General features: G+C 44.5%; 1 long non-coding RNA gene, 8 other non-coding genes and 3 gene segments (V, D, J or C); 5 read left to right on the top strand and 7 right to left on the bottom strand.

The window, feature by feature from the left end:
- LOC119960859 overlaps nucleotides 1-5193 on the bottom strand; it is an 81504-nt gene extending 76311 nt beyond the window's left edge. Inside the window, 1 exon segment of the C gene segment in view lies at nucleotides 5124-5193. Coding sequence covers nucleotides 5124-5142 — 19 coding nt within the window.
- Nucleotides 5194-52766: 47573 nt separating this feature from the next.
- LOC119960831 lies at nucleotides 52767-63999 on the top strand. The segment is given in 3 exon segments: nucleotides 52767-52812; nucleotides 52919-53275; nucleotides 63773-63999. Coding segments are annotated over 3 exon segments (630 nt in total).
- Nucleotides 64000-66522: 2523 nt separating this feature from the next.
- Nucleotides 66523-69438, top strand: LOC119960878. The gene is made up of 2 exons (XR_005459545.1): nucleotides 66523-66562; nucleotides 69044-69438. It is a non-coding gene; the product is annotated as an uncharacterized LOC119960878 (long non-coding RNA).
- An 18312-nt stretch (nucleotides 69439-87750) lies between these two features.
- trnap-ugg lies at nucleotides 87751-87840 on the bottom strand. The gene is given in 2 exon segments: nucleotides 87751-87786; nucleotides 87805-87840. It is a non-coding gene; the product is annotated as a tRNA-Pro (tRNA).
- Nucleotides 87841-88929: 1089 nt separating this feature from the next.
- Nucleotides 88930-89003, top strand: trnan-guu. Its single transcript has one exon. It is a non-coding gene; the product is annotated as a tRNA-Asn (tRNA).
- Nucleotides 89004-95547: 6544 nt separating this feature from the next.
- trnav-cac lies at nucleotides 95548-95620 on the top strand. Its single transcript has one exon. It is a non-coding gene; the product is annotated as a tRNA-Val (tRNA).
- Nucleotides 95621-97831: 2211 nt separating this feature from the next.
- trnan-guu lies at nucleotides 97832-97905 on the top strand. The gene has a single exon. It is a non-coding gene; the product is annotated as a tRNA-Asn (tRNA).
- Nucleotides 97906-100229: 2324 nt separating this feature from the next.
- Nucleotides 100230-100302, bottom strand: trnah-aug. Its single transcript has one exon. It is a non-coding gene; the product is annotated as a tRNA-His (tRNA).
- Nucleotides 100303-100396: 94 nt separating this feature from the next.
- Nucleotides 100397-100469, bottom strand: trnav-uac. The gene has a single exon. It is a non-coding gene; the product is annotated as a tRNA-Val (tRNA).
- A 1684-nt stretch (nucleotides 100470-102153) lies between these two features.
- On the bottom strand, nucleotides 102154-102226 carry trnav-aac. Its single transcript has one exon. It is a non-coding gene; the product is annotated as a tRNA-Val (tRNA).
- Nucleotides 102227-102722: 496 nt separating this feature from the next.
- trnav-uac lies at nucleotides 102723-102795 on the bottom strand. The gene has a single exon. It is a non-coding gene; the product is annotated as a tRNA-Val (tRNA).
- A 41317-nt stretch (nucleotides 102796-144112) lies between these two features.
- Nucleotides 144113-144179, bottom strand: part of LOC119960828 — an 832-nt gene continuing 765 nt past the window's right edge. Inside the window, 1 exon segment of the V gene segment in view lies at nucleotides 144113-144179. This exon segment is cut by the window's right edge and continues 290 nt beyond it. Within this exon segment, the coding sequence occupies nucleotides 144129-144179 (51 nt within the window).

Here is a 144179-nt window from a genome sequence, read left to right on the forward strand (position 1 = left end):
TGCTGGTTATGACTCCAACCAGCAGAGATTGTTCTCCTGGTTCCCATCGATTCCATTTTTGTTTGGGTTGCTTGACGCCACACTCGTTCAAATGCTGCCTTGATGTCAAATTCAGTCATTTTCACCTGTGTGTCGAAGAGTGGTGTGCGTGAGAGAGTGTGCGTATGTGGCTGCATATGTATGTGCATACATGCGTGTAAATGTGTGTGTGTTTCTGAGAGAGATAGATCAAGACTGTGTGTATGAGAGAGTGCATGTGTGAGTGTGCAAGAGAGCATGTGTGCAAGAGAGCATGTGTTTGAGAGAGCATGTGTGTGAGAAACTGTGTGTGTGAGAGATCGTGTGTGAGAGAGCATGTGTGTGAGAGAGCATGTGTGTGAAGAGAATGTGTGTGAGAGAGCATGTGTGTGAGAGACTGTGTGTGAGAGAGCATGTGTGTGAGAGAGCATGTGTGTGAGAGAGCATGTGTGGCAGAACACGTACGTGTGAGAGAGTTTGTGTGAGAAGCGTATGTGTGAGAAAGCCTGTGTTCACCAGCATGCAAGGATGTGTGTGAGAGAGTGTGTATGTGAGCGAGAATGTGTAGTGGAGCACGTGTGTGTGTGCGATAGAGTATGTGTGAGCGAGCATGTGTGGCAAAGCATGTATGTGTGAGAGAGTGTGTGTGTGTGACAGAGCATGAGTGTGAGAGGGTACGTGTGGTGGAGCACGTGAGTGTGAGAGAGTGTGTGTAAGAGAGCATGCATGTGAGAGAGCGTGTGTGCACGAGAGCATGTGTGTGAAAGAATGTGTGAGAAAGCCTGTATACGAGAGAGTGTGAGTGTGAGCTACCGTGTATGTGAGAGACCGAATGTGTGAGATAGAATATGTGTGAGAGAGCATGTGTGCAAAAAGATACGTGTGTGTGAGAAACCATATGTATGAGAGAGAGCGTGTGCCTCAGAGAGCATGTATGTGAGAGAGCATGTATGTGAGAGCATGTGTGTGAGAGAGTGTGTGTGGAAGAGAGCCTGTGTGTGTGAGAGAATGTGTGCAAGAGTGTGTGTGTGAACACATGTGTGTCAGAGAGTGTGTGCAAGAGAGAGGTTCTGTGAGAGGGGTATGTGTGAAAGAGCATGTGTGCAAGAGACCAGGTGTGCAAGTGAGCCTGTGTGTGAGAGAGTGTGAGAACGAGAGAGTGTGTGTGCGAGAACATGAGTGCAAGAGAGCGCATGTGTGAGAGAGTGTGTGGGTGAGAAAGCATGTGTGAGAGGGAGCATGTGTGTGAGTCTGGGAGAGAGCATGTGTGCGAGCTTGTGTGCGAAAAAGCATGTGTGCAAAAGAGCGCGTATGTGAGAGAGCATGGTATGCAAGAGACTGTGTATGAGAGCACGGGTGTGTGGGAGAGCGTGTGTATGAGAGAGCATGTGTATGAGAGAGAGTGCGTGTGAGGGTGCGTGTGTGCAAGAGATAATTTATGCGAGAGAGAGTGTGTGTGAGAGAGAGCCTGTGAGAGAGGGAGATTGAGTGTATGAAAGAGAGTAATAACGTGCCTCTGTGTGTGTTTGTGAGAGAGTGTGAGACATATATGCTATTTTTGGGAGTGAGACTGTGATAGTGCATGTGAAACAGTGTGCAGGTGTGTTTGGGAGATTGCATGTGAGAAAGAATGAGAGTGTCTGAGAGCGAATGCATTTGAGAGAGAATGAGTGTGTGGAAGAGAAATAGAGAGGGAGATGAAATGAAAAAATGAAAATCGCTTATTGTCACGAGTAGGCTTCAATGAAGTTACTGTGAAAAGCCCCTAGTCGCCACATTCCGCGGCTGGTACAGGAATTGAACCGTGCTGCTGGCCTGCTTGGTCTGCTTGAAAAGCCAGCTATTGAGCTCAGTGAGCTAAACCAGCCCCTGTGGTGTCGATTGTGAGAGCCCCTGTGATAATGTGCCTGTTGTGAGAGAGTGGGTGACAGAGTGTTTGTGTGTCAGAGATAGTTGGAGAGAGAGAACGATAGCGAGGGCATGGAAGAGAATGGGCGTGTGAGGCTGTGTGTGTGTATGTGTGAGAGACAGAGGGCGGGATTTTCCATAAACTGACATCGAAATTGGGAAATGTGATTTGGCGGAGAATAGCTTCCGATACCAAAGTCAGGACAGGCCCAGATTTGATGCCAATCACGATTCTCCATTACCTCAAAAACGGCGTCAATGCGTTTGACTCCACACATACAGTGGGCACCATTTGCATAATCATTAACGGGCCCAAGCTGGTATCGCCAGGGTCATTGCGATTCTCCACCTCCGATTAGCTGCGTTCCCAATGGCGTGGTTCACTTGTGCTTTAAAAATCGTGAATCTGGCGTGGTGGCTGCTGAGGAAGGGAGAGGGGGTATGGAAGGTGTCCAACATCGCCTTAGTTTGCAGACAGTTGTGCCGCTGGCTAGGGGGCTTCTGCCAGGGCCGTGGGTAATAGCGGGACTGACCAGGAGGTGGGCTGTGTGGGGGAGGGGGGTGGACAAACATAGTATACCATTGACGCCGCCGGCAAAGCAGCCATGCAACTGCGCACACCACTAACAGCCCACTTTGAACCTGGTGCCCTCTGGCCCCAGCCGACTGGTTGTATGGGTGCACTCCAGCATAACCAGTACCATCTTGTTGGCTGGGATAGTGTGTGTGGGGACTGTAATGTGTATGTGTGGCTGCAGCTTGTCAGCCTGCAGAGTGTCGATCACGGACCCGGCGTGTCCTGCACCATTTTTCAGTGGAATCGAGTGTGTTCCACGCGGTACGGGTGCTAGCCCCTCAACGGTAGCAGAATCGGTCCAGGTGTGGCGCCGGTTTTACTGTCGTAAAAGTCCACAGATTCTCCACGGATTCTCCATCAGCACTTTATGTAGTTTAATGTTCATCACAGAGATCAGTGTTTGAAATAAAGATAGAAACCAGGAAACATTCACATCAAAACTGATTACCTGAATCGACGCGACACACTGCATCGACCCGAGTAAGGAAATGCATTGTAACTAAATTCATTTTCGGTACAATTAAACATTCTCCAAAAGCTTTGATATTGCGCGCCAGTGTGTCAATTGCAGGAGGTCGCTTATGTTGAATTAGTTAGTACTAATATTGCATTGCTAGTTATTGGTAATGTCTATTCGTTGCCTTGTTAACTGATCTGTACCATAATATAAATAATACAAAAATGTTTTTCTATAATTCGAAACCTGCTCCAGCTTGAAACTTTGTTAAATAATTTAGGTTTAATTAAATCTTTGGCAAAGTTAAACAATAAACTTAAAATAGCCGGATGGAAACATTCAGACACGTAGAATATATCTGTGTGTCAAAGCGGTTCTCCCGAGTTGATAAACTGTCATGATTTGAAACTATATATTTACACATGTAAAGACCCTGGCAGTTTGTGATGAATAAAAGTGCTTCCTAGATTTAAGAACTCAGGCAATCCCTGTAATTTAATTATTAAAAATATTGTTAAAAAAAGGAGATCCAATTTAATCAGTGTGAAACATTGTGAAAACACTTCATTCAGATCCAATACAGCACGGCAACATAATGAACAAACTAAGGAGAAAAGTTCTTGCTTAATTTAATAATTGTTGGGTTACGGGTATAGGGTGGATACGTGGGTTGAGTAGGGTGATCATGGCTCGGCACAACATGAAGGGCCTGTTCTGTTCTATGTTCTATGTAACCATCAGTTAACATTTAAAAATACCCTAATATATCTGTAATTCGTTTCTTTATTTCCGAAACCTGTCGATTTGTTCACTCCAATCGTGTTCCAAAGAGATTCAAACACGTAGACTGTTTGCATTGAACCAGAAAACCTGTAACCGCTCAGTGTCACCGAGTTTAAACAATACAGAAACAATACAGAAACGCCAAACCGCTTCACAAATTGTACTTATTCAAAGTCACCCAGACACACAAGCCTCTCAGCAAGACAACAAAACACATCACTGAGGGACTGAAACCCATTTCCGAGAATTCTACACTTAACAGAATCAAACTTAACATTTCAAAAACATCTCAATATCAAATGCAGCAAACCAGCTCGACCCACGAGAGCAAACATTGCAGAAAAGCCAGGCTGTTATTGCAGAAATAACTTACATTCGAAAGGGTGCCTTGAACCATGGCTACGTTTAATCTACAATCATGCCTGTTTTCTGCCTCTAATCATGTGTCAAGTAGGTCCAAACGCGTATATTGTTTTCATTCAATTACAAAACATGTAACCAGTCGGTGTCACCGAGTTTAAACAATGCGGAAACGCCAAACCGTTTCACGCATTTTCCTTATTCAATGTCACCCAGATACAAGAAAAATACGACATCACATCACCGAGGGACTGAAACTCGCTTCATGGAGAAGCAGCTCAATTCAAAAAATAGTTTCAAAAGAACCAAACATAACATTTAAAGAAAATATCAATCTAGAAGCCACCAAATCCGCTTGTCATCAAATGAATGAATAATTAAACAGAAATATGGAAGAATATCCTCAGCATTGTGAATAAGCTGAACATGATCAATAAATTGACGCAGAAACTTTAGAGTTTTTTGTTAATATTGGGTTCGAGTTCTAACACTTGGTGGTAAAACTTGCAACCACCAAATGTCACCGAGACTTTTTTTTAAATTTAGTGCCCAATAATTTTTTTCCAATTAAGGGGCAATTTAGCATGGCCAATTCACCTAACCTGCACAGTCGAACCCAATATTAACAATGCAGAAACAATACAGAAACGCCAAACCGCTTCACAAATTGTACTTATTCAAAGTCACCCAGACACACAGTCGCCGACATTAAACATTGCAGAAACGCCAAACTGTTTAACAGACGTTTGATATTTAAAGTAACCCAGCCACACAGTATCCTCAGGAAATAAACACCAAATCACAATAACCAGGGACTAAATCCCTCAGCAGCACCTTTGTGTCAAGAGGCAGAGTAATTCTCGAACCCTTTTCAGCAGAATCACGTGAAACATTACAACAAAATGTCAATACAGAATCCAGCAAACACGCAATTCAGTGAACGAATGAATTGTTAAAATAGATCAAAATAGAAAACAACGACTGAAATAAAACAGCATGAAATAATTGTACGGTTCTTACCTGCAGTCACCGTCACCATGGTGCCTTGTCCCCAGTAGTCTAAGTAGTCACAGTGTCACATTCCCTGGGCAGCTCCATACATTAACCGCACCTGCACAAAATAGACAGAAATCCACCACTGTTTTAAATATTCACAAACCAACGGCAAAGTAAAGTCACAATGAATTTTCATTAATTTATAATTGTATTTGTGGATTTCGCTTGCTGCTCAGAAATGACCCTAATGTTTATATTTCAGAGTAACACATGGGCATGTTACTGAAAACGCGAACGGATTTCGTGAATAATTATCAGTGTTCCCAAATTATTTCTCGTTATTTGGGCAGTGATGAACATTAATACTTCACTGTGAATAAAGTTGGATTGTAAAAGCGAGCACTGAGCCAGCCTCAGTTAATTAGTGCTGAGGGGCTTTTTGTATTGACAGTAACTGCTGTGCCCCAGTTATCACAGTGAGACACAGCGTGTCAAATACTGCGGCAGACTGTTAACTGTAAAATACAGAGGTTTAATTTCACTGCTCTCCCAAAAAACTAACTCTGTCTCTTCCAAGAGCGAAGCTATTTCAGCGTGTCCTGGTCATTACATTTATAAAGAGGATCGGAACACGTTTAAACCCTCTGTGCACATTTAGCGTGTCGGTCAACAGAGATAAAGTGGAAGATTTTTATACCTTTTTATAAACTAATATTGTGTTTTATTTAAGCCTCATTTAAGTTGGCAATCCTGCTGTGACGCTGATCACCAATTTGAACAAACTCTTCACTGAGGTTTTTGTATGAGGATGTCGCTGTGCACAGCACTGTGACCCACTGTAGTCACAGTGACAGACACCCGCACAAAAACTGCACTCACTCTCTGTTCAGTCCTGCCGCTCAATATTCACTTCAAATACAGTTTACTTCTGACTAATTTACAATTTAGACAGCAGTTTTCAAACCCAATGTACAGAGACTTTCTCCAAGTATCAGAAATAATAAAACGCCGGTTATATCCAGGTCTGTCATTGCTGAAACTGAACAGTAATATAAACAGACACAAGCTCATCCTATTAGATCGATTGGTTTGTTAGGTTTTATGTTTTTAATTTCTCTGTGTTAGTTATGTAAGAAGCAGCTGTGTTTTGACTCTGATCACTGACATTAATATTACATTTGAATCAAGTGCTGACCTTCAGGTTAAGGTGCAAGTTGCTGAATTCCCTCTCGAGCTGTTCTTGTGCGGGTCCAGCCTGGTTCCTCTCGCTGTGGTCTCTTGCACAGTAATAGATGGCGGTGTCTTCGGTCTTCAGGTCCTCATGGCCAAAGCGAAGATGTTGTTCGAAGTGTCTTTGGACGCAGTAAATCGATCTTAATTGCTGGGGCGTAGTGTTGCTGGATGAAGAATGTAGCTCACCAGCCACTCCAGCCCCTGTCCGGAACCTGGCGGATCCAACCCATCCATAGCTGCCAAGATTGAAGCCGCTGGTTTTACAGGTCAGTGTCAGGGAGCCTCCGGGACGCCCGGTCTCTGCCTCTGGCTGAGTCAACACACATCCGACTGGACACCTGTAAAAATATCAAAAAGCCCGAGGATTAATGCTGGTGAAATGATTGGTGACTCTGGAACATTCCAGAGAGAGACTAACACTGAGACAGTAACAGTGAGAGACTTGGACAATAAAAACTACTCAGGATAAGAAAGTCAGCAACAAACTGAGAGAAATGGCCCACCTCATCCTTCTGGTCATTTGGGGGAAATGGTTGTGTCAGGAACTCAGTGAACAAACCAGCTCCCGGACTGTTGGATTCGGGTCCCAGTGAGCGGCATTTAAATACCGGCAGAAGGGGGCGGCTTTCCAGGCGCCGCCTGTTGATTCCCTGGTGGAGGCGGCGACTGGATCCACGTCCCGCCTTCCACACCCCCAACAGAATGGACACAGATATTTAGGTTATTATTTAAAAAACGATATTAGATCGGTATCGGTATATTTGTTTGGCTGAATGGATTCATTGTAATGTCTATCCTCATCTGAATGGGAAATGATATTTAAACATCTCTAAGTAAAATCGAATTCCATTATATATTAAGTCTCTTTATTTCTGCACTCCAATATAAAGGGATGAACATAAACAGATTAAATTACACTATCAGGGAATAAATCGTTTGTCACTCAGATTTGCAACACTCCGGGACTCTATCCCATTGCAACAATAAAGTATAATTTATCAGACATAATGTAACTAAATGAGGGAATGAATGACGTGATTACATTTGCAGTGCGGATAGCCATCACTGTACAATGTGGGTCTGTAGACAAGAAAACTCTCAAATTACAAAAGTCTCTCTTTACATTTCTCGAACTGTCCCTCAGCCTCAGACAGTCCTGTGAACATTAGCGGTAAAAGAAGCCGCTTGCCTGATAATTCAACAGTGAGTTGACAGAGAAACATAAAATGCACACCAACTTTTGACAGAGAAGTTAATGAATCAGAACGGACACGGTGATCAGCAAAGTTATCCTTCAGCATCCAAACCATTGCCGTTATTTTACTGACCACCGGCTGTCTAACATTCACTGGTGTTGGGAACACAGGATATCAGGACTTTGTGGCATATTACACAATATCACAGGAATAAATGTTTTATCTTCCACTGAAGCTGGTCATGAACTGGTCATTTCTCCACTCATTAGCAGCAATGAGAGGGACTGTTAAATAATGGAAATCCAGACAAATTAAACTGTACAGAACACGGTGCTAATCGGGTATAAGAGACGCCTCCGTTTAACGGAGATCGACAACTCGGAGAATATTCCAGGATTCCCCGCGAATTCAATGCAGTATTTTAAAACTTTTAATTAATTTTATTTTATTTTTGTAATTGGAGTCATCTTATTGAACTTGTGGATTGGGTCCACCAACACCACTCACTCTCACTTCATTAGGTTTTTAACAAACGGACTTTAATAACTAGAGTGACCTTTACTCAGAACTAATATAAATTAAATAGCATCTGGTCAGGTTACTATTTTCAGATTGTGTTTAATCTCATAGTGAACAAAACAGTCAGTGGATATATTTCTTTGCATGGATCACCATTTAAAACGTTTAGTTCATGTGCGAGTAAACATTTATTGTTTGAATGGATAAATCCCATTTAATCCATTCATATTCAGGCTAATCTGCCCCACACAGTATTTGGCAGCAATCCCGCCGCCTGCAGTCAGGGAGGTTCGAATGTCCAAAGTTGTTTACAGGAAGCATCTGGATTGTTTTTCAAAGATCTGTTTGCTCAGTACTGACCGCTTGGATGCAAGCCAACTTCAAACTCTTAACATTGTCAATGAGGACTATTTATAAACAAATCTACCCAGCAACAGTACTGGAGATCATTTTACGTTTTAAATTGTGAACCTATTTGAATTGTTCCCATCTCTAAGGAGAGTTATCCAGCTTCTCTTGCCCTCTTCGCAGCATACCGCTGAGGATCTATCCCACATCTATAACATTGTGATGATGGGTAGACATGCAACCAGACTATCAGACAGAGTATCAGACAGAGGGTACATTTTGTAATAGATAACATGTAGATTTATGTGTTTTTCCTTTTATCTTCCGTGGAATTTGGGACTCACTGTCAAGACCACCGGGTATCCCCTATCCCTAATTGCTCTTGAGCTGGGCCAGCTCAGAAGTCAGACATGTTGCTATCCGATTGGAGCCAAATGTAGGTGAGACCAGGGAAGGATGTCAGATTTATTTCATTGGCGAAGCAGAGGGGAGTTCATGGTGGCCAGTAGTATGTTTTTTCGATTTATTAATTGAACTCAAATCCCCCCACAGACTACGGGAGGATGTGTACCCAAATCCCCACAGAATTAGCCCAGGCCTTTGGATTATTGGTTCAATGACATTAATACGCCCCCAACATTCACCCAAAAGATAATGGGTTACTGCTTTGATGTAGTGATGGATGTTGGTTTGATGCGTGAATATTTTGATTGTGAAATTAGTGAATGGGATTGATGGATGGATGGCTAGATGGTCCTGAAAGGTACTGTTCTACATTCTCAATTCTGCACTTGATGGTTTCACAAATTAAAGCAGGTCCGTTATAATTTGTGTCAGTCTAATACATTCGGTGGCTGAAGCTGTTCTGGGTGAATTCCATCCCCAGATTATCGGGAACTGACGAAATGGACGTCACTGAGAGGAAACTGGATATTCCTACGGTTCTGGTGATTCTTCTCTGCTGATGGTGAATCTTCATCTCAAACACAGAAAGCGGGAACATGATTACATTGAGAAGGGACAGCTGTAATTTTTGGAACATGTCATTTCATGTACAATAAGTCATTCAAGATATCCTCGCCCAAATCAATGGAGACACCGGACCTGGAACAGAAATCCTGTGAAACTCTGTGGACAGCTGCAGACGTTGAATTACTTTCCAAAACAGTGTAATAACAAATTGGGAAGTAAAGATTCATTAACGTTACATTAGGTACAGGTATTTTCATTTCTACCGACACTTTAAAAAGCATCTCATACCCCAGTCTGCAGATTCTATGTGACGATGAGGTGATTACTGACCAATACAGCGCAGAGGCTGCTGGGTAGCTGCACATAATCCTCGGTCTGATTTAATTCCATTTCACATTGAATTCCGGTGCAGATGTGACTTCTTGGTGGCAGAATGGTCAATGCTAACTCAACTAAAGTTAATCTCAATAAATTATGTTAAACATACGAATATAGAAATTAGGAGGGGAAATAGGCAATTCAGACCTTCGAGCCTACTCCGTCATTCAATCATCATGGCTGATCTCTTCCTGGTCTCAAATCCACCTCCCTTAAATTAATTGCATTTGCATTTTGTGAAGGAAAGTACGGATCATAATTGGTGAATGTAACTTTTTATGTTGTGAGTTGATGTTAATTGATTGATATCATTATTTAACTTTGTGAATTGTGAAAATTGGTAATATTCGCCACGGAATTGCTAAACAATGATCATCTCCAGCAAAGTAGAATCTAACCATCGCCACTTGATATTGACTGATATTGCCATCGCTGAATCCCCCATTATCAATACACTGGGGTTACCATTGACCAGAAACTGTCCTGGACTGACCATATAAATGCTGAGGCTACAAGATCCGGTCAGCGTCTCGGAGCCTGCGGCGAGCAACTCACCTCCTGACTCCCAAAGCCTGTTCACCATCTGCAAGGCACAAGTCAGGACTGTAATTGAATACTCTCCCAGTGACCTGGCTGGGTGCAGCTCCAACAAAATTCAAAAAGCTCGACACCATGCAGGCCGAAGCAGCCCCGCTTGATTGTCACCCTATGCGCAAACACTCATTCCATCCACATCGACGAACAATGGCAATAATATACCACCCACAAGATGAGCTGCAGGAACGCAGCAAGTCTCCTTTGAAACATCTTCTAAACCCAGGACCATTACCTCCCAGAAGGAAAAGGCAGCTGACACATGGGAAGATGACCACCTGGAAATTCCCCTCCAAATATTATAGTCCCTGCTCTGCTGACGATAGAACATAGATCATAGAACAGTACAGCACAGAACAGGCCCCTTCGGCCCTCGATGTTGTGCCGAGCAATGATCACCCTACTCAAGCCTAACGTATCACCCTATACCAAGGCAATTAGCGATGGACATAAATCATGGCCTAGCCCTCGACAACGGCACTGGCTAACTTAATTTAAAACTGTACTTTGTGGAACGGTGGCAATTTGTGAATCTGATTATTTATATTCCTAAATGAATGAAAATTGGTGAATATAATTGCTATGTTTCTGATCATTTATGACCTATGCCTTCTCTGCTGGAAGACATAACCCATCCCGGAGGAGATTCGTGATGCAAAATCATAACCAATATCTGAAAATAAAGTGGAAAGAGGAGACTGCAGCACTATTGACATAACTCACTCATAGCAGCACTGGGAAGGCCTTTCCATGGTCACACTTTAAATACTTCACCTGCTTGCAGGTCGAATGTTGCTGGAATAAAGGGGCTGTGTTTGCGTCGCAAGATTTACTCTGGACAAGATCTGCTCCCTCTGCCACATGCCTACCTCTTCGCCTCACGTTCGTCAATCTCAATAAAAATTCCACACTGTCAGCGGAGTAGTGACTATATGATTTGGGGAAAATTGGCTGACTGCTGAAGCTCCCCTGTCGCATTCACTCCTTCCATCGCAAAAAAGCACTGCACTGTGCAGATTGATGATTCCACTTCCGAATGATTCTAAGTGAATAATTGAGCGAAAGAGGACCGTGTCATTGACCCAACTCTATTCAGCAGCTTCCTCTCCATGCTGCTGATCTTCGCCTTCCCTGAAGATATGGATGACTCCACTTGCACAGTCGGTAAGGCTGCAAACTCGGCAACCTTTCAGTCATGAAAACGGAGACATAATCACAATACATCCTCATCAGAGAATTCCTCTATGCTTAAAGTTGGATAATCCACACAAAACATCACCGACAGAGACTCATGGACTCAGTCCTCGGTGCCTTGTATCTTGTTCTTCCTTACCATACGCATGAGGAAAACCATGGCAGTGGGAGAAGGTGTTGCACTCTCGCCATGGTCGCACTAAATAAGAGCCGGTGCGCAGATTCTGCTGTCGAGTTTCCACTGTGAGAGACTGCCTGGATGTAGAATGTGATGCTGTCATTGCGAAAGCAGATACCGAACCTTTGCTTTACTCATTGAATGTTCATGGAATAACATCAAGCTGACCCTTTGGAACAAGCAGGTGGTTTATAAGGCCTGAACGCCCAGAAACTTCTTGTATGTCTGTGAAACAAGGAACACCTGCACCTGTGAAGAAAAATAACTCAGCCAATGTCATCTTTGTCATCCGCAATGCATTATGGATATTTACTGGCCGGACAAAATCAGAAATGCGGCAGTGTTCTCAAAGACAGAGCTTGCAATTCTCTTCAAGACAATTAAAAGTAGGTGGTTTGCACATTTCCAGTCTGGTCCCTAAATGGGACATAGTCACACGACCAAGGAATTTCCACTTTGGCGAAGTAGCTGGAGCCACGCACCCAGGGGAAGGCCGATATTCCACTTCAAGCATTTTTCCAAGTGCGATATAATGTCCCGAAACCTAAACATTGATCATCACAATCGGGTGTCACCAGCTGCAAACTGAAAAAATGGGACACGTCCGGTGGGCTGGTGTGGGCCACCAGAACCAGTGGATTTAGCAGGTTTGAAATGGACACAAACCGAGAAAATGACAACCCAGAACGACAATTGGGAGCTTCATGTGCTACATTTGTGGAAATATTTGCTGTGTATCTATTGGAAATAGAAGGATGCCGTGGCCTTTGTGAAATGTAATTGTATGCAACATGTGCTTCACATAAACACAGACACACACACACAGTCTCTCACACACGCATTCTCTCTGTCTTACACGCACATCCATATTTCCCCTTTAAAACTAAAATCCCATGTGACCTTCCTGAAGCTTCGGACACAATGGCCCCAACCATTTTGCAGGTGGCATAATGAATCAATAAACTCTCCCCAACACTATGTTTGTTAGATGAATGTTACATTTCCCATGGACTCCACACAACCTCCAGGTAAACATTCCTCTATTTAACAAAGATGAACAAAAACGCGTGACCAGGAATTGAGCCACTTTGCTGTGGTGCTGATCTCAATGTGGGAGAATCAGCCAGCGACACCTGCAATTAGTTACACCTTAAAATTTAGCACCCTCCCGTAGAAGGCGATGTGATATTACATTTGTGCAAATTGATTATGGATACCTCAACATCATGGGATTATACCTGACAGCGACATTTTCACAGTAACTGCAATTGCAAAGTTTGGCCAGCAGATGGGATTTAAATCGAGATGTCTTGCATTACATGAAGCAGACATTGCCTCAATAATTACTGCTGCCTCTGCTAATTTTAAATTGGACTCCATCTGTATTTTGTTAGGCTAGACACTGTCCTTAGTTTTTATACACGACACTCTGTTTTAATTAATACTGCACAAGTACTTGTCAATGTTTATATCACACATCAATGTGTTCCTATTTTCAATATGCAGGATCTGTCTCTGCAGTTTTGCCACATCCAGTCCTGAATAGTAATGAATAAATAAACAAAAGGCCGGAATAGGAGCCTCAATAAAATTCCCCTCTTCAATGATGCGGGAGCCCAGCACGCCAGTGCAAAAAACAGGACTGAAAGTTTCTGCCAGAGGGTGCCGAGAGGATGGTCCATCTCGGCCTCCTCCGGTGGTCTGCATCATCATGGATGTCAGTCTTCAGCAAATTTGATTCACTCCACACGATATCAAGAAACGGCTGACGGCGCTGCTAATGCATTATCCCTGGCAACATTCTAGCAGCAATACTGAAGATGTGTGGCCTGGAACTGGCTGCGCCCCTGACAAGTTGCTCCAGTGCAGGTATAGCACTGACATGTACCCAACAATGTTGTACATTGCCAAACATGACCCGTCCACAAAAGGCAGGAAAAATCCAACCCGGCCAATTATTGGCCCATCAGTCCGCATTTGATCATCAGCAACTTCATGAAAGTGTCAAGGAGCATCCTGTCACATATAGTATCCGAGCATAGTGTCCCCGGCCCTAGCTTCACCCTTCATCATAAGGTCAGAAGTGGGGATGTTCGTTGATGATTACCCAATGTTGTGCACCATATTCGATTCCTCAAATACTGAAGCAGTCTGTCTTCATTTACAGTAAGACTTGGACAACATTCAGGCTTGGGCTGCCAAGTGTCAGGCAATGACCCCCCAAAATAGAGATGCTAACCCTCTCCCCTTGATTTTAAATGACACTACCTTGATTGAATCCCCACCATCATTAGCATTGATGAAAAACTGAACTGGAAGAACCATTTCAATAATGTGGCTACAAGAGCAGGTCAGTGGCTGGAGATTTTGTGGTGAGTTTCTCATCTCCTGACTTCCCAACCCCGACTCATCATCAAAAGGCAGAAGTCAGGAGTTGAACTGAATATTCTCCATTTGTCTGATGTGCGCCCCTCAAGCACACTCGAGAATCTCAACACCATCCAGGACAAAGCGGCCGACTCGAGGAACACCCCATCCACCGGCTGAAAGATTCACTCCCTGCATCACGTGTGTACAATTCTAGCAGCGTGAGCGATATACAAGGATGTACTGCAGCAACCTGCCTCCTTCTATACCACCTTCCAAACCCACGAACGCAGGCATTCAAAAGGACCTGGCCCAACAGACGCATTGTAACAGCAGGACCTGCAAGTTCCCCGACAAGCCTCACACTATCTTCATATATATCATAGAATTTACAGTGCAGAAGATGGGAACTATATCTCTTTACTGTCACTGGTCAAAATCCTGGAACTCCCTTCCTATCAGCTCTTTGGGTGGACTTACTCAGTATGGAATTGTAATGGTTCAATAAGCGGGCTCAACACCACATTCCCAAGGGCAATTAGGCATTGGCATCAAATGCTGACGTTACTGGTGACACCAAGATGCCATTAAATCATTTTAAACATATCTCTCAGCTTACATTCACCTAACCCCCGCCTCTGTTTACATTACACTCGCCATGTCTCTATCACATTGCAACAGGTCCTGTCTCAGTTTTCCCTGCACTCGGCTGAATATCAGTTGTTAATATACAGGCCCACGCCCTGTTTATATTACAAATCATTAATAATAACTGCACTGAATCATGTCTCGGTTAGTCTGGCACGAAACACTCACAATGGTTACTTCATCAGAACGTTTATCTGTGCATCGTAACTGGAACAGCATTCTGTTTGCATCACTTGGTTCGGTCTCTGCTATTACTCGACAAGATAGTTAGATTCTAATAAACTCAATCCTGCTTTAGTTAATTCTAACACCTGTCCATATCCATGTTTATATAACACTAGTCCCTGCCCCTGTTATTCTTGTGTTGTAAGATATCCCTCTTATTGCTGCATTGATCATATCTCAATTTGTTTCAATCGACACTCCGCTAGACCAGAACTCAGCTTATATTGCACTAGACCCAGTCTCTGATTATGTTATCGGCGGCACGGTGGCACAGTGGTTAGCACTTCTGCCTCATAGCTCCAGGGTTCAATTCTTGACGATCCGTGTGGAGTTTGCACTTTCTCCCTGTGTCTGAGTAGCTTTCCTCCGGATGCTCCTGTTTCCTCCCATAATCCAAAAATATGTAGGTTAGGTTTATTGGCCATTCTAAATTGCCCCTTAGTGTCCAGGGATGCGCAGGTCATGGTGCAAGGGCAGGGGATTGGGGAAGGTGTTCTTTCAGAGGTCGGGGCAGATGCTATGGGCCGAGTGGCCTTCTGCCCTGTAGGGATTCTATGTTTGATCCTGAATCTGCCTATTTTTTTCCGAGACCTGCTCCCTTTTATTAATGCACCAGATGATGCCTCTGTTTTGAATTGTGGGCGCATTATTCCACATGTCTTTGAGATGGAAAGATAATATAATAAATAGATATTTTGAACAAGAAATCATTTTATTGCAACAGCCTGAAACGGATGTACAGACAATACAGTGTGTGCTATGCAACATTTGATGTTCATTTTCAGTGCAGTCAGCGGAATTAGATTTCAGTTGGCATTTCTTCGTTGCCAGTGCCCCAAGACCAATTCCTACCCAGAGATCTGTATGTGTGGGCGGATGCAGAGTATTGTGTTCCCATGTGCTTGCTGCCCTTGTGATTCTCGGAGGTCTCGGATATGGAAGGTGCTGTTGAAGAAATCTTGGCGAGTTGCCTGCAGTGCATCCCGTCGATGTTACACAATGCAGCTACTGTGTGTCTGTTGTGAAGAGAATGAATGTTGCTGCAACATTAGCTTCTGTCTCAGTTATTTATCTAATGGTCCTTTGTTTATTGTTACACAATTACAACTATTCCATTCCCTTAGTTTATTGCACTAGGCCCAGGCAATAGAAGTTCAGTTGTACAAGTTGAAGTGGCTGCAAGACGATCAGGGAGATCTGCGCTTGTATGTAGGTGCATCTAGGGTGCTGGCAAGACAGACTATGACGTTTATCTGGACATAGATTAGCATTGCTTGCTGAAGAATTTTAGACTATCACTTTCCCATCAGTTTTTTTTTAAATCTTCACAATTTCCACCTCAGCTACTTTCCAATTATTGTGCTTGGTCGATCGCAGCAATTACTGAGGCCGGGTCCAATGTAATATGAACAGTGATATGGCCCAAGGCAGAACTGAGGCTGTATCTAATGTAATACAAACATAGACAGGTTTAAATGAATAAAAACAGAGTCAGGTTCTAGGTTAATGTAAATAGAGACAAACTGGGTGCATAACTCCATAAGATATAGGAGCAGAATTAGGCCATTCGACCCATCGAGACTGCTCCGCCATTAAGTCATGGCCAATATGTTCCTAATCTCCATTCTCCTGCCTTCTCCCAATAACTCTTGAACGCCTTATTGATCAAGACATGTCCTCTAATTGGTGGCCGAGTTTAATATGAACAAAGAAAAATACGTCCTTATTTAATGTAAACTGACACAGCTACAAGGTAGTATAATATAAACAGGACGGGCTCATGGCTTGGTTCAATACAGAGGCAGCGACGACTGTCCCTTCAAACACCCGCAGGAAAGGTACATCACAGATTGGTGACAAAGAGAAACTCCCTTACACTGTCCCCATCAAACATTCTCAGAGCAACTGCAGATTGTTTAGATATATAATTAAATCCCCTCTACTGGGCTGGTTTAGCTCACAAGGCTAAATCGCTGGCTTATAAAGCGGACCCAGCAGCACGGTTCCCGTACCAGCTTCGCCGGGATGTGGCGACTAGGGGCTTTTCACAGTAACTTCATTGAAGCCTGCTCGTGACAATAAGCGATTTTCATTTTCATAACTCGCTCAAACATATTAACTGCCTGGAAACCAAGAGTTCGATCCCACGCAAAACCTCTTCTGCACTCTTCCTTCAGAGATCCCCAAGACAGGTTGACAGTGGGGTTAGTTACTGGGTAAAGAAACCTCTGCATTTCCCTATCAAACTCACCCAGGTCAGGTACGGCACAGTTCAGACACGGAGTAAATCTCTATATGGACAGTCATATGAAACTCACCCAGGTCAGGTACAGCACAGTTCAGGTACGGAGTAAATCTCCCTATGCACAGTCATATCAAACACTCACAGGGCAGGTTCAGTGAAGGTTACATGCAAGTAAAGCTTGCTCGACACTGTTCAGTCAAATGCTCCAAGGTCTCGGCAGCTGGATTAAGTGCAAGGAAAGATTCTTCGGCCCTGCCACATCAAATCCTCAACCACCATGTGCAGCCCAGATCAGATATAGAGGAAAATTGTCTCTCCAGTTCTCATTAAATACTCCAAAGTAATTTCGATCCATTTAGTTGGAAGCCAACGGGCTGAGTTCGGGCTGAGAGGGCTGGTTTAGCTCAGTGGCCAAGACAGCTGGTTTGCAGAACAAGACCAGCGGCGCGGGTTCGCTTACCGGAATGGGCGCCGGAATGTGGCGACTCGGGGCATTTCACTGTAAAATTGTTATTAGTGTTGGCCACATGTCGATTAAAGACAATGACCCTTCGTGGAGAGGCATGAGATCAAACCAGTTATGAGAGACACAGAGAGAGATAGGATACAGGAAAATTCTACTAACACACTTGGCATGCCCTTATATTTAGAGATTAGAGGGAATATTTCCTAATTATGAACATGGATATCATCATGACATTTTTCTCATATAACTGATGAATAAAAAAATGTCGAAAAACAAACACTACTGGAATTCGTTGATCTATTTCCATCTTTGGCTCTATTTCTGTGCTGTGTTGGTGGGGAAACATTTGTTTTGCTTTTCTCAGTCCGCAATCTAATCTGGAACTTCTATTTCTGTGTTTATTTACATAAACACCTCACTGGTCACAATGTCAGCAAAAGGAGACAAACACAATCACTCATTGATTAGTTCAACTCATAATAGCGGGTTATTTTAAGAATATTGACAGTTGGTTAAATGAATAGAAACTTCCATTAGAACAGATGTTACTTAATTGAAATAAAAAATACTTTAAATAAAGTATTCATTCTGAAAGTTCTGATGCCTCAATTAATAAATCATCTTTAACCAGCTACTTTTCCACTGAATGTTAATTTGATTGAAATATTAACCGATTAAAGTAGATAACTTGAAACATCAGGCAGATGATTGATCTGTCGTCACATCAATCTCAGATCTTTCGACATATTACAACTTGCATTTAAAAATGTTAACATTTGGAAAGAGCTCGATTTTGTAAAACACTTTACCCGACCTCAGGTCATCCCAACGCCCTTAAAACGCACTGATATATTTTTGCTGAATTTAGTCACTGCCCCAATGTTGGAAACAGAGCAGGGAATTTGTGCACAGCAAGCTCCCACAAATGGAGATGTGATAAGTGACCAGCTAATCGATTTTAGATGCAGAACAGGCATTGGTCCAAGATACTGGGAAAAGCAGCTCTGCTCTTCAGAATTATATCAATGAGGTATTCCACCTGAAATGTGAATCTGTTCCTCTCTCTGCTGATGCTCATTGACCTGCTGAGCAGCCTTTTTTGTTGTTTATGTTGTAGATTTCCAGGATCTGCAGCACTTTGCACAGTTTTGGATTGATTCTCGCCATACAGCCATCATTGACAAAGTCAGCATTAACTGTCCATCCTGAGAAGCCGAATGTGAACCACCTTTTTGATGAGATGCACTTCGAGTGATTTTATTATCATTTGACTTTCTGTAGCAGCTTCCCTTCAACTGCCTTGCTTGCTTGGCAATATCAAAGATAGTTAATAGGCAATCACATCATCGTTGAACTAGAGTCACATATAGGCAAGACAGAGTAAGGAAGGGAGCTTTCTTCTCCTGAAGGACGCTGGTGAACCTGCTGGGCTTTCTGAAATTTCGATAGCTTCATAAGTATTATAAATGACGCGCCAATTTTTGGCTGATTGATTAAGTCATTCAATTGAAAGTCTACAGCTGCCATAAAACCATAAGATTTGGAGCAGAACTTGGCCATTCGGCCCATGGAATATGATCTGCCATTCAATGAAATCGTGGCAAATCTGGTAAAATCCTAGACTCCACATTTCCACTTTATTCCCATAACCCTTGATTCCCTTACTGATGAAAAATCTGTTTGTCTCAGCCTTGAACATATCCATTGACCAGGCGAACTCTCTACGGCAAATAATTCTATAGAAGCACTACGCTCTGAGAGAAGAAATTCCTCTTCATCCTCGTCTGAAATGAGTGGCACATTACTCTGAGATTGTGCCCTATGGTGCTAGACTCTCCCAAAAGCGGAAACAACCTCTGGCATCAACATTGTCAAGCCCCTGAGAATACTATGTATTTCAGTAACCTCGCCTCTCATACTTCTAAACTCCAATTCGTGTAGGCCTAACCGACTTAAGCTCTCCCCATTTCAGTTTCTGTGGTCTTACAACACCAGGCTAAACTCCCTCCTCAGGTGGGAGCGAAAGCTAGTGATTTGAAACAAACCTGTTGGACTTTAACTTGGTGTTGTCAGACTTCTTACTGTGCTCACCCCAGTCAAACGCCAGCATCTCCACATCATGGCCACAGTCTCCATGGTGAAATTGGTCAGCGTGTTTGGCTGTTTACCGCAAGGTCTGTGATTCAAGGCCGGATTCTTCTTTATTTGCTGACAGGTAGAGTAACGATGGGTCGAAAGATCTCTTCCTGTGCTGTGAAATGCTACCTACCTTTGAAAATCCCTCCATACACGAGATTAACAAAAACAAACCTGTTCTGGACTGCCTCCAAAATATCTATCCTTATATAAGGAGATCAAAACTGTTCACAACATTACAATATGCCCTGGTGGAATTTGTACTCCTGTGTCTGGAGTATTAGTTCAGGCCTCCAGATTACCCATTTTGTAATAATATTGCGAGACTGTCCAGAAGACTGTAATATCATCACATCTAAAAGATGGAACAATTGAACATTAAACACTCCTTCTGCATTGGATCACAGGTCTGGATCATATGCTTAGGTATCTGTTGTGGGAGGTGATAGTGATTCCACCGAGACAAGAGTGTTAACCTATCATGGTTTGTATTTTGATATTCTGAAATATTGCTCAGTGATTCTAAAGTTCAAACTATGGGTCCAGTCTTAAATAGGTCAATTTAATTTTCAGAGGCTGGTCTTTTACTAGCCTTGGGTCTTATTCTGGCATGATGGCAATCGTTATAGGGAATTCCACTGGCTCCATATAAATATCAGTTACTCCAAATATACACACCAGTCTCTGTTTATATTACACCGGACCATATTCCTGTTGCCTGTCACGATATTCTAAATGATTGTATATATTTGCTTATTTATACGAGTACAATCATTGTTGATTTAGAGATTATATTAATTCTTGTTCATACCTATAAGTAGTTCTATGAAATGTGTATTTGCTCTGCTATCATGTGGGTAATATTGAGTTTAATATTTTACCACCGTCCCAGTAATGAACTGAGCTTGAGGGACAGGTCTACATGTGAACATCGCTGCACTGCAATTTCCAAAAGTTAATGGAAATCTATGTTTTGTTCAAAATGATGAATTTACTCCTGTATTACACTCTATCCATTAGAAAGTTGTTTTCATGGTGAGGATTCTTTTCCTGCCTCGTTTTATATTCACCAAACGCCTAATATACTGGCGGTGTTAGACAGATCAGTGCTCCAACAGAATCACCAGAATGGCACCCACGGATAAATGTCCACCCAATCATAGAACTCCCATCTGGTTAAGAGGATCAAGTGAATTCACTTCAAAAAGGGATTGGTCGTTCGCGTAGGTGTACATATAAAATATTGTTCGTGGGTTTTGCAACTGTAATTTATCAAGACCTTAAGTTATATTCAGAATTAATTGTTTCATAGAATTTACAGTGCAGAAGGAGGCCATTCGGCCCATCGAGTCTGCACCGGCTCTTGGAAAGAGCACCCCACCCAAGGTCAACACCTCCCCCCTATCCCATAACCCAACCCAACACTAAGGGCAATTTTGGACACTAAGGGCAATTTATCATGGCCAATCCACCTAACCTGCACATCTTTGGACTGTGGGATGAAACCTGAGCACCCGGATGAAACCCATGCACACACGGGAGGATGTGCAGACTCCGCACAAACAGTGATCCAAACCAGAATCGAACCTGGGACCCTGGAGTTGTGAAGCTATTGTGCTATCCACAACGCTACCATCACTTTGCAATGTCTTCATGCGTCTCGGCCGTAAGCTCTAGTATTCCCTACTCCTATTTACCTCAATTCGCTTAATAAAATCATCCCAAATAACCTGCCTCGTCGACCAAGTGTTTAATCATCTGACCTCTTAAGTCTTCACACATATATTAATCCAGACCCTGCAGCAGAAATGACTGTAATAGACCATGCCTCAGTTTATAATATTCCAGACCCTGAATCATAATCACTGCCCTATATCCTATATCATTTAAGGGCAATCAACCTTTGTATCAGTAATTCTGCACTAGAACCTGTCTCGGTTTATGCTAGTTGAGACCTTGCATCAGTAATCACTGCACTAGATCCAATCTCAGTAGCACTGTTGCTTCACAGCGCCAGAGTCCCAGTCAGTGCGGAGTCGGCACGTTCTCACCGTGCCTGCGTAGGTTTCCATTGGGTGCTCCGGTTTCCTCCCACAAGCCCCGAAAGATGTGCAGTTCTGTAATTTGGACATTCTAAATTCTCCGTCTCTGAACCCAAACAGGCGGCGGAATGTGGCGACTGGGATCTTTCACAGTGACTTCATTGCAGTGCTAATGTCAGCTTACTTATGACAAAAATATGATTAGATTAGTTTAGGTTAATCTCCACCCCATATGAGTAATAATCGTTTTGGACCTTGGCATGGCGTCATGGAGAGTTAGAGGTTTATAATACAGAAATATGCCCTTCACCCACCATATCTGCGATGGCAATCAAGGACCTGTCTATTGTAAGGTAGGCCATAGATGGTGTTCCTACCATAAAACTATAAGACACAGAAGCAGAATTCGACGATTAGGCCAATCGAGTGTGTCCACATTCAATCACGACTGTTATGTTTCTAAAAGCCTATCATATCCTGCCTTCTCGCCGTAACCCCTGATCCCCTTATTAATCAAGAAACTATCTAACTCTGTTAGCCTGGTTAGAAAGAGGGAAAGATCCTTCGGCACTGCCGCATCAAATCCTCACCACCCTGTTCAGCTCAGGTTAGACACCGGGTAAATGTTTCTCCACAGTTCTCATTAAACACTACAAGGTAATTGAATGCCCCAACCACATTTTAGAGTTAAACTCCCTCTATGTATTCCAATTCATTGGATTCGATCCATTTAGTTGGAAGCCAATGGGGTGAGATTGGGCTGAGAGATTATATTCGGCACATGTTGACTTCATGTTGCCGATTGAAGGCAAGGACCCATTGTGGAGAGACATGAGACAGAACCAGTTAGGAAAAAGGGACAGATATCAGATACAGGAGAACTAGAAAACTCTATGAACACATTTCGCATGTCATTATATTTCGAGATCAGAGGGACACTTTCCTAATTCTGAACATGGATATCATGATGACATTTGTCTCATATAACTGATGAAGAAACAAATGTCAAAAACAATCATTACTGGAATCCGTTGATCTATTTGCGTCTTTGCCTCTATTTCTGTGCTGTGTCGGTGGGGAAATAGTTGTTGTGTTTTTGTCAGTGTATAATTTAATCTGGGACTTCTATTTCTGTGTTTATTTACATAAACACCTCACTGTTACAATGAAGTGTTCGTATCAACAAAACAGTCATTTATTGATTAGGTTCAACTCAAAATAGCGGTTTATTTTAAGAATGTTGACAGTTGGTTGAAACGTACAGAAACATCCATTAGAACAGATGTTATGTAATTAAAATAAAAAATAAATTTAAATTAAATATTAATTCTGGAAGTTCTGATGCCTCAATTAATAAATAATCTTTAACCAGGCTATTATTCCTCTGAATATTAATTTAATTGAAACATTAACCGATTTAAAGGAGATATATTAAAACATCAGGCAGAGGAGTGACCCATAGTCACATTAATCTCAGATCTTTCAACATATTACAACCTGCATTTTAAAATGTAAACGTTTGGAAAGAGCTTACTTTTGTAAAACGCTTTACCCGACCTCAGGTCACCCCAACGCTCTGAAAACTCACTGATATATTTTTACTGAATTTAGTCACTGCTGTAATGTTGGAAACGGAGCAGGGAATTTGTGCACAGCAAGCTCCCACAAACTGAGATGTAATAAGTGACCAGCTAATCTGTGATTTATGTTCAAGAACGGACATTGGTCGAGGATACTGGGAAAAGCATCTCTGCTCTTTAGCATTATGTCATTGAGGTAATCCACCTGAAATGTGAATCTCTTTCTCTCTCTCTGCTGATGTTCATTGACCTGCTGAGCAGCCTCTTTTTGTTTTTGTTTTAGATTTCCGGAATCTACAGCACTTTGCACAGTTTTTAACATTTATTCTTGGAATATGACCCTCACTGACAAAGTCAGCATTAACTGTCCATCCTGAGAAGCCGGATGTGAACCACCATTTGATAAGGTGCAGTTCGGACGGTTGAATTCACATCTGACTTTCTGTGGCAGCAGACCTTGAACTGATTGGCCTGCTCGGCAATATCAGAGATAGTTAAGCGTCAACGTCATCACTGCTGAACTAGTCACATATGGACTAGGCAGGGGAAGGAGGGACGATTTATTCTCCTGAAGGACATTGGTGAACCTGCTCGGCTTTGAGAAATTTCGCTCGCTTCATGAGTATTATGAATGACGCGACAATTTAATTAATTCAATTGAAAGTCCCCCAGCTGCCGTAAACCCAGGGGCTGGTTTAGCTCACTGGGTTAAATCGCTGGCTTTTAAAGCAGAGCAAGCAGGCTAGCACCACGTTTCGATGCCCGTACCAGCCTCCCCGGCCAGGTGTCGGAGTGTGGCGACTAGGGGCTTTTCACAGTAACTTCATTGACGCCAAATTATGACAATAAGCGATTTTCATTTTCAAACCATAAGATGTAGGAGCAGAAGGTGGTCATTCGGCCCATGGAATGTGATCTGCCATTCAATGAGATCGTGGTTGATCTGATAAAATCCTCAACTCCACAAGAGTTGAGAACAAGAGTCGGCAGGTCATGTTACAGTTGTATAGGACTTTGGTTGGGCCACATTTGGAATACTGCGTGCAGTTCTGGTCGCCACATTACCAGAAGGATGTGGATGCTTTAGAGAGGGTGCAGAGGAGGTTCACCAGGATGTTGCCTGGTATGGAGGGTGCTAGCTATGAAGAAAGGTTGAGTAGATTAGGAGTGTTTTCATTGGAAAGACGGAGGTTGAAGGGGGACCTGATTGAGGTCTACAATATTATGAGAGGTATGGAGAGGGTGGATAGCAACAAGCTTTTTCCAAGATTGGGGGTGTCAATTACAAGGGGTCACGATTTCAAGGTGAGAGGGGGAAAGTTTAAGGGAGATGTGCATGGAAAGTTTTTTACGCAGAGGGTGGTAGGTGCCTGGAAAGCTTTGCCAGTGGAGGTGGTAGAGGCGGGCACGATAGCATCATTTAAGATGCATCTAGACAGATATATGAAGGGGCGGGGAACAGAGGGAAGTAGACCTTGGAAAATAGGAGATAGGTTTAGATAAAGGATCTGAATCGGCACAGGCTGGGAGGGCCGAAGGGCCTGTTCCTGTGCTGTAATTTTCTTTGTTCTTTGTTCTTTTGTTCCACCTTTCTGCCTTATCCCCATAGCCCTGGATTCCCTTACTAATGAAAAATCTGTCTGTCCCAGTCTTGGACATATTTATTAACCCGGCCTCTCCAATTCTCTGCACCAGAGAATCACTCCCCAGTGAGAGACGAAATCCCGCTCCATCCTCATCTGAAATGAGCGACACCTTACTCTGAGATGGTGCCCTACGGCCCCAGACTCTCCCACAAGCAGAAACATCCTCGAGCATCCACACTGTCAAGCTCCTTGAAAATACTACATATCTCAATAAGTTCGCCTCTCATTCTTCTAAATTCCAAAGCGTGTAGGTCTTCCCTACGTAAACTCTCCTCATATCAGTCTCTGTGGTGCAATTGGTCAACGTTTTTCGCTGCAAACAGATAGGTCTGTGTTTCAAGACTATCCAGGGCCGGATTCTTCTCTATTTGATGACAGGCACAGTAAAGATGGGCCGGAGGAAATCTTTATGTGCTGTGAAATTCCAGCTACCGATGAAAATCCATCCACACCCGAGATTAACCTAATGAACCTTCTCTGGACTGCCTCCAAAATATCTATCCTGAGGTAAGGAGACCAAAACTGCTCACATCATTGCAATATGCCCTGGTTGAATTTGTACTCGAGTCTCTGAAGTAATAGTTCAGGCCTCCAGATTACCAGTAATAATATTTCGAAACACTCCTCAGATTGTAATATCATCACATCCAAAAGATAGAGTAAGTGAACATAAAATACTCCAGTAAGAAGTCTTACAACACCAGGTTAAAGTCCACTTTAACCTGGTGTTGTAAGACTTCTTACTGTGCTCACCCCAGTCCAACGCCGGCATCTCCACATCATAAAATACTCCTGCATTGGATCACAGGTCTGGATCTGTTGTGAGAGGTGATATTGATTCCACTGAGACAACACTGTTAATCTATCATGGTTTTCATTTTGACATTATATTCTCAAATATTGCTCAGTGTATCTAAATTTCTAATTCTGGGTCCCGCCTTACATGGGTCAATTTAAAATTCAGAGGCTAGTCTTTTATTAGTCTTGTGTTTTATTCTAGTTATAAATTTAGAGTACACAATTATTTTTTTCCAAATCAAGGGGCAATTGTGCGCAGCCAATCCACCTAATCTGCACATCTTTGGGGTTTGGGGGTGAAGCCCACGCAGAGACGGGGAGAATGTGCAAACTCCAGGCGGACAGGGACCGAGAGCCGGGATCGAACCTGGCAGCAGTGCTAACCACTGTGCCACCGTGCTGCCTAATTCGGACACGATGGTATTGGTGAATGGGAATTCCACTGGCTCCATAGAAAATGTCAGTAATTCCAAAAATAGCATCTGAACACAAGCAAGACGTAAACATATATAGAACTGGGTCTTCCCACTGCATGAGCTGCACGGTCAGAGCGATTGGGAGCTGGGATTCTTTTCCTTAGAACCGAGCAGTTTTTGGGAGGCGTGGTAAAAATGTTCAAAATTATTAAGGGTTTTGTTTGGTTAATTAGGAAGAAAAGTCATTCACTGGCAGGAGGGTCAGAAATCAGAAGACACTAATTTATGAAATATTAATTTCCCCCTCTGATTCTAAACCTATCAAATTGTAACAGGACGAGACAGGGCGGATGCAGAAAGGATGTGTCCGATGGCGGGGAAGGTAGAACCAGGGGTCACAGTCTCAGGATACGGGGCAAACCATTTAAAACTGAGATGAGGAGTAATATCTTCACCCTGAGATTTGTGAATCTGTGGAATTCTATACCACATAACGAACTTGACTCCAAAGTATTGTACGTTTCCAAGGAGGAGTTAGATAAAGTTCTTGGGGATCAAAACTCTGAAGGGACCAAATACATGGGGGAAAAGTGGGAACAGGTTACTGAAGTGCATGATCAGCCATGATCAGAATGAATAGCAGAGCAGGCGAAGGGCAGAATGGTCTGCTCCTGCTCTATTTTCTATGTCACTGCATTACATCAAATCTGTTTCTTCTCATGTTAAATGAGACCCTGTCTTTATTTCTTTAAAGTAACCCCTGTCACTGTCTATACTACACTGTACTGTTTGTGCTACACTCAATTAATAATACTCGAGAGCATGCATGGGATTATATTACATTAAGTTCCGCCTCTATTATATACCACAGGAATTTGTATCTTTACATCACACTCGGGCCTGTGTCTGTTGATATTACACCAGACCAACATCCTCTCGATATTATAAATTATTGCACATGTTTGCTTGTTTCTCTGAGTACAATTATAGTTGATTTTGAGATTACGTTAATATCTATAAGTAGTTGTATTAAATGCGTATTTGCTCTGCTATCATGTGGGCAATATTGAGTTGAATATTTTACTAACATCCCAGTGATGAACTGGTCTTGAGAGACAAGTCTACATGTGAACACCGGTATACTGCAATTTCCAACATTTAGTGGAAATCTCTGTTTTGTTCGTAATGATTAATTGACTCTTCTGTTATACTCTATCGATTGGAAAGTTTTTTTTCCCGAAGTTGATTATTTTCCTGCCTCGATTTATATTAACCAATCACCTGATGCACTGGCAGGGTTAGACAGAACCGTGTTCTCACAGTATCGCCACGATGGTAATGGTCGGCACCCAAAGGAGAAATGTCCACCCAATCATATAACACTTAGCTGGTTAAGAAGAGCAACTAAACTCGCTGCAAAAGCGTATTGGCCGTTCGTGCAGGTGTGCATGTGAAACATTTTTCTTAATTTTTGCAACTCCAATCGATCAAGACGTATTGCTATCTTCAGAATTATTTGGTTGATTTTGTGATATCTTCATATGTCTCGGTCCTCAGCTCTGGTATTCATTCCCTACTCCTCGTTACCTCAATTCCCTTATTAAAATCATCCCATAACCGGCCTCATCAACCACGTTTTTAATCATCTGGCCTAATAACTCTTTACACGTATATTAATCCAGACCCTGACCTGGAATGACTGCAATAGACCCTGCCTCAGTTTATAATATTCTAGATACTGTATGAATAATCACTGCTTTAGATCCTATCTCATTTAAGTTAATGAAACTTTGTATCAGTAATTGCTGCACTTGAACCTGTCTCGGTTTATGTTAATCTAGACTCTGTATCAGTAATCACTGCACGGATCCAATCTCAATTTAGGTTAATCTACACCCTGTTTTAGTGATCATTGCTTTAAACTCTGTCATAGAGTCATTGAGTCTGAGAGTTTTATAGTTCTATAGAAAGGTACCCTTCCACGCATGATCTCTCACCGACGGTCATCAAGCACCTATCTATTCTAATATCGTCCATAGATGGTCTTCCTACCATAAAATCATAAAACATAGAAGCAGAACCCGGCCTTTCAGTCCATCGAGTCTGCTCCGCATTCAATCATGGTTGTTATTTTTCTACTCCCCATTCTCCTACCATCTCCGCATAATACCTGGTCATTTTGTTAATTAATAACCTGTCTATCTCTATCTTAAAGACACTCAGTGATTTGGCCTCCACAGCCTGCTGCGGGAATGAGTTCCACAGATTCAAGACCCTCGAGCTGAACAAATTTATCCTCTTCTCAGTTTTGAAGGTGCACCCCTTAAATCTGAGGCTGTACCCTTGGGTTCTAGTTTCACCTACTAGGACTCTCGCTGCTCTATAAGTTTCAATGAGACCCCATCCCCATCCCCGCCACGTGCCTCCCTCCCCTCACAGCAGCTCATCTTTCTAAACTCTATCCAGCACAGACCCAGAGTCCTCAACCGCTCCTCATATGACAAGTCCATTATTCCGAGGATCAGTCTTGTGAATCTCCTCTGGGGCTTCTCGAAGGCCAACACATCCTTTCTTAGAAAAGGCGACAAAAAATGCTCACAATATTCCAAATGGGGTCTGACCAGACCCTGACACAGCCTCAACAGTTACATCCCTGCTCTTGTAATCTAGCCCTCGCAACATGAGTGCTAAACTTGCAATTGCCTTCCCAGCTGCCAACTGAACCTGCATGTTAACCTTAAGAGAATCCTCGACTAGAATTCCTAAGTCCATTTAAGCTTCCGATTTCCTCAGCCCTACCCCAATTAGAAAATACTCTATGTTTCCTCCAAAATGCAGAACCTCACACCTTTCTACATTGTATTCCATCTGCCACTTCTTTGCACACTCCCTTAGTCTGAAGAGGTCTTTCTACAGCCTCTCTACTTCCTCAGCACCAATCTGTCCCTCTATGTATCTGAGCATCATCTGAAAACGTAGCATCAGTGCCCTCAGTTCAAAAGTAATAATAAAAATCTTTATTAGCTTTTACATTACATCAGCCTTTAAATGCTTCCGTATCCTCTGGCATCCCATTAATCTTCGCCACATTGTCTGCTTATTCCTTTGCTTTTATGCTGTCCATCACTCCCCCTGTCAACCATGGATGCCCTGTCCTCCCCTCAGCATGGTTCCTCCTCATTGGGATTAATGTTTGTAGTGCCTCGCGAATAATTCCCCAAAACGTCCTGCCACTGCTGTTCCACTGTCCCCCTGCTGGGCTCCCTTTCCAATCAACTCCGGTCAGCTCTTCCATTTATCTTTGTAGTTACCTTTATTCAATTGTAATACGGTTACATTTGATTACAGCTTCTACCTCCCAAACTGCAGGGTAAATTATATCATATTGTGGTTACTGCCCCGTGAAGGTTCATTCACCTTAAGTTCCCTACTCAAGTCTCATTATACATCAACAAATGCAGAATTGCCTGTTCCCGACAGGGCCCAATCACAAGCTGCTCCAAAATCTTCTCGTCGATATTCCACAAATTCCATTTCTTGGGATCTGCTACCAACCTGACTTTCCCTGTCCTGCATATTGAAGTCCCCCATGACTATTGTAATATTGCCTCTATCTCCAGATTTATTTTCTGCCCCACATTCTGATTCCGACTAGGGCTCTGTACGTAAATCTCCTCAGGTTCTTTTTTTCCTTTGCGATTCGTCAACTCTGCCAAAGGGATTCTATGCCGTCTGACCCGAAATTGCTTCTTGCTATCGAATTAATTTAAATCATTACTCACAATGCGACACCATTCCCTTTTCCCATCTCCTGTATTTCGATAGGACAGATATCCTTGGATATTTAGATCCCAGCCCTGGTCCCCTCGCAGCCACATCTCTGTGATGTCCACAACATCATACCAACAAATTTCAATGTGTGCAATGAGTTAATTTACCTTGTTCGTATACTGCGCACATTTAGGTACAACACCCTCAGTTCTGCGTTGACCACCCCTTCGCAACGTTATCCCTCTTTCTGCTGTGCCTGAAGTTGCATACCTGCCACTTTCCATACTCCCTATTCTAGGACGTGTTCTGGAAACTTTACTAACCTCCCCTAAGCCCTCGGCCCGTTTTACTCGGTTAATGTCCTGATCATTAACCTGCATTCTCACCTTCTCTTTTAACTTTGGTTTTCTAATTTTTCATACAACCGGACCCCCCCCCCCCCCAATATTTGGTTTTAATGCATCACTTCTCAACATTGAATTTTATCTGCCACCTATCTGCCTGTGTACATGAAAAAGCCAGTGACCTGCTGCAGCCTAGGCTGGACGCATCCTTGTTACAACACCAGGGACGGCGGGACTGTCATATGAGGAGAGATTGACTATGTTAGAATTGTTCTCGCTGGGGTTCAGAAGAATGAGGGGGGATCTCATCGAGACTTATAAAATTCTAACAGGACTAGGCAGGGCAGATGCAGGGAAGATGTTCCCAAATGATGGGTGTGTCCAGAACCAGGGGCCATAGTCTGGGGATTCAGGATTCATTTCGGACAAATATGAGGAGACATTTCTTCACCCCAAGAGTGGTGTGGAATTCATTAGCACGGGAAATAGTTGATCCTAAAACATTGAATATATTCAAGAGGCGGCTAGATATAGCACTTGGGGAGAATGGGATCAAAGGCTATGGGGAGAAAGCAGGATTAGGCCATTGAGTTGGATGATCAGCCATGATCGTGATAAATGGCAGAACAGGCCCGAAGGGCCAAAAGGTTCCCCCTGCTCCTAACTTGTATGTATCGATGTACGTAATTCTCTTCCCTGTTTGCTACATTGTCAATTTGGGAGACATCTGCAACTTTTCAATTGATATCCTGTGAACCTGAGTCCTGTCTATTAATATATAACAGAAAAATCAGGACTGCTAATATTACCCACTGGAGAATAGCACTCTGTACCCCACCCAATCTGAAACAATTGTTAACAACTATCCCTTAGTCACTGTTGTATACATTCTGCTCCTGCCACTTTAATCACATGAGCATAGTTTTGCTCACTTTTCAAATACGACACAGACATAAAGATATTTGTCCCAGACATTTCCATTCCCTGCGTCCCATCAGAATTCCAAGGACAGGTTTAGTAACGCTCTGCTTGTCTAAACTATTCTGTCAAATTCAAGCAGGTCAGATGCAGGACGGGGTTGCAGACAGAGCAAAGCTTCCTGCACTCTGAACCAGCAAACACTCTCAGGCCAAATGCATCACAGGATCAGATAAAGAATAAAGCTTCCTGAAGCCTGTCCTATTATATACTCCCCTCCCAGGGCACCAACAATAAAGATTTAGTTCCTGAGTAAACTTCTCTTCACAATCTCTCGTTAAATACTCGAAGGACATGTACAGTGCAGAGCAAAGCCCCCTCCACAACATCCGCCATCTAACATGTGAAGGACAGGTAAAGCACATGTGAGGAACAGAGTAAAGCTTCCTCTTTGCCGGACCATCAGATACTTGCAGAGCAGGAAAAATGCAGGGTATGTGGAGAGTAAAGTTCCCCAGACTCCGTCCCATTAATTGGTGTATAAAACAAAGGAATTATTTGTGCAGGATTTTGGTGTGAAAATGTCCACACATGCGCACAAAAACTCAGAAAAAAACGGACATATGTCTTAACGTATATAATCTCAACCGTGTAACGGTGAACACCACAGTCGGCCCTACATTTGTTAACATTAATCTTGGGCCGACCCTGCAATCGATCCCGTCTCGCTTTGTACGAATGTATACCCTGAATCAGTAATCACTCCATTAGACCTTATCTCCGTTTTCGTTAATCTAAACCCTGCATCAATAATTACGGCACTAGAATCTGTCTCACTTTACATTAATCTCGACGGTCTATCAGCAATTAGTGCTCGAGAACCCTGTCTAAATTTACATTACTGAAGACCCCCCCCCCCCCATTAGAAATCACTGCACTCGACCTTGTCTCGGTTTATATTAATCTAGACCTTGTATCAGGAATTATTGTACTAGACCCGGTTTCAGTTTATATCTAATATAGGCTTTGTTGCATGACATAGAAACATAGAAGTGTAGAAGTATAGACAATAGGTGAAGAAGTAGGCCGTTCGGCCCCTTGAACTTGCTCTTCCTATTCACTCTGAACGTGGCTGATCATCCAACTCAGTAAACTGTTCTCGCTTTCCTTCCATATCCTATGATCCCTATAGCCACAAGAACTATATATAATTCCTTCCAGTAAACATACAATGTTTTGGCCTCAACTTATTTCTGTGGTAGAGAATTCCACAGGCTCACCATTCTAGGTCAATAAATTTCTCCTCATTTATCTCCTTAGACTGTGTTCCTGATTCTGGACTCCCCTCCATTGATCATTGCTGCACACCTTGTCTCCGTTATAATGAATATTTACCCTGTAACAGTAACCACTGCATTAGAACCCTGCCCCAGTTATTGTGAATCCCGGTCTTTTCAAAGAATCATAGACAGTGCAGAAGGAGGACAGTCGGCCCATCGAGTCTGCACCCGCCCTCCAAAATGGCACCCCATTGAGGACCCCCCCTCCATCCTATCCCCATGACCCCACCTAACCTTTGCACACTCACGGGAAATCTTTCAGAATGGCCAATCCACCTAACCTGCGCATCTTTGGGCTGTGGGAGGAAATTCTCGGTTTCCGCTGCACTGCACTGTCTCCACTTGTATTAATCAAGGCCCTGTTTTAGTAATTCCGGGACACCGCCGGCTCTGTTTATTTAATATCAGTTTCTGTACCTGTAAGTGATGCGCTTCTCCCTGTTTTAGTTATTACTGTGCGAGACAATACCAATTTTAATGGTGATGTGGAGATTCCGGCGTTGGACTGGGGTGAGCACATTAAGAAGTCTTACAACACCAGGTTAAAGTCCAACAGGTTTGATTCAAACACTAGCTTACGGAGCACTGCTCCTTCCTCAGGTGAATGAAGAGGGATGTTCCAGAAACACATATATAGACAAATTCAAAGATACCAGACAATGCTAAGAATGCGAGCATTTGCAGGTAATTAAGTCTTTACAGATCCAGAGATAGGGGTAACCCCAGGTTAAAGAGGTGTGAATTATCTCAAGCCAGGACAGTTATTAGGATTTTGCAAAGACAGGCCAGATGGTGGGGGTGAATGTAATGCAACATGAATCCCAGGCCCCGGTTGAAGCCACACTCATGTGTGTGGAACTTGGCTATAAGTTTCTGCTCAGTGATTCTGCCTTGTTGCGGGTCACCTCACAATGCTCCACTTCTCCAGCTTCCACCCTAAACACATTAAAGAAGCCATCCGCTATGGACAAGCCCTCCATATACACAGGATCTGCTCAGACGAGAAGGAGCGTAACAGACATCTACATACGCTGAAAAATGCCCTCGTACGAACGGGATATAGCGCTCGACTGATCAATCGACAGTTCCAATGCGCCACAGCAAAAAAACGCACCGACCTCCTCAGGAGACAAACACGGGACACAACCGACAGAGTACCCTTCGTCGTCCAGTATTTTCCGGAGCAGAGAAACTACGACATCTTCTTTGCAGCCTTCAGCACGTCATCTATGAAGATGAACATCTTGCCAAGGTCATCCCCACACCCCCACTACTTGCCTTTAAGCAACTGCGCAACCTCAAACAAACCATTGTTTGCAGCAAATACCCAGTCTTCAGAACAGCGACCACGACGCCACACAACCCTGCCATGGCAATCTCTGCAAGACGTGCCAGATCATCGATATGGATACCACCATTACACGTGAGAACACCACCCACCAGGTACACGGTTACACCATCCAGGACAAATCAGTCGTTTGATTGTTGCCATCCACAAGCTTTACTGTTGGAACTAATGAAGGTTTCATATTCAGCACCCACCCGACCCACGGCTACAACCATCAACAAGGACAAGAACAGCAGATACTTTGGAACACCATCACCTGGAGGTTCCTCTCCAAGTCACTCAACACTTTGACTTGGAAATATATCGCCGTTCCTTCACTGTGGCTGGGTGAAAATACTGGATTTCTCTCGCTAAAAGCAGTATGGGTGTAACTGCATATCAGGGACTGCAGCGATTCAAAGTGGCAGCTCACCACCACCTTCTGGCAACTTGGAAAGGGCCATAATTGCTGACCCAATCAGTGATGCCATATGAATGAAAAAAAAATAAAGGTTGTTTAAAAGATAGACACATAGATAGATAGGTAGATATATATATAGATAGATTGATTGATAGATAGATAGATAGATAGATAGATAGATAGATAGATAGATAGATAGATAGATAGATAGATAGATAGATAGATAGATAGATAGATAGATAGATAGATAGATAGATAGATAGATAGATGGATGGATGGATGGATGGATAGATAGATAGATGGATGGATGGATAGATAGATAGATAGATAGATAGATAGATAGATAGATAGATAGATAGATAGATAGATAGATAGATAGATAGATAGATAGATAGATAGATAGATAGATAGATAGATAGATAGATAGATAGAGAAAGTAAGATAGATAGATAGATAAAAGAAAGAAAGAAAGAAAGAAAGAAAGAAAGAAAGAAAGAAAGAAAGAAAGAAAGAAAGAAAGAAAGAAAGAAAGAAAGAAAGAAAGAAAGAAAGAAAGAAAGAAAGATGGAATTTCATTTTGAATATACTAAATGCTTTTTATTCGTTCATGGGAAGTGGATGTCGCTGGCTGATCCTGCAGTTCTTACCCATCCCTGAGGGCATTTAAGAGTCAACGACATTGCTGTGGAGTCATCTGGAGTCATATGTAGGTCAGACTAGTTAAGGGCGACAGATGTCCTTCCCTGAAGGACATCAGTGAACCAGATGCGGATTGATTCCACAGAACAATGGTTTCTTGGTCATCATTATACTTTTAATTCCAGATCTTTCTTGATTCACATTTCACCACCTGCCGTGGTGGGAGCCCGGGTCCCCAGAGCTTGACTCTGGGTCTCTGGATTACTAATCCAGCGACAATACCACTGCGCCACTGCCTTGTGCGTGGAAAGGGGAACTCACTTGTGTTTGGAAGAATATATTTTGTCGAGTCAATAACTATTAGCTGTTACGGAATTTTGTTGCAAAGGCAAAAACATAATTAAAACTCCTGAGGATCTGTTCACATCTCTTTGTTTCAGACGACACCTAGATTAATTAATGTCTCTGTTTTCTACTCTCAGACTTAATTCACTTACAGAAGCACAATGAATAACTATTTGGTGTTGTGTGATTGGTCTGGTAATGGGTGTGTAATATTTTGCTGAAAGATCGGAGTGAATCTTGTGCCATTCACTTCATCACCAGACTGAGGAACAGGAATAAAGGAGCCATATTGAAAATCAAATTACACAACACAGTCACAAACTCCATTGTGGTAGACATGCCTAATTCAGCCTTGTGTTCATCTGTGGCAATTACCCACTGTTTCCTTTCATTGTCCGAATTGTCTTTCACACTTTTTGCTGAATGGATTTCTGTTTGCTTTTGGTGTGGCCACTGATTGTGAGAGACAGAGTTCTGAAACTGTCTGTGTGTGTATGTGTGTGTGTCTGTGTGTGGATATGTGTGCGCCTGTATGTCTATAAGGGCCGGTTGGTCTGGAACACATCATTATTCATTGTTTGCAAAATGGCGTTGCCATTAATTGCAATTATTTTTCAGCACATGCCGACATTTTATTGAGATTACCTTCCAGATCCTATGCTCCACTCAATATTTACAGGTCTTGAGTGATCTATGCAGTAATATCAAGCTGTCCATTCCATTGAAAAGGCAAATATATCTTTCAAATTACTTACATATCGGTTCACCTCGCTTTCTCTGTCTCAGGCTGCACCTAAATCAGTTGAACCCGCTTCTCTCTCTGACACGTAACTCACTTACACAGGCACACAGCAGCCGGGTCAGGCACCTAGTGTTTAAATATGTTTTGTTGAAGGCACTTCATGTCTACAAAAAATTAAGCACTAAAACGTCATCAGAGGAAAATTCTGTGCCAGAAAGGCACCAGGTCATTCACTTAACCGCTGTCTCTCCTCCACTCTCTCTCCCCCCCCCCTCTCTCTGTCCCCCCTCTGTCTCTCCACCCCCCCTCTCTCTCTCTCCCTGTCCCCCCCCCCCCCCTCTCTCTCTCTCCCCCCGCCATTCTTTCTCTCTCCCTCTCTTTCTGTCTAGATCCCGCTCTCAGACATCAAGTGACTTCAAACTTCCTACTTTAGTAGAAAGTTAACAGATTGTTGTTTTAATTTCCCTTCATCTCTCCATATTATTATTATTATTGTGACCAGTGAAGATCATCTGTGCACCTCCCGATCGGTTACTGTGTTTCCAAACACATAATCCAACTTTTTCAAGGGAATGAGAATGGAGGTTAATGTAATGCTGAGACAGGCATCAATCTGTGTGGGTGTTCTTGATGCTGTCAGAGTGAGTTCACCCTCACGGGCAGGACGCCTGTTCACGGTGATAACATGAAACTGACGCCTGCTGTTTCATTCTCAGGTAACACAACTTCCTGTTTCTCTGCTGCCGGTTCCAAACCGCACATCTCACTTCTGAGCAGAAAATAAATCCAGGGACCACAATCTGGTGAGTACATCTGTTAATGCGGCTTATATCTGCCCACAGAGTCAGTGCAGACTCACACTGATCATATTGCGGTGACATTTACAAATGAACCTGTTGTGATCTGTTCAAAACTTCCATTCCAGGACATAACTGGATGGTCAGTGGATCAGTCACTGAGTTCCCCCGGTTCTCTGAAACCAGGAAATTATATCTTGCTCCCTTTCACTATTTTATCATACTCCCTCTCCCTGTGTAATTTATTTTGATTGTTTGTCAGCTTTTATCTCTCAACAAAGTGTATTTCTATCTCCTCTTCAAATGTCTTCGCTCAGTTTTAATCTGTATCAAGTTAGATGGTTCAACTATAATCATTGTCCAGGCACCTTTTCTGTATCTACCCTTTTCCTTAATTGAGCCCGACTAAAATGCAATCATTATCCAGCTTTGCCCGCGTGCTCATCCTATCTTTTGACAGAGGCTGGGTGTATGTCGATAATTGTCAGGAATATTTCAGAGGTTCATCGCTGTTTACAATCCATTCTGTGAAAAAAGTAATACTGGATAGAACCGGCTTCGAAAAAGCATGATTATCTTTTGTGGCACTAATTCTTCCTGTGATGAGGTTTTGACTTTTGAAGTTTGACTTCCAATTTGATGATTTAAACATCAGCCTCCGTAAACTGCCGTATCCGGCTCATGTATGTCTGTGTAGATGAAGAACTGTGGTTAAGAATAAGAAACTGATGTTTTCAGTTCCTCTGCCAGATGCACCATTATCTCTCAGATATCAGAAAACTCTGTCATCCACCATGATTGTCCTCATATTGGGTCTCTCATAAATGTTTCCAATCCCTTTTATTGTACGGCAGACTGGACTCAGGCCCGCATCTTTGCTTTCATACAGATTCACTTCCTAATCAAATTAGGCCCCATGCCTCCCTTCATATTAAGAACAGTCTCTGTTATTGATAAACTGGAGCCTGTCCCTGTGATTATTATTATACCAGACCCCAGTCTGACCCCGGACCTGACCCCTAACTCCATGAACTGATTAACTTATTGTGTCATTGTATTTACATTCAATTCCACTGTCAGCTCGGTAAGATTTGAATACAGGGCCTCAGTGAGTTAGGTTGGGCATCTCAATAACTAGCCCAGTGATATTACCGTTACCATGCTACCGTCTCTTTAAGCAGAGTCAGAGGTTGCTTTCAGTGCAGAAGAAGGTCGTACAGCACGGCATGTATTTGTCAGCATCAATTGACCAGGCCACCGCCACACAGTCAAACAGTCCAGTCCACATCCTTACCACTCACTGGGTGAAAACGTTTCTCTCATGTCCCCATGATTTTTTTCCCAATTCCTTTCAACCTGTGTCCTCTGGTACACGATCGTCCCACTAATAATAATAATCTTTATTGTCACAAGTAGTTAACACTGCAATGAAGTTACTGTAAAACTCCCCTAGTCGCCACAATCCAGCGCCTGTTCGGGTACACAGAGAGAGAATTCCAATGTCCAATTCACCTAACAGCACGTCTTTTGTGACTTGTGGGAGGAAACAGGAGCACCCGGAGGTAACCCATGCAGACACGGTGAGAACGTGCAGACCCAGCAACAAACAGTGACCCCCAAGCCGGGAATAGAACCTGGGATCCTGGCGCTATGAAGCAACAGTGCTAACCACTGTGCTACCGCGCCGCCGAATGAGGTCACTTCCTCCATATCTACTCTGTCTCGAACTCTCATGATTTCGAATACCTCTGCCAGATGGCTTCTCAACTTGCCCGTCAAGGCAAACAGTCGCAATGTCTCCAATCTCTCTTGGTCACTGAAGTTGCTAATCTCTGGAATCATTTGCGTGAATATTTTCTGCATACATCTTTATGACTTCACATCCTCCCCCACGTGTGTTGCCCACAATCCTTCAGTATAGTCCGAATCAGAATTTAACATAACTTCCTTTCCACTGTATTCTATTCTAAGGCGATATGCTCAAGTGAATAAAGCAATGGCTCGGTAGGGAGGAGTATAAACTCAGAGGATTATAAACAAGGGAGAGGTTTACTGCAGTAATAACTGAAACAGAAGTAGGGCCCAGCGTTATACAGCAGACATGCAGACAGTAAGGTAAACAGGAGCCTGGTGCAGTGCTAGTAAAAACTGCGGCAGTCCCAGTGGAATAGAAACCAAGACACCTGATAACGTAGGAATAAATAAGAAAAGTGGTAGAACTGTACAAAAATAATTCAAGCAAACCCGAGTCTAATATAAAGATAAAGGTAGTGTTTTACACAATTGTTTGGGGTAGTGTTTATCATGATATACACTGCATAGGATACAAGGTTCAGTAGAGCAATAGCTGAAATATTTCCTTGCACATTATAAACAGAGGCATAAAATATTGTATTGACAACTCAATCAATGGATAGTGTAATATAACCAAATGATTTACCTAATGCATTAAAAATGAAACAGGGTCCAGTGTAATTTACCGGGAGGCAGGAAACGTGCACAATAAACAGTGACACTGTTTTGTGTAGTGGGAGCAAATACAGAGTCCAGAGTAATATTAACACAGGCCGGGCGTTGCCCAGCAATTCATGAAGATTGTCCAGTGCAATATAAGCAGAGACGGGATTTGTTATAATACAAACATGGAAATGATTAATTTCAGTAACTTGTTCGGCGATCACTCACTAGCAGGTATGATTGTCCACCTATGAAACTCTGTGCAGGTCATGGGTTCTGTGAGTATAAAACAGTACGAAGCGGGCTCGAATGTGGGGTAATAACTGAGACTGATTGAAATATGAAATGTACCTCCGGAAAATGTCGATTTTGTGATGTGAATGGATTTCAACTTCCCATGAGCTTCTCTCAAATGTGATTGTAAAGTTGTTGACAAATTGGGTATCAACATTTATTGGAGAGAGGGAAACCTGTATTTATTTTGCCTGTGCGCTTTCGAATGTGACAAGGTAAATAAGTTGAACAATCCAAGTAGGTTCTAGGAGGGCTGGAAGATCTGAAATCACTGAGATTCTTTCACAAGGCTTAGGGCAGCATGATTGTGATAACCTCCAGGAACATTAGCTTGGCAGTTATTGGCTGATTCAATGTATGTCCTGCAGAATACCGGCAAAGATTGGTATTTCCAGGCAGAAGCTGAACAGTGGTTCCTGGGATTTGCTGCCACCTTGTGGTAGATGTTAGAGATTCCTCCAGCAATACTTCATTCGTGGGCAGAGAATTATCGTTTACGAGTTTCATTTACAGTACATTTTGAAGGGGAAATGGTTGTGGTAATTAAATAGTTACATTTAGTGCATGACAAGCACAGTAAACCAGTCAGATTGCAGATAACTTTGCCAGCAATGGTAATACATAATGTTTGATCAGAGCACACAGGTTGGAAGTGGTGCAACGTCGATCTAAAATAAGTCTTCAGCTGCAATGAATATCCCAGTCTTTCTCTGGCACTTGTAAGGATGACGAAACATCACCTCTGCCCCTAAGTCGTGAATTACTTCCTTGCAAATGTCCTTGATATTTCTTCACTGCCTGAAACTCGCATTATTCACATTCTGAGATGTCGTATCCGTTACGTTTTAGTCGCTCTATTCTAGCCTTTGCGCACTGTCCTTTCCAGGGTTTGTAACTCACTACAGCAATCTTTCTAACATTTTCGCAATCAAGCTTCTGTATTCAGTCAGTTCCTGACCATTTGTTCCAATGCTTGGAACGCAGCAGGCATGTCTTTCCTCAATTATACATTGTTCATAAGATCAAATCAGGCCCTGAAAGTAAACTCTAAGGACATCAAGCTGAGATGAGATGTGAGGGCAGCACGGTCGCACAAATGGATAGCACTATGGCTTCACTGCGCCAGGATCCCAGGTTCGATTCCCTGCTGGGTCACTGTCTGTATGGAGTCTGCACGTTTTCCCCGCGTCTGCATGGGTTTCCTCCGGGTGCTCCGGTTTCCTCCCACAATCCAAAGATGTGCAGGTTAGGTGGATTGGCCATGCTAAATTGCCCTAAGGGACCAAAAAATTGCCCTCAGTGACCGAAAAAAAGGGTTAGATGGGGTATTGGGTTACGGGGACAGGGTGGAAGTGGGTCGGTGCAGACTCAATGGGCAGAATGGCCTCCTTCTGCAGTCTAATGAGGGATTTTTTTAGGGGCAGCAGGGTAGCATGGTGGTTAGCATAAATGCTTCACAGCTCCAGGGTCCCAGGTTCGATTCCCGGCTGGGTCACTGTCTGTGTGGAGTCTGCACGTCCTCCCCCTGTGTGCGTGGGTTTCCTCCGGGTGCTCCGGTTTCCTCCCACAGTCCAAAGATGTGCGGGTTAGGTGGATTGGCCATGCTAAATTGCCCGTAGTGTCCTAATGAAAGTAAGGTTGTTGGGGGGGGGGGGGAGGTTGTTGGGTTATGGGTATAGGGTGGATATGTGGGTTTGAGTAGGGTGATCATGGCTCGGCACAACATTGAGGGCCGAAGGGCCTGTTCTGTGCTGTACTGTTCTATGTTCTATGACTTGTTTACTCTGTAGATTCTTAGCTTTAAGAGATATTAATATTGCGAAGGGATCAGTCAGACTATTAACATTATTAGGGCTTTTCTCGCCTGGGTCCATCAGTCTGATACATGATGATATTGTAAACCAATAATGATGTGTGTATTTTCCACGGGTTCATTGTGATTCGGCGATTTAAGCAGTTCCCCAGGCCACCGGCTGGTTTTTGTTCACTCATATACCGAAATAAACGCCAGCCAATTCTGCCCTCCCAGTGTTACTTCATTAATTGGGCGGAATCTATATTCGATGTGAACTATATTAAATGTTGTTTCTGTGGATTGTGCTCGCGGTCTCCGCGCACAGTAAAGGATTCACATCTCGGCCCCAAACAGACAGCAGCTGTGACCCAGAAAGCAGCGGCAGTTTTTGTACGAGGATCTCACTCGCTGCCATCACTGCGATACTCTGTGCGCAATAATAGACCGCGGTGTCAGACATCCGCAGCTCCGAGATGGCCAATCGGTACAACTTCTCTGATTATTGGAGGGTAACTGAAAACCGTTCCTGAGCGAAATCCGCTTTCGCTGGATCACCTCCGCTCTTGTACATCTGGACAGCAAACTCTGGCTCTCTATCTGGGTACTGACGGTACCGGAATAAATAATAAGCATCATCGGTATACGTGCAGGTTAAAGGGACATCTTTTCCCTCTGTCTGTGTGAGTGAGGACTCCCGCTGAGTAACAGAGTCTCCATCGCTCAGACCTGCAACACACGATTATAGAAAGTATTAGTCATCGATTAAACGTTACACTAAACTCAACTGACCGTCAAAATTTGCAATCAGATTTACATAAAAATAAGTAGAAGTGGGAATGTAAGATAGTAATTCGACCTCACTGCTATGTTAGCGTTAACCACCCCCTCCCTCTCCATCTCACTCTATCAACAAATTAACCCATTATTTTATTCATCTTCTGTTTCTCTACATTGCTCCAATGCATCAATACCATTTTCCTCAACTGCTCCATGTGGTAGTGAATTCCACGTTCAAACCGCTCTTTGTGTGACGAGGTTTCTGCTGAATTCCCCATTAGATATTTTAATGACGTTTGTTGTAACTCACAGTTTTGGAATTCTCCATAAGGGCAAACATCTTCTTGTATTTCCCATCGAACTCCGTCATGACAACGAGTTCTATTACATTACCCTTCGGAACACCGTTTAATGGAGAACAGTACCCGAGTTGTAGTGTTATATGACAATATGCCGCATTTATGAAATTATATTCTGTGTGGTATTCTGTGCCCTATATTCATCTTGTAAAATACATCCAAGAAACGCTTAATGCAAACCAAGGCCGAATCCAGGTACAAGTTTAATATGAATTCCCTGACTTTCCAATGTATCCCTCCTGAATTTAAACATTTGTAAAGTTTCAAACTTCTTACCAGCAATGACTATCACCCAGTCCAGAGCGAGAGTGGGGAACCGCATCGCTGCTTCTCGGAAAATGCAGGGACTTTTTTGTATCCCACAGAGCAGCAGAATATCTAACAAGAACAGGCCATTGGTTGAGGGTGTTCTGATGTCACTTTCTTCACAACATTGCATAGGCTGAGCTGAGACCGCTGGGTCTGATTGGTCTGATGTCAATCTCCAACCACAACGCTGTTCGCTGCAGGCCAAGGAGACATTAACCTGACAGTGTGCAGATTAGAGAGAATGAGGAGACCATGTAAACAATTTGATCCTTGATCGATCGAGCGACGCATTGATCGCTACTTGATCTGAGAGGCGATTCATAATTGGTCCGAGTGATCGTTTGCTATGTAATTGATCTGAAATAGCTCGTCTCGAATTAATAAATATTGAATGCAGATAGAAATGTTCAGTTTATTTCATCCGCTATCGTTAATAAGAATACAGCAAGAAGTCTTACAACACCAGGTTAAAGTCCAACAGGTTTGTTTCGAATCACTAGCCTATCGGAGCGCTGCTCCTTCCTCAGATTCAACTGAGGAAGGAGCAGTGCTCTGAAAGCTAGCGATCAGAAACAAACCTGTTGGAGTTTAACCTGGTTTTGTAAGACTTCTTGTTGTGTTCACCTCAGTCCAACGCCGGCAACCCACATCATAGCCACCATCGACACGGTTCATAAGAGTGGACTTGTTGATGGTGGGACTGGGGAGGGAGGCGGTATAGCATTGAAAAGGCACTGAGGTTTCAGCAGCTCAGCGGGAATTTCCTGTCTATTTACATATCTCTAAAGAACAACTGGGGATCATGCTCACTATCAAGTGATCAGAGAGCGCCCTCCGCTGTACAGCACAAACCTCACGGATAACATTGGAAATCCGCACAGACACTCAGCAAATGAACACACAGGGACACACACGCCTTCACAGACAGGTAGACACAGTCGATGGCCATGCCGAATTTTTTTTAAACTGGTCAAATGACCGAAACTGTGAGAGAACAATTTACCTTGCATTGCCACTGGAGGCTCAGGTCATCATGTTTCTGTGTTCATTGCACAGAATAATTTAAAGTCATAAGGTATTGATGGATGTGGATGCAGTTTAGATTGTCCTTTCAGAAAGCCCCACCGGCTGCAATTGGTCCTCAGTTGTTCAGTCGGAAATTGCAGTTTATTTTGATTCTCTCACGTTTTGCGAAGGATTGGTCCAACAATCCTTCAATTTCTGTGTGACCAAGGATTAGTTGATGAAGTCCTAACAGATTATTTTTAGATTTTCCTTTCAACCAAAACCGTTAAAACTGAATAACGAAGCTTTTGGATCGCCTGTGCAGTACCCCGATGCATGACGGTCCTCAGCAACGAAGACAGTGTCTCTGTTATTGGTTGACTACAGCTCCGTACGTTTCAGCCAAGACCGTCTCTAATTTATGCCCTTGTTGGTCAATGTTAAAAAATCCTTTGTTGTTATTAACGTCCTGTCTGCATTCTCTGTCCAGATGGATCATGGCTTCAGGGAGATTCACAATATTCTAGACCACATTACTGAAGTGACACTTAGGAAGGTTCAAACGTTGGGAAGTTCACTTACAGAGGGACAATAAACACCGAAAGTGCCAGGCAAGCTGTGCTTCTGTTTCTTGTTAATTAGGCATCACTTTTCTTGTTTTATTATAGGCCATGTCCATAATATCTACAAACGTTTTAGGGTGAAATGGTTGTTGCAAATTTACGCTCGACAGCAAAATAAATGAACTAATGAAACATTCCAGCGTCTGGGAATCTGTGATGGTGACAACATTGAAGATCTGGAGGCTGTTGAGGCAGAACTTTAAGTTGGGGGCTGGGTCAGGGGGATGCCGATTCGGGGGAATCATAGATTCGAGCAGGGGAGGCTGGATAGGTGTTTCGGAAATGGAAGGAGAGGGGGATTAAAGTCTGAAAAGATCTGTTCCCGGGAGGAAGTTTTGAGAAGTTAAGGCGGAAGATCGGATTGGCACAAGAGGAAAAGTTTAGGTATCTGCAAGTGCGAGACTTTGTAAGTAAGGAGTTTCCGAGCATCCCGATAGCGCCAGCACCCTCGCTTTTGGTGGACAGGGTGGGAGAAGGGGGTTGTGTTGGCGATTTATGGGAAGATTTTGGAGGAAGGTAGGGTGTCCATGGAAGGAATTAAATCCAAATGGGAAGAAGAGTTGGGGGAGGTAATGGAAGAAGGTCTGTAGTGTGAGGGTGAATGCCCCAACCTCCTGAGAGAGGTTGGTGCTGATACAATTGAAAGTCTTGTAAAGTCTCACCTCACAAAGATAAGGATGAGTCGATTCTTTGAAGGGGAGACGATGTTTGCGTGCGCTATGGGATGGGCCCCGCAAAGCATGTACATGGTTTTGGATCCTGCCCAACCTGGAGAGGTATTGGAGGGACATCTTTTGACATCATGTCGGGTGTGTTGTATGTGGATTTGGAGCCGGGTCCCCTAGTGGCCATTTTCGGGATGTTGAACCGGCCCGAGCATCAGGTGGGTGTGGGGGCAGACGTTTCCGTCTTCGCCTCGCTGACTGCTCGGAGGTGGGTCCTGCTGGGGCGGCGGTCGGCTTCTCCACTCTGTACCTCGGCGTGGCGGGGGGTCAGATAGGAATTCCTGATCCTGGCGAAGGTGACATTTGAGCTAAGAGATGCTAAGAGGCCTACAATTCATGTGGTTTATTTATCATGCACTTTCGGGAACTTGTTGTCCAACGCTGTGTGTGTGTGTGTGTTTGTGGGGGGAAGGGGGGGAGGGGGGTTGGTTTCTTATTTCTGTTTTTTAACTTATTGTTTTGGAATTTGAGAGTCGATGTTTCAGAATGTATATTGACGGGGCCGTTTTTGCGGTTGTTTGTTTTGTTGTTTGTATGATTGAAATTATGAAAATGTGGTGAATAAAAGGGTTTAAAAAAAGCAATACCATTCAGTAATATTCCCGAATATATCGAGAATCGCTCTTTCACACGTGGATCTGCACCAGATCTCGCTCTAAGCCCTATCTTTGTCCGAAACTTGATGAGCCGCCAATTCACCGCGGAGGGAGCTGACGGCTGAGTGTTAGACTAGAGGACATTTCTTGCCCCCGTTACTCTTCACTGCAAACAATAATCTTTTTAGGGCCTATATCTAAATTCCGGATTCTCTCGCACAAAATAAGGTTTTCTGGTAAAGTGGTAGCGACCGAACGTCTGGCTCAGAAACTCCGAGTTCAGGTCCTACTTCAGGACATGGTGGCCACAGAAGTCACGTTTCAAACGTGACCGAACAAGTTGATACCAGCCTATTAATCCTTCCAATATACCTGATGACAGGTGATAAGTGCGGGAGAGATTCGTTATCAGCCATAGTGCTGAACAGAACGGCAAACCACTGCAGCACTTTGTCAAGCGTGATCATGGCCAAATGAGTGAGAGTTTATGATCACTAACACCCCTAGGGAGTGACCTCAATAACGCATTGCATTCCAATATCACTGGGAACTCAGAATAACAAGGTGAGCATAATGTTTCGAAACAATATAATTCCTCGATGTATTATTGAGCGAAAGGGCGAATTCTCTCTTTACGACCTCGTGCAGAGGATCGAAATTGGAATTGTGAGAAAGGAGAAATCAAAGAAAGGGACATATAACGAGTGCGAATACACAGCCCAAAGGTCCGAAAATGAGACAAACAATATATTCCGGAATTACGGAGAACGCATTTTCCTTTCACCTCATTGATATTTCTCTTGATCTATTTCTGTAGTCGAATTGTGCGAAACAGAGCTCTCAATAAAAAGTCGTGGGAAACTGCGCATTGACGAACTTACAATTAATTGATGTTGCGGACACAATAAAATTCCCTGGGTCACCGGTAGATGGTGCAGTTGTTAAATGTTTTTGCTATTGCCAACTGGAAATGATCGAGGCAATCATTGTGGCAGCGTTGCTATTGGCAGCGGCTGTGGTGCGGGGTTGGTGTGGGGAGGATTTGTGTTCCTGCTCCAACTGAAATTCCCCGAACTGCATGGTTACAGACTCAGGGTGAAGGAAGCGGAAACATTGCATCACTTATGGGATAACATTCCCGTCCATTCAAAAATTCCCTGGTCCTCCTGATTGCTGGACCTCAGATATTACCGTTGGTCAAATGATAATAACCTCATTTTTTCGATTAAATTTCCACCAGCAGGGCAAGTGGTGAAAATTTAATCCAATAAATATCTGGAATTAAAGTCTACTGATGACCATCAAACCATTGTCGATTGTCGTAAATAAAAAAACAGCTTGTTGATTAATGTCCTTTAGGGAAGGAAATTTGCCGTTATTTCCTGGTCTGGCCTACATGTGCCTCCAGTCCAACAGCAACATGGTTAACTCTTAGCTGCCTTGTCAAATGGCCTAGCAAGCCACTCAGTGTAGCAAACCGCTACAAAGTCAATACAAAATGGAAAGAAACCAGACGGACTACCCGGCATCGGCCCAGGCACAACGGTAAACTGAGCCCTGTCTGCCCTGCAAAGTCCTCCAAAATTAGGCAAGCACCAGCCTGCGATAGTCATGCGAACAGAATCATACCTTATAGATAATGTCCCAGTCACAACCATCAACATCATGGGGTATGTCCTGTGTCACTGGCAAGACAAAGCCAGCAGAGATAGCGACACAGTAGTATACAGTCAGGAGGGAGATACTCTGGGAGTCCTCAATATTGATTCGGCAGGACAGCACGGTGGTGCAGGGTTAGCACTGCTGCCTCACGGCGACGAGATCCCAGGTTCCATCCCGGCTCTGGGTCACTGTCCGTGTGGAGTTTGCACATTCTCCCTGTGTGTGTGTGTGGGTTTCGCCCCCACAACACAAAGATGGGCAGGGTGGGTGGATTAGCCACGGTAATGTCCCTTAATTGGAAAAAAATGAATTGGGCACTCTAAATTTATTTTTTTTAAAATATTGACTCTGGACCGCATTCAATCTCATGGTCAAACATGGTCACGGAAATATCCTGCTGATTATGTCCATTACCAAGAGTGGCTGGGTAACATAATTACTGACCGAGCTGACTGGGTACTCATGGACATAACTGCTAAACTGGGTCTGTGACAGGTAGCGAGGAAACCAGAAATAAGGAAACACATACTAGTCCTGTTGCCTGGTATGGTGGGAAGATCATATGAGGAAAGGCTGAAGGACTTGAGGCTGTTTTCGTTAGAGAGAAGGTTAAGAGGGGACTTAATTGAGGCATACAAGATGATCAGAGGATTAAATAGGGTGGACATCGAGAGCCTTTTTCCTCGGATGGTGATGTCCAGCACGAGGGGACATAGCTTTAAATTGAGGGGAGATAGATATAGGACAGATGTCAGAGGTAGGTTCTTTATTCAGAGAGTAGTAAGGGCGTGAAATGCCCTGCTTTCAACAGTTGTGGACTCGCCAACACTAAACACATTCAAATGGTCATTGGATAGACATATGGACGATAAGGGAATAGTGTAGATGGACGTTAGAAGGTATCACAGGACGGTGCAACATCGTGGGCCGAAGGGCCTGTACTGCGCTGTAATGTTCTATGTTCTATGTTCATCCTCACCAAAGTGCTGCAGCGGATGCATTTGGCTATGACAGTATTGGCATGAATGACCAGCGCACAGTCCTTGTGGAGATGAGATCTGGGCTTCAAATTGAGGATACCGTCCACCATGTTGTTTGGTAATACCATCGAGTCAAATGAGATAGATTCATAACCGATCTAGCAACTCAAGACATGGCACCATGAGGCGTTGTGGTCCATCATCAGCAGCAGAATTGTACTCAGCCATAATCTGTAACCTCTCAGGACCAGCCATAACCCCCACTCTACCATTATCACCAAACTAGGGGATCAATCCTGGTTCAATGACGGGTGCAAAAGGAAATGCCAGAAAAGTGAGATGTCAACCAGATGAAGCTACAGCACGGGACTATTTGCATGCCAAACGACATAAACAGCAAGTGGTGGGAAGTGCTAAGCAATCCCAAAGCCAACGGAACAGATCTAAGCTTCACAGTACTGCCACATGCAGCCGTGAATGGTGGTGGACAACTAAACAACTCACTGCTGGAGAAGGCTCCACAAACATCGCCATCCTCAATGGTGAAAGAACCCAGCACATTTGTGAAAAAGACAATAATCTTCAACCAGAAGTGCTGATTGGATGATCCATCTCGATCTCCTGCAAAGGTCCAAGCATCCCAGATGTCAGTATTCAGCCAATAGGATTCACTCCACGTGTTGCAAGAGCAGGCTGACACCACTGATGGTGCAACGGCTATGGGCCCTAACAATATTCCGGCAAAGTACTGAAGACTTCTAATCGAGAACTTGCCACACGCCTGACCAAGCTGTTACGGTGCAGCTGCAATACTGGCATCTCCCTGGCAATGTGGAAAATTGTCGAATATGCTCCCTTTCACAAAAAAGAAGGACAGATCCTACATAACAAATCACCGCCCAATGAGTCCACTTTCAATTAACAGTAACGTGTTATAAGGGATCTTCAAATCTTCTATAAAGCGGCACATATTTAGCAATAGCGTGCTCACTGACACCAGTTTGGGTTCGGCCAGGGCCACTCAACTCTAGACCTCCTTACAGCCTTGCTTTAAACATGGAAAAACGAGAACTTCAGACGTGAGGTGAGAGTGACTGCCCTTGACACCAGAGCAGCATGTGATCGGGTATGGCGTCATGGAGCCCAAGCCAAACTGAAGTCCATGGTGGAGGGGGGGGGGGGGGGGGAGGGGGAGACATCCACTGGTCGGAGTAATACCTAGCACAAAGGAAGATTATTGATGGTTGTGTTTGTTGGAGGTCAGTCATCTCAGCTCCAGGGCATCACTGCAGGAGTAACTCAGGGTTGTGTCCAAGGCCCAAATATCTTCAGATGCTTCATCAGTGACCTTCCGTCCAACATACGATCAGATGTGGGGATATTCGCTGATGATTGGACAATCATTCCTGAATCCTCAGACACTGAAAAAGTGCGCGTGCAAAAGCAGCAAGACCCAGACATCCACGATAAGGCTAACACGTGGCAAGTAACATTCAAGCGCCACAAAATTTCCAGGCAATTACCATTTCAAATAAGAGAGATTCAAATCGCTCCCCGTTGCGATTCAATAACATTGCCATCACTAAATCCCCACTAAATCAAAATCCTAGGCGTTACCATTGACTGGAAACTGAACCGGACTAGCCATCTAAATACTGTGGCTACAGGAGCAGGTCAGAGGCTCCGAAACCTGGGGCGAGTAACTCACCTTCTGACTCCCCAAAGCCTGTCCAACATCTACTGAGCACAACTGAGGAGTGTGATAGAGTACTTCCACCTGCCTGGATTTGTGCAGCTCCAACAACACTCAAGACGTGCGCAACACTATCCAGGGCAAAACAGCCGCTTGATTGGCAGGCCCTTTACAAACATTCACTCCTTCCACTACTGATGCACAGTAGCAGCAATGTGTACCAACTGCAAGATGCACTGCAGGAACTTACCAAGTCTCTTTTGGCAACACCTTCCAAACTCACGACCACTGCAATCTGGAAGGACAAGAGCAGCAGATATCTGGGAAGCCCCCCCCCCCCCTCCCACTTAGACGTTCCCCTCCAAGTCACCCACTATCCTGATTTGCAAATCTATTGCTGTTCCTTCACTGTCGCTGGGTCAAAGTCCTGGAACTCTCTCCCCAATACCACAGTGGGCGTGACTACATCGCATTGACTGCAGTGGTTAAATAAGGCAGCTCATTGCCACCTTGCCAAGGGCAATTAGGCAGGGGCAACAAATGCTCCCCTAGCCGGCGAATCCCACATTCCATAAAATATATTTTTTTACCTTTGGTTTGGAGTAACACACAGCCTCGGCAGGTATGGCAGGCAGATTTCCTCCCATAAAGTACATGAACGAACCAGGTAGATTTCCACCGACAGTTTCCGGGTGCCACTAATGACACTGGCTTTTCATATCAATTGAATTTACATTTATCTAGCTGCCATGGCAGGATTTGCAACACTTTCCCCAAGCCATTAATATGGATCCCTGAATTACCTTTCCAGTGATATTATCACTACACCACCACCACCCCATGGGGTGATGAATGAGAAGAGGGTGTTATTGATGCTTACTTTCCCGTCTATGTTGCGTTCGAAATAACTACAAACGGAAACTGTAACTATTTATTCCTGAATAGTCCTTTGAAGAAGTCAGCAATGTCAAAATTAACTGCATATTGAAAACATGATATCCTGATGTGTTCTTGTGTTATGCCATCATTTAGGGCAGTACCCACAGTACATGTCTATATTATTTCAGGAATAATAAACAGGAAACTAGACTTCACTGACTTTCTTCCGCCTTTAATAAAACCAACACAGCAAAGTTTGGGCAGCTAATTCACCGATATGTACGGACAAATGTAAGAACAAAGAGTTCCAATCGAGCACTCTGCTTTCGAACCTGTCCTGACATTCAGTCAGACCAGAGCTGATCTGATGTTTGTCTTTAATGAAAATTGGTTATTGTCACGAGTAGGCTTCAATGAAATTACTGTGAAAAGCCCCTAGTCGCCACTTTAGGGCGCCTGTTCAGGGAAGCTGGTACGGGAATCGAACCGTGCTGCTTGCCTGCTTGGTCAGCTTTAAAAGCCAGCGATTTAGTCTGGTAAACGAGCCCCTCTACTCCACATTTCCGCCTGATCCCTATGACACATTGACACCCATTGTAATTCAAAGACCTGTAGAACTCCGCCGTAAAATTATTCAATGACCCGGCCTCCAGTGTTCTCTGGGAAAGAGAATCCCAAAGTTTAATGTCCCTCTGAGAAAACAAATTCCTTCCATCTCCAGCATTATTGGGAGACTTCATATTGTAAGCTGCATCCCCTGGTTATAGATTCCCCGCAAAAGGGGAAACATCCTTCCAGCATCTATCCTGTCAAATCTCTCAGAATCTACTGTGTTTCACTATGATTAACTTTAATTCTTCAAACTCCAATATGTATAGGTCCCGCTGCTCAACCTGTCCTCATAAGACAAACTCCTTCATCCCAGGTATCAATCCGATGAACGGTCTCTGAATTTTGCTCAATACCAGCTTCATTTTCAGAATTTCCTCGCAGGTCGTGTTCATGAGGAATAAGTAGTGTCCAGTGATTGTATCAACCGAGGCAATATTGCAACCCAATCAGCGCTGCCTCTCTTACCTCCACCTGTTTAACATGTTGTAACTCGCACCAGGGTGATCACAATGTCTTCCATTAACATGTGAATCTTTTCATTTGGTGTTGTTGGTTAACTGAGAGTGAGGGGAATCTCACTGGTGTCACAGGTATTAACGGTAGGACAGGAAAGCAGAACATTGACTGCTAATACACCCAATCTCTCATCAGTCCTTGCTCATATAAAAGCAAAATACTGTGGATGGGAGAAGTCTGAAATAAAAACACAATATGCTGGATAACCTCAGCAGGTATGGCAGCGAGGAGGAGAGAATCTTAATTAATATTTCGAGTCCATATGACTCTTCTGCAGAACAATCTTTGCTCATCGGTTACAATAACTAGATGAAGCTTTCATCCACTCCCCGTTCCTAAAGCGGAACAATATGTCATATAAGGAACCGACTGGTTAACAGGTTGGTGAGCTTCCATTCAGTGACAGCCAGTTCAGCATCAACCAATCACAGGGTGCCACTGGCGAAATACGGAACTGACGTCTGAGCATTCTGAAATACGTCATCAGATTGTTGAGGGTGGGGATGAGGACGGACGGTTTCAGATATCCGATTTCCCCTTTTACAGAGCGGTCAGAGGCAATGCGGCTCCTCAGCATCTGGGTTGTGTGGGGAGTATTTCTGACAGGTATTTGTGGACACACCATATTTTCTTTCATTTCTAAAACATGGGTCGGATCTGAATTTTGAGCACATGTCCGTCTGATCTTTAATTGTTTGAACATGTTTTGCAGATCAGAGTCATGGAGATTCTGTCACTCAGCCGCTGTCCTCAGATGTTCAGACAGAAGGAAAAGCGGTGACTTTGAACTGTACCTATGATACTGCAGAAAACAGCTATTATTTATTCTGGTACCGCCAACACCCAGACTCACAGCTCGAGTTTTTACTCAGGAAGCACTCGGGGGCTTATGAAGATAAAGCAGACTTTGCTAAAGTCCGTTTCTCAACTGACCTCCAGACATCGAAGAAATTCCTCAGTTTGACTATCGCGGATCTGCAGCTGAGTGATGCTGCCGTGTATTACTGCGCTTTCAGCCTCACAGTGATGCAAAGCAGCCTCACCCCTGTACAAAAACTGTTTTTACATTGTAAGTGAGAGCTCCTCTTCGTGTGTAGAATCTAGAGCAGACACAGTCACACTTATCACCGGCGCTGTCAGGCGCTCAAACTCAAATCGATGGCAGAACCCACATTAACCTCGAATCAAACTGTCACAAACATGTTTCCAGCAGCGACCGACAAAACAAACTACAGAATAGAATTAGGCGGAGAGATCCGTCACAGAATCAATGAGACAGTTGAACTGTTCTACCTACTGATCAACTCAGACTTCTTTTAAAATCAGGGCTGTATTTTACGATTTTCCCGAGAAAGTGGTTGTTCACACGGAATATCCCTCAAATGTGGGCCACAAGCGTCAGACATATAACAAAAGGACGTTAACCATGTTTGTGCGACGTACAGTCTGCCATCTTTGTGTGACGAACAGTCTAACACGTTTCTGTGATGTACATTCTGCCATGTTTGTGTAATATACAGTCTGCCATGTTTGTGTGATGTACAGTCTGCCATGTTTGTGTGATGTACAGTCTGCCTTGTTTGTGTGATGTACAGTCTGCCACATTTGTGTGATGTACAGTCTGCCACATTTGTGTGATGTACAGTCTGACATGTTTGTGTGATGTACAGTCTGCCATGTTTGTGTGATGTACAGTCTGCCATGTTTGTGTGATGTACAGTCTGCCATGTTTGTGTGATGTACTGTCTGCCATGTTTGTGTAATATACAGTCTGCCATGTTTGTGTGATGTACAGTCTGCCATGTTTGTGTGATGTACAGTCTGCCTTGTTTGTGTGATGTACAGTCTGCCACATTTGTGTGATGTACAGTCTGCCACATTTGTGTGATGTACAGTCTGACATGTTTGTGTGATGTACAGTCTGCCATGTTTGTGTGATGTACAGTCTGCCACATTTGTGTGATGTACAGTCTAACATGTTTGTGTGATGTACAGTCTGCCACGTTTGTGTGATGTACGGTCTGCCATGTTTGTGTGATGTACAGTCTGCCATGTTTGTGTGATATACAGTCTGCCACGTTTGTGTGACATACAGTCTGCCACGTTTGTGTGATATACAGTCTGCCATGTTTGTGTGATGTACAGTCTGCTATGTTTGTGTGATGTACAGTCTGCCACGTTTGTGTGATATACAGTCTGCCACGTTTGTGTGATGTACAGTCTGCCATGTTTGTGTGATGTACAGTCTAACACGTTTCTGCGATGCACAGTCTGGCATGTTTGTGTGATGTACAGTCCGCCATGTTTGCGTGATGTACAGTATGCCAGGTTTGTGTGATGTGGAGTCAGCCATGTTTGTGTGATGTACAGTCTATCATGTTTGTGTGATATACTGTCTGCCATGTTTGTGTGATGTACAGTCTACCATGTTTGTATGATATACTGTCTGCCATGCTTGTGTGATGTAGTCTGCCATGTTTGTGTGATGTACAGTCTGCCATGTTTGTGTGATGTAGTCTGCCATGTTTGTGTGATGTACAGTCTGCCACATTTGTGTGATGTACAGTCTGCCACATTTGTGTGATGTACAGTCTGACATGTTTGTGTGATGTACAGTCTGCCATGTTTGTGTGATGTACAGTCTGCCATGTTTGTGTGATGTACAGTCTGCCATGTTTGTGTGATGTACTGTCTGCCATGTTTGTGTAATATACAGTCTGCCATGTTTGTGTGATGTACAGTCTGCCATGTTTGTGTGATGTACAGTCTGCCTTGTTTGTGTGATGTACAGTCTGCCACATTTGTGTGATGTACAGTCTGCCACATTTGTGTGATGTACAGTCTGACATGTTTGTGTGATGTACAGTCTGCCATGTTTGTGTGATGTACAGTCTGCCACATTTGTGTGATGTACAGTCTGACATGTTTGTGTGATGTACAGTCTGCCACGTTTGTGTGATGTACGGTCTGCCATGTTTGTGTGATGTACAGTCTGCCATGTTTGTGTGATATACAGTCTGCCACGTTTGTGTGATATACAGTCTGCCACGTTTGTGTGATATACAGTCTGCCATGTTTGTGTGATGTACAGTCTGCCATGTTTGCGTGATGTACAGTCTGCCACGTTTGTGTGATATACAGTCTGCCACGTTTGTGTGATGTACAGTCTGCCATGTTTGTGTGATGTACAGTCTAACACGTTTCTGCGATGCACAGTCTGGCATGTTTGTGTGATGTACAGTCCGCCATGTTTGCGTGATGTACAGTATGCCAGGTTTGTGTGATGTGGAGTCAGCCATGTTTGTGTGATGTACAGTCTATCATGTTTGTGTGATATACTGTCTGCCATGTTTGTGTGATGTACAGTCTACCATGTTTGTATGATATACTGTCTGCCATGCTTGTGTGATGTAGTCTGCCATGTTTATGTGATGTACAGTCTGCCATGTTTGTGTGATGTAGTCTGCCATGTTTGTGTGATGTACAGTCTGCCACATTTGTGTGATGTACAGTCTGCCACATTTGTGTGATGTACAGTCTGACATGTTTGTGTGATGTACAGTCTGCCATGTTTGTGTGATGTACAGTCTGCCATGTTTGTGTGATGTACAGTCTGCCATGTTTGTGTGATGTACTGTCTGCCATGTTTGTGTAATATACAGTCTGCCATGTTTGTGTGATGTACAGTCTGCCATGTTTGTGTGATGTACAGTCTGCCTTGTTTGTGTGATGTACAGTCTGCCACATTTGTGTGATGTACAGTCTGCCACATTTGTGTGATGTACAGTCTGACATGTTTGTGTGATGTACAGTCTGCCATGTTTGTGTGATGTACAGTCTGCCACATTTGTGTGATGTACAGTCTGACATGTTTGTGTGATGTACAGTCTGCCACGTTTGTGTGATGTACGGTCTGCCATGTTTGTGTGATGTACAGTCTGCCATGTTTGTGTGATATACAGTCTGCCACGTTTGTGTGATATACAGTCTGCCACGTTTGTGTGATATACAGTCTGCCATGTTTGTGTGATGTACAGTCTGCCATGTTTGCGTGATGTACAGTCTGCCACGTTTGTGTGATATACAGTATGCCAGGTTTGTGTGATGTGGAGTCAGCCATGTTTGTGTGATGTACAGTCTATCATGTTTGTGTGATATACTGTCTGCCATGTTTGTGTGATGTACAGTCTACCATGTTTGTATGATATACTGTCTGCCATGTTTGTGTGATGTAGTCTGCCATGTTTGTGTGATGTACAGTCTGCCATGTTTGTGTGATGTAGTCTGCCATGTTTGTGTGATGTACAGTCAGCCAGGTTTATGTGATGTACAGCCTCCCAGTTTTGTGTGATGTACAGTCAGCCAGGTTTGTGTGATATACAGACTGCCTTGTTTGTGTGATGTACAGTCTTCCATGTTTCTGTGATGTACAGTCTGCCATGTGTGTGCGACGTGCAGTCGGCCATACTTGATAGACATACAATTCGCCATGTTTGGGTGACGCATAGTTGGCCGTGTTCGGTAATGTTCTCTTGTTTTCAATTGCCCTTTCCTGTTCTCCGAGCCTGGCTGTAATATTGATCTTCCTTCCCAGCTGCCTCCCCCCCCCCCCCCCACCCCCACCCCATCTGTATTAGTTTCAGGGAACCTTTGAGGGCGGAATGTTTGGAGAGTTTATTTGATCAGTGGTCATGGGTTGGAGACAGTTACACACCGTTAATACATTTCACGAGTTAGTGACTATGAGTTTTCAAACAAGTACCAAGCACAGAGCGGGCTTTTCCCGTTTCCCTTCTTATTTACTCCTCGAACCACGATTTCCCATCATACCCGCCTTTTATCGTCTTTCTCGTTACTCAGTTGGGACTCGACGCCATGTTCTGCCTTGTTCCAGTTAACCTGATGAATATTTCAGACCTGCTTACGGGGAGGCGGTGGCGTCGTGGTATTGTCAATGAACAGAGACCCAAAATAGTCACCTGCCTACTTGTAAACCCAGATTCTAATCCCGCCACTGCAGATGTGTTCTATGAGAATCTATGCAGAATAGATCTATTCTATGGTGAAATTTGAATTCAATAGAAATGGTGTTATCTAATGATGGTCATGAAATGTCCGGTTTCAGACAAACATTAATCGACGGGTTTCATTTTATATTTGGGAATGGGGCCCATATTCACCCCCGATAAGGCCCCGAGGTTGCTACGATGGCGGAAAAATATCACATCTAACTGACAATATTACAATATGAATTTAAATGAAAATGTTCAGTGTACTTCTGTCACCGTCAGTAATCAGACTGAGGGAGTTGACAGGAAGGTGCCTTTGCGAACATTCTGCGAGGAACCTAAATGGGAAGATCCCTTCTCGTCACTTTAGAAATTTCTGAATTTCCTCTGTTCTCTGTTGGCGAGAATGCAGAAGTTACGCAATGATTTGAAAAAATGTCGTCTCATTACAGCCGTAAATCGCAAGTTATTTATTTTGTGTATGCTTTCCCGGCCAGGAAGAACATTAGATAACCCGCAATTCTTCGAAGTTCTGGAAAACCAAATCTAGTCCACTCAATCCCTCCTCATAGAAAAATTGTTTCATGCAAGGAAAACATCCAGTGAACCATTGTTGCGCTCGTTGGACGCCAAGTAAGACTACATTACCTCAGGAGGATAAAACTGCATACACAACTCAGATATTAGCTCACCGATTCTCTGCCTAATTTGAATAACACGTCTTTATCTTATCCATTAATGCATTCGTTATTAAAACTAATTGACAATTTGCCTTCCCAATTATTTCGTCTCTCTGCCTGTTAACTTGCTGTGATTCAATAATAAGGTTACACAGGTCCAACTGAATGAAAATGTTTTCCCTTCTCCCATCATTCAAGACCTAATGCTGTCATGAGTTTTCCTTCCATGGTCAATAACGCCACACTTTGTTACACGGCATTCAATCTGCCTGTTCATTCAAACCTATATATTGCTCAAAATCCCATTCGTCCTTGTCATTTGCACCGAACATTTTCCAAAGCGGCAAAGAAAAAAACTGGAGAATCCACACATTGACAGATCAATAATCGAAAGGTTGAACTGCTGAACGATCTTGCTGCTGTTCAGCAGTTTATCCTTGCATTTTTCGAGTAGTCATTTACATTATCCCTGAGAAAAATGTTGTTGACACATAGAGGTCACTCAGCCATATGTTTCAATCCCAGTTGATGTCATACCTCGAAGGGACGAGTCTAGATTTGGATCCAAATGAATTGAGTCTTGAAATTATTCTAAAAGAATCACCTCTCTCAGGGCTTCATATATTTTCTCTGTCTTTAACACCCGTATCCAATGATCAAATGTATTTTGCTTCACCCTCTCGAATTGCAGATGGGTTTGTCCTGTTTCTTGCTTTTCGAAATTTCTGCCGATCTCCCTCAGGAACCAACACATATGCACTAAAGGATAGCTTTATTTACTACATCACAATCTACAGATACCTCTTCTGACAATGATGCATACGGCTCACTGGGTTGACCTAACAATCTACTTTGTAAATGTAATGTCCACATTTCGTTTGGCCATTTCATCTGTTCGGGTACCTTTTCAAATGAAATACTGAAAGCGTCCACATCCTTTTCCTCAAATAGTGCAAGAGCGTGTTTAAATGTAAGCATTTTCCCACAAAGTTCAGGTCTACAATTAATACCTTCCTCAGCCTCTAGTGTCTCTTCCTTCCCTTCCTACACTTCAAATTGAAAATGTCTCCCTTCCTTGGGGCAAAATAGCACTTAACCTGTTTTGGAAATCTGCAGAGTTACGTGTGACCCACGACCGATATCAATATTCAGTAAAATTCGAAATTCCCCCAGTATATTCGATGTACAAGAACAGATCTGAGTTCCTGTAGGTTGTCGAGAAATGACAGTCAATGGTTATCCTCTGTCCATCACAAACCGTTAATTCAGGTTAATTCTGGGATACAGAACTCCCCTGTTTCTTGCCCCCTCCTCCAGCCCCGTTCCTGTAACACAAGCGCAGAATCGTTCAGTGTATTGAATGGAGAGAGTAGATACAAGATCTAGATGGCACACTAACTGTTTCAACATAGACTCACTACACAGCAAGACCAATAGTACCAATAAGGGACATGGGGAGTATGTTGTGTCTGGTTGACAGTTCGGCAGAAAATAATAGAATACTCTAAATATGCTGATCGTTCTCGTATGAAATTAAAATGTAGCTCGCATCAGGATCAGGCTTCACTTCACTTATTGAGAAACTGGGGGACCTTCCTCAGGGACAGCGTTGGCTGATTTGTTGTTGCTGTCGACATTTTGGTACCAATCAGTGAGAGCTCTAAACAATTACTTTTTGGATTTTCCTCTTTTTCTCTTTGCCTTTGTCAGCATGTCTCACTCCGTATACTATTTATCTAATTATCCGAATAAATACACTTGTGAATAATAATCGAACTTTTGGTACAACAGACAGGGTAATTTGAAAATGCAGTGGTTTCCCCGGTGCACCGGCAGATTGTCTTTCCAATGCCTCCTGCAGCAACCAATGAACTTTGACACAGATTTCAACATAAATTGCCAAAGCTAAATAATTTCCACTTAAGGTTCATGATTAGTATTGTGTCATTCGCCTATATTTTTATCACTTAAATCCCAATGAGCTTAATTCGCGCAAATTTGGTATTTTGAATTTAATACATTTATTGAAGAATTAGAATTTGGATTGGCAGGCGGCATGGTGGTGCAATGGTTGGCACTGATGCCTTCGCCGCTCAGGACCCGGATTCGATCCCGGCCCCAGGTCACTGTTTGTGTGGAGTTGCACATTCTCCCCGTGTCTGCCTGGATTTCATCTCACAGCTCAAAGATGTGCAGGTTAGGCGGAGAGGCCACGCTAAATTGCCCCTTAATTGGAAAAAATAATTGGGTATTCTGAATTTATTTTTAAAATTTCGGAAATTGGCTCAGATGGTGTGAACGACCACCTGTTTTGACTGCCTTGGTATAAACAGCACAGAGTGCTAAAATTTAGTCTATTCAACGACACAGTTCGCGCTTAATTCTGTATTGTGTTCGGTGGCCCAGGGAAATCGGACTGAAACACTGCTCATCCTCGGTTTTATCCCCACCATTTGCCTCTGCACAGAACACTAAGTAACAGAGGGTACAATAATTTCCTGTACCCATTGCAAAGACATAGAACATAGAACACAGAAAAATACAGCACAGAACAGGCCCTTCGGCCCACAATGTTGTGCCAAACTTTTGTTCCTAGATTATGAACAAATTAATCTACACTCCATCATTCAGCATGATTTCTTTGCAGCGCAGCGCAGACGGCGGGATTCATTCACATTGGGGTTGCTTTGAGAAGCTGAGCTCACACTGCAGGGAACCAATGCGTTCCCTAGAAAACCAAGACATTTTAGGGGCAGCAGGGTAGCATGGTGGTTAGCATAAATGTTTCACAGCTCCAGAGTCCCAGGTTCGATTCCCGGCTGGGTCACTGTCTGTGTGGAGTCTGCACGTCCTCCCCCTGTGTGCGTGGGTTTCCTCTGGGTGCTACGGTTTCCTCCCACAGTCCAAAGATGTGCGGGTTAGGTGGATTGGCCACCTAATTGCCCGTAGTGTCCTAATAAAAGTAAGGTTAAGGTGTGGGTTGTTGGGTTACGGGTATAGGGTGGATACGTGGGTTGAGTAGGGTGATCATGGCTCGGCACAACATTGAGGGCCGAAGGGCCTGTTCTGTGCTCTATATTCTACCGTAATTCATGAACCTATCCAATAGCCGCTTGAAGGTCCCTAATGTTTCTGACTCAACTACTTCCACAGCCAGTGCATTCCATGCCCCCACTACTCTCTGGGTAAATAAACATCTGACATCCCCCCCAAAATCTTCCACCATTCACCTTAAGTTTATGTCCCCATGTAATGGTTTGTTCCACCCGGGAAAAAGTATCTGACTGTCTACTTTATCTCTTCCCCTGATCACCTTATAAACCTCTATCAGGTCGTCCCTCATCCTTCTCCGTTCTAATGAGAAAAGGCCGAGCATCCTCAACCTTACCTCGTAAGACCTACTCTCCATTCCAGGCAACATCCTGGTAAATCACCTTTGCACCTTTTCCAAGGCTTCCACGACCTTCCTAAAATGAGGCGACCAGAACTACACAGAGTACTCCAGATGTGGCCTTACCAAGGTTTTGTACAGCTGCATCATCACCTCACGGCTCTTAAATTCAATCCCTCTGCTAATGAACGCTAGCGCACCGTAGGCCTTCTTCACAGCTCTATCCACTTGAGTGGCAACTTTCAAAGATCTATGAACATAGACCCCAAGATCTCTCTGCTCCTTCACTTTGCCAAGAACCCTTCCATTAACACTGTATTCCACATTCATATTTGTCCTTCCAAAATGGACAACCTCACACTTTTCAGGGTTAAACTCCGTCTGCCACTTGTCAGCCCTGCTCTGCATCCTATCTATGTCTCTTTGCAGCCAACAACAGCCCTCCTCACTATCCAGAACTCCACCAATCTACGTATCGTCTGCAAATTTACTGACCCACCCTTCAACTCCCTCATCCAAGTCATTAATGAAAATCAGAAGCAGCAGAGGGCCCAGAACTGATCCCTGCAGTACGCCACTGGTAACTAGGCTTGAGGCTGAATATTTGCCATCCACCACCACTCTCTGAACAAGGTGACTGCTCTTTTCCTATTTCATACTTCTACCCATACTACCTCAGTATGCAGATCCTCCTCAAACTGCCTTTCTGCAGCTATTATACTATCTCTAATTAACAATGCAACCCCCCACCTCTGTTACCATCCTCCCTAATCTTATTGAAACATCAATAACCTGGAACCTTCATCAACCATTTCTGCCCCTCATCTATCCAGGTTTCCGTGATGGCCACGACATCGTAGTCCCAAGTACCGACCCATGCCTTAAGTACACCCACCTTATTCCTGATGCTTCTTGAGTTGAAGAATACACGCTTCAACTCATCTCCGTGCCTGAAAGTACTCTCCTTTGTCAGTGTTACCTTCCCCAATGCGTTACTACACGCTTTGACATCCTGAACATCGGCTACCTTAGTTGCTGGACGACAGTTCCCATTCCCCTGCCAAAATAGTTTCAACCCTCCCGAAGAGTGCTAGAAAACCTCCGTCCCAGGATATTGGTGCCCCTCTGGTTCTGATGCAACCCCTCCTGCTTGTACAGATCCCACCTTCCCCAGAATGCGCTCCAATTATCAAAGCATCTGAAGCCCTCCCTCCTCCACCATTCCTGCAGCCACGTGTTCAACTGCACTCTCTCCCTATTCCTAGCTATCACGTGGCACCAGCAACAAATCAGAGATGTCAACTCTGCCTGTCCTGGCTTTTAACTTCCAGCCTAACTCCCTAAACTCGTTTATTACCTGCACACCACTTTTCCTACCTACGTCGTTGATACGAATTTGCACCACGCCATCTGGCTGCTCCCCCTCCCCCTTAAGGATCCTGAAGACACGATCCGAAACATCCCTGGCCCTGGCACCCGGGAGGCAACATACCTTCCGGGAGTCTCGCTCGCGACCACAGAATCTCCTGTTCCCCTACCCATTGAGTCTCCAGTCACTATTGCTTTTGTATTCTCCCACCTTCCCTTCTGAGCCCCTGAGCCAGACTCAGTGCCAGAGACCTGGCCGCTAGGGCCATCCCCCGGTAGGTCATCCACCCCAAACAGAATCCAAAACGGTATACTTGATTTGAAGGGGAACATCCACGAGGGATCCCTGCACTGTCTACCCGTTTGTTTCCTTTCCCCTGACTGTAACCCAGTTACTCTTATCCTGTACCTTGGGTGTGGCTACATCCCTGTAACTCTTCTCTATTACCCCCTAGACACCCCAGATGATCCGAAGTTCATCCAGCTCCAGCTCCAGTTCACTAACAAAGCGTCTGAGGAGCTGGAGTTGGGTGCACTTCCCGCAGGTATAGTCATCGGGGACACCGGTGGTATCCCTCACCACCCACATCCTACAGGGGGAGCATGCAACTACCCTAGCCTCCATCCCCTCTTACCTTACAGAATACAGCTGCACTGTGGACCAACTGGAACTCCGCCCTCCGACTCTGCTTCCAGTCAGCTACACTCTCTGTAAACTCCGGGCTCCCTTCACGTTCTGAGGAAATGTAGGAAATTAAATGAAAAGAGCAGCTGACTCCCTCCTCACCTAACTCCCTTAGTTATCAAACTCTCACGAGAGCACTCAAATGCAGCCAAATTCAGCACTCGTCTGCACTGTAACTAGCTCAGATTTATACTGTGACTCGAGCCTCTGAAAACTGACCTAATCTAATTAACTAATTAACAAGCTCCAGCTGCAAGTAGCTACAAGTAGAACCTTTGTTTAAAGCTGATTGAAAATTCACCTTCTTCTCAACCAAACAGCAATGTTTGGCTTCTCTGAACTTGTCAAAAAATGATAAAAATTCCCACCCGGTTGCTGTAACCAATACTTATATAGTTGGCTTATGGTCTGCTGGTGCAAATTCTAATTTCAGGGAACACCACTGAGCTGAGCATATGTCAACTGTACAATCAGCTGTTACGGGAAGCAATTGAACATTTCTCAGTCTCTCCATGTCTGTCAGTGAATGGCTCTGTAATGCAACAGACGCAGGAGGAATCTGCACGCAGGTTACGGCATCAATCATTGGCAAAGCTGCTGCTGTTGACTGAGTGGGCTTGGAATGAATACGGTGAGCCTCCTGTAATACACCAGAAGTGAGAGGGCGAGAAGGCTATGAGCAGCTTTACATCCACCTGCAAGTTTATTTTACCATATCATCTGAACGATGATGCCTCCAATGGTTAATTTTGTGCTCATGTCTATAGACTGGAGTATAAACCCATGACCTGCTAATTTTGAAGTAAAAGTGCTACCTACTGAGTCACAGCTGACTGGAGGGCCATTGTTATCTTTGCTGGGAGAGAAGAATTACTGATGCCGTTGACCCACAGTAAAGATTGCTGTAACAAGTACAGAAGCAGAGTAAAGTGCAATTAATAAAAGCAAAATATCGTGAATGCTGGAAGTCTAAAATAAAAATCAGAAAACTGGAAATACTTAGCAGGTCTGACAGCATCTGTGGAGGGAGAAACTGATAACATTTCACATTGAATACGACTTTTCTTCAGAAATGAAGGAAAGTAAAAATTATAGAACAGAATCCCTACAGCGGAGGAGGCCAATTGGCCCATCGCGTCTGCACCGACCACCCGAAAGAGCACACCACCAAGTCCCATGCCCCCACCCCATCCCCGTAACCCAATAACCCCATCTAACCTTTAACCACTAATGGGCAATTTAGCACGGCCAATCCACCCGACCTGCACATCCCCGGACGGCGGGAGGAAAACTGAACACCCGGAGGAAACCGACGCAGACACGGGGAGAACGCGCAGACCCTGCACAGTCACCCAAGGCGGAATCGAACCCGCTCCCACCCCCCCCCCCCTATTATATGGACAAATAATAGAACGATACCGAGATAAGTGAATTAATTTATTATTCCCTTATCCACGAATACTTTATTTAATTATCCTTCCATATATAATTATATTTGTTTTGTTCCTGATTTGGCAGTTTTGCGTTGTGAGCTAGAGGGATTTCGGATTTCGTGCTGTCGGGGACCTTTTCGACAAAGCATTTCACTTTATCACCACATCTCGATCGCCTTTACAAAATCTGTATTCTAATACAGACAGGTCTCCAAATGAATTCCCGATTGTCCGTCCTGTCATTCAGAGATAACATTCAGTGGTTTGAAGTATGTGTGCACCTGGACAAAGCTCCAGCATTCTTATTGGTTTAATAGTCAGATGTTGCTGTGTACTACAGTGCAGTAAGACAAGGGAAAAAGCCACCCAGTCTGTGGTTTTGGTGCCGTAGTAATCATGCCACTAAGTTAGTCGAATGAAATTTAAAATAGGAAGCTAAATTCAGTGATTGTAATCGTGAAACTGTCACCTTTATGTCCATAAACGCCTAACTGATTCATTTGTGCCCTTTATGGAAGGAAATCTGTCACTCTGAACTGGGCTGACTTAAATCTGACTCAACATGTGGTTTTTCACTGCCCGCTGAAATAACCGAGCAAGTAAAAATCTTCAACAAACATAATTAAATGTGAACCGTGTTATTTAATAGAATCAAATATAATTTCACAGTTTTTTTTAAAATTGCCATTACATTTCTCTCAATTTCACACAAAATCAGAGCTCGTCGAAACAGTATTCGGCCCCGTTGTAGCTGCCCTGGCAGTTTTTGCCGCTGAATGCAGAGGGAGAATTTCCCTGCAGCTGTTTCCTGCTCTATCTGCCATTGAAGTATTTTATGGGACAGTGCAGTGGAACTTTATTAGGTAACTAAGACGTGTGCGCTACTGATTGGGCAGTGAGGAGGGAGATATTTTGTTGTGTAATATATGTATAGTCCCTGCCCTGAAACTGTTTGATAGGGCAAAGAAAGCCGATTTCGCTTCGTATCGATAAAATTTCGTTCCTTATTGATACTTTTCTTTCTTTATTTCCTGCCGCGCTCTCTTGCTATCTATGACCATTTGCCTCCGTGTGCTCTTTGCAAGTACATAGATAGTCTGCAAGCCGTTTTCTGTGTTCAACTGGAGGATTGTGAACATTGTGTTTTGGGCAGCAGGGCAGCATTGTGGTTAGCTTCACAGCGCCAGGATCCCAGGTTCGATTCCTGTTTGGGTAACTGTCTGTGCGGAGTCTCCCCGTGGCTGCGTGGTTTTCCTCCGGGTGCTCGGGGTTCTTCCCACAGTCCAAAGTTGTGCTCGTTAGGTGGATTGGCCATGCTAAATTGCCCTTAGCTAGATAGGGATACTGCGTTACGGGGACAGGGTGTAGGTGTGGGCTTAAGCAGGGTGCTCTTTCCAAGAGCCTGTGCAGACGCGATGGGCCGAATGACCTCCCTCTGCACTGTAAATTCAATGAAATAATAGAGCATAATTCCACATAAAGTAAAAATAATGCTGTTGGCTTCAGTATGGTTAATAGACAATGTTTGTTCAGTGACTGTACTAAAGTAGGTCTCGATAGACCACGCTTGTGTCCACAGAGGGTTTTCCTTCTCTATTAATAAGGAAAACTTGCGATGTGCCATTCCACAATGTGGGTGAGGGCATCACCTCCAGGACGAACAGGGATCGAACACTCGACAGAGAGGCTGAAAATGGCAAAGAGTCTTTCACTAAACGGGCAGATAACAAATTTTCTCATTGAATTTCAGGAGGTGCTCTATCCCACCCTGGCTGTTATTGGTGTTCCAAGTGAGTCTCTCTATTCAGCTATTAATTCGATAAGCTATGCTTAACTCTATTAATATTTTTGTCGATTATTATCTCCTTATTGATTCGTGTTTCTCGCAGATACAACTATCAATTCCATGTATAATCTATCACATCATTGCTGTTCTCGGCTTTTTTAAGAAGTCGATCTATACACTGCTGCCATTTTTCGCACTGGTTTCGCTTTGTATCAATTGCCGTTTGTTTAATTATTGCTCTGGAAACAATTTGTTGAAATGAGAACAATGAATGGCACGTTCTTACTGACACATGTTTTTCGGTTTTAGATTAAAGTATGCTTGGAGCGTCAACCATTTAGAAATCGGAACTCTATTTGGATAAATATAAATATGTGTCCCGAATTTGAGAAAACACTCCGGGCTAATAGATTACAATTAGTTGTTGGAAAATCACGCTCTAATAGCTGTATGGTTCAGTATGACACATCGCAAATTCCTTTTCCAACCTTCAAATTCAAATCGCGATTCATTTTTCTATATGTTTTAATGTTGTAATAATCTTGAATTATCACCCACAGCTAAGTGGATTATTTTTCTTTGACTTTTCAATTTACGTGCTTCCAAGTGTTATTTGAAATAATTGCATTTCCTGGCAGCTGCTGAAGGGATCTCCCAATTATTTTAGTGCTTAAATGTTTTGTGTCTTCCTCTATACACGCAAATGCTTGTATCTGGTTAGCATGTCAGTATATGATTTATAGAGAACTTTGGCATTCTGCCTGAGTCTCCAAGTTAGGAAACTCATGAAATTTCAAAATTATTTTTATTGGATGTGAGGCTTCGCTGACTAGGCCAGTATGTGTTGCCCATCTCTAATTGTCCATCAGAATCTCGTGGTGAGCTGCTTCTTGAAACGCTGCAGTGCACGTGATGCAGGTATATTCACTCTGCGATTAGGGAGGGAGTTCCAGGATTTTGACCCAGCTACAGTGAAGGAACTGAGATACATTTGCAAGTCAAGATGGTGAGTGACTTGAAGGGGAACCTTCAGGTGGCCGTGTTCCCACATATCTGTTGCCGTTGACTTTCTAGATGGTCGTAGCCGTGGGTTTGAAAGCTGCTGCCACAGGAACCTTGGTGAGTCGTGCAGAGTATGCTGGAGATGGTACACACTGCTGCTAGTATGCGGCGGTGCTGGAGTGAATGGGTGCTTATGAAGGGGTGCCAATCAAGCGTGCAGCTTTGACCTGGATGGTGTAAAGTTTCTTCAGTGATGTTGGAGCTGCAATCATCGAGGTATTGGAGAGTATGCAATCACATTTCTGACTTGGGCCTTGTTGGCAGTGGATAGGCTTTGAGCGTCAAGAGCTGAGTTACTCGTTGCAAACTTCCTAGCCCCTGGATGTTTTCAAAACTGCATGAACTTTGTTCCCTTCATTGAAATGATTTCTAGAATTCAGCGAAATATATCCATGCCATTGGCAATCTCAAGACGTTCCTATAGAAAATGTGTGTAATTAGCTGACATTAGATATCATACCCAGTTAGAAAACAATGAGTTTTCTTGATTTTAATTTCAATAAGCAATCCAATCGATAGCTGTTTGAGAAAGCAGAAAGCCAACAATTTTGTATTTTATCCCAAAAGATCATTTCTGTTTTACGGCTGTTTTGAGACAATTGTGTGGCGCAGTGTCAGCGAAAAGAAGACAATTATTGTTCTGTTAATTTCCATTCATCACTCCATGGAATTGCACGTTTACAAACTTTAGGAATTGCTCAGTGGAATTGGTAATAGCATTTTGGGTGTAATTACACCACAGAGACTGTGACAGTTCAATGAGATAATTCGTCGCCACCTTCACAAGGGCAATTAGGGATGAACACTAATGCTGAATAAGTCGTCGGCGCCCATACCCTAGTGAAAGAATAAAAATGCGTGATTTGTAATGTTCTCTTCTTTTTCTCTTCCATACAGTTAACTTGGTAACAATTGTGATCCTGTGTCGTGGTAAATGTGGTCTCTCTAAATGTGTCACTTACTATCTGGTGGCCATGGCAGCAGCGGATCTACTGGTCGTTATCGTTGACCTGATATTGAGGCACATTCCTGTTCTTTATTGGAAACAGTTTTCTTTTGTGTATGACATTCATGTCTGTAATATTCACGCCGTTGTGCTTTATGCAACCACAGACTGCTCGGTCTGGTTCACTGTCAGTTTCACGTTTGATAGATTTGTAGCCATTTGTTGCCAGAAATGGAAAGATAAATATTGCACTGTGAAAATCACACTTGTTGTCCTGGGTACAGTGACCGTGCTGAGTTGCTTAAAGAATGTTTTCTGGTATTACATGCTATCACCAAGATATTGGCTTATCAATTTCCCTTGGTTTTGTGAGGTGAGAAGCGGTGTTATGGAGTCTCAATTCTGGGCCACAATCGAATTTCTTCATAATATCGTTACCCCGTGTGTCCCGTTTATTCTGATATTGTTTCTCAACAGTTTAACCATCAGACACGTATTAGTGTCCAGCAGAGCCCGGCGGAGACTCCGGAATCACAGCAGTGGAGAGAGTATGAGAGACCCAGAGATGGAAAGCCGACGGAAATCCATCATTTTGCTATTTGTTATCTCGGCGAATTTCATGCTCTTATGGACAATGTTTATGGTTTACTCTATATGGTGGCGGATGTGGGTTCTGGGATATGAATCTGTACGGTTTCCTGACTTTGTTCTGGAAATGGGCTTCATGCTGCAGCTCCTTAGTTGCTGCACAAACACTTGTATTTATGCTGTGACGCAGACGAGATTCAGAGAGCAGTTGATGCTTGTGGTGAAATATCCCATCGCAGTGTTTGTAAAATCAATTAAAAGATGAAAAGCACACTTGAAGTGTTTCCCGCATCACAACTCAATTTATTTTTGTCCAACTCAGTATCCCTTAGAGTGTCACTGAAACAGTTTAATGCTAACCCAGCAGTGTCATACACTCTCCAAATTGTCGTCACAATATATATACAGAGCGAGTTGTGCGCACCCCGCCAAACTTTATACTGTGAACACTTTGACAGAAAACATTAGTTTATGTTATTACAATCTCAAAGTTTGCTATTCATTGTACTCCACTGCCGAGGACTGACAATAATAAATAAATTATTAAATTCTTGACTTGTACATGCAATGAAAGTGATATGACCCATGTGTGACCATCAACCTTGCCCCGTGTACAATGGAGAGAGGCACAGAACCAACTTAGAACAGTGCAAGGGACAACTTCCAATTAGAAAGCAAATAGCCTTCCCCGACATATACTCAATATCATCACAATTGTGGAGACACGATTTTTATCGTTTTTTAAAAATGATTTTTCCAGGATGTCAGTTTTGTTGTCTAGGCCAACATTTGTTACTCATCCATAATTGCCCTTGAGAAGGTGGTGGTGGCTGCGTTCTTGAACAGCTGCAGTCCATGTGGTGTAGGGACACCCACTGCGCTCTTACGGTGGGATTTCCGGGAATTTGACCCAGAGTCAGTGAAGAAACTGTGAATTCCACAGATTAACGACCCTGTGAGAGAAGTAATTTCTCCTCGCCTTCGTTTTACATCAGGGTTACTAACTGCTGGAGTCCGAGCCTTTGGTTTTCTCTTTTAGCCAGAGAATTCACTATAGCAATAGTATTTAAATAGCAAGTGCAGTTCAGCTTTTGGTCTATGGTAAACCCAGGATGTTGATAATGGATAATTCAGTGCTGGTAGCGCCATTGAATATCATGGGGCGATGGTTCGCTTCTCTTATATTTGAGATGGTGATTGCCTGGCAATTTTATGAATCGAAATTTACTTGCCATTTGTGAACCCAAGCATGGATATTGTCTAGGTCTTTCTGTATTTGCACGTGACGGTTTCAGTGTCGAAGGAGTCTCGAATGGTCTGAAAATAATGCAATCATCAGCGACCATGCCCACTTCGGACTTTTATGATGTACCGAAAGTCCCTAGATGCAGGAATGGTTCTGGTGGATTGTAAAAATGCTGATATAACGTAGATATTCAAAAAGGTGGGTTACAGAAAGGAGAAAACTATAGACAAGTTAGCTTAATATCTGTCGTTGGGAAATTGTTAGAATACATTGTTAAGGGAGTAAAAACAAGACATTTGAAGAGTCAAAACGCAATATATCAGAGTCAGCATGGTTTTATGAAGGGTAAAGCGTATTTGACTAATTTGCTAGATGTCTTCGGAGATGTACCAAGCCACTTGGATAACGGGGATCCTGTAGATCTGGTGTATAGTGGTATACAGCGAGGGAGTTGTTATGGAAGTCCTGAACATCGACTCTGGATGTCATGAAGTCTTATGGTTTCAGTTTAAACATGGGAAAGGACACCTCATGTTGATTTACATGTACCGTAGATCATCAGCTGACGAACCAGGATGCCTCCATGTTGATCATCACTTGGAGGAAGCACTGAGGGTGGCAAGGGCACAGAATATACTCTGGGGAGGGGCGGGACTTCAATGGCTATCACCAAGAGTGGCTCGATAGTACCACCAAAGACCGAACTGGCCGGGTCCTGAAGGACACAGCTGCTAGACAGGACTGCAGCAGGTGTTGAGGGAACCAACAAGAGGGAAAACATACTTGACATAATCCTCACCACCCTGCCTGCTGCACATGCATCCGTCCAATACGGTAACATTGATGACTGCACAGTCCTTGTGGGGATAAATAACCGTCTTCACATTGAGGATACCCTCCATCGTGTTCTGTGGCACTACCACGTATTAAATGGGATCGGCTTCGAACGGATGTCGCAACCCAAGACTGGGAATCCATGAGACTCTGTGAGCCATCAGCAGCAGCAGAATTGTATTCAACCACAATCTGCAACCTCATTGCCCTACATATCTCCCACTCTACCATTACCATCAAGCCAGGAGATCAGCACTGTTCAATGAAGGGTATAGGAAAGCATGCCAGAGCAACACCAGACATCAGGCGTCAAACTGTTGAAGCTACAACACAGGACTACTTGTGTGCCAAACAGCATGAGCAGCAAGTAATAGACAGAGCTCAGCAATTCCACAACGGACGCATCAGATCTAAACTCTGCAGTCCTGCCACATCCAGCCGTGAATGGTCGTGGACATTTAAACAACTCTCTGGAGGAGGAGGCTCCACAAATGTCCCCATCCTCAACGATGGAAGAGCCCAGCACATATGTGCAAAAGACAAGGCTGAGGGATTCGCAATAATCTTCAGCCAGAAGTGCCGAGTGGATGATCTATCTCGGTCTCCTCCGGAGGTCCCCAGCATCACAGATGTAAGTCTTCAGCCAATACGATTCACTCCACTTGGTAACATGAAACTGTGCTCCAGAACGTTCCGCGCCCCTAGCCAAGCTGTCTGGTGCAGTTATAATACTGGCATCTACCTGACAATGTGGAAAATTGCCCAGGAGTGTACTGTGCACAAGAAACAGGACAAATCCAAACCAGCCAATCACCACCCTATCAATCTACTCTCCATCATCAGCAAAGTGGTGTAAGGAATAATCAACAATGCTATCAAGCGGCACTTAATCAGCAATCACCTGTTCACGGATGCTCAGTTTGGGTTCCGTCAGGGTCCCTCAGCTCCTGACCTTGATTAAAATATGATACCATTACAAGGGGACATAAATTTAAGATAAATGGTGGAAGATATAGAGGGGATGTCAGACGTAGGTTCTTTACCCAGAGAGTAGTGGGGGCATGGAATATACTGCCTGTGGAAGTAGTTGAGTCGGAAACGTTAGGGACCTTCAAGCGGCTATTGGATAGGAACATGGATTAGGGTAGAATAATGGAGTGTAGATTAACTTCTTCTTAAGGGCAGCACGGTAGCATTGTGGATAGCACAATTGCTTCACAGCTCCAGGGTCCCGTGTTCGATTTCGACTTGGGTCACTGTCTGTGTGGTGTCTGCACATCCTCCCCGTGGGTGCGTGGGTTTCCTCCGGGTACTCCGGTTTCCTCCCACAGTCCAAAGATATGCAGGTTGGGTGGATTGGCCATGAAAATTGCTCTTAGTGTCCAAAATTCTATGATTAAGCTAGGACAAAAGTTCGGCACAACATCGTGGGCTGAAGGGCCTGTTCTGTGCTGTATTTCTCTATCTATTGTGCCATAGGTGACGTGAGAGTGACTGCCCTTGAAGTCAAGGCAACATTTTACCGAGAATGGCATCCAGGAGCCTGAGCAAAATCAGGGAGGAAACTCTCCACTGGATGGAGTCATACCTTGAACAAATGAAGTTGGATGTGGTGTTGGAGGTCAATCATCTCAGTTCCTGAACATCATAGCAGGAGTTCCTCAGTGTAGTGTCCTCGGCCCAATCATCTTCAGCTGCTTCATCAATGACCTCCCTACCATGGTAAAGTCAGAATTAGGGGTTGTTCGAAGATGACTGCATAATGTTCAGCACCATTCGCAAAATCACAGATAATAAAGCAGTCCATTTGCAAATGCAGCAAGACCTGGGCAATATCCAGACTTGAGGCTGACAATGGCGAATTACAGTCGCGCCAGACAAGTGTCAGGTAATGACCATCTCCTACAAGAGAGGATTTAACCATCGTCCCATGACATCCAATGGTATTACCAACGCTCAATTCCCACAATTAACATTTTGGTGGTTACATTGATCAGACATTGAACTGGATCAGTCATATTAATACTGTGGCTGGCAGAAGGGGTCAAAGGTCAGGCGTCTTAAGGCGAGTAACGCGCCCCCTGACTCCCCAACGTTTGTCTACCTGCGCAGTATGTAAGTCAGGAGTGTAATGGAATACTCCACACTTCCCTGGATAAGTGCAGCTCCAACAACACTCAAGAAGCTCGACACTGTTCAGTACAAAGAAGCCCGCTTCATTGTTCCCCCTGTCCACAAACATTAAATTCCCCATCACCGATGAACAGTGGCAGCCGTATGTACCATCTACAAGATGCACTGCATGAATCACCTAGGTTGCCTCAGGAAACACCTTCCAAACCTACGACCACTGCTATCTAGAAGGAGAAGATCAGCATATACCTGGGTAACCCAACACCTGGAGGTTCCCCTCCAAGTCACTCGCCACGCTCACGGCCGCTGGGGCAACAGCCTGGAACTCACTCCCTGTCAGCACAGTGGGTGCACCTATACATCAAGGACTGAGGTGGTTCAAGTAGGTAGCTCACCACCACCTTCTTAGAGGCAACTACGGATGGGCAATAAATGCTGGTCTAATCAGCGACACCCACATCCCGTAAATGAATTTCTAACAAATAAGTGTGCCGGTTAGTTTTCACAATGATAAAGGGGGCTACTTTCTATTCAGCCTCTAAAGTTAGAGTCACAGGATCCTCCTTATTTGGGTCATAAAACAGAGTACTCGACCAGAACAAGCCTTGTTTACTGAGACAAAAACATTCCTTCATAATTTCATCTTCTGTTCAGAGATAAATTATATTCATAAGTTCATCTCTGGCCTCTTAGCTCATCTTATTTCTGTCCATTGGATTTCCATGCTTCATGGCTCCATCTGATACCCTAAGTCCACACTTGGAGTATAGTGTTCAATTCTGGTCGCCACACTAATTATGAGGAGCATAAACAGAGTGTATATTCAGAGACCTTTTCCCAGGTTAGAGGGCTTTGGTTTAAGGTGCGAGGGGCAAAGATTAGAGGAGATGTACGAGACAAGTTTTTTAGACAGAGGGTAGTGGGTGCCTGGAACTCGCTGCCGGTGGAGGTGGTGGAAGCAGGGACGATAGTGCCATTTAAGGGGAATCTTGACAAATACATGAGTAGGATGGGAATGGATGGATATCGTCCCCGGAAGTGTGGAAGATTTTAGTTTAGACGGGCAGCATAGTCGGCGCAGGCTTGGAGGTTCTTGTGCTGTACTTTTCTTTGTTCTTTGTTGATTGGTCCAGTGAGAACAAACAGAGTTTATCCAACCTCTGCTCATAACGAATACCCTCCATACCAGGCAACATCCCAGTAAACCACTTTTCTATACTCTCCAAAGCCCCCACATCCTTCAGATAGTGTGGCGTCCAGAATAGAACACCTTATTCCAAGTGGGGCATAACTAAGGTTCTATACAGCTTCAACATGACTTGCCAATTCTTATACTCAATGCCCTGGCCGATGAAAGTGAGCATGCTTTAAGAGGTAACTGGGCAAACGACAAACTGACCCCTCCCAGTATTTGCTTTATTTCCAGGGATCACATCCTTTTCTAATGTGAGTAATACCCATGTGGGCAGATTTTCATGCACAGTTTTGTTCAGTTCCGGTTACCCATGGGCTTTGAACCAGTTTCGCCAGCCTCCTTCCGGAGAACTATAATACACAGCAGTGTGACAACTTGCGCTGCAAAGTGCCAATGTGCTGATCCTTCATCAGGTGAATCCGTTTCATACTGTACCTATTTATAATACATCTTATGGTTCCAGATGTTTAAATATATCTTTGCAACAGGATTAAAAAAAGATAGAATATTAACGTCAGACTATATTCATTAAGTATTAATGTCTTAATGATTAAGACAATCTCCATGCAGCGTTTGAATTGGTTACAACACCAAACCCCAAGTGTGTCTCCTTCGGGAACATTTTCACAACGATGTTGCCTTCTCCACAGTTCCCGCCACCAGGAGTAAAGTGAATTTCAGCTTTATAGACAATTCATCAGTTCAGATGTCACCAGCTGCAGAAGATAGCGGTAGATCAACAGCCCACGTCGTTTTTGTGCAGCCAATCAAAACCACGTGACAGAAATCTTCACTGCTGACGGCAACACGAACCGACTGGCGACTGTGCGCAGACGCTCTGAGTTCTTCTGATGTGAGCTCTGCTCCTCTCCTTTTCACATTTGAATAAAAATGATATATTATACGGTGCAAATGCAGCTGCTCCCTGTCGTTCTCGTACTGCTGACCTGTAAGTACAGGGGACTTACTCAATAATATGTGGATATAGTGTATTTATTATTTTAAAAATAAATTTAGCGTATCCAATTTATTTTTTCCAATTCAGGGGCAATTTAGCGTGGCCAATCCACCTACCCTGCACATCTTTGGGTAGTGGGGGCGAAACCCACGCAGACACCGGGAGAATGTGCAAACTCCACACGAACATCTATAATGTATTTATATTCACCTTGCTCCAATTTCTCTTTTATTTTATAGGCCGATGTGGCTCGGACCAAGTGTTCCAGTCTCCGATTGCGACAACAACCCAGAGCGGAGATCCAGTGCAAATAAACTGCAGCTATGACATGTCCGGATTTAACGGAATGTATTGGTACAGACAAAAATCCGGTCAGGGACCGGAGTGGATAATAAGCAGATTCTCGGCTGGCAAAGAGAGAAAGGACCGATTCGAATTGGAACTTTCCACTGCGGATAAACGGGGCCAATTGGTGATTCAAGACACGGAGAGCGCGGATGCCGCTGTGTATTACTGTGCGATACAGCCCACACTGACAGGAAAGGCGCAGTCACTGTACAAAAACCTCACGCCTGGTTACCATTCCGGAGAAGCTGCAGCAATGTCCCCACTAACACAGGGCGGGCAAGGTGGGTGAGAATGAGAGCAAGAAGGGAGGCTCTGAGCGGGGACTTGATCATTCCCTTACGAAGCGGCTTTGACCAGAGATACTGATGGCCAAGGTATAAAGTGGCCGATTGAAGAAACGGTCTCTCAATGAGCCAGCCTCCCCGAACAGGCGCCGGAATGCGGCGACTAGAGGCTTCTCACAGTAACTTCATTTGAAGCATACTTGTGACAATAAACGATTTTCATTTCAATTTTATGTTGGTGTGTGACGGCTGACCGTCAATATTAATAAAATTCTACTATAAGTTTCATGTTTGCTTTTAAAGTGTCCATACTCTGCTGTGGATTTCTTCCCGTTCTTAATCCTTAGGAATCATCAACCGTAAAAGACCAGAACAATTCTCAGAGAAGGTTTCCATAGAGACCAATTTAATATTTTTCCCTCGTGAGTGGCAGAAAATTCGATTTCACCCCGCGCCAATGACCTCGTTCTGATGGTGACAGTGAGTGAAGTAAACTTAAAAACATCTTCCTGCGCAGGGCCCAGACAGACCCTGTCCATCAGTCTCTGCCTCATCAGCCGGCTTACCTCTCTAAAGGAATTTATGGCATTCAGCTGCATTCTTCCATGATAACATGGAAATATTACAATTAATGGTAGATGGGCATTGTGATTAGCAGCAGCAGGTCGAAAGTAACTGTTCTGATTTGGCATAGTTGGAACGCTCTTGCATCTGAAACAGGAGGTCCAGCTTTTAAATCTAAGTGCCGTGACTTGAGACCAAATAGTCGGTTGCTCCTTCCCCTGCTATTAACAGGAACGTTGATGTGTTTTCAAGCCAAAGCGATAGAAATTATGTTTGTGGGGTCAGTCTATGACGTGGAAGGAGTGATGGGAAAAAAACAATGTTGTTGTGGTGCCAATTCCAGAGTTTCTTCAGACCTTCTCACTGGACATGCTAACTGTCTACAGCCTAAATAGGAAGCGTAATAGGCAGGCAGCTGAGGGACCTGAACAGAACAATATGGTAAATTACACAAATAGAAATGAAATGGGGACTGCCCAAAAGGTTTGAGAAAATTATTGTTGGGCAAACAAGTAGAATGAGTGATATTTGGGAGAACAGAACAGAAGGGAGAATTGAGTTTTAAAGTGAAGGAACTATTTTCTGAGAATTAAGGTAACGATGAGGATCGGAACCATTGTATCCTCATAACCGTTCCTGAATCAGCCCCTCTTCAATGGAGGCAGTGATCAGCTGGAGCAGAAATACAGATTGCCAGACCACTCCGTTGCTGATCTATCCAATGCCAGTTCCTGGGCCATGTACAGCAATGTCTCCAACAGCACAATCATTTCAGAGCGAGAGCAGCAAACGGAAGTTGACACCGCAGACTCAAAACTAGTCAAACTGTGCGGCTGTTGTCAGCTGCAGTTGCAACTGTTGGAGCGGAAATAATAACGGTCGAATCTCCAGAACTTTGCGTCTGTCCTGCACCTTTTCACTGCTCAAGTGACTGAGAACGAATAGTGAGAGAGGCATGAAGGTCCAAAAATCAGGGAGCATTGTGGAATGGAATGAGAATCCGGCTTGCCGTATCTGTGACTACTTGAAAATGCTATCCAAATCGTCTTTCACATCCCACAAATTACATACTGCCTTCCCTTTTCAGATTATGAAATTATCTTTTGAAATTTGCTATTGAATCTTCTTTCATCATTTTGTGTGTCGTACTCTATATATTAGCAGATAGCATATTATTAATAAATACATCATTCTCTATCATGTTTTCTATTAAATCGGGATGCTTTGTTTATTGCTTCTGCTGTTAATGGAAACAATTACAAATGGTCTACTCTCTCGAAAAGGTATGTTATTCGGCACAACATTTGAGTCTTCCTTCTACCTCCTTTCTTACAAGCAAACGAGTCCAAAGTTCTCTGATATTTTATGTAAACGCCCCTTGAAAGTCCAAACACTATATCTCCTTTGCCGTGCACATGATTTGGATAGAGACGGCTAGCCAAGATTTAATCGATTTAGCATCACTTTTTGACATAAACATCAACAGTAGCAAAAACTATTTCTAAGCAGATCCAGTGTAGATTTCTCGGAGCATTCGTGTCGTCTTGTGTATTTCAATACACCCTAAATCAGTTCAGTTGGTCGCATTCTATGATTCTGTGGTTCTGACAGGAATGAAACTAAGAGGGCGCCACGTTCAAACATAATTGCGTAGACTTCCCTGGTTTAGCACACTGGGCTAAACTGCTGGCTGGTATTGCAGAACAAGGCAGCAGCGAGGATTCAATTCCCGGACCGGGCTCGCCGAACAGGAGCCGAAATGTGGCGACTCGGGGCTTTTCACAGTAACTTCATTTAAATTTACTGGTGACAATATGCGATTACTTTTCATGAATAGGATGGGAATAGAGGGATACGGACCCCGGAAGTGTAGAAGATTTTAGTTTAGACAGGCAGCATGGTCGGCGCAGGATTGGAGGGCCGACAGGCCTGTTCCTGTGCTGTACTTTTCTTTGTTCTTTCATGGGGATGATGAAGTTCTGCGACGGACCATTATAGCCAATAAGCGTCGTAGTCTCAGTGAGGTCACAAAGGGCCTGGCCCGCTGCAATGTGTCGAAGGACCAATCAGATGTACAGAGACCAGGTTCCCTCTCTCCTCTCAATCTCTGCCTCATTCCATTCCGATTCACTCAGAGAGATGCAGTCAGACATGTTTCTGTTAATACTGGCGACGCTATTGGGCGGTAAGTAATTGTCATTACTCACCATGCCAGATTAGCAGGTTATAGATTGCAATAACATTCAATGTAATTTACGATCAGAAATGATAAGTACAGTTGAGTTTCCACAAATTACACATATACAAACAAATTTAGATCAATTAAGATTAAACTCTTCATGCTTCATTTCTCTACCTTCACAGGCGGGCAAAGTGCAAATCCAGTCACTCAGTCACCGGTGACAGAAACTGCGTCAGAAGGGGAATCAGCGCGGTTAGATTGTGAATACACAGACCCCAATATGGACTACATGCAATGGTATCAGCAGAAAACGGCACAACCACCAATCCGGATTATTAGCAATGCATTAGCTCTGAAGGAAGAGAAAGTTTCAGGACGATACCTGGCGGCTGCTGACAAGTCTAAACAGAACGGTTACCTCAATATAAGCGCCCTCAGTGTGGATGACGGGGCTGTCTATTACTGTGCAGTGAGGCACAGCGTTAGAAAGCATATAGAGCACCGTACAAAAACCTCAGCGAGTATTCACAGCTCCACTAACTCTGCTTCCCTGCCCTTGTCCGCGGGAATTGTTTGATCCTGGATTAACTAGCATAGTCAGGTCTATTTATCAGACAGTTATATTGGTGTCTCCGCTCTTCTGCGGGTGAACAGAGGAGCAATTTGGGAAATCACGAGAATCATCCCCATGCCGTGCTGTACATGGTAAATTAAAACTTGGAATACCCGCGTACTAGCAAGGGTAATTAAAACTCTCAGATGTGGAGATAATGTTGCCGGAAATTATAGTTTGCTCTTCCAGAACCGTTAACTCAGGTGAGCCCAAGGCCGCTGAGTCTGTCCCGTACGTTCCTGTACCAAAACAGAGAGTGTGTCAAACTCTCCTGTTGTATTTAAGACATTAAATTCAGAATAAGAATTTCAACAGAGCCCCACGGGGTAACACGATTGCTAATATCATGCAGGATCATTGTGTCTACTTTAGGCTGCAGTAGAAAATCGAATTTTCGATCGAAAACGCATCTCTTGCCTGCTGCTAGGTTCCTCCGATAAGGGACGTGCTCCCGAGCAGCATGGATCACGGTGAGGGCTCTCAAACCCCGGGCGCTCGGCTTAAATAGAAAATCGACTTCTCGATCGATAATACTTGAAGTGCAAATAAAAGAGATTAATACACATTGATGGCAATATAATTAACGATCGGAAATATCCATATGATGTGTAACTGGGAGATTTGAAAACCTATCTCAGATAAAAGCAATGTGGTTGAACCTTAATTGCCCGCAAGGGCAATGATTGGCAATAAAAGCATGAGCAAATTCTAAAAGAAAATCAATTGTTGCGGAACTTAATACATGAAATGTAAAATAACTGCCACAGAGACTCGCCAAACAAGACGACTAATATTATCAGCCCGTGCCATGGGAAGTACATGATGCCGGGTTTAGCGTAGAATAGAAAATCGATTTATTGATCGATAATGTTTTAAGTGCAAATAAAAGCAAATTAATTACTGTGGACGCTGGAATGTGAAACAAAACCAGAAATAACTGGACAATCTCAGCAGGTCTGACAGCATCTGTGAAGAGGAAAGGGAGCTCACGTTTCGATTGTGGATGAGCCTTGTCAAAGCTGAGAATGTGGATGTTGAGTTGATTAAGGGTTTACCGAAATACATACCAAGCCACAAATGCGTCCCAGAAATCTAAATTGCAGCAGTTTAGACATTGTCTTCGTTATTGTTGATGTTTATGTCAGAAAACGATGAGGGGCATAGATAGGGTAGCAGGAAGGAACTTTTCCGCTGAGTAGATGGGCTAATAGCCAGTGGGAATACACTTAACTTAAGGGGCAGGAGGTTAGAGGGGATTTGAGGAAACCACTTTACCCAGAGGGTGATGCGAATCTGGAACTCACTGCGTGAAAGGGTGATAGAGGCTGTAACCCTCACACCATTTATAAAGCATTTAGATAAGCACTTCAAACGGCATTGAACACAAGGCTATGGGCCAACTGATGGAAAATTCAATTAGAATCGATGAGTTTTTGATGGCCAGTCCATGCGCGCTGGGCTGAAGGGCCTCTTTTGAGCTGTAAAGCGATATAGTTCTATGACTCTAAGTGGGAGGGTGAAGAGGTTTAGGGAGGAAATTACCGAGCTTTGTGTCCAGGCAGCTGAAGGCACGGCCAGCGATAGGGGAGTGATTAAAATAGGAGTGCTCTTTCAGAGGGTCAGCGGCGACTCGATGGACCGAATGGTATCCTTCTGCCTGTAGGCTTTTTGTATATTGACTTACTGAACAACGTGATGATTATTATCTCAAAGCACCATGGAGACATGCTGTCCCGTTGAGACTTCTACAGAAAATAATTGAACTTAAATGGATTTTGGCCCTTTTCTGATATTAAAGAGTAAATTCATATCAGGAACAAGCCAAATTGTGTCTGTCTATCAATGTGAGAGCGCCCTCTGCCGAGAAATGACTGGAACTCCCAGTGTGAGTGTTTGTACGGGACCCTCTATAACTCTGCAGCAGTGTGGGCTCCATGGCGCAGAAATACACGGCACTGTCGGGAAGATCAGCCACGGCGATATTTAAAGGGACCGTTTGGTTTTCTTTGTGCAAAGCAGCCGAGAACCTGGCTGGGACATCTGGAGACTTACCTGAACTACCCTAAATATAAATTATCATTACATTCCTCGGAGGATTCCCGGGATACTGAATGTACCAGAAAAGAGTTTCCAAATTAGCTGTGTATCTACAGTCCAGCTTAATACTCTGTCCTTCCAGAACCGTTATCTCAGATCGATCCTGGGACACTGAGTCTTCACCATTTCTTCCTGGAACTAAACACAAAATGTTTTCAATATCTGGGAGTGAAGATAGCACACAGTGAACATTAGAACATCGACTCACCAGGCAACTTAACCTCATTATCAGTCACCAACATGGGAAATACATGGTGTCTGGATTAGAGTCCGACAGGAATCAATCAGATTTTGAATATGTTCTGGTATTAAAGCGAAAATTCAGATTAATGAATGCTTCAGTTACTGGGAAAAGAAAGGGCATTTCCCAGAGACATGATTGGCTAAACTGTTGAAACTGTTGACAGTTGGGCACCAAGCGTGAACAATACCTCCGGACCAAGAAGCCCAATTTTAAGATCGAGCCGAAGCAAAATATAACTTATGTTAACTTCGATATCAGTTCTACAGCTCACCTGAGGAAGGAGCAGTGCTCCGAAAGCTAGTGTTTGAAACAAACATGTTGGACTTTAACCTGGTGTTGACAGACTTCTTACAGTTAATTTTCAAGGAACAGCTGCTGTCTTGTAATAAGTGACCTGGCCTCTCAACCAGACCATTAGAATCTGCAGCAACACAGTCAGGTTGCACATTTCACACGTCCGCTGATTGCTGTAGTGCAGTGATTATCACATACGCCACACACACGAAAATGACGAAAATATCTCGGACAGAATGAAAAAGGGAATGTAAATGAGGCTAAACAAGGCTAAAGGTGCTGATGGTGGCGTATTAAGAGGTCAGAATGTGTTAATGGCAGAACAAAGGTAAGCAGTGTGTCAGAGAACAATTGGCAACAGGGATCAGATTGCTGAAGTAGGATGGGATGGGCTGGGGGAGGTGGGCAGTGCTGAGGGTAAAACATACCAATGGAAGAAATGAAAATAAGTTGATGGAAATAAACAAGCGTGTAGGGGGCAGAGAGAGTTCACAGTCTGAAGTTGTAGAACTGAATAAAATGAAACAGACCGAGAGCTGCCTGAATCCAGCAGAGTTAGTGAATAGAGATAACTGAATGACCACTCATCGACAAGTTGATCGAAAATGTTTCGATTGTCTCGGGAACGCCTTGGTTCCCTGCAGTGTGAGCTCAGCTTCTCAAAGCAACCCCAATGTGAATGAATCCCGCCGTCAGCGCCGCAACGAAATGAAGAAAACATGCTGCTTGACCAACGGAAAACTTCATCAAAGGGCTCGTCCGTGATTTGAACGAGGGACCTCTCGCAAATACAGACAGAGAGACACAAAACGCGTGAATCATACCCCTCGACCAACGGGCCCCGCGAAATGAGCGCAAGCATACTGTCATTGCCATCGAAAATCAATCTAACATCTGCGGAGAACGCCAAAAGTACTGTAACTTCTCAGGGAATCAGGCGGCATTTGTCGACAGGACAACAAAGTTCGTCTTTCACCAATCACCTTTCATTAAAACCGGGACAGGTTAGAAATGTTGTACGTCTTAACCAAGTGAATTACCGGAGGGAGGAAACAGAACAACAGGAAAGGGCTCTAATGGGGGGCAAGTCAGGAGAGATTAAATAAGAAGAGGCCTTGGGACCCTGGCCACAGAGTTAGGTTAGCATCGAATCAGAGAATAATGACACCACAGTGCGAGGCCATTCCGGCCGCCGTGTCTGTGCCAGCTCTCTGTTAGCGCAATGGAAGAAACAAAGAAACAGAATATATGTCTGGAGGAGCCATCGATGGCATATTGATCAACAACTACCGCCCGGACACAAAGAACAAGTGGAAACAAGATTGAAACCCAAATCTGCGATGTAAGGACACACAGAATGGGTGCAGCATTTACAGTGTGAAACTACTGAACACACACTGAGTGTGAAAGCTGTATTGAGCCCAGTGGAAAGATGCGCTGCTGTTCCTCGAGTGGCTGTTGAGCTTCTTTGGAACATTTCACGACGCCGAGGTCCGGGAGGTCAGCGTTAAGATCCAGCTCCCCAGTCAGTTCAATTCTCCACTTTGGCTCTGTGGATTAGATGGGTCACGTCCCTGTGGTTAACAAAGATCTGGAGCATCAATTTTATCCAAACGCACTCCAGCTCAGACACTGTCTCTCTCTCTCGAGCATCATCTGTGGGGAGAGAAACGACGTAAACATTCCGAGTCCTGAGAAATCTTTTTCAGAGTGGGCCAATGTAAATCAACCCTGCCGTCAGCATCGCAAACAATTCGTAATCCCTGACCTGGAGTAAAGAACCTGTCCTGGATATAAACCCACGACCACTCCCATGGGCATTGCTTGAAAATCCTTAAACGAGAACCAGACCTCGAGACCAAAGAGCACAAATTTAAGACCGACGTTCAGCAAAATATAACTTATGTTAATTTCGATATAATTTCTACATCTCACGGCTTTATATGCTGAGACATCTGTTAATTTCAGAAACAGCTGTCGCTTGCAACAAGGCACCTGGCCTCTCAAACAGACCATTAGAATCTGCAGCAACACAGTGAGGTTGTACATTCCGCACGTCCGTTCGAAACCGGGCAGAAACATCGAACATTTAGCATTTCGTGTGAGAAAAGTTTGCACAATTATTGGGCACAAAATAATTCTATTTCCTGAATGTTGCCGGAATCTCGTGTGTTCCAGGACTATGAAATTTCGTCTCACACGAGCCACTACACTGAATTGAACATTAAGGCCCAAGCACTGAATTTGCGGCAGGCAATGAGAGGCGAAGAATTTTCATATCTTGGCACACCTCGGATATTAGCAGCGAGTTCATCTTCAACAGAGTTTCAGCGATTTACAAATGAACATATTTAATCACCATCTCAAATATGTCTAAATGTATGACAAATGCAACTTACTGCGGATGCTTCAAACGGAAACAAAAACAGAAAATACTGGATAATCTCAGCAGGTCTGACAGCCTCTGGGGAGCGAAATGGCAGCTGTCGTTTCCAGTCAAGTGGACTCTTTGTCAAAGCTGTAGAACTGGAACTGGAGATTCAGACGATTGTGGGGGGGGGGGGGGGGGGGGTGGAGTGCTGTATTGGGTCTCGATAGAGGGCTAGCAATAGGTGGGAAATGACGCAAATGTCTCGGGTAGAAAGAAAAAGGGAATGTAAATGAGGCTAATCAAGGCTATGAAAGGTGCTGATGGCGCATCAAGCGGTCAGAATGTGTTAATGGCAGAACAAAGGTAAGCAGTGCGTCAGAGAACAATTACAAACAGGGATCAGATTGCTGAAGTAGGATGTTATGGGCTGGGGGGAGGTGGGCGATGTGAGGGTAAAACATATCAATGGAAGGGATGATAAGTTGATGGAAAAAACATGTGGTGAAGGGGGAAGTGAGAGTTCACAGTCTGAAGTTGTTGAACTAATAAAATGAAAGGGACAAAGAGCTGTCTGAGTCCACCAGAATTAGTCAATAGAAATGTGAATGCCCACACATAGGCAAACGTCTCGGGAACGTATTGGTTCCATGCAGCTTGAGCTCAGCTTCTCAAAGCAAACCCAATGTGAATGAATCCCGCCGTCTCCGCCGCAAAGAAATGAAGAAAACATGCGGTTTGACCAACGGGAAAACATCATCGAAGGGCTCGCCCGGGATTTGAACCCAGGACCTCTCGCAAATTCCGACAGCGACACACCCAAAGCGAGAATCATACCCCTAGACCAAAGAGCCCCGCAAACGGAGTCAAAGCATACTGTCATTGCCATCGAAAATCAATCTAACATCTGCGGAGAACGCCAAAAGTACTGCAATATCTCAGGTAGTCAGACGGCATTTGTCGACAGGACAACAAAGTTCGTCTTTCACCATCAACTTTTATTAAAACCGGGACAGGTTAGAAATGTGGTACGTCTTAACCAAGTGAATTAGCGGAGGGAGGAAACAGAACAACAGGAAAGGGCTCTAATGGGGGGCAAGTCAGGAGAGATTAAATAAGAAGAGGCCTTGGGACCCTGGCCACAGAGTTAGGATGGCATCTAATCAGAGAATAATGACACCACAGTATAAGGCCATTCCGGCCGCCGTGTCTGTGCCAGCTCTCTGTTAGCGCAATGGAAGAAACAAAGAAACAAAAGATATGTCTGGAGGAGCTATCGATGGCATATTGATCAACAACTACCGCCCGGACACAAAGAACAAGTGGAAACAAGATTGAATCCCAAATCTGCAATGGAAGGACACACAAAATGGGTGCAGCATTTACAGTGTGAAACTGCTGAACACACACTGAGTGTGAAAGCTGTATTGAGCACAGTGGAAAGATGCGCTGCTGTTCCTCGAGTGGCTGTTGAGCTTCTTTGGAACATTTCACGACGCCGAGGTCCGGGAGGTCAGCGTTAAGATCCAGCTCCCCAGTCAGTTCAATTCTCCACTTTGGCTCTGTGGATTAGATGGGTCACGTCCCTGTGGTTAACACAGATCTGGAGCATCAATTTTATCCAAACGCACTCCAGCTCAGACACTCTCTCTCTCTCTCTCTCTCTCTCTCTCTCTCTCTCTCTCTCTCGAGCATCATCTGTGGGGAGAGAAACGACGTAAACATTCCGAGTCCTGAGAAATCTTTTTCAGAGTGGGCCAATGTAAATCAACCCCGCCGCCAGCATCGCAAACAATTCGTAATCTCTGACCTGGAGTAAAGAGCCTGTCCTGGATTTAAACCCACGACCACTCCCATAGGCATTGATTGAAAATCCTTAAACGAGAACCAGACCTCGAGACCAAAGTGCACAAATTTAAGACCGACATTCAGCAAAATATAACTTATGTTAATTTCGATATAATTTCTACATCTCACGGCTTTATATGTTGAGACATCTGTTAATTTAAGAAACAGCTGTCGTTTGCAACAAGGCACCTGGCCTCTCAAACAGACCATCAGAATCTGCAGCAACACAGTGAGGTTGTATATTCCGCACGTCCATTGATTGCCAGCGGTTTCTGTAGTGTAGTGGTTATCACATTCGCATCACAGGTACCCGGTTCGAAACCGAGCAGAAACATCGAACATTTAGCATTTCGTGTGAGAAAAGTTTGCACAATTATTGGGCACAAATTAATTCTATTTCCTGAATGTTGCCGGAATCTCGTGTGTTCCAGGACTATGAAATTTCGTCTCACACGAGCCACGACACTGAATTGAACATTAAGGCCCAAGCACTGAATTTTCGGCAGGCAATGAGAGGTGAAGAATTTTCATATCTTGGCACACCTCGGATATTAGCTGCTAGTTCATCCACAACAGAGTTTCAGCGATTTACAAATGAACATATTTAATCACCATCTCAAACATGTCTAAATGTGTGACAAATGCAACTTACTGCGGATGCTTCAAACGGAAACAAAAACAGAAAATACTGGATAATCTCAGCAGGTCTGACAGCCTCTGGGGAGCGAAATGGCAGCTGTCGTTTCCAGTCAAGTGGACTCAATGTCAAAGCTGGAGAACTGGAACTGGAGATTCAGACGATTGTGGGTGGGGGGTGGGGGTGGTGGAGTGCTGTATTGGGCCTCAATAGAGGGCTAGCAATAGGTGGGAAATGACGAAAATGTCTCGGGCAGAAAGAAAAAGGGAATGTAAATGAGGCTAATCAAGGCTATGAAAGGTGCTGATGGCGCATCAAGCGGTCAGAATGTGTTAATGGCAGAACAAAGGTAAGCAGTGCGTCAGAGAACAATTACAAACAGGGATCAGATTGCTGAAGTAGGATGGTATGGGCTGGGGGGAGGGGGGCAATGCTTTGGGTAAAACATATCAATGTAAGGAATGATAAGTTGATGGAAAAAACATGTGGTGGGGGGGAGGGGGGAAGTAAGAGTTCAGTCTGAAGTTGGTGAACTGATGAAATGAAAGGGACAAAGAGCTGTCTGAGTCCACCAGAATTAGTCAATAGAAATGTGAATGCCCACACATAGACAAGCTTCTCGGGAACGTATTGGTTCCATGCAGTTTGAGCTCAGCTTCTCAAAGCAAACACAATGTGAATGAATCCCGCTGTCTCCGCCGCAAAGAAATGAAGAAAACATGCGGCTTGACCAACGGAAAACCTCATCGAAGGGCTCGTCCGGGATTTGAACCCGGGACCTCTCGCAAATTCCGACAGCGATACACCCAAAGCGAGAATCATACCCCTAGACCAACGAGCCCCGCGAAAAGAGCCAAACCATACTGTCATTGCCATCGAAAATCAATCTAACATCTACGGAGAACGCCAAAAGTACTGCACCATCTCAGGTAGTCAGGCGGCATTTGTCGACAGGACAACAAAGTTCGTCTTTCACCATCACCTTTCATTAAAACCGGGACAGGTTAGAAATCAGAAGGGGGTTCAGTGCAGTTAGATTGCGAATATACAGACCGGACGATGTACCACATGCTATGGTATCAGCAAAACCCGGCACAGCCGCCGAGATTGGTCATCATGAACATATTGACGATGAAGAAAGAGGAGATCTCAGGACGATATCTGGCGGCTGCCAACAAGTCTAAAAAGAATGGTTACCTCAATATAAACGCGCTCAGTGTGGAGGACGGGGCGGTCTATTACTGTGCAATGAGCACAGTGTCACAAAGCAGCTGCAACCACGTACGAAAGCCTCAGAGAGTATTTTCAATTCCAGCAAATTTGCGTTCCTGCCCTTGTACCGGTTGATGGTTTGATCTGGATTCAGAAAAATACTCAGGTCTATTTCTCCACAATTGCATTGCCGTCTCTGTCCTTGTATTGGTCAATAGAGGAGCCGTGTCGGATTCGTGAGATTAATCAGCATGTCGCGATGCACAGTAAATTTAAGATTGGAATATCCACTTCCGAGCAGCAGTAATGAAAGTTCTCAGATGTGGGGCTAATAAAATCTTCCAGGACCGTTAACTTAGGTCGACCTTATGCCAATGAGTCTGAGCCCCCAGTAGTCTTCAGCGGAACATCGACTTTCTGATCGAAAATACATCAAATCTATGTTGACATTTCCTGCTTTCTGTTATGGAGGTTCCCAGATAAGGGACGTGTTTCAACGAAAGTGTGGTGCTGTCCAAGTGAGTTCTGTAAAATCCACGGGCCTGTGATGATTCCACGTCTCACAAATGTCCATGCCCGCGGGACCACGTGTACGCGCCTTCCAGATATTTTCCGCACTGCCTCAGGGGACCAATATTGCCAGCATTCTCATTCGGTCCTTGGCAATCAGAGGATTGGCCGTCACTGTTGAAATGCACAGAGTTGTGATCCTGTAGTCGTCTCCGTGGCGCAATCGGTTAGCGCGTTCGGCTGTTAACCGACAGGTTGGTGGTTCGATCCCACCCAGAGATGAATTGTTGTTCCACTCCTGGATGATATCTGTTTAGGACAGGGCTCAATTGCTGGCTTTGCAAGCAGGTCAGATCATTAAGCGCATCACCTCCATACTCCCGGAATGCCTTGACCCACTTCAATTCGCATACCGTCGCAACCGGTCCACATCAGACACCATTTCCCTGGCCCGATGCTCATCCCGAGAGCATCTCGAAAACAAGGACTCCTATTTATTGACTACAGCTCCGCCTTCAACACCATAATCCCAGCCAAGCTCATATCAAAGCTCCAAAACCTAGGACTTGGCACCCCCACTCTGCAACTGGATCCTTGACTTTCTGACCAACAGACCACAGTCAGTAAGAATGAACACCAACACCTCCTCCACAATAGTCCTCAAAACTGTTGCCCCGCAAGGCTGCGTACTTAGCCCCCTACTCTACTCTCTGCACACACACGACTGCGTGGCAAAACTTGGTTCCAACTCCATCTACAAGTTGGCTGACGATACGACCAGAGTGGGCCGGATCTTGCATAACGACGAGTCCGAATACAGGAGGGAGATAGAGAACCTAGTGGAGTGGTGTACCGACAACAATCTCTCCCTCAATGCCAGCAAAACTAAAGAGCTGGTCATCAACTTCAGGAAGCAAAGTACTGTACACACCCCTATCAGCATCAACGTGGACGAGGTGGAGATGGTTAGCAGTTTCCCCACTGTCGCCAGACTCCTAAATGACTCTCTTATTGACTGACCTCATTAACACTACACCCTGTGTGCTTCAACCGATGCCAATGCATATGTAGTTACATTGTATATCTTGTGTTGCCCTATTATGTAGTCCCATGTATTTTCTTGAAATTTGTTTAATTCCCTTTTCTTCCATGTACTGAATGATCTGTTGAGCTGCTTGCAGAAAAATACTTTTCACTGTACCTCGGTAATAAACAAATCCAATCCAATAACCCGTCTTGCTCCATTTTCACATAATAATAAATGGCGTTGGTCTTTCTGACCGCCCTCTCGCATCCACCTTGAGAGATGAATATCACCCCCCCCCCCCCCCCCCCCCACCACACACACACAAACATATACCCCTACCCCTCTTGGTGTCGGTTTGTTTCTGGGACCCACTGCCTTTCTGCTATAATGTGATTGACGGCACAGACACATATAGGGATCTCTATATTTTTGTGCTGGTATTTCTCTATATATGTGTCATATTGCGATCACTTCTACATTTGCTGCTACGCAGATTCTCTCCTATCAGACGGAATATGAACCGTGCAGGCTGCCCGGATGCTGACTGTGTATCAGGATCGTCAGTACCGATTGTACTGCTGTGTGGCGTCAGTATCCTCTTCAACCCTCATTTCAGCGTCCAGATGTTCCACTGGGTCTTGGTGGCTCCAGTCTGATAGAAACGAACAGAAAACAATAATAATCTCAAAATTCAGAATCAGCCTCATATTGACCAACGTCACGGTCACCTGCACCATACTCATTATTATTTAATTAACAATAATATCTGGTTACTCAGTAAGGGGAGAATGGGGGTTTTGCATTGAAGGAAATACTGAGTAGCGAGATCATAACGAAGAGGGTGACGAGGCAGTTCCCCGCGATCGTTCCTGAATCAATCGCTCTTCAGGGCAGGCAATTATCTGTCAGAGCAGCAATCCAGATTCAGGTCCCACTGCATTGCTGATCCAACCAATGACAGGAATCGAGCAGCGGCAGCAATGTCTAGAATATCCCAATGGTGTTGGAGCGAGGTCATCACACGGAAACTGTGACCGGTGCACCGCAGACTCAAAGCTGAAAATTGTGCGGCGGTTATCAGCTGCAGTCACAAGTGATGGGGCGGAAATAGCGACAGTTGAGCACCCAGCATCCCGTGACCATCCTGCACCTGCTCAACTCACTGAGAACAATATAGTGTCGGAGGGGTGGGGCAGATTGAACTGACGCTACCTGCGCCTATTTGAAATAACTTTTTCTATTGCCCTTTTTACCCTGCATTTAAATCCCGCGGGGTTTTCCGTTCTCAAGTTCTGACAATGCTTTTTGAAATGTTCTATTGATTCTTCTTCTCTCATTAATTGTTGCGCCAGACTCCAAATGATAACAACTCACAGTGCAATCAACCTCACTTGCTTTCATAAGGTGCGGTGGCCAAGAGGAAAGGCGTTGGTTTCGTAAACCAAAATCGCGGGTTCAAATCCCGCCCCTGCCTCGGTGCTGATCCATTCAAAGAAGTTTCATTGTCTCGCAAACACTTGCAGCATGAAATATCGTTCACCTATCTTCTTTATAGGACATTTAACCTTCAGCTAATGAAAATAATTCCAGATAATCTGGTCTCTGAAAAAAGCGATGTTCAGAGCAGTTCCCCTTTTGTACCTTCTTCGTCAGAACCAAAATAAAGAAAACTAGTCTGTTGAACCCTGCTATTATTCTGAGTTCTAACCTCCGCATGTCCACCAAAGTCTTGGCATTCTTTCGACTTCGTCCTAAGGTGTGAACCGAGAACTCCAGGGATGATTGGCACAGATTAAGCATCGTTTTTTTATTAGAAACACCTATAGTGACAAAGATAGTGTATACACAGCTGAAATTTAGATTTCTGTCTAGGTTTCCCGCCCTGATATGCATTGCAGTCAACACTGAATCCACTCAACAGCCGAATTCTAACACGGAGTAAACCGAATCCGGCAGCAGAGGGCGCCAAATTCAAGCACGGGCGTCAGAAACTCACCTAATGGTGTCGGCCAAGCCGATAGGATGGGAGGCGAGTGATGTCACAATTGACCCACTCCCTGCACTGCACTAAGTTCCCTCTCTCCTACACAATCCCTGACTCAGTCCAGTTCAGTTCACTGGGAGAGATTCAGTCAGACATGTTAGTGATAATACTGGCGGCTTTGGCACAGTAAGTAGTTATAGTGCTAATTAAACCAGATTAGCATATTAATACACATCGGCTAGAGTATAATTAACGATCGGGAATGTCTATGAAGTGCCTGCATCAGAGGTCCCAGAAAATGCCGCAGATACAAGCAAATTTGTATCAAATCTGTTTAAACTCAGGGCGGCACGGTGGCGCAATGGTTGGCACTGCTGCCTCATTGCACTGAGGACACGGGTTCGATCCCGGTCCCAGATCACTGTCCGTGTGGTGTTTGAACATTCTCACTCCCACAACCTAGATGTACAGGCTCAGTGGACTAGCCACGCTAAAAAGCACCTCTTAATTGAACAAACTTAAACTTTATAAAGGAACAACAATCTGTTCATTTCATTCCTTCGCTTTCGCAGGCCGGCAATGTTCAATCCAGTAGCTCAGTCACCAGTGACAATAACAGTCTCAGAAGGGGCTTCGGTGAAGTTAAATTGCCAATATAAAGGCCCCAACATGTACAAAATGCAATGATATCAGGAGAAACCGGCACAGCCACCGAGATGGATTATCACCAACAAGTCAGCAATGAAGAAAGATGTGGGTTCAGGACGATATCTGGCGTTTGCTGACAAATCTAAACAGAACGGTTACCTCAGTATAAGCGCATTCGATGTGGAGGATGGGGAGGTCTATTACTGCGCACTGAGAAACAGCGTTCGAGAAAACCTAAAGCCCCGTACACAACGCTGAGTGAGTGTTTACAGCATCACTGAGGTTCCTTTCCGAGAAGGAATTGATCCCAGGCACAGGCAAGCAATCATGTCTATTTACCGGACATGTCTCTGTCCTTGTGTAGATCAAGAGAGGAATAGTTTGGGAAATCTTGAGAGCTATGGTTGAAAATATCAGCCATGATTGAATGGCAGAGCGGACTCGATGGTCCAAGTGACCTAATTCTGCTCCTATGTCTAATAGTCTTATGGTCTTATTATGGTCCATCATACCGCAAATTGTATTGTAACTTTAAAACCAGAATATCAACCTACCGGCAGAGGGTGGCAGTCAACTGAGGAGATGGACGAAAATCATGGCCTGCTCTTGCAGAAAGTCCAAGGACAAAGACTCCTTGTCACCTGTTCTTTTAACGAAAAGCATAATGGATCAATACGAGCTGCGGTACAAAATGTACAAGGTACTTAATGGGTGGCACTGTGGCTCAGTGGTTTGCTCTGCTGCCTCATGCTCCTAGGACCCGCGTTCGATTCCCGGCTTGGTTCTCTATCTGTGCGGAGTCTGCACGTCCTCCCCGTGTCTACGTGGGTTTCCTCCAGGTGCTCCGGTTTCCTCCCTCAAGTCCCGAAAAGACGTGCTGTTGGGTGAATTGGACATTCTGAATTCTCCGTCTGTGTACCTGAACAGGGGCCGGAGTGTGGTGACTCGGGAATTTTCACAGTAACTTCATTGCAGTGTTAATGTAAGCCTACTTATGACACTAGTGAAGATTATTATTACGACAATGTACGCTTAATGTATAATAACCGCCGAGCAACATGAGAATTACTATCAGTTGGGACATGGGAAGCACATTGTGCCAGGTTTAGACTTTAATAGAAATGAATTTTTCGATCGAGAATACCTGAAATTTCTGTTGACACGACTTGTCTTCTGTTCGATTCCCACGCAGATCAGGGACAGACTTCGCCCATTTATGTTATGAAGAGACGTTGCATAGTTTTGGGTGTACAAGATTATGAGGGGCATGGCAGGGTGGATAGGGAGCAGTTGTTCCCCTTAGTTGAAGGGTCAGTTATGGGGAGACACAAGTTCAAGGTGAGGGGCAGGAGGTTATGGTGAATTTGAGGAAAATCTAATTTAGCCAGAAGATGGTGACTGTCTGGAGTAAACTACGTGGGAGGGTGGTAGAGGCAGTGTGCTTCACATCCATTAAATAGTACCTGGCTGAACACATAGCACGTCTTCATATTCAAGGCTATGGAACACGTGCTGACAAATGAGGTCCTGTAGTTAGTCCTGTATTTTTCACATGTTGGTGCAGACTCGATTGACCGGAAGGCCTCATCTGAATTGCTTGGTTCTGTGCATCTGTGATTCTGAGTGCTATAACATTCCTGGCACTATAATAATTCCGCGAGTGACAAACTTCCAGGATTTCTACGTACATATTTATGTCCAGGTATTGGCTGCCCAATTTTACTGGCCTTGTCTTTCACTGGCGTGTCGCTGGCAATCAGAGGAATGCATTTCTCTGCTGCAATAAAGCAAGATGTGATAATGTTGTGATAACAAGTACCGTGAGCCGGCTGCGACATTGGGATCGCCGCACCATTGAAGGATACGGCCTGCTGGACCTCTCGCAAATTCCGACAGCGAGACACCCAAAGCGAGAATCATACCCCTAGACCAACGAGCCCCGCGAAAAGAGCCAAACCATACAGTCATTGCCATCGAAAATCAATCAAACATCTGCGGAGAACGCCAAAATACTGCAACATCTCAGGGAGTCAGGCGGCATTTGTCGACAGGACAACAAAGTTCGTCTTTCACCATCACCTTTCATTAAAACCGAGACAGGTTAGAAATGTGGTACGTCTTAACCAAGTTAATTACCGGGGGAGGAAACAGAACAACAGGAAAGGGCTCAAATAGGGGGCAAGTCAGGAGAGATTAAATGAGAAGAGGCCTTGGGTGCCTGGCCACAGAGTTAGGTTAGCATCAAATCAGAGAAGAATGAAACCACAGTATGAGGCCATTCCGTCCGCCGTATCTGTGCCAGCTCTCTGTTACCGCAATGAAAGAAACAAAGAAACAAAAGGTGTGTCTGGAGGAGCTATCGATGGCAGATTGATCAACAACTACCGCCCGGACACAAAGAACAAGTGGAAACAAGATTGAAACCCAAATCTGCGATGGAAGGACACACAAAATGGGTGCAGCATTTACAGTGTGAAACTACTGAACACACACTGAGTGTGAAAGCTGTATTGAGCCCAGTGGAAAGATGCGCTGCTGTTCCTCGAGTGTCTGTTGAGCTTCTTTGGAACATTTCACGACGCCGAGGTCCGGGAGGTCAGCGTTAAGATCCAGCTCCCCAGTCAGTTCAATTCTCCACTTTGGCTCTGTGGATTAGATGGGTCACGTCCCTGTGGTTAACACAGATCTGGAGCATCAATTTTATCCAAACGCACTCCAGCTCAGACACTGTCTCTCTCTCTAGAGCATCATCTGTGGGGAGAGAAACGACGTAAACATTCCGAGTCCTGAGAAATCTTTTTCAGAGTGGGCCAATGTAAATCAATCCGCCGTCACCATCGCAAACAATTCGTAATCTCTGACCTGGAGTAAAGAGCCTGTCCTGGATTTAAACCCACGACCACTCCCATAGGCATTGATTGAAAATCCATAAACGAGAACCAGACCTCGAGACCAAAGAGCACAAATTTAAGACCGACATTCAGCAAAATATAACTTATGTTAATGTCGATATAATTTTACATCTCAAGGCTTTATATGTTGAGACATCTGTTAATTTAAGAAACAGCTGTCGCTTGCAACAAGGGACCTGGGCTCTGAAACAGACCATCAGAATCTGCAGCAACACAGTGAGGTTGTACATTCCGCACGTCCATTGATTGCCAGCGGTTTCTGTAGTGTAGTGGTTATCACATTCGCCTCACACGCGAAAAGTCCCCGGTTCGAAACCGGGCAGAAACATCGCACATTTAGGGTTTCGTGTGAGAAAAGTTTGCCCAATCATTGGGTACAAAATAATTCTGTTTCCTGAACGTTGCCGGAATCTCGTGTGTTCCAGGACTATGAAATTTACCCTCACAGAAGCCACTACACTGAATTGAACATTCAGGCCCAAGCACTGAATTTGCGGCAGGCAATGAGAGGTGAAGAATTTTCATATCTCGCACACCTCGGATATTAGCAGCTAGTTCATCCACAACAGAGTTTCAGCGATTTACAAATGAACATATTTAATCACCATCTCAAACATGTCCAAATGTATGACAAATGCAACTTACTGCGGATGCTTCAAACGGAAACAAAAACAGAAAATACTGGACAATCTCAGCAGGTCTGCTAGCCTCTGGGGAGCGAAATGGCAGCTGTCGTTTCCAGTCAAGTGGACTCTTTGTCAAAGCTGGAGAACTGGAATTGGAGATTCAGACGATTGTGGGTGGGGGTGGTGGAGTGCTCTATTGGGCCTCGATAGAGGGCAGCAATAGGTGGGAAATGACGAAACTGTCTCGGGCAGAAAGAAAAAGGGAATGTAAATGAGGCTAATCAAGGCTATGAAAGGTGCTGATTGGCGCATCAAGCGGTCAGAATGTGTTAATGGCAGAACAAAGGTGTGTCAGAGAACGACTACAAACAGGGATCTGATTGATCAAGTAGGATGGTATGGGCTTGGGGGAGGGGGGTAATGCTGAGGGTAAAACATATCAATGGAAGGAATGGGAAGTTGATGGAAAAATCATGTAGTGGAGGGGGAAGTGAGAGTTCACAGTCTGAAGTTGTTGAACTGATAAAATGAAAGGGACAGAGAGCTGTCTGTGTCCACCAGAATTAGTCAATAGAAATGTGAATGCCCACACATAGACAAGCTTCTCGGGAATGTATTGGTTCCCTGCAGTTTGAGCTCAGCTTCTCAAAGCAAACCCAATGTGAATGAATCCCGCCGTCGACGCCGCAAAGAAATGAAAAATACATGTGGGTTGACCAACAGAAAAACTAATCGAAGGGCTCGTCCGGGATTTGAACCCGGGACCTCTTGCAAATTCCGACAGCGACACACCCGAAGCGAGACTCATACCCCTAGACCAACGAGCCCCGCGGAAAGCGCCAAAGCATTATGTCATTGCCATCGAAAATCAATCTAACATCTGCGGAGAACGCCAAAAGTACTGCAACAACTCAGGTAGTCAGGCGGCATTTGTCGACAGGACAACAAAGTTCGACTTTCACCATCACCTTTCATTAAAACCGGGACAGGTTAGAAATCAGAAGGGGGTTCAGTGCAGTTAGATTGCGAATATACAGACCGGACGATGTACCACATGCTATGGTATCAGCAAAAGCCGGCACAGCCGCCGAGATTGGTCATCATTAACATATTGACGATGAAGAAAGAGGAGATCTCAGGACGATACCTGGCGGCTGCCAACAAGTCTAAAAGAATGGTTACCTCAATATAAACGCGCTCAGTGTGGAGAACGGGGCGGTCTATTACTGTGCAATGAGCACAGTGTCACAAAGCAGCTACAACCACGTACGAAAGCCTCAGAGAGTTTTTTCAATTCCAGTAAATTTGCGTTCCTGCCCTTGTACCTTGGATGGTTTGATCTGGATTCAGAAAAATACTCAGGTCTATTTCTCCACAATTGCATTGCCGTCTCTGTCCTTGTATAGGTCAATAGAGGAGCCGTTTCGGATTCGTGAGATTAATCAGCATGTCGCGATGCACAGTAAATTTAAGCTTGGAATATCCACTTCCGAGCAGCAGTAATGAAAGTTCTCAGATGTGGGGATAATAAAATCTTCCGAGACCGTTAACTTAGGTCGACCTTATGCCAATGAGTCTGAGCCCCCAGTAGTCTTCAGCGGAACATCGACTTTCTGATCGAAAATACATCAAATCTATGTTGACACTTCCTGCTTTCTGTTATGGAGGTTCCCAGATAAGGGACGTGTTTCAACGAAAGTGTGGTGCTGTCCAAGTGAGTTCTGTAAAATCCACGGGCCTGTGATGATTCCACGTCTCACAAATGTCCATGCCCGCGGGACCATGTGACGCTCCTTCCAGATATTTTCCGCACTGCCTCAGGGGACCAATATTGCCAGCATTCTCATTCGGTCCCTGGCAATCAGAGGATTGGCCGTCACTGTTGAAATGCACAGATTTGTGATCCTGTTGTCGTCTCCGTGGCGCAATCGGGTAGCGCGTTCGGCTGTTAACCGAAAGGTTGGTGGTTCGATCCCACCCAGAGACGAATTGTTGTTCCACTCATGGATGATATGTTTTTACCGGTGTTGAGGACAGGGCTAAATCGCTGGCTTTGAAAGCAGACCAAGCAGGCCAGCAGCACGGTTCGATTCCAGTAACAGCCTTCCCGAACAGGCGCCGGAATGTGACGACTAGGGGATTTTCAGAGTAACTTCATTTGAAGCCGACTCGTGACAATAAGCGATTTTCCTGTTCTGATAACACCTACCGTGCACCGGCTGCGGCATGGAGTTGCCTCTATCGCTGTAATATCCTTCATAGCGCCGGGCTGGGCAACAGCTCAACGATGCTTTGTCTCCCCCAAGAACTCAGGAGATTGTGACACCTCCTCACGGACCTGCTAACAGACGAATGTTGAGCAGGAGTTGGCTATTCATCCCCTTGAGCCTTCTCCAACATTCAATAAGTTCGTGACAGATGCGAACGTGACCTCAGATTCACATTTCACCTACCCCGGATAACCTTTGATTACCTTTTCAGTTGAGAATCCAACCACATCTGTCTTAAAATCTTCAATGGGCCTACCTCAGCGGTCTCTGGAGAAGAATCCCTCAGAAAAAAAGCCCAAAGATCTACATAACCGGGCCGGGTCGAGCAGTATCTCTGGCCATGATGTTGAGATGCCGGCGTTGGACTGGGGTGAGCACAGTAAGAAGTCTTACAACACCAGGTTAAATGATTCTGTTTTGTGATTCACCTGAGGAAGGAGCTGCGCTCCGAAAGCTTGTGTTTGAAAAAAACCTGTTGGACTTTAACCTGGTGTTGTAAGACGTCTTACTGTATCTCTGGCAGCAGCGCATCCCTTCCCGATGAACTTAATGCATTCTATGCTCGGTTTGAGCAGGTAACCAACAATCCGCTGTCGAGTGCCCCAGCAGCCCATAATTCACCCATACCCACCATCAAGTTTCCGAAGTCAGATCGGCCTTCCGGAAAGTGAACCCACGGAAGGCGACGGGCCCGGATGGGATCCCTGGTCGTGCACTCAGAGCCTGCGCATACCAGCTGGCAGAGGTATTCACAGACATCTTTAACCTATCCCTACTCCACTCCGAGGTCCCCACCTGCTTCAAGAAGACCACCATCATACCGGTACCAAAGAAGAACCAGGCAGCATGCCTCAATGACTACCACCCGGTGGCCCTGACGTCAGTTGTAATGAAGTGCTTCGAGAGGCTGATCATGAAGCGCATCACCTCCATACTCCCGGAACGCCTTGACCCACTTCAATTCGCATACCGTCGGAACCAGTGCACATCAGACGCCATTTCCCTGGCCCTACACTCATCCCGAGAGCATCTCGAAAACAAGGACTCCTACATCAGACTCCTATTAATTGACTACAACTTCGCACCGTAAAATCACTCTTTCCACTTCACCACATGTTTATTTACATCAACTTAATAACACATTTTTGTTATTCTCCACCCATCGCTGGCCGTCTGTCGAGGCCCAATGCTTCACACTGCCCCCGCCCCGCCTACTTCCCCCACACACTCCGCCAGTCTACACCTGACCAAAGATCCAGTTGTCCAGCTTCGACAAAGAGTCACCCAGACTCGAAACGACACTTGCCATCTCTCTCCACAGAGGCTGTCAGACCTGATGAGACTGTCCTGTGTTTTCTGTTTTTCTTTCCCATTGACGCATCAGCAGTAAGTTGCTTTTATCGTACATTTAGACATGTTTGAAATGGTGATTAAATATGTTCATCTGCATCTGTAAACCCAAAAGATTCTGTGGTGGATGAACAAACTGCTAATATCCGAATCGTGGCAAAATAGGGAAGGCTTTTCTTCCCCTGGCGTCTTGAATATTCCGTATTTCTGACTTTGTTGCAGGAATTTTAATATCTCATGAGAGACCAAATCTCATGTTCCTCGAACGTGCGAGATTGAGGAAGAAAGGTATTTTGTGCAAACATTCGTCACACAAAAAGAGAAGTGTTAGGCGAATGTGATAACCACTACACTACAGAAACTGCTGGGAGCATCGCAATCAGTGGCCGTGTGCAATGTTGAACCTCAATGTACTGTTGCAGCTTCTAATTGTTCCGCTGAGAGGCCATGTAACTTATTGCAAGAAGCCGTTTCTTTAAAACCGATGTCTCAACTTATCAAAGGATCAGATATTGAACTTTGCTGAACTGGAGATAAGTTATGTTGAGCTTGAAGTTAAATTGAGAGGGCAAGGCTTTCATAAGTAACCACTGCTGAAACGGTAACTGATGATGCCCTGCTCACTTTGCTCTGCATCGGGAACCAGCTGTCCAACCCACTGAACTAAAGGGGACGCCAAATCTTTGAACTGTGAGCCAGCCAGGAGTCGAACCTGGAATCTCCTGATTCATAGTCAGACGCGTTATCCATTGCGCCACTGGCCCACAGCAGTTACAGGCTTTTGCTATTCCTCGATGATGAAGACCAGTTACGAGATTGAGGTAATATTTAGCGACAGACTAAACTGGAAACAACAGATGTTTCTGCCCGGTTTCGAACCGGGGACCATTCGCGTGTAAAGCTAATATGATAACCACTACACTACAGAAACAGCTGGCAGTGCAGACTCCAACGGACCTGTGTCACCTTCAACACAACTGCCTTGTTGCAGCTTCGCATGGTTCGGCTGAGAGGCCATGTCACTTCTCACAAGAACACGTCTATTTCTTTAAAACAGATGTCTAAACTTACAAGCCAGTAGAAGAACCTATATTGAGCTGAAGAATTTGTTCAGCAAATCTCTAACGGCGAAATGCTCTCTTCTATTATTAATGCAGCATTCTGAAATCCTACAGAAAAAAGCAACCGACTTTACACAATATTTGTTTCGTTATTCAATGCTTGAGTTAGAGTTTAAGAATTGACAATTATGTGTTTCTTATATTTGACCTCTTTGTGTTTTGGTGTGTAAAATGCTGCAGCCTAAATACCGTTCATGTATAAGAAAGGAGGGGTAATTCGAAATCAACATTGAGCCTGGATTCCCACACTGGCTTTTCCTGTTTCTCCATCAGGAAACCCGTTTTTTCTTTCCCAAAGCTGGTTCAGTTAAGTCTCTGGCATTTCCTCTAAGTCAGTTACAGTATCGTTTGTGTCTGTCCTTTTGAGTACACATTACTATAAGACATCCTTCAATCTGGCCCGCTGCATTTGCTGATCCCAATGCCATCTACTCTGCATTGGAGAGACTAAATGCTGACTGGGTGCCCACTTTGCAAAACACCTTCGCTCCATCGACAAACTGGTGGCAGACTCTCCTGTCGCTTGCTATTTGAACTCACTGTCCTGCTCTCATGTCCACATGTCCGATCTTGGACTGCTGCAATGTTCCCGTGTAGCTCAGCACAACGCCGAGGAAAAGCACCCCAACCTCCGAATAGGCACGGTGCAGCCTTGCGGATTTTACAGTACGCTCAACAACTTCGCACCGTGAAATCACTCTTCCCACTTCACCACATGTTTATTTCCATCAACTTATTTTCATTGCTTCCATTGATATGTCTTCCTCTCCCATTGTCTCCCCCTCCTCATTCCCCTAGCCAATCGCATCCCTCTTGGGAAATCCGCCCCTTCTTCCTCATTTTCATCTACCATTAACACATTCTAATCTTCTAATAGCCTCTGTCAGCACAGTTCTTATCACTGATTAGAAACATTTATATTCCCTTTTTCTTTTGACCCAACACATTTTTGTTATTCTCCACCCATGGCTGGCCGTCTGTCGAGGCCCAATGCTTCACGCTCCCCTCTCCCCCCACCCACCCTCCCCTTCCCCCACACACTCCGCCAGTCTACACCTGACCAAAGATCCAGTTGTCCAGCTTCGACAAAGAGTCACCCAGACTCGAAACGACACTTGCCATCTCTCTCCACAGGGGCTGTCAGACCTGATGAGACTGTCCTGTGTTTTCTGTTTTTCTTTCCATTGACGCATAAGCAGTAAGTTGCTTTTATCGTACATTTAGACATGTTTGAAATGGTGATTAAATATGTTCATCTGCATCTGTAAACCCAAAAGATTCTGTGGTGGATGAACAAACTGCTAATATCCGAATCGTGGCAAAATAGGGAAGGATATTCTTCCCCTGGCGTCTTGAATATTCCGTATTTCTGACTTTGTTGCAGGAATTTTAATATCTCATGAGAGACCAAATCTCATGTTCCTCGAACGTGCGAGATTGAGGAAGAAAGGTATTTTGTGCAAACATTCGTCACACAAAACAAGAAGCACGCGATGTTTCTGCCCGGTTTCGAACAGGGGACCTTTCGCGTGTTAGGCGAATGTGATAACCACTACACCACAGAAACTGCTGGGAGTATGACAATCAGCGGCCCTGTGCAATGTTGAACCTCAATGTACTGTTGCAGCTTCTAACGGTTCCGCTGAGAGGCCATGTAATTTATTGGAAGAAGCCGTTTCTTTAAAACTGATGTCTCAACTTATCAAAGGATCAGATATTGAACTTTGGTGAACTGGAGATAAGTTATGTTTTGCTTGAAGTTAAATTGAGAGGGCAGGGCTTTCATTAGTAACCACAGCTGAAACGAGAATTGTTGATGCCCTGCTCACTTTGCTCTGCATCGGGAACCAGCTGTCCAACACACTGAACTAAATGGGACGCCAAAACTAGGAACTGCGAGCCAGCCAGGAGTCGAATTTGAAATCTCCTGATTCGTAGTCAGACGCGTTATCCATTGCGCCACTGGCTCACAGCATTTATTGACTTTTGCTATTCCTCGATGATGAAGACCAGTTACGAGATTGAGGTAACATTTAGCAACAGACTAAACTGAAAACACCAGATGTCTCTGCCCGGTTTCGAACCGGGGACCATTCGCGTGTAAAGCGAATGTGATAACCACTACACTACAGAAACCGCTGGCAGCGCAGACTCCAACGGACCTGTGTCACCTTTAAGTCACCTGCCTTGTTGCAGCTTCGCATGGTTCGGCTGAGAGGCCATGTCACTTCTCACAAGAACACGTCTGTTTCTTTAAAACAGATGTCTAGACTTACAAGCCAGTAGAAGAACCTATATTGAACTGAAGAATTTGTTCAGCAAATCTCTAACGGCGAAATGCTCTTTTCTATTATTAATGCAGCATTCTGAAATCCTACTGAAAAAAGCAACCGACTTTACACAATGTTTGTTTCGTTATTCAATGCTTGTGTTGAGTTTAAGAAATGACAATTATGTGTTTCTTATATTTGACCACTTTGTGTTTTGGTGTGTAAAATGTTGCAGCCTAAATACCGTTGTTTTAGAAGAAAGGAGGGGTACTTCTAAATCAACATTGAGCCTGGATTCCCACACTGGATTTTCCTGTTTCTCCATCAGGAAAACCGTTTTTTTCTTTCCCAAAGCTGGTTCAGTTAAGTCTCTGGCATTCCTCTAAGTCAGTTACAGTATCGTTTGTGTCTGTCCTTTTGAGTACACATTACTTTCTGACAGCCTTCAATCTGGCCTGTTGCATTTGCTGATCCCAATACCATCTACTCTGCATTGGAGAGACTAAATGCCGACTGGGTGACCACTTTGCAAAACACCTTCGCTCCATCGACAAACTGGTGGCACACTCTCCTGTCGCTTGCTATTTGAACTCACTGTCCTGCTCTCATGTCCACATGTCCGATCTTGGCCTGCTGCAATGTTCCCATGTAGCTCAGCACAACGCCGAGGAAGAGCATCCCAGCCTCCGAATAGGCACGGTACAGCCTTGCGGATTTTACAGTACGCTCAATAACTTCGCACCGTGAAATCACTCTTCCCACTTCACCACATGTTTATTTCCATCAACTTATTTTCATTGCTTCCATTGATATGTCTTCCTCTCCCATCGTCTCCCCCTCCCCATTCCCCTAGCCAATCGCATCCCTCTTGGGAAATCCGCCCCTTGTTCCTCATTGTCATCTGCCATTAACACATTCTAATCTTCTAATCGCCTCTGTCAGCACAGTTCTTAACACTGATTAGAAACATTTACATTCCCTTTTTCTTTCGACCCAACACATTTTGGGACACAGTGGAGCAGCCGGATGCTGAAATAAAGATTGAAGAGGAAAGTAATGTCACACTAACCTGCAACTTGAAGACAACACTTCTAACCCGTATGTGTACTGGTACAGTCAGAGTCCCGGGAAGTCTCCACAGTACATTCTTCATGTTCCGGGAAAGAACATTTACAGACACCGTGACATCCCCGATCGCGTTTCAGCTACCTTAAATCAAACTGCGAAGCTTAGCAACCTAATGATAGGCAACACGCTGATGTCTGACAGTGCACTGTATCTTTGTGCCTTGCAGCCCACACTGCTACAGATATAGCGGGTCCCGTACAAAAACCCAACAGTCAGGGTTCCAGTTCGGGCTCAGCAAGGAAACAATAATCCAGCCTCCATAGTGACAGTCACAGTAGGAGACCATTAGAAAATTTGCAACAAATCGCGCCCTACTACACGGTATCCCAGATGTGATCCCACTCATACCCTCTATAACTGAAGCATAACCTTCATGTTTTTGTGATGAATTCACCTCACAATCAACAACAATATTCTCATTATTTGCTACACCTGTAAACTGGCGTTTGTGATTCACGCACTCGGACACCCAGATCCCTCTGAATCTCAGTCCACTGCAATTCCCCAGATAATCAGCTTCTCTGTGTGTCTACCTCCCAAAATTAATAATTCCATATTTTCCACATTATATTCTGTTTGCCAGATCTTTGTCCATTCACTTACCCTATCCATGCCCTTTTATAGGCCCCTAAGGTCCTCTTCAACATTTACTTTCCTACATCTCTCTCTGTGGTCCGCAGGTTGAGCAACTATACTGTCCAAGTCATTTATCTAAATTGTAAACTTTCGAAGGCCCAGCACTAACCACATCCTGACAAACAGAAAAAAAATCCAGTTTGATGTTCGTTGTGGATTTCAGGAAAAGGTTACAGAAATACAGATCCCGGGACCCCAGCTGAGGCAGCAATAACAAACTGGGAAAGATCTCCACTATCACAGGGGACAAAATGTGTATCAGAGTTTGAATAAGCTGCTGTCAGGACGGCAGCTCGCAGCGTTACCCAATGTGAATGAATCCCGCCGCAAAGAAATGAGCAAAACTGTCGCTTGGTTTAATGTTTAAATGTTTAATGTCAAGGGCATTCAGCCTCTGCTCTCCGTGTAAGCGTTCTCCAAGGCGGTCTTCAGGACACTCGACAACGCAGATTGCCGAGCAAAACTTATAGCTAAGTTCCACACGCATGAGTGCGGCCTCAACAGGGATCTTAGATTCATGTCGCATTACATCCACCCCCCCACCATCTGGCCTGGACTTGCAAAATCCTACCAACTGTTCTGGCTTGAGACAATTCACACCTCTTTAACCTGGGGTTACCCCCTATCTCTGGATCTGTAATGATTTGATTACCTGCAAATGCTCGCATTCCAAGCATTGTCCAGCATCTCTGACTTTGTCTATATAAATGTTTCTGGATCATACCTCTCCATTCACCTGAGGAAGGAGCAGTGCTCCGAAAGCTCGTGTTTGAAACAAACCTGTTGGACTTTAACCTGGTGTTGTAAGACTTCTTACCATCCTCAATGTGTTGCTGCAGCTTCTGATGGTTCGGCTGAGGGGCCATGTCGCTTATTGCAAGAAGAGCCATTTCTTCCAAACTGATGTCTCAACTTGTAAAACCATCAGATATCAAACTTAATGATAGATAAGTTATGTTTTGCTTGAAGTGGAAGTTAAATTGGGAAGGCGGGGCTTTCATAAATAAGCTCATCCTTGCGAGAATTGATGATGCCCTGCTCACTTTGCTCTGCATCACGAATCAGCTGTCCACCCACTGAGCTAAAGCGGGAAGCCAAACGGTAAATGCCAAGCCAGCCAGGAGTTGAAGCTGGAATCTCCTGATTCGTGATCAGGTCTGCAATATATTGCGCCACTGGCGCATCACGCTACTTTCTCATCAATTTGTTTTGTGAAATATTTACATTGTATTTTGAATTTGAAACAGAACTTTGCAGGAAAAACAAAATCAATACTGGAACAACAATAAAAAGAACTATATACAGTCTGTCACCATTCGACTCAGCGCGAAACCTCCCCCATCTCGCCAGTCTCCCCGGGTCCCCTCAGCCTCCCTTGTGCCCTCGCTGGTCGGTCTAGGGTTGTCTTCCCCCTTCTCCTCTCCTTCCCCCTTTCTTTTCACCCCCTTAGGCTTCGACCGTGTCTCTCCTGTGGCTGGGGGTTTGTCCCCTTTCCCCACGTTGCCTCTTTTGTGCCTCTCCAGCTCTTCCTCCTCTACCCCCGCCCCCCCCCCACCCCACTTTCCACGGGGTGTGTCTTCCTACGGTTCCTCCTTGTCTTTTTTCTTTTCTTCTCTCTTTTGAAAAAAAACTTTCCAGTTTCCCAATTACTCGTTTCTGACCTCAAACAGGTTTTGGAACAGACCAACAAATGGCCCCCATGCAGTCAGCAAGCCTTCCTCCGATCCTCGCATGGGGTATTTTACCTTCTCCAGGTGGAGAAATTCCGAGAGGTCAGCGGGCCGGCCTGCAGCTGAGGGTGGAGCTGCTGATCGCCAGCCGAGCCGGATTCTCTGGCGGCGATTAGGGAAGTGAAAGCAAGGGCGTCGGCCTTCTTTCTCATCTGTAGGTCTGGCTGCTCCGACACCCCGAAGATTGCCATCTGTGAGCACGGCTTCACCCTCACCGCTACAACATTACACTTTCCCTCGAAGAAGGCTTTCCAGATCCCAGCACATTTGACCACATGTGGTCTCCAGGGCCCACTGGTACCCTACTCTCTCCTTACTGAGAGAATGTTTCATCTGAAAGTGCCTCATTTCCCTGTCCTATCGGCAGTTCCCATTTCTGCGTCAGTTCGTTCATCGTCGTCTGGTTCCCTATGTAGAAATCACTGATTGTCAGAGTATCCCGGCCCTGTCTCCATTTCTTAAAGATGGTGTCTAGCATGCCGAGGGAATCTGTGGTTACCGCCGATGGGGGCCATGGGGACAAGCCGAAGTGCTGTCTTAATTGGCGCCATGTTTTCAGTGTAGCCGCTACCACCGGGCTGGATGTATATTTGTCGGGATGGTAGTGCTAGCGGAGCTCGGGCCCGGAGGACTCCTCCATCCACACCGACGTCCGAATTGGTTTCGGGTATCCATCCCCTCACTCTGTCCGCCCGTTACAGGCCAGTGCTAGTACCACAGAGTTGGGAGTGGCAGGCTACCCTTGATGTTCCTCCTTTACAGCGTTGGTTTGGGAACTGCCTCTGGTTCACCCCCCTCTCCCCCCCCCCCGCCCCCCCCCCCTCCCCCCCCCCCCCCCCCCCCCCCCCCCGCCTTCCAAACAGCCACAAAGCCATATTTAAGGGATCCAGATTCTGGAAGAAGGCCTTGGGGATGAAGATCAGAATGGATCTGAACAGGAAGAGGAACCTCCGCAGCAAGTTCATTTTGATCGCCTGCACACTCCCCGCCAGGGAGAGAGGGGTGCGTCCCACCTCTGTAGGTCTTGTTCAGCTTCCTCCACCAGGCTGGTCAGGTTCCACTTGTGGATCTGTGTCCAGTTTCTGGCTATTTGGATCCCAGGTATCGGAATCAATTTTGGGCTATTTTAAACGGGAGCCCCTCCAGCCTGTCTCTTCCCCCATTTGTGTTCACTGGGAATGCCTCACTGTTGTCCAGGTTGTGTTTATAACCAGAGAAGGTTATGTACTCTTTCAGTATCTGCATTATTGCCTATAGTGCTTCCTAAGGGTTTGAGACATAGAGGAGCGGGTCATATAGATTAAGACGCTGTGCTCCCTGTCTCCTCTCTGGATGCCCTTCCAGCTTTTTGGTCCCGCAGGGCAATCGCCAAGGGTTCGATTGCTCGTGCAAACAGGTGCGGGGGCAATGGGTATCCCTGCATTGTGCCTCTTTGCAGCTTGGAGTATTCAGAGCTGGTGGTATTGGTTCAAACGCTCGCCTGAGTAGCGTTGTACAGGACTCTCACCCAGGCGGCGAATCCTGCACCTAGCCCAACCGCTCCAGTACCTCGAGGAGATCATTACATTCGACTCTGTCGAAGGCCTTTTCTGCATCCAGGGAGACGATCACCTCTGGTGTTCTCTCATCAGGGATGGGGGCGGTCATTATTACATTCAATAGCCGGCTGATGTTCGCAGTGAGTCGCCTACCCTTTGACAAAGCCCGTTGGGGCCTCTGTGACCACCTGTGGTACACAACTCTCCAGCCTTTTGGCTAGGTCCTTTGTGACTATTTTTGCGTCCGCATTTAACAGTGAATTGGGTCTATATGGTCCACAATCAGTCGGGTCTTTGTCTTTTTTGGGGATCAATGAACTTGTGACTTGCGCTAGTTGTATTAGGCAGAGTGCCCCTTGCCAGTGAGTCCGCAAACATGTCTCTTAGCTGTGGGGCCAGGACAGGTGCGAAGTTTTTATAGACGTCTGCCTGGAACCCATCAGGTCCCAGCGCCTTCCCCGCCAGCTGATGCTCTCCATGATTTCTCCCAGATCTATTGGTGTTTCCAGCTTCCCCCGTCTGTTCTCCCCAACTGGCATTTCCAGTCCGTCGAGTAACTGTTTCATTCCCGCGCCCCCGTCAGGGGAGATCGAGGGTGCACAGTCCGCGGTAGAAGATACTCGCTTGACTACTTTTTGTTCTGCTACCAGTTTGTCTCTGCTATCCTTTACCTACTTCCCTCGTGGCTGCCTGCTTCCTCGGCTGGTGAGCCAGTATGCGGCAAGCCTTATCCCCATGTTCACAGAAGGTCCCCCGTGTCTGGCGGAGTTGGTACACTGCTTTCCTAGTGGAGACCAGGTTAAAATTTGTAGCTTTTTCCTCTCTGCCCAACTCCACCAAAATGACCAGCAGCCTTTCTGGGATCAGAACAGAGTTCCCTCCACGGGATTTTCAAAACCATTTAAAACAACTGACCGTGCCTTCGTCTGCTGCTGGACTGGATTTCCCTGCAGTTCAATCTGGCTGTACAAAGAGAAAGGTTTTTACTTTGAAGCGTTAGGCAGAATCCATCAGGTGAGAGGTCACAGGTGTGACCCCCGAACTTCTGATCAAAACAAAACTAAACTCAAGATAAAGCCTCTTTGTCCTGCAGAACACTCCAGAACGCTCAGCGCCAATAAACATCGGGTACCAGCAAAGTATCAATGTACAACAGCTTATTGGCCATCAGCCAAGTCAATCAAAGGAGTCATCACTGTGTCAGACCAAACAACACATCCTGCAGGATTTTCCTGTTTCTAAATTAAAGATAAAGTCTATCTTAAAGACATAGGTCCCATTAACAGTCCAGGTACAAAAATTGAACGAGCAGAATAAATTAAATTAAAAAGAAGAATCAAGGGACAGACAGGAGTTAACAGAAGATCCTTACCATGGAGAGGACCAGTTGATTTGAGTCCTCAACTAAAGGTTATTGGCCCACAGCTGACGTCATGCCTGGGCGACCAGCCGATCACAGCACAGAAGAAACATCCCTCGCTTTCCCAATGAGTGAAAACTGCCTCTGATCTGTGTTTACTCTTTGCCTCTGATCTGAGTTTTCTCTTTGCCTCTGATCTGAGTTTACTCTGTGATATGAGAATAGAAGCAGCAACATATTTCAAACAGTGTCACTGTTTACTGTCCAATCAGGAACCATGTGCTCCCTGTGTGCTTTACTGATAATCATGGTCTTGCTGCCCGGTGAGTCTGAGCTCAAATCCTCAGTGTGTGTTTCATGGGTTATATTTACTCACAGATTTCGCACACATTATATATCTTGTTACAGGAACCAGTGGCCAAAAATCAGTTTCCCAGGAGCTGCAGGAATTACTGGTTCAGGAAGGACAGCTAACAACATTGAATTTTAATACACAACAAACTACACTGTGTCAACTCTCTTCTGGTACATCCAGTATCGCGGGGAGTCTCAGAGATATTTATTGAGGTGGCACAGCAGGTGGCAGGGGCATAGGTCTCCAGATTGAGGTTCACCTGTGCACTATTAGGGATGGACCAATCGGGATTGCGGCCTGATGTCACTCAGCATTTTCCCAAAGCGACTGAAACAATTCATTTCCAACTCACCGTGTTCAAATCCACAATCAGCTCTGCAGTAATGTTGGACGTTGCTGCTTTCTCATTCGGGAATGCTCATTGATGCGGTTTCGGAAAGCGGCAGGAAAGGTCTAGTCGCCACATTTTAGGAAGGATGTGATTGCACTGGAGGGGGTACAGAGCCGATTCACTAGAATGTTACCTGGGTGCAACATTTAAGTTATGAAGAAAGGTTTGATAGACTTGGAATGTTTTCGATGGAGCAGAGAAGACTGAGGGGTGACCTGATCGAGGTGCACATAGACACGCCCTTAGTTGAAGGGTCACTTACGAGGGGACACACGTTCAAGGTGAGGGACAGGACGTTCGGGGGGATTTGAGGAAAATCATTTTCACCCAGAAGGTGGCATCAGTCTGGAATGGACTACCTGGGAGGTTGGTAGAGGCGGATTGCCTCACATCCTTTAAAAAGTACCTAGATGAGCATTTGGTACGTCATAACATTCAAACCTACGGGCCAAGTGCTGGCAAATGGGATTCGGTAGAGAGGTCAGATTTCTTTCATGCGTTGGCGCAGACTCTATGGGCTGAAGGGCCTCGTCTGCACTGTATTATGCCGTGAGTCTGTGGCGGATGGATTGGTGAATAGACATGTAGATTGTTTTATACTGCTTTGTACTCAAGCATTTCATTGAATCATCCCTGTGTGTACGGTTACTTTAATTCTACCCTTGTTTTAGCAGCTGTTCTTTGTTACTCGGGGCACTTGAGATATCGATGGGCCCGACCAACCGATGGGCAAGGACAGACCATTTCGATTCATCACAATGCTACATGCCCAACAAAGGACTTTGTATCCTGGTCCCAGCAGTTATTTAATCAGGCTCCCGATTATCTGATCTTCACAGTCATGGATGGAAGAGTTGAAGGAATGTTTAAAGTAACTGTGGACCGCGAGAAAAGTTCCATCGCTCAAACTGTTAATACGGTTGAGGTGTCAGACACTGCGGTGCATTAGAATAACGTGAGACACTGGGAATCAAAGACACGAGGAGCCTGTAGAATAATTCACTCGACATGGGGACTGTGGGGGACAACCAGTCAATGGGCATTAGAAGTGAGTGTGATACAACAAAATTGTCTTAAAATGTTCTCATCGAGAAAGCTATGAAATTAAAGAATCTAATTGTTATTGATAATAATGTAATTTGCAGGTTCACCTTCAGTAGAAAAAATAAATAACTCACCTTGAAGCTTTGGCTTATTGAACTTTGATGACATCTTACTGAATGTTCAGCAGCTTGTAAGCCTTCCAGTCTTTGTAAATTGACAATCCAAATTTAGCAATTGTGGATTCAGCAAATGCATCTATTTATACAAATGAACATGTGCTGTGCAAATGTGGGAATAGCAAAACAATCAAAAAGGTCACCGATAATAACCCCAATTCAACCAAACCTATAATAATCTGACATAATGACAATCTAGCAATACAATCCAGCAGTATTCCGGAATAAATCGAGAATTGCTGTTTCACAGACGGAATGCCAGTAGATGGCGCTCCAAGACTTTGTTTTTGACGGAAACCTGTTCAGGCGTCAGGTCACCGCTGTTGCAGCTGACAGCTGAGAATTCGGGGCCAGAAGTTTGGCGCCGTTATTCTTGGTTGCAACGATTATGTATTTAGGGCAAGAGTCTCTCTCTCTAAATTCCGGATTCCATAGCACAGAATGAAGTCTTCTGGCGAAGTAATAATGACCGTACCTCTGGTTCAGAATCTCTCAGTTAAAGTCCTATATCAGGCCATGATGGCTGTAGAAGGCACATTCCAAACGTGATCAAACAGGTTGATTATCCGCTTGTAAATACTTCCAACAAACCTGCTGGCAGGCGATATGTGCAGGAGAGATTCGTGGTCAGCCATATTGCAGAATGCAACGGCAAACTACCGCAGCACTTTGTCAAGCTTAATCATGCCCGATCCAATGAAAGATTCTGATCCCCAACACCCTTCAAGAGTGATAAAGCAAAGTATTGTAATATCACATGGGTAAGTCCGAATAACAGGTTTAGCACAATGTTTCCAATCGATATCATTCCTTACTGTTTCATAGAGAGAAAGGGTTTTCATCTGTCCATTATTTCGCTCCCGAAAGTTCTCGTTAGTCTTTGCTACAAGGTCAAATTAAACGGAAGATAGCTGGACTCACAAATCCTTTTCTCCACGGTACGTTTATCGTTTCCGGCCGAGAATTAAACATTCCCACTGCCGTCTGTGTCAATAATATTTATAATATTTCCAACATCACAATAGCGACTTCATTGGAAACTTACTCCCTGAGGTTACCATGGCACCCGGGGTCAGTAAAACACCCTGCATCAACACGAATTGATTTTCTCTTAGCGACCGATATTGGATTCCTGGGGTTAAGTCTACTGTCCGCCCATTGGTTTTTTTTAAAAATTTCCTTCTTTATTTCAAAATGTTTCTTACCCGGCTTCGGTTGATAAGTGATCACCAACTCTTGTGATTTCACGGATTTTCTCTCCAGTGTGCTCATCACTTTCCGCTCCACAGGACACTGGCAATGTGCCTGGAACAAATATTCGGGCAGTTTTTTCGGTGACCCTGACGGAAATTGACCTTCTATTAAGGGCGAGCCAATGGCTGAGAGACTGATGCCCCATCTGTCAGTCAGCGCCCTGATCAACTGCATAAACACATATCGAGCTGCACGTCCTTTCATACTGTATGTTAATTAACTGAAATGTACAGATACCTAATAATTAACAGCTCTGAAAATATTATTTAACAGACGAATATCAACCCATTACATCCGAATTTAGAGTTTGGGGGTTCCAGCTCCTTTCTAGAGTCATGACCCTCAGGATCAATGGTGATACCCCAGTGCAGTCCTCAGGGAATGGTGAACTGTCAGGGAGCCCGGCTTTCAGCTGAGATGTGAATTCGATTATATTGTCCTCTCTGTCAGGTAGGCGGGACAATCCTGGAGAGTAGCTATCCACCATTCACCGTCACTGAAACGACAGACATCACTGTTTGAAGGATCATGCGGGGAGTCAATGGGCTGCTTAGTTTTCTTCATTACATTAGAACACTGTCTATGAAACAACTGGGAACATCACAAATGTCCTTTATTAATACTGTATTTTACTTCACTAAGCTGTCCACCTGAGTAGATATGATGTTATTTGTAAATATATTTATATATATAAAATATTATATATATATTTATATAAATATATATACATATATAGAAATTACAAGGTAACGGAAATTTAAGATTCAGTTCAGACTCGCCACTGATCAAAGTGTTTCCCTAACACACAGTTATCTTGATCGCCGCTCTGACAGTTTTTGTACAGGTTCAGCCCAGCTGTGTGTGTCTGTGGGTCTCAGTGCGCAGAAATACACCGCGGAGTCTGTCAGCTCCGTTTTCGACACTTTCAGGGGGACGGTGCTCTTCACATGATCAAACTCCGCTGAAAAACGGTCACCCAAAGATTTCTCTGCGTTCTCGCTGTATCTGTTTCTCTGCAGCAGAAACTCAATGGACCCGCTGGGATACTGACGGTACCAGAATAGGCCAGGGTTGTTGCTTGTAGATGTGTAATTACAGAAGAACTGAACATCACCTCCTTCACTCACAGTGACTGAACCCGGTGTCTGTGTAACAGAGTCTCCTCGACAATGTCCTGTGAGAGCCCAGAGATGTAGTAAATTACACAATGTTCACGTCACTCTGTCTATCACCCAGAAACTGCCTGTCACCCCCAGTAGTTAAATGAGAAATTAATCAGGACATTTAAACAGAAATACATTTCCCACAGCCGAGCGACTGTAACAGGAAGGTGGTCGAATCGATTCAGTGAAACATATTTTACTTAGCATCTTGGATCTTCCAATGAGATCAGTTTGTCCCTTTTCCTATATTCTGAATGAAAAACTGAAAATAGTCGATGTGTTCAGAAGATTCGTGTTTGTTAACGTCCCTCACTCGCCCTAGTGTGTTCTGGATTCCCAATTTAAATCTACCGCGTTCATTCCCTCGAGGAAGTTGATCAACCTCCGTGTTTGGAGAAGGTGAACATTGGATTCCTCCCAGCACCCCCCACCGCGTTGAGTAAACAATGCGATTAAATGCAGTGCCTGCCAAAGGTGTAAAATTCAGAACTTGTGACCCTACCGGTTAAAAGAGCTGCCGCTGTGAGGAATAAACACAAATGCATGTTTGCAGAGAGCTCGCGGCGGATTTGAGAGAACTGGTTGAAGCTAATATGTTTTAGTCAATATTTGTACCTGCCGATTGGTTCGTTGCTGAGAGCATCATCGGTGGCATCCAATCACTTAAATCCGCTCTATTGTTTAATCCAACCAATGAGCTCACAGCTCATTTGACCGCGAACACAGTGGAACAAAGTAAATTTGTTATCCTCAACTCAGGGACAGCGATCAGAGCCAATATTAGTTCAATCTGTAATGCAGGGACAGGTGAACAATTTATGTTTATAGTAATAATAAAAATCGCTTATTGTCACAAGGATGAAGGAGCAGTGCTCCGAAAGGACCTGGTGTTGTAAGACTTTTTACTGCACAAGGCTAAATAGCTGGCTTTTAAAGCAGACCATGGCAGGCCAGCAGCGTGTGTTCAGTTCCTGTACCAGCCTCCCCGAACAGGCGCCGGAATGGGGTGCCCAGGGGCTTTTCACAGTAACTTCATTTGAAGCCTATTTGTGACAATAAGCGATTTTCATTTCATTTTAAGTATGAAGTTACTGTGGAAAGCCCCTCGTCGCCACATTCCGGTGCCTGTACGGGTAAGCTTCGTTCTGCATCACAAACCAGCTGTCGAGCTCACTGAGCTAAACCAGCCCTTTAATAGTATGAGTATTAGTTCTGGAGACCACAATGAAGGACGCTCTGACAATGAGACGAAAGCCGACACAGGTGGCTAGTAGGTGCTGATGGATTATTTCCAGAAATGTTATTTCTATTTAATGATTGAGGGTGGGGGTGGTTCTTTGATGTATTTGAACAGAATAGGGCGTGGACAACACAGGGCTCAGTGAATTTGAGGTGAGTTTATTAGTACAAATATTTTGCAACATCTTTAATTTTAACAATAACGTATTTCCACAATAGAATCACATCGAACTCCTACAGTGCAGAAGGAGGCAATTCGGACAAACGAGTCTGCACCGACCCTCCGAAAGAGCGCCCAACGTATCCCCGATTACCCCTCCTAACCTTTTGGACACTAAGGAACAATTTAGCATGGCCAATCCTGACTTGCACATCTTTAGACTGTTGGAGGAAACCGGAGCACCCGGATGAAACTCACGGGGCGAAAGTGACAGCTAGTCACCCTAGTCTGGAATCGAACGCGGGTCCCTGGCGCTGTGAGGCAGCAGTGCTAACCACTGTGCCACACTGTGTTATCGTAGTAACTTATTAGTTATCCAACTAAATCACATTCTTCTATTGAAAATTGAAGTACTTAAAACTTTGAGAAAATTTACCTGTCAAGTCTCCTTCAACACCTTGTTACGATCCGGCGATCTCTCCGATCGAGAAGGTTAAGTACAGTAGATACATGGGAATACCAGAATCTGCAAGTTTCACTTCAAGTCACGCACCATTCTGACTTTGAAATATATTACAGTTTCTTTACATCTAAATTCAGGAATCCAGTTTACCAATTTTTTCTTTACGACATCGTGCAGAGGACAGAAAATTGGAATTGTAAATGAAAGAACGTGAAACATAACAAAAGCGAAATACACATGCCCGAGAATGACATAAAGAAAGAGGTTCTGAAATAACCCAGAATGCATTTTCCTTTCGTCTCACTGATATTTGATCCTATTTATGTAATTGAATTGTTTGAAACAGAGCTCTCAATAAAATGCCGCTGGAAACTGCGCATTACCGAACTTACAATTTGTCGATGATGCAGACATTATACAATTCACTGGATCACCGTTAGAGGGCGCAGTTGTCACATGTTTCTCGCTGTTCCAATTGGAAATGATTGAGACAATCATTATCGGACCATTGCTCTTAGCAGTGACGGGGGTGGGGGTCGGCACTGACGTCATTGTATATTTTTCACATTGGTATCAGACTGAATGTCAATCAGTAGATATCCTTTCCGTTTATGTCTCACAATGAAACCAGAGTGACCAGAGATCCATTTGGACGGCGCAGTAATTACAAAATGGATGAGAGAGGAAATAAAATGGAAAAAAATGTACAAAAATATTCAGTGATTCTTGTGACAATATATATATTGTAAAGTAGATGAAGGGCTAACAATTTAATGTGAATGCATCCAACCAGCAGATGGTGATCAAGAGCATCCACGTGAATCACGTGATACAATTGGTTCTGCAAGTAGGTGATTAGGCGGGACAGAGCGTAGTCTTGTTTTCAGAAGCTCTGTAGGTGGAATCGTAGTTTTAGTTTATCTGTAGTATTTATATCTTAGTAATCAATTCGAATCTATTTCGTTAATAAATCGGGCAGCACGGTAGCACAAGTGGATAGTACTGTGGCTTCACAGCGCCAGGGTCCCAGGTTCGATTCCCCGCTGGGTCACTGCCTGTGCGGAGTCTGCACGTTCTCCCCGTGTCTGCGTGGGTTTCCTCCGGGTGCTCCGGTTTCCTCCCAAAGACATGCACGTTAGGTGGATTGGCCGCGCTAAATTGCCCTTAGTGTCCAAAAAGGTTAGGAGGGGTTATTGGGTTAGGAGGATAGGGTGGAAGTGAGAGCTTAAGTGGGTCGGTGCACACTCGATGGGCCAAACGGTTTCCTTCTGCACTGTATGTTCTATGGTCTAAATTAGCTTTGTTCAAAACATAACTTGATGCTCTTTGCGAGGCACTACACTTCGAAACCATCCTTCGAAGCCGCAAAGCAAAGAACATCACAATTCTGAGACACTGAATGAAGGACAAACAATTACATTTTATGATCTTGGCCGTCGATGATCATTGGAGTCTGAATTACGACATAGATTAAACCTTTCTGACCATTCACTCTCTCGCCACAGATTAATTATTTAGGACTTCATTTTTTTGAAACATACAGACCCTGAATGGGCCTTTGAATGATGTCTGGTGGCAACATCCAATGAGGTGAAAGGAAATTGGTGAGAATGTCAGCCATCAGTCTTTCACTTCCGAACAGAAAGTAAAACTCACCTCTCTCCATCTCTTCCCACTATTGAGAGTCCTGGACTCGGCAGCAATTCCTGGCCCGGAAATCAGACTCTGATTGATCTGCCCTTTGCCGACCTTCTTCATCATGAGCGGAAACCCCGCAAAGAACTGTTTCCTGTTGGAGCCCTGAAGCTGTTAACATAGTGTCAGTTCATTTATATTAAAAAACGCTTCGTTTTAAAAGGAGTTAAACAATACCGTGTGGTGGTTGAGTGATGTTATTTTGTGTACAGCTGTTTAGTGTGAGGTTCAGTACTCTCAATCTGGGAAGGGGGGCATGTTGAACCGACTGTTGTTTCTCCAATGTTTCTTGGATAGCGTAATGTATGGTAAAGGTGTAAAAGACAGAGTAATACACTGGCTGAACCTACCGGCTAAAAGAGCTGCCGATGTGAGGAGCAATACAAAGTAGCTGGTGACATATTTGCAGAGTTCCTGGCACATTTCACCTGAACGGGTTGAAGCGGAAACTGTTTCAGTCAAGAGTTGAGGAGAGGGTGAGTAACACCCGGACCCTATTGATTGGTTCATTGTCGACGGTGTCATCAATTGGCATTCAATCATCTTCCTCTATCCAATTGTATTCTCTTCAACCAATGATCGCAACCTCCTTGGATGCTAAATTCCTACCATCAGAGCCCTGTGAAAGGAACAAAGTGATTTAATTCATCTTTGAAATGAGTACGGTCACGCGGAATTAAACCCAAAGTTGACCCATTAAATGGTTCACCATGTAAGGAGGAGACAAGGAAAAAAAACTTCAAATCGTTCGTTAGGAAAGCCGGAGCCTCAATTAAAGAAGTTGCTCTCTGCCTATTGATGCATCCCCCAGCCGACACAGGAAGGAACTGGGTCCTAAGAAAACTGAATGCAGAAATACGGTAAATAGGCAAAGACGATATTTTAAATCAAATATACAGTGGTGGGGAAAAGGGGATTGACTGTGTAATACATTTGAACAAGATGGGAGTGTGTGGGCAACGCATTGGCTCAGCGATCTTGGATTAACTGATCATCAGAAATATTCACAGCACACTCATAATAAAAATAACTTTCACGTATATTTATTGGTTAAAAGTCAGAGCGCCAGACGTCCATTCGATATTGATTCCTGAGTTCAAATTTAAGGGACTAAATAAACAGGTCATAGGTGAGACTGCACCTCACAATACCACAATCACTTCCACGAGATGGTGCATGGGACAACCAGCACCTGACTGGTTCCTTCATACTTGCACCAACCTGATTTATATAGTCATCATTTCACTGTCATTCGAACAGAGGACTTAGGACATAGGAACACAGGAATTAGCAGCAGTCATAAGCAATTCAGCCCTTCGAGCCTGCTCTGCTATTCAATCAGATCATGGCTGATCTGTTCCTGGACTCAAATCCAACTCCCCACCTGTTCCCATATCCCGTTAACCCATTTTTAAAATCAGAAATATATATACATCCTTCTTGAAAACATTTAATGACTCAGACTCCACCGCACTGTTGGGCAGCGAGTTCCACAAATTCATCACACTCTGGAGATGCAATTCCTCCTCATCTCAACTCCACATCTCAACCTATATCTGTGACTTCTCGTTCTAAATTGTCCCACAAGGGGGGACATTTCGTCTAAGTTTAATTTATCAATCCCCTTTAGGATTGTAAATACCTCGAAGAGATTCTGAACTCCAGCGAGTATAAGCCCAAACTGTTTGATCTCTCCTCATACGTCAACCCTTTCATCCCTGGAATCAATCTGGTGAACCTCCTGTGAACTGCCTCCAAGGACACCACATCCTTCCTCAAATAAGGAGACCAAAACTGGACACAATACTCCAGCTGTGCTCTCTCCAACACCCTGCACAATTGCAACAACACTTCTGTACTTTTATACTCCAGTCCTTTTGCAATAAACACAAACATTCCATTTATCTTTTTAATTACATGCTGTACCTGCATACTGACTTTCTACGATTCATGCACAAAGGCACTCAGGTCCCGCTGCCCAGTCGCATATTGAATCTGCTTTCCTTTTAAATAATAATTTGCTTACCTATTTTGTCGGCCAAAATGGATATCCTCACACTTATTGCTGGATCAAATCCCGGGAACACGCTCACTTACAACAGTATGGGTGTACCTCACTTACAACTGTATGGGTGTACCTCACTTACAACTGTATGGGCGTATCTCACTTACAACAGTATGGGTGTACCTCACTTACAACAGTATGGGTGTACCTCACTTACAACTGTATGGGTGTACCTCACTTACAACACTATGCGTGTACATATACACATGGAATGCAGTGGTTCAAGGAGGAAGTTCACCACCACCTTCTCAAAGGCAGGTAGAAATGGGCAACGATGTTCATTGTCATTAACCACTTTTTATAAAGCACCCAATCTGTAACCGTTCCGACCATGAAACCATGAACAGAACTAACCTGCTCCTGCCTCCTGGTGGTGAGTGCTTGTAAACAGTATACAACTAATGCAGACAAAGTGGGCGTTCGGGGTAATTTGTGACTATTAACTACAGATACAGAGGGGGCAGCATGGTGGCACAGTGGTTAGCATTGCTGCTTACGGCGCTGAGGACCTGGGTTTGAATCCCGACCCTGGGTCACTATCCGTGTGGAGTTTGCACGTTCTTCCCGTGTCTGCGTGGGTTTCACCCCCACAACCCAAAGATGTGCAGGTTAGGTGGATTGGCGACGCTAAATTGCCCCTTAATTGGAAAAAATAATTGGTTATTCTAAATTTTAAAAACAAACTGCAGATACAGATGAAATCGTAAATTGACACCTAAAAATGGCTGATTGTATGAATAATTGTTTCGTTTAGGTCTTCACAGTTGATAGATTTATAACAGACTTTGGCAGGAAGAGCTTCTGTCGTGCAAAGCAGCAAGAGTTTGTTTCCAAGGATTTAACTGTTTTTTTTTATAACTGTAAGTCAGCACCGCTTCTTCGTATATCACAATGCCTGAGAACGGCGGCTGAGTGATAGAATCTCCTTGCCTGATCTGAAAAAGATGTTCTACAGAGGAGTAGTTTCTAAATGGGAAACGGCTGAGGACGTCAGTAGCACAAAGGGTCCAAATTCAATATTCTCTCAAGGTTAACGTGCAAATTCAGTCGGCAGTTAAGAAGGCAAATGCAATGTTACCATTCATGTCGAGAGGGCTACAGTACAAGAGCAGGGATGTACTCTGGGACTGCATGAGACCCTCGTGAGACCCCATTTGGAGTACTGTGAGTAGTTTTGGGCCCCGTGGCTAAGGACAGATGTTCTGGCCTTGGAAAGAGTGCAGGGCAGGTTCATAAGAATGATCCCTGAAATGAAGAGCTTGTAATATGAAGAGCGGTTGAGGACTTATTTAAACCTACAGGATCCGGAGAGGCTTGGATAGAGTGGACGTGGGGGGATGTTTTCAACAGTAGGAAAAACTAGTACCCGAGGGCACAGCCTAAGACTGAAGGGACGATCCTTTGAAACTGAGATGAGGAAAATTATTTCAGCCAGAGGAGTGTGCATCTGTGGAACTCTTGGTCGCAGAAGGCTGTGGAGGCCAAATAGCTGAGTGTCTTTAAGACAGATGTAGATAGGTTCTTGATTAATAGGGGGATCAGAGCTTATGGGGAAAAGGCAGGAGAATGGGGATGAGAAAGATATCAGCCATGATCGAATGGCGCGGCAGGCTGGATGGGCCGAATGGGCGAATTATGTTCCTATGTCTTATGGTCTTCTGGAACGATCAACCAGTCGGGTGTTCAAAACTCAGATTCAAAACAGGTATGGAATAAGAGAAAAATTAAAATGCTTTTAATACACCATTACTGTCATTACTACCATTTTGCGAACATTAATAGATTGTTGAGAACGATCAAAAGGAAAGCGGACATTATAAGAACATAAGAACTAGGAGCAGGAGTAGGCCATCTGGCCCCTCGAGCCTGCTCCACCATTCAATGAGATCATGCCTGATCTTTTGTGGACTCAGCTCCACTTTCCGGCCCGAAAACCATAACCCTTAATTCCTTTATTCTTCAAAAAACTATCTATCTTTATCTTAAAAACATTTAATGAAGGAGCCTCAGCTGCTTCACTGGGCAATGAATTCCATAGATTCACAACCCTTTGGGTGAAGACGTTCCTCCTAAACTCAGTCCTAAATCTACTTCCCCTTATTTTGAGGCTATGCCCCTCGTTCTGCTTTCACCCGACAGTGGAAACAACTTGCCCGCATCTATCCTATCTATTCCTTTCATAATTTTATATGTTTCTATAAGACCCCCCCCCCCCCCCCCCCCCCGGCCCCATCCTTCAAAATTCCAACGAGTATAGTCCCAGTCTACTCAACCTCTCCTCCTAATCCAACCCCTTCAGATCTGGGATTAACCTCCTGAATCTCCTCTGCACACCCTCCAGTGCCAGTACGTCCTTTCTCAAGTAAGGAGACCAAAACTGAAAACAATACTCTAGGTGTGGTCTCACTAACACCTTATACAATTGCAGTATAGCCTCCCTAGTCTTAAACTCCATCCCTCTAGCAATGAAGGACAAAACTCCATTCGCCTTCTTAATCACCTGTTACACCTGTAAACCAACTTCCTGTGACTCATGCACCAGTACACCCAGGTCTCTCTGCACAGCAGCATGCTTTAATATTTTATCATTTAAATAATAATCCCGTTATCTCGGAAGGACTTACTCACTGCGATGTCAGAGAGTCACCAGGAATAGTAAGAGGTGATTCCCCATATCGCGCCCATTGTCTGTTTGACAAGAACTCCTCTACAGCAAGTACAGACTCCACCAACAGTACTTATAACCCAACAGCGATGGCAATCAGGGAATAGGGATAGCGATATCTTCACTACCAGAGCTGAGGTCAGGCGAGTCAAAGGGAAATGGTGGGACGTCCTATAACGGGCGCCGTTATCTTATGCAGTGTGTGATCGATAGTAATGATCGAGCTCTCCTCACTTTAGGTCTCAATGACACCTTTCTTCTTTCTGTGCAATAAATCATCCAAAGAGGCCAGTTTCCAGGCATTGTGACTCGCTGATTGTATATGTTTGTAGGTTCAAAAGGAGGAGGTGTTAGCAATTTTAGAAAATGTCAAAATAGATAAGTCCCCTGGGCCAGATGGGATTTATCCTAGGATTCTCTGGGAAGCCAGGGAGGAGATTGCAGAGCCTTTGTCCTTGATATTTATGTCGTCTTTGTCGACAGGAATAGTGCCGGAAGACTGGAGGATAGCAAATGTTGTCCCCTTGTTCAAGAAGGGGAGTAGAGACAACCCTGGTAATTATAGACCTGTGAGCCTTACTTCGGTTGTGGGTAAAATGTTGGAAAAGGTTATAAGAGATAGGGTTTATAATCATCTTGAAAAGAACAAGTTGATTAGCGATACTCAACACGGTTTTGTGAAGGGTAGGTCATGTCTCACAAACCTTATTGAGTTTTTTGAGAAGGTGACCAAACAGGTGGATCAGGGTAAAGCTGTTGATGTGGTGTATATGGATTTCAGTAAGGCGTTTGATAAGGTTCCCCACGGTAGGCTATTGCAGAAAATAAGGAAGTATGGAATTGAAGGTGATTTAGCGGTTTGGATCAGTAATTGGCTAGCTGAAAGAAGACAGAGGGTGGTGGTTGATGGCAAATGTTCATCCTGGAGTTCAGTTACTAGTGGTGTACCGCAAGGATCTGTTTTGGGGCCACTGCTGTTTGTCATTTTTATAAATGACCTGGAAGAGGGTGTAGAAGGATGGGTTAGTAAATTTGCAGATGACACGAAGGTCGGTGGAGTTGTGGATAGTGCTGAAGGATGTTATAGGATACAGAGGGACATAGATAAGCTGCAGAGCTGGGCTGAGAGGTGGCAGATGGAGTTTAATGCGGAAAAGTGTGAGGTGGTTCACTTTGGAAGGAGTAACAGGAATGCAGAGTACTGGGCTAATGGCAAGATTCTTGGTAGTGTAGATGAACAGAGAGATCTCGGCATCCAGGTACATAAATCCTTGAAAGTTGCCACCCAGGTTAATAGGGCTGTTAAGAAGGCATATGGTGTGCTAGCCTTTATAAGCAGGGGGATTGAGTTTCGGAACCACAGGGTCATGCTACAGCTGTACATAACTCTGGTGCGGCCACACCTGGAGTACTGCGTGCAGTTCTGGTCACCACATTATAGGAAGGATGTGGAAGCTTTGGAAAGGGTTCAGAGGAGATTTACTAGGATGTTGCCTGGTATGGAGGGAAGGTCTTACGAGGAAAGGCTCAGGGAATTGAGGTTGTTTTCGTTAGAGAGGAGAAGGCTGAGAGGTGACTTAATAGAGACATATAAGATAGTCAGAGGGTTAGATAGGGTGGACAGTGAGAGTCTTTTTCCTCGGATGGTGATGACCAACACGAGGGGACATAGCTTTAAATTGAGGGGTGAGAGATATAGGGCAGATGTCAGAGGCAGTTTCTTTACTCAGAGAGTAGTAGGGGTGTGGAACGCCCTGCCTGCAACAGTAGTAGACTCGCCAACTTTAAGGGCATTTAAGTGGTCACTGGATAGACATATGGATGAAAATGGAATAGTGTAGGTCAGATAGGCTTCAGATGGTTTCACAGGTCGGCGCAACATCGAGGGCCGAAGGGCCCGTACTGCGCTGTAGTGTTCTATGTTCTATGTTCTATGTTCTAATTGCCCGACTGAAACCTGCACCAACATCACGTATTAAAAATATATCCCCCAATTTTACTCTAAATGTAATGGTTCCGAAATACACCTTGACACGGGTTAAAAGCACACAATACAATTATAGGATAATAGGAAATACCTCTTAATCACAGAGAGTGCTGAATGTGTGAAATTAATTTCAGGGTGAATTGAAGATGACCCGACCCCTGAATTGTTTAAGGAGATATTTGGAGGAACATTCGGTGAGGGAGTTGAAACATCTCCAAATGATTGATACAAAATTGGCCGCATGGTCTTCATCTTCCTTATTCCAACAAAGTTCAGCTAATCAAATGAACTGGGACACATAAGGAGTTGTAGAGTGTCTGAAATGTGAGCGGAAAGTCAAGCGATACTCAGCCGGAATGGCAACGGTTTTGAAGAGAGATGTAATGTAAACATTTTAAAGGATCATCTTTATGAGAACAGAAGGAAAACTTTACAGCGGTGAGAGGTTTTAAAGATGAATAGTGGCAGGTAAAGGGCAGAAAGAGTAAAACGGCAGGTGTGTAATTCAGTGGAAGGCGGGAAATGGTGGTCCAAGGAAAAGATGTGGTCGTGTGACAAGTAAATTAGCAATTCTGGCGGAGATGTACTCATGATAAGTAGATTCATCACTGCCAGGTGTCACCCAGAAGGAAAAGAGAAAGCATAAACAAAACTGCTGGTGAATTTAGGATCGCAACATGTTCAAGGCAATCTTGACTCTCGATGGTTAAAATTATTGGAATCTGTATCTTGCAGTTCCTTGTCAGCACCACCAGAGAGCAGCATTGGAGTAAGTGCAGGAACGATTTCCAGCAGCAAGCGATCAGTAACTTTCTTCAGAAAAAAGTAACTGGACGGGCAGTGCGGAAAAAGGATGTTATTTTAACATCAATAGGGTTTGTTATGACATTCAACCTAATGTATTCTTATGCAATGCCACTGTTGGTGGCTTATAAATATCACACAATACAGTTCGCACTGCACCCGTGTGGGAAAGCACACGGATTCAAATCATAAACTGAGACTTTGGAACTAATATCTGGGTTCTTGTCATGGTTCGAATGGTAAGTGTGGAATAAAACGTCTTCCAGAATGTGGGAGGGGCATCAAAAGAAATCGTTGCTGTTTCAGTTGAAATTCCGATGTCGAACCACCAAGAATAAGAGAGGTAGATCAGGGAGGCTGGAAGTGTCAGAGAATTTTACAGAAAAGAAGCGGCCCTTCAGCCCATCATGTTTGAGCCGGCCAACGAGCACTGTGTATTCTAACCCCATTTTAAAGCACTTGGTCCGCAGACTTGTATGTTCTGGTGTTTCAAGTTCTCATCGAACTGTTTTTTTTTAATGTAGCGAGAGTTCTGCCTCTCCCACCCTTGCAAGCAGCGAGTTCCAGATTCCAACAACCCTCTGAGTGAGAGTTTTTCCTCACATCCGCCTTAACTTTCCTGCCACTTACCTTATATCGATGGCACCTTGATTAATGCCCCCGTTTCTACGTGGAAAACCTTCTTGCTATCCACCCGATCTATGGCCTTCATAATATTGTGAACTTCGATCAGGATCAGGTTCCTACCCTACTCCGGAGGCTGGGGATTGAGGGTGATTTAGAGATGTGGATCAGAAATTGGCTAGTTGAAAGAAGACAGAGAGTGGTAGTTGATGGGAAATGTTCAGAATGGAGTTCAGTTACGAGTGGCGTACCACAAGGATCTGTTCTGGGGCCGTTGCTGTTTGTCATTTTTATAAATGACCTAGAGGAGGGCGCAGAAGGATGGGTGAGTAAATTTGCAGACGACACTAAAGTCGGTGGAGTTGTAGACAGTGCGGAAGGATGTTGCAGGTTACAGAGGGACATAGATAAGCTGCAGAGCTGGGCTGAGAGGTGGCAAATGGAGTTTAATGTGGAGAAGTGTGAGGTGATTCACTTTGGAAAGAATAACAGAAATGCGGAATATTTGGCTAATGGTAAAATTCTTGGTAGTGTGGATGAGCAGAGGGATCTCGGTGTCCATGTACATAGATCCCTGAAAGTTGCCACCCAGGTTGATAGGGTTGTGAAGAAGGCCTATGGTGTGTTGGCCTTTATTGGTAGAGGGATTGAGTTCCGGAGCCATGAGGTCATGTTGCAGTTGTACAAAACTCTAGTACGGCCGCATTTGGAGTATTGCGTACAGTTCTGGTCGCCTCATTATAGGAAGGACGTGGAAGCTTTGGAACGGGTGCAGAGGAGATTTACCAGGATGTTGCCTGGTATGAAGGGAAAATCTTATGAGGAAAGGCTGATGGACTTGAGGTTGTTTTCGTTAGAGAGAAGAAGGTTAAGAGGTGACTTAATAGAGGCATACAAAATGATCAGAGGGTTAGATAGGGTGGACAGCGAGAGCCTTCTCCCGCGGATGGAGGTGGCTAGCACGAGGGGACATAGCCTTATATTGAGGGGTAATAGATATAGGACAGAGGTCAGAGGTGGGTTTTTTACGCAAAGAGTGGTGAGGCCGTGGAATGCCCTACCTGCAACAGTAGTGAACATGCCAACATTGAGGGCATTTAAAAATTTATTGGATAAGCATATGGATGATAAGGGCATAGTGTAGGTTAGATGGCCTTTAGATTTTTTCCATGTCGGTGCAACATCGAGGGCCGAAGGGCCTGTACTGCGCTGTATCGTTCTATGTTCTATGTTCTATGTACTCCCACATCCCCACCCTCCGGCGGGGTAGGAAGGCGGGAACGGTTATTTTTGTGTTTGCAGCTATTATTTGGACACCTTGGGTGGGATTCGCCATGTGTACTTGCAGCAGTAGACACCACCAGAGGTCAGTGCGAAGCAGTGAGGAACATTGAATATGGGCGGCCCAATGTGAACTCAGAAGCACTGTGGGCAGCTGTTAGTTTAAAACCTCAAGCAGGAAGTGTTTTTCTCTTTTGTTCGACAAAACGACACCTCTGAAGCGGGCCTTTGGCTTCTTGTTAGTTCTTCTGAATCTAATATCTATGCCCTGGTTCTAACCTGAACAAACTTAACAAAAGGTTCAGCCGACATTTCAGGTGATTTAATAATGGTCCGAGTTTACAGAGTCTCTTTGCTTGTTTTTCGCTCTGATCTGCACCGTTGAGACTGGAGAAGATGAGCTGCTGCAGCTCCCTCGGCGGATGGGTGTTCATGAAGCGGGAATCGTGTCCATGAACTGCACCAGCACCGCTGTGATGAAGATGGTGCGTTGGTACAGGCAGCAGCCAAATCAGCCACCCCAGCATCTAGTGCTGGCCACAAGAGAAACCGATCAACACGGGAGGATCACTGCCTCAATCGGGGGAGAAAGCAAACTCAGTGTCCTGACTGTGAGAGAAGCCCGAGTTACCGACACTGCCACCTATCTCTGCGCCGTGAGGCACAGTATCACAAGTAGATGGAGAGCTCGTACAGAAACCTACACTGAGTGGGAGCACTGCTCTACTGAGCTCGGAGAATCGGCGGTGTGATTGGCGCAGTAATAATAATACAAGTACTGGGGAATGAGTGCAAAAGCTCGAAAATCAAGTGGGAAAGATTTAAATCGGATCAGAGTTGAAGAACGTTGGAAATAGACAGGGATAAATGAGGAACAAACAGGCGAACGAGATTACGTGCGTGATAAAGGGAAAACTAAAAAGTACAGGAATCGCACAGAACATATAATCAAAATACTGTGAAAAATAAATGAAATAATGTGAAAAACTAATGAACGTCAGTAGCAGAGGTTAAAGATTATATCGTCATAACTGAAAATAAGGTTACATTTCCTCCTTTTCAACAAAATTCACATTCCCATGAGAGTTTGACAGTTTAATTCTCCGATAATGTGTCCTAATAATTGGTCCTTGGATATTGCCGCACGGGTAAATGAACAGTTTTCTCCTTGTTCTGCAACATTCTTTACCATCCTGCCCCAGCTCCAATGGTCCCGTGTTCCTCCCTGTTACCTTGAGAAATGTGTTCATTTTCTGCGAACCGTGACTAAGCCAGCAACATACTGTGAGCAAAAGGACACGATGCACCGGTTGTGGTCAAACGGACCCAGAAACGGAATGTGAAAATGAAGAAAGGGCTGCACATTCATTCAAACAATTGGCAAAGCATCCGGACAAGTTGGAACGCGAGTGAACGCACCATGAATTAATTTATTCAATTAATTTCAGCATGGATGCTGGTTGGAAGTTATTAATATAAGACTTCAGTTCCTGCTCAATTGTTTTTGTTTAGTGTTGTGTTTTGTTGATTTATTAATTGCTCTCTGACTCCCCACAGGCTGTGGACTTGTTTCTGTCTATCAGTGCGAGGGCGCCCTCTGCTGAGCAATAACTGGAACTGTCAGTGTGGGGTTTTTGTACGGCACCCGCTATCTCTGCAGCAGTGTGGGCTCCATGGCACAGAAATACACTGCGCTGTCGGAGGGAAGCGCCCTGGCGATATTTAAAGGGACTGTTTTGTTTCCTTTGTGTAAAACGGCAGAAAATCTTTCTGATAAACCTTGAGACGTACTTCCCGAGCTATATATCGTGAATAAATATTTGGGAGCTTTCCCGGGAGACTGGATGTACCAGAACAGATTTCGATTACCAGCTGCCGAGTAACTGCAGTCCAATGTTACGGACTGTCCTTCCAGAACGGTTAACTCAGGTGGATTCTGCGACACTGCATCGTTGCCATTGGTTCCTGCAACAAATTACAGAATCTGTTAAATATCTGGTGGCGAACCTTGGCGACAGACACTGACTATTTAAACAGAAACTCACCAGGTAGCAAGAGAAGAATTAGTAAAGAACATTGGGAGAACATGCCAGCTGCTTCAAAATTTCACAGAAGCCACAAAACTTTAAAAATATATCAACACATCCACTCCGACATGAAAAAGTAAACTCAGGTCATTGTGAGGCTTTATTTATTGAGAAGCGAATGAGCGTTGTCCAATGGCATGATTGGCTGGTCTCTCAGTGCTGTCGGTATGATTGGCTGATCTCTCAGTGCTGTCGGCATGATTGGCTGGTCTCTCAGTGCTGTCGGTATGATTGGCTGGTCTCTCAGTGCTGTCGGCATGATTGGCTGGTCTCTCAGTGCTGTCGGCATGATTGGCTGGTCTCTCAGTGCTGTCGGCATGATTGGCTGGTCTCTCAGTGTTGTCGGCATGATTGGCTGCTCTCTCAGTACTGTCGGTATGATTGGCTGGTCTCTCAGTGCTGTCGGCATGATTGGCTGGTCTCTCAGTGCTGTCGGCATGATTGGCTGCTCTCTCAGTACTGTCGGTATGATTGGCTGGTCTCTCAGTGCTGTCGGTATGATTGGCTGGTCTCTCAGTGCTGTCGGTATGATTGGCTGGTCTCTCAGTGCTGTCAGTAATTGGGCACCAATCAATGTTAGTTGTAGCCCTTTCCCCCTCTGTCTGTCTTTTATTGTATCTCCTGTTCTCTGTTCGTCCCTCTGTCTGTTTGGCTCCTTTCAATCTTTAGGATTGTCTGTGAGCCAATCTCCGCTTTCCGCGTCTCGGAGCCCAGTTCTCCCTCCACAATGCTAGGACTGAACTCAGGACGAACTTCTTCACCCAAAGGTTTGTGAATCTATGGAATTCCCTGCCCAGTGACGCAGTTGAGGCTCCTTCATTGAATGTTTTCCATGATAAAGACAGATAGTTTTTTGAAGAATAAAGGAATAAGTGACAATGGTGTTCGGGCGGGAAAGTGGAACTGAGTCCACAAAAGATCAGCCATGATCTCATTGAATGGCGGAGCAGGCTCGAGGGGCCAGATGGCCTACTCCTCCTCCTAGTTCTTATGTTAATGTTCCAGGAAAATGCAGAATGCGGAACACACAATTGCCCCCAGTCTCCCATTTTAGCATTAGTGGGAGCAGTGATATCAGACAAAATTTACTAATCACAACTGCGAGAAAAATCGGACACCGTGCTGCCCTTGTTGAATATAATCATGCAACACGCTTCAAACTTCTTGAAGTAGCGAAAAGTAGCGTCCAGGGGACGCTGTGGTAATACATTTTGCACAGTTGTAAACTGCAAAATGCAGATGCAACCAGCCACAGCCCCGCCCCAAACTCCCCTTGCTGTTCTTGTTATGATCCACATTGCCTGCCATAAGACCATAAGACCATAAGACATAGGAGTGGAAGTAAGGCCATTCGGCCCATCGAGTCCACTCCGCCATTCAATCATGGCTGATGGGCATTTCAACTCCACCTCCCAGCATTCTCCCCATAGCCCTTAATTCCTCGCGACATCAAGAATTTATCTATCTCTGCCTTGAAGCCATTTAGCGTCCCGGCCTCCACTGCACTCTGCGGCAATGAATTCCACAGGCCCACCACTCTCTGGCTGAAGAAATTTCTCCGCATTTCTGTTTTGAATTTACCCCCTCTAATTCTAAGGCTGTGCCCACGGGTCCTCGACTCCTCGCCTAACGGAAACAGTTTCTTTGCGTCCATCCTTTCTAAGCCATGTATTATCTTGTAAGTTTCTATTAGATCTCCCCTTAACCTTCTGAACTCCAATGAATACAATCCCAGGAACGCCAGCCGTTCCTCATATGCTAGACCCGCCATTCCAGGGATCATCCGTGTGAATCTCCGCTGGACACGCTCCAGTGCCAGTATGTCCTTCCTGAGATGTGGGGCCCAAAACTGGACACAGTACTCCAAATGGGGCCTAACCAGAGCCTTATAAAGGCTCAGTAGCACATCGCTGCTTTTATATTCCAACCCTCTTGAGATAAATGACAACATAGCATTCGCTTTCTTAATCACGGATTCAACCTGCATGTTTACCTTTAGGGAATCCTCGACTAGCACTCCCAGATCCCTTTGTACTTTGGCATTATGAATTTTCTCACCGTTTAGAAAGTAGTCTATGCTTGGATTCTTTTTTCCAAAGTGCAAGACCTCACATTTTCTCACGTTGAAATGCATCAGCCATTTCCTGCACCACTCTCCCAAACTGTCTAGATCCTTCTGCAGCCTCCCCACTTCCTCAGCACTACCTGCCTGACCACCTAACTTCGTATCATCAGCAAACTTCGCTAGAATGCCCCCAGTCCCTTCATCCAGATCATTAATATATATGGTGAACAGCTGCGGCCCCAACACTGAACCCTGTGGGACACCGCTGGTCACCGGCTGCCATTCCGAAAAAGAACCTTTTATCCCAACTCTCTGCCTTCTGTCAGACAGCCAATCCTCAACCCATGCCAGTAGCTCACCTCGAACACCATGGGCCCTCACCTTACTCAGCAGCCTCCTGTGTGGCACCTTATCAAAGGCCTTTTGGAAATCCAGATAGACCACATCCACTGGGTTTCCCTGGTCTAACCTACTTGTCACCTCCTCAAAGAATTCTAACAGGTTCGTCAGACACGACCTCCCCTTACTAAATCCATGTTGACTTGTTCTAATCCGACCCTGCTCTTCCGTTTGTTATTAACATCTTGTTTCCTCTTCGACTTTGGTTTGGATTACCAGTGCAGTGGGGAAGCAATCTGTATATTTGCTCCGACGGGTAGGTTATTGGACAGGAGGGTCCCGGATTCAGGGAGCGTCATGCAGAAACAGCTCACACTGATCCTCATCATTATATCATTTCTCAGTAAGTATTTATTTTCCTGCAAAAAATATCCTCCCCAAGATCTCTAACCAAGTTACCGTTCTGGTGAAATAATAATAGTCATGTTCATTGAGGTGATGACACTGACCATGATGATAATAGCTATGGTTTTCTGTCAGACTGGAGCCACGAAGCAGCAGTGGAACAACCGACCCATGAAATAGCGGTGAGAGAGGAAAGTAATGTCACACTAACCTGCACCATGGAAAGAAGTGATCGTCGAAGTTATATGTTCTGGTACCGTCAACACTTTGGACAAACCCTACAGTATGTCATTCGTATTATAGGAGAGAAAGTGAGAAGACAACCCGACATCAGTGATCGATTCTCTTCGATGTTCGACATGAGTAGCAAGATTACAGAACTAAGGATCAGCAGTGCAATGATCTCTGACTCTGCGGTGTATCTCTGTGCACTGAACCCACAGTGCTTCAAAGATAGAGCAGGTCCTGTACAAAAACTCCCGCTGGCTTTTTCCAGTTGGTGCTCAGCAGAATGTTGTTTACCGACGAGCAACCGAATAAAAAGTCAAATCTCCACCGTGGTCATCTTGAAATGTTTAAAAACAAACAATTTGCCGCTTTACCTTCACTCTTATGGACAGTGGTTGAATGTAACAATGTGGCAATATCGGCAACAACACGACAACAATAATAATCATATGGGGTGTGAAGGTGGTGGGCCAGAAATCCAGAGGTTAGGTTGCCAATTCCACCACGGCAGATGGTGGGATTCCAATGCATAACATCTGGAATTAAAAGGCCCATCATTGTGGTCAAAACTCTTTCGATGCAATAAAGTCCTGAACGGTCAGAAAATAACGAAACATGCCGTCCTTACCTCATGATCTACATGTGACTCCAAGCCCACAGCATTGAATGTCGTGAAATGAGCGAGCAACTCACTCCGCTGTGTAGAAATCACATTTAGGATTAGAAACATGAAAATGACTAGAACACTCGGCATCCACCCAGGCGGCAGAAAGGACATTGGCAAACCTTACGCTGCCGGCACTTTCTAACAGCTGAGGCGTGCACGAAAATTGAGAAATCTCTCATAAAGGTCAATGAAGCCACAGGCTGACGCGGTCATACTCACAGAATCATTCTTGACCGATATTGTCTGGGATACAACAGCCGCCAATGCCTGGGAACCTCTGGTCTCATGGACAGAACAAACACGCCAGAGTGGGTAGCGCAGCGGTCGATTGGCATGTGACTGCCCCTTGGGAATCAAAGTGTCTCGGGCAATATAGATCGTGCGACCTCATTCCTGACTCCACGATTCTAGATTCTAGTCCGTCATGTCCCTCCCGATATATTTCTTCTCAGTGACTTGAGCAGTGACCAGGTGCAGGATGGTTACGGTCCAGTGAAGATTCAACTGTCGCTATTTCCGCTCCATCAGTTCCGAGTGCAGCTGAAAGTCACCGCACACTTCACTCAATATTCAGACTGCGGTACCCCGCCCACAGCTTCCGGTTGCTGCTCTCATTCTGACCCAATTGTGTTACTGGAGAGATTGCTGCTGCCTGTTCATTCCTCTCATTGGTCGAATCAGTAGTGCAGTGTAACGGGGATCTTTATTTCTGTCTCTGACAGAGGATTGATCTCATTGTAGAGTTACAAACCCGAGGAGGATCATGAGGAACCATCTCGCTTCGCTCATCATCGTTATCTCACTTCTCAGTAAGTATTTCCTTCCCAGTAGCACTCCATTCTCTTCCTGACTGCTGTAACCCAGATGTTATTGTTGGTAAAATGACAGAGATTATGTTGCTGATGGTTTTATTGTTTAATATGAGGCTGACTCTGATTGTCATTATTGCTGTTACTTCTGTTAGAATGGAGCCACCAAGACACCGTGGAACAAAAGGAATCTGAAATAACGGTTACAGAGGAAAGTGAAGTCACATTAACCTGCACATTGAAAACAAGTTCTCCTAACCCTTATGTGTACTGGTACAGTCAGCAGCCCGGGAAAGCTCCAAGCTACATGCTTCGAATCATTGGGCTGACTGTGCAAAGGAACACCGAACTCAACGATCGGTTTTCTTCTACGTTTGATGAAAAGAACAAGACTACCGAATTAACAATCAGTAACACAATGGTCTCCGACAGCGCCGTGTATTTCTGTGCCGTGGCGCCCACACTGCTACAGAGATATGGTGGACCCTGTACAAAAACCCCACACTGGCAGTTCCACCCACTGCTCAGCAGGGGGCGCCCCCTCAGCGATAGTTCCTTTTCCATAGTGACAGTGATACAAATTGTAACAACACACAAAACTAAAAAGCATCAGTAGTGAGGCCCACCTGCACAGTTATACCAGTTTGCGATTGCAACTCGCATTCAGAACATTTTTTTTAACTTAAAGTACCCAGTTATTTTTTTCCAATTAAGGGGCAATTTAGCATGGTCAATCCACCTACCCTGTACATCTTTGGGTTGTGGAGGCGAAACACACGCAAACATGGGGAGAATGTGCAAATTCCACACGGACAGTGACCCAGAGCCGGGATCGAACCTGGGACCTTGGCGCCATGAGGCATAACATATGTAAGACTAATGAATGGATCTTCGATGAACAACTCCTGCTTCTTGTTCATATCTTGGTGTGAAAACTCACTCTCTCAGCAAACTATCAGGTGTCACTGAACTACAACAAATACAGCAACTTCTATTCATGTCGAGCTTTTCGCACAATAAACTGTCCCGATGGGTTTTACAGGAACATATTCAGTCATATGATCAAAAGCTTAGTCAACGAGATTGGTTAGAAGGAGAGTCTTAAAGGAACACTGCCTGCTCATCCAGAGTGTACATAATTATGAGAGACATGGATGGAGTAGATGGGAAGAAACTTTCCCCCGTAGTAATGGTGTCAATAACCAGTTGGCACAGATTAAAGGTAAGGAGTTGAAGATTTCGAGGGGCTTTGTGGGAGAACGTTTTCACCCAGACGGTGGTGGGAATCTGGAACTCACAGCCTTCATCTCCGATTTTAATCACTCCGCTATCGCTGGCCGTGCCTTCACCTGCCTGGCCACAAAGCTCAGGAATTTCCTCCCTAGACCTCTCCACCCTTCCACTTTGAGTCACAGAGCCAAAGAGCTTTACAGCGCAAAATGACGCTATTTGCCCAGTGTGCATGCGCTGGCCATCAAACACCTTTCTATTCTAATCTAATATTCCAGCAGTTTGGTCCTTAGCCTTGTATTCTATGGTGTTCGAAGTGCTCATCTAAATGCTTCTTCAATGTTGTGAGTTTTTCTGCCTCGATTATCCTTTCACGCATTCAGCCCCAGATTCCCATCACCCTCTGGGTCAAAATGGTTTCCTCAAATATCCTCTAAATCCTGCATCTTAACGTTAATCTATTCCCCCTGGTTATTCACCCTTCTACTAAGTGGAAAAGTTCGTTCCTATCGACCCAATCAACGCCCCTCATCATTTTCAGACATAAACATTAACAATAAGGAAGGCAGTGTCTAAATAGCTGCAATTTAGATTTCTGGGACTCATTTGTGGCTTGGTCTGTATTTCGGTAAACCCACAATCAACTCAACATCCGTATTGACAAAGAGCCACCGAGATTCCAAACGTTCTCTCTCCACAGATGCTGCCAGACCTGCAAATTGTCCAGTTTTTCAGATTCAAGCAATAATTTACTTTTATTTACATTATCGATCGACAGATCGATCTTTATTCAAACCTAAACCCGGCATCGTGTGCTCCCTATGTCACGGACTGATAATGCTGGCAGTGTTGTTAGATGAGTCTCTGCTATTCTACATTTCATGTGTAAATTGCGCAGGAATTGTTTGTTCTTTTGGTTCATCGCCAATCGCTCTTGAGGGGGCAGTTATGAGTCAACCCCAGAGAATTACTCTGGGTCTCTGGATTTCTAGTTTAGTGACAATGCCACTTTGCCACCACCTCCCTCTGCTCTATTCTGCATTTCATTACTCGCCGGGTGCCGAGGAGTCGGTGTCCCTGGGCTCAGCTGAGTTAAGGCTTCTGGAAGAACAGTCCGTACTTTCTGGTTATACTAACTCCACATCTGAGATCGTCCCTCTGCTGCTTGGTGGATATTCCGGGATTAAGGTTACTGTAAATATCTCAGCATGAGAAGCCTCAACATTCTCCAAACTGCTCTATTGTTTATCGGCACAAGGGTGGAAGCACCAAAAGAACGGCCTGCTAAATACACCTGACAGCGTTTGAAAAGCGGAAATCAAATTCTTCGCGCAGAAGGGACCTTAGTAGAGCTGTAAATACTCGCTGAGGTTTTTGTACGGTGCTCTAGCTGCTCTCTAACGCTGTGCCTCATTGCACAGTAATAGACCGCCCCGTCCTCCACACTGAGGGCGCTTATATTGAGGGAACCATTCTGTTTAGACTTGTCAGCAACCGCCAGATATCGTCCTGAAAGCTGACCTTTCTTCAACGCTATGTTGTTAGTGATGATCCATATCGGTTGTTGTGCCGGTTTCTGCTGATACCATAGCATGAAGTACATATTCTTGTCTGTATATTCACAATTCAACTGCACGGAATCTCCTTCCGATGCGGTTATTATCACCGGTAACTGAGTTACTGAATCTGCGCACAGTCCGCCTGTGAAGGTAGAGGATTAAATATCAAGAGCTGCTGTAAATTTGCTTGTATCTGAGTGAGATTGTGAAACCTCCCAATTGCACATCATATAGATATTTTCGATCATAATTATATTGCCATCGCTGTATATTAACATGTTAATCTGCATCGATGTTTATTATCCAGTACTTACCGTGCCACAGCGCCGCCAGTATTATCAGAAACATGCCAGACTGAATCTCTCTTAGAGATTGTGGAGAGAGGGAGCCCGGGCTCTGCTCAGCTCATTGCAAGGGGGAGGGGTTTGGGAGGCGGGGGAGGGGTGGGGGTTATTGTGACCTCACTGGTCTCCCAGCCATACATGTTTAGAGAAAACATTACGTGGTTTGTGACGCCCGTGCTTGAATTCGGCGCCTTCTGCTGGAAAATTCTGTTGAATCGAATTTTCCTGTTGAGTGGGTTCAGGGTTTGCTGCAAAACATACCAAGATTCAAATGCTACCCAGCAATATAAATTGGAGCTATTTAGATACTGTCTTTGTTACTGTTAATGTTTATGCCAGAAAATTAAGCTAAATCTGTGGAAACCATCGCTGGAATCTTCTGTCTGAATCCTGGGTATGTCAAATGTTAAAAGGACAAGACTACCGAGCTAACAATCAGGAGCACAATGATTAAAATTAAACTGTTAGCAGATACAATAAGAGAGGGTTACTGAATTAGAGGGGGCTGGGGGAGATAGTTCAGTTTCGTTTCGTTCAGGCGAGTCCAGCGAGTGGAGGAGGATGGACTGGGGAACTGTGTGTGTGTTCGCCATGTTGGCTGGGTGGTATTCACTGAGTTATGTTTACAGTTGTAATTGTCGTTCTAAAATCATAAATGCCTTAATAAAATGTTTTTCAAAAACAAAACGATAATTTCCGACCGCGTCGTGTATTTATGTGGGCAGCACGGTAGCACAGTGGTTAGCACTGTTGCTTCACAGATCTAAGGTCCCAGGTTATAATCCCGGCTTCGGTTACTGTCTGTGCGGAGTCTGCACGTTCTCCCCGTATCTGCGTGGGTTTCCTCCGGCTGCTCCGGTTTCCTCCCACAGCCCAAAGATGTGCAAGTTCGGTGCATTGGCCATGCTAAATGCCCACAAAGGTTGTGTTACGTTTCGGGAATGCGATAGAGGTGTGTGCTTGGGTAGAGTGCTCTTTCCGGGGACCGGTGCGAACTCGATGGGCCGGGTGGCCTGCTTCTACACTGTGGATTCTATGACTCTATGAAATAGGGGCAGGGAGGGTCAGTTCAAACTGGTTCCTTCTCGCTGGAGGGAAGTGTCTTCTCTCTATATTGTTCTCAGTGACTCGAGCAATGAGCAGGTGCAGGTTACCCCTCGCTATTTCCGCTCCCTCACTTGCGAATGCAGCTGACGACCGCCGCACATTTTTTTATCAGCTTTGAGTCTGCGGTGTCCCGGTCATAGTTTCCGTTTGTTGATCCCGCCCTGACAGAGTGGTGATATTCTAAACATTGTTGTCACTGGTCTATTCCTGTCATTGGTTTGATCAGCCGTGCAGTGGCACCTGAATCGGCATTTCTGCTCTGACAGGTAATTGCCTGAGGGCAACTAATTCGGGGACTGTCTCGGGAACCGCCACTCAGCTCTCCTCAACATCTCACCTCACAGAAAAAACCCCATTCTCCCCGCATTGTGGAACCTGATATTATTGTTAATTGAATAACAATGATGACGGTGGGGCTGGCCGTTATGCTGGGTAATATGAGGCTGGTGTTGAATTTTATTTGATTAGTTTTGATTGTTTATGTCAGCCTGGAGCCACCAGGACCCTGCGGAACAGCGGGGAGGCTGAAATCGGGTTGAAGAGACAGTGACGTCACACGACAGTTGCCAGTCGATACAATAGATCCTGACAGATACAGTCAGCATCCGGGTAGCCTGCACCGTTCATGTTTCGGCTGTTTGGCGGGAATCTGCAGCAGAAAGGTATAAATTATCTTAATGTGACTAACATACAGATAAATAACTGTATACAACCAGATATTGTTAGCGACCGAGGCACAGCACAGTTGAGCTGTGTGGCTGTAGGAACAAGAGGATCTACAGTAGTGTAAACAACTCAACGCAGCAGCAGGTGCGCGGTACTGATGATCAGACGTTTTTTTCACTTCCGCAGAGACGGCCAATCCCCTGATTGCCAGCGACACTCGGGTGAAAGGCAACGTCAGTAATATTGGCCCCCGTGACAGTGCAGCAAAAAATCTCAGGACGATACAAATACAAGGCTGTGGCGTTCCAGGGCCTTCATGACTTGTGGATGTATTCGAGCTCCGGCAGTTTTATAGCCCTCACCGTGGGGCGCACCCTTCTGAAGCACGTCCCTTATCTAAGTGACTCTCCAGCAACAGGCAAGAGATGAGTTTTCGATCGAAAAATCGATTTTATACTGAAGCCTAAAGCAGACCCCATGGTCCTGCATGATAACAATAATAGTGCTGCTCCGTCAGTCTGTTAAAGTTCTTATTCTGAATTCCATATGTGAAATACAACAGCAGAGATTGACACACTCTTTTGTTACAGGAACTAACGGGGTAGACTCAGCGGCCTTGGGCTCATCTGAGTTAACTGTTCTGGAAGAACAATCTTTAACTTCCAGCTACATTATCTCCACATCTGAGAGCTGTTATTACCGTTGCTGGTAGCCCGGTATTCCAAGTTTTAATTTACCATGTACATTGCTGCATGGAAATGAGTCGCGTATTTTCCCAAACTGCTCATCTGTTCACCCGCAGAAGAGCAGAGACACCAATATAACTGAATGATGAATAGACCTGACTGTGTTCCTGAATCCAGGATCAAACAATTCCCTCAGACAGGAGCAGCAAAGCAGATTTAGTGAAGCTGTGACTACTCGCCGAGGTTTTTGTACGGGGCACCAGCTGTTATCTAACGCTGTGCCTCACTGCACAGTAATAGACCGCCCCGTCCTCCACACTGAGATCGCTGATATTGAGGTAACCGTTCTGTTTAGACTTGTCAGCAGCCGCTAGATATCGTCCTGAAACTGCATCATCCTTCAGATGTAATAATTTGCTAATAATCCAGATTGGTGGCTGTGCCGATTTCTTATGATACCATTGCATGTACTGCATATTCGAGTCTGTATATTCACAATCCAGCCGCACCGAAACCCCTTCTGACACGGTTTTTGTCACCGGTGATTGAGTTATTGCATCTGCACTTCGCCCGCCTGCGAAGGGAAATAAATGAAACATCGATAGGTTAAACATAATTCACCTAAATTTGTTTGTATATCTGTGAGTTTGTGGAAACTCAACTATGTGGATATTTCTGATCGTTAATTATATTCAATGTAATTGCAATCCAGAAACTGCTAATCTGGCTTGACGACCATTATCCATTACTTACCGTCCAACAGGGCCGCCAGTATTAACAGAAACATGTCTGACTGAACCTCTCTGAGTGAATGGGAATGGAATGAGGCAGAGATTGAGAAGCCGAGAGGGAACCCGGGCTCTGTTCAGCTCATTGTTCCACCCACACACTGCAGGGGACCAGGCCCACTCTGACATCACTCAGACCACGACGTCTATTGGTTTTGACGGTGCCGTCACGGAACTTCATCATCCCCATGTTTGAAGTTGGCACCTTCTGGTGCCGGAATAGTTTCATTCCTATTTGAATGCAGCCACTGAATGGATTGAGGGTGCATTGAAATACACAAAAAGACATGAATGTCTCCCAGAAATCTAAACTAGATCTGCTAGGAAACAGTTTTTACAACTGTTGATGTTTGTGTCAGAAACGGACACTAAATCGATGAAATCTTTGCTGCCCGTTTCTTTCCAAATCCTGTGCACGACAAATGAGGAGTAGTATTAGGACGTTGGAGAAAGATGTTATATATTTAAATATTAACAGGGACGAGGGCCGTTTATGCAAAGACCAGAGAATTCTGGGTTCATTTGCTTGTAAGAATAGAGGTAGAAGGAAGACTCAAATCGTTTTGCTGTAATTGTTCCCATTAGCAGCAGATCCAATGACAAATCATCCCGATTTGATAGAAAAATATGATAGAGAATGATGTATTTATTCATAATATTCCGATTTGTTAACATCTAGAACACAACGCGAAAATGATGAAAGAAGATTCAATAAGAACTGCCAAAAGGTGACTTTCATAATCTGAGAATGGAAAGCAATATGGAAAATGTGGTGTGCGAAAGACGATTGGGACAGCATTTTCAAATAGGCATGTGCCGAATGTTCATTCCGTTCCCTAATTTTTGATACTTCTGGGCGATGCATGCCAGTCCCTCACTCACATGAGCAGTGAACAGGTGCAGGATGCTCACAAGTCTCCAGAGATTCAACCGTCGCTATTTCCGCTCCTGCAATCCCGCCTGCAGATGATACCAGCCGCACAGTCTGACTAGTTTAGAATCTGCGGTGACTCGGGGCGCAGCCTCCGTTTGCTGTTCTCATTTCCATTCTGAAACGATTGTGCTGTTGGGGAAATTGCTGCACATGACCCATTCGTGGCATCGGATAGGAATTGAACAAACGAATGTGATATAAAGTAGGATTATTAGTTAGAATAATGTAGATGATAGAGCCGGTCTGATGGTAGTGAGTTCACAGACAAATAACAAAGGAATTCAGCAAAGCATGGCCAGAAAGGTGGAGGGGAGCCTCGTGCAGAGGATGGTGAAAAGGATGCTGGGTAACAAGAGGCCCATGGTTGAGGAATCCGAAGTGAACCATTCAGGCTATATGGCCAGGTCAGGAGGTGTATAGGATGACCTATGGGAATCTTGTATGTGAAACGTGATGCCGTTTGAATATGTGCAGAGATCTCTTTGACTTGGTCCTCAGTCGGTTCTGGGAGCTTCAGGAGACTGTATGTGTTCTGAATCTCTATAGAGCGGGTCAGCCTTGCAAGTTGATTAAAAATAAATAATACTATACCTACAGATTCCTCTCGAGTTTTATTGAGACCAGACTGTCAGCAAAATAATCAGGATTATCACAAGCACATGGAAGGAGAGCATATGGGGGATAGTGTGTGTGAGAGAGAGAGAGAAAGATTTGAAGCAAAACTCTGAGCAGAAGGTCAAGAAAGAGAAAGATACTGAAATAGGTTTAGCCTCACTGGGTAACGATTACATTTGGTTAACTGTAAATGTGAGCCTCTGCTTGGGTGTCTGTACGAAAGTGTTTGCATGTGCGTCTGGTGTGTGTGTAAGTGCATCGATGGAAGGCCAACCTCAAGCGGATTAGCACAGAAAGAGCTTTGAGTGTTCATGCAGTAATAGGGCACCAGCATCACTGATTGGTTCATTGTTAGTCCCATTTCTGAGAGAGCAGCCAATCCTCTTCCTCGGCAGCTGTCCCTCAGATTCACAATAAGCGAAACATGCCCAATTCTATGTTCACTCTTCAATGTCAGTCTATAACATTCAGAATATTTAAAATATTCTGATTTGTTAGCTGAAATCTAAACCACCTGCCATATTTCTCCTATGTCCTTTCCCGCTAACCATGGTCGTGTTGCCCGGTGAGTGGATTTTTGAGTCGTTTCTTCCTATGTTCCATTGTTTGCAATTACTGTGATGTCTGACAAAGGTTGGTCTTTGTTTTAGAATTAGTGGATGGATTCAATGTCCCAGAGATGATTCAGGAAGGACAGACCGTAACACAAAACTGCAATTACTATACATCGGATAGCTATCCCTCCCTCTTTGGTACATTCACTATACAGAAGCTCCGGGATCCTTAATGAGGAGGTATGGAAAGGGGTAGCGGGCTAGTTCTCCAAAATAACAAGAGCGGTTTTTTTTTTTGCTGATTTCGACCAGGACAATGAAACAGTCCCTTTACATCTTAGTTAAGCTTCTGTCCCTGACTCTGCCGCGTATCTCTGTGAGCCTAGATGCATTCAGTCCGTAGAAAAACCGGCAAGGCACTCTCATCACCTCTCACTGAAACGGATCACGAAAGTGAAGCTCAGATTCATATCACAGATCAAACCCAATTTGTAAAATAGCTGTCAGCAGAACCCAAACTGAGTGGCGTTGCCTGAGAAGGCAACGCTGTTGAGCATAAAACTGAGTCCTACACCAGATACACTGTAGAGTCCAGAAATGTGTCCCTGGGAATGTGGATAACAGGGTGAAGGTATGAGGGAGCTTCAGCATTGCTGTTCCACCACAAGTAGGAGAGTGCGCATGCGTCAGTGCTTCCGTCTGAGGAAAGTCAGACTGCAGTCTCTGTGACGTCAGTCTGTACTATCTGTGACGTCAGTCTGTCGATTCTTTGTGACGTCAGAGTTACCCTGTTCCATGGAGCTGATCCTAACATTAAACCCTGTTTTTTAAAAGAATAAACAAAGAAAAGGCGTAGGAAAGACTAATTAACCGATACGTTTATTTCGAGCTGCATCTACCTGTCATTTTAAAGATTCTATTTTGTTTATTTTTTCAGCCGCTTCTGGAACCGGTATCCTGACGTTTTCATTGGTTTGTTGGCAGTATTTGGTTTGAGAGGCTGACAGCGCTGCTCATATTACGGGTTAATCTGCCCGAGATTCTGTAGAACCCCCAAACAGACAGGAGAAATGAGCTACTGTCCAAGGTAAACGTACGGGGGTAAGACTGCTTTCCATCACAATTCCCACAGACAGAAAGCAGTAATAGACGGCACAGTCAGGTGCCGCCCCTTGAAGCTTCAACTGGTGAATTGAGTTGAGGTCTCGAATTCTACCGAGAAATATGGTTTGGCAAAACTTTCATTTACCCACCCAGAATTCCTGCAGTGCAACTTCGCGCGCTGTGCATCTGGTGCTCTTGTGCCAGAATAAATAATGAAGCTTATGTTGCATATACCTTTTTCAGTTTTCCCTTCTACAACTGTCTTTAGATCTAAGGACAGCTACTGACAAACAGAGCCTCCATGACCTGGATCTAAAAGCATATTCAAACAAGGAATTATCAGACCGGCGGGTGTTTAATATTCTGATTCATACCCTATTTTGGAAATTGGAGAAAATGCGGAAGGTGTTTAGTCCACAATTACCTGTCAGAAATATTCCCACAATATCCTGATGCTACGTCACATTCTGCTCACTATCCGCTCTGTCAAAGGAGTGTTGAGTATTTGAAGACACCGATCCTGATCCTACCATCAATAATCTGCTGTAAGGTCTTAGGATTCTATTGCCTCACTGCCATTTGCTCGCTGTGTGCGGTTGTGAAACGGATGAATAGTGAAGTGACTGCGAGTGAAGAGAAACATATCGGTCTCGGTCTCGGCTACAGTGTCCTGTCCTTTTCGGGGGCTGGTTCTGTTGGAGGAGATGGGTGAGAAGAAAAACTTTCTTTAGACACTTTAAGACAGAAACCCTGGGTTATGAAAGATGGTGGAAAATATGATAGATATAAAAAGACACTCCAAAAGGCCATGAACATCGAGGGAGATTGATGCATGGGGTGTGTTTTAACATCGATGTTCCTAATTTGTAAATTTTAATCTTTTCATTAAAACAATCCGGACAACTAAAACACGCTGTTCGTATAGAGTTTGTGCGCGGTCGTGATCAAAAGGATCGGTATACTAACGGGAAGACGGAGGAAAATGTCCACAATAAATCAGACAGGCACAGAAATAACATCAAAAGGAAAAAACGAGGTGACACCAGAAATCTATTTGTGACTCTCATTTTTATTATAACTGTGAGCTGAAAGCGACTACTTTAATTCCCTAAGTGGCCCTTGCCTGGTTTTGTTGGGTGCCCCGTCTTGCTCAGAAATTATGAAAAGTCTCGTTGGCTTTCACTGTGGAGGTTGAATATTTATCGGCGAGAGAACGCCCTCTGGTGGGCAGTAACTGGAACTCTCAGTGTGGGGTTATTGTACGGCATCTGCTATATCTCTGTGCAGTGTGGGCAACATGGCACA

The sequence above is a fragment of the Scyliorhinus canicula genome, unplaced genomic scaffold, assembly GCF_902713615.1.
Source record: "Scyliorhinus canicula unplaced genomic scaffold, sScyCan1.1, whole genome shotgun sequence".
Classification (NCBI taxonomy): domain Eukaryota; kingdom Metazoa; phylum Chordata; class Chondrichthyes; order Carcharhiniformes; family Scyliorhinidae; genus Scyliorhinus; species Scyliorhinus canicula.